The following is a 137085-nucleotide window of genomic DNA, read 5'->3' as shown; positions in this document are numbered from 1 at the left end:
AAGGATATAAAAGCAAGGAGTTTGATGTGTGCTTAAGGGTACTTAAAAGGGTTGATACATGCAAAGATTGATACATGAAAGAATGATACATGCAAAGTATTCACTGATTGTAACACCACTTAAATAAGTTCCAAATTGTAAAACTGACATAATGTGGAGAATTTCAACTTTCAGATATTTTCTACTTAAATATGCGTATTTCTGAAACAAAAAGTGAACTTTTTTTAACGTATTTTTTTTTTATACCTTTCTTGTTCACTATAAGGTTATTTTTTACAGGATGTTAACATAATTTAACTGTTTGGGGATTAGTTTATTTACTTTTTGCTTTCCTAATGCTCTCATGAATATTCTCATGCTTATTTCTTTGGACATCATTGGGTAATTTCCTTTATGGAGATGCCTAGAAGTAAAATTGCTGGGTAAGGCAAAGTATATGTGATTTAAAAATGTTTTGATCTGCATTGCCAAATTGCCTTCTAGGAAAGTTGAACCTCTTTATATTTGCAGCAGCAGTGTATGAGAGAGTTGGTTTTCTGAAGTGGCATTTTTTTCAGTCTAGTCTGAAAGGATTCATCTAACTCACCTGTAGAGGAGTCAGTCACCAGGATGGATGGGAGTGCACAGACAAAAGGACATTTGAAAATGGTATGGTGTGGTAGAAAACATCATTACCAGACTCAGCTCATAATCTGAAATTGAACATGAAAACAACTTTAAACCTAGCATTTTTATGTCCTGATATTTTCCTAGGTGAGGGCATAATAAAATTTTTCTCAAACTTTCCAAACTTTAGATTTACCACACATAGACAAAAATTAAAAATACTTGGCGAAAGTACTTAAGTGAAAAAGAGAAACCCAGAAAATGCTATGAGAAATTTGGGGAAAAAAGTGATGAAGTGATCAGATACTTAGGGATTGCTAGTTGATGACTTAAAAAAGAGCATATAAAATAAAAAGTAAGACCAGAGAAAGTAAACAATAGAAATTACATATGTTTAACAATTTAAAAGTGTTTTTTTTTTTTTAAAACAAAATCAACACATTGGGATTGGGAAGAGACCAGAGAGCTTATTGAGAATATATTAAAGTTTTTGTCTTGTTGGAGGTGAGAGAGAGATGTCAGTGAAAAGTAAAAGAACAACAACAAAAACAAACAAAAAAAGTGGAGAAAGTAGTGATATGGATATAGACAAGTAAGATGGTGAAATGAAATCACCAGTGAAAAGATGATCAAAGTGGATATAAAATATATTTGTACATGAAACGTAAATACATGAGTAATAAAAAAGGAAATCACCAAGAGAATACTAGTGTAGTTATGCTGTTATCAGATAAAATAGACATTAAGACAAAATTATTAGAGGTGGAAAATACATACTACATATTAAAAATTCATTTTGGGCCTCCCCTGGTGGTGCAGTGGTTGAACGCTAGGCTGCGAAGCTGCTCACACCCTCTGCAGCACCTGTTTGATCCCCGGCTGCCAGCGAGGGTCCCATATGGCCCGCACACCTCTCCTGCCACGTCTACTGCTCCCCTCAGCAGTGTACTTCATTCCTTCTGCCTGTTCTGCTTCCCGCTCCGGCTCTGGTGAATTCTCTCACCCTCCTGCGCTTCTGACTATACTCAGTACTTGTATAAATAAATAATAAATGATTGAAATAATAGAAATAATTAAAACATTTAAAAAGTAGTAAGGGCTGACGAATAATACCAAAATTTCTAAGATGTAGAGAGTAGTGCTGCTTGAGAAATTTTACAGCCATAAATCTTTATCTTAAAAATGAGCAAAACTGTCTAATTTAAAAAGTTATGAAACTGCAGTAAGATAAAGGAAGGTGATAAAAGCAGAAATGAAAGTAGAAAACAGGAATGTGATAGAAGATCAATAAAGCCAATGATTTTAAAAAATTCCACAAAATAGACAAAAGTTTTTCACAAGTTTATCATGGAGTAAAAGAGAAAATGCACAGAAATCCCTGTTGGGAATATTAAATTGGCATGTCACTATAGATACTACAGGTGTTAAACAGATAAATATTAAGAACAACATACTAATAGGTTTGAAATTTTAGGCAAAATCAAAAAATTTTTAGAAAAACATTTTTGATTAAGAAGGAATCAGAAGCCTGAGCAGTACAACTAACGTAGTAGTTAGAAATCTTTCCGCAAGGAAACCTCTAGTCATTTATGGCTTTACTACACCTTAAAAACATGGGTTATTTTAATCATACAAATTCTAACAGAGGGACTTATTTTGAGGGTGAAGCATTTAAAAGAGTGTGATTTTAGTGCAGAAATAGCCAAAATTGCCTGTGGAATAGAATAAGAGCTCTGGAGCTGACCCATGTGTAGTGTAAATTTTACATTGATAGAGAATGTATGGACAGGTCAATGGTAGGAATAATGATTGTTAATTAAAATATTGTAGGAAAACTATTTGAAATTTACAGGATATTGTACCATGTGCCTTGATCTTTAAATTATAGCCTTTTAGAATACCTGTTATGTTCTTCTGTTTTGACATCTACTATCTTTCTGCAATTTATCCTTTCTGTGAATCCATTCTTTCAGTCATTTGTTCATTCATGTATCCATTAAACATACAAAGTAACAAAAATGAAATCATCAATCAAAGGAAAAATTAAAAATCAGATTTATTACTCATACCAAACATAAAACTTTTCATTTTTTCTTCACTAGTTTTTTTTTTTTAAAAAGATTTATTTATTTATACAAGCACTGGATATAGTCAGAAGCGCGGGAGGGTGAGAGAATTCACCAGAGTCAGAGCGGAGAGCAGAACAGGCAGAAGGACTGAAGTACACTGCTGAGGGGAGCAGCGGGTGGCAGGACAGGTCTGTGTGCCATGTGGGACCCTCGCCCAGGGGCCAGGGATCGAACCGGCCCTGCAGAGGCTGTGGGCAGCTTCGCAGCCCAGTGCTCAACCGCTGCGCCACCAGGGGAGGCCCTTCTTCACTAGTTATTAAAAAAATAAATAAGGCCTCCCTGGTGGCGCAGATGGTTGAGTGGCCACTCTGTGAAGCTGTCCGCAGCCTCTGCAGTGCTGGTTCAATCCTGGCTAGCCAAGGAGATACCCACATGGTGTGGCAGACCTCTTCTGTCTCGCCCATTGCTCCCTTCAGCAGTGTATTTTGGTCATCTGCCTGTTCTGTTCCCCGCTCTGTCTCTGGTGAATCCTCTCACCCTCCTGCTCATCTGACCTGTACCCTGGTTCTTGTATAAATAAATAAATCTTTAAAAAAAAAAAGTGCTCATTCAGCAAGATAATAGAAGACAAGGAGCAAAAGAGTCATTGGCTCTAACATCATAGGCCTTTTTGTGAAAGGAGGATAGGTTTTAAGGATGTAATTTTATTAATGTGCAATTAGTATAATAGGTATGTTACAGGCTGGAATATATATTAGGAATATATATTAAAACACATTTAACATCATTCAAAAATAGCCAATATAAGTAGTAATTAGAAAATATCCCTTATTTTTTTTAGAAGTTAATTATTTTTATTTTACTAAAAATATAACTTGTACCAAAGCTGAATATATAGCAGAAATTTTGTATCATTAAGTATCAGTCACAGGATAGTGAATCAGATAGATAAAATTGTATTCAAATTTATTTTCTACTATTGTTAGCACAGCTAATATAGTGAAAATGTTTATACTGAAATTTATTTTCTCAACTACATTTGTTTTATGGGTGTCAAAGGAAATATTTCATGTGGACTAATACATTTAGATACTGTCTGTTAAGAATCCAGAATTAAATGAAATAGGCACAATAATAAAACAGAATGACAGATGTCACTGTCAGATAATGTTAAGACATTGCTGGAAGACCAGATGTGAATGGAATAAATCTTAGCCCAGCATATACAGTGGTTTGCTGCAGAAGAGGTTGAGACCATTCTGTCGAGAAGACTCCAGAACGTCCTATAACTCCGTCAACAGATAGGAAAGAGGGCAAGCAGAGGGGCAACAACTTTGTTTGAAATGTCCTGAACTTTAGAACTTTTAATGTAGACAATATAGTTAAAATTATAGGTGAAACATTATGAAAATATAGGTGAATATCTCCCGGATCTTTCTTACTTTGAAAACATGAACTGGAAGCAAAGAAACCATAAAAGATAACTAAGCATAAAAGAAAATAAGTTGTGCTATGTTATAAATTGCTTAAAACATCTGTCCCTCAAAAGACTTATAAAAGGAAGCCAAACTACAAACCATTTACAAAAATTACAATCATTAGTGTCAAGATCATGTACAGAAATTTACAAATCATGGCTTAAACAGGTCTGTCACAGAATTGGAATGCATATGATATGGGCCCATCAACATAGAGATTTTAAATTCTTTAATAATCAGAGAAAGCAAATCAGGACCACAGTGACATGTTTAACTCAACTTCAGCAAAACTCCCAAATCAATTTTGGGAGAATTTTAGTCTATAGAATTACCATATATTGTTGATGGGCAGATCAGTTGGTATATTTACTATGAAAACACATTAATTAATTTGAAAAGTTCAATGTTTGTGTATGGATGACCCAGCGATTCCACTTTTAGGCATATGCTTGAGAAATATTTGCATGAAGTGCCCCAGAATCCATAATAATCTGGAAAAAGTCCAAATATTCATCTATAGAAAGGTAAAATGTGTTCACACAATGTACTATTATATGGCAGGCAAAATGAATGAACATTAACGACATACAGCACAGCACCTTGGCATAGTCTCTATAACAAAGCAAAACCCAGGTGGCTATGATGTAATAATTTTTTTATAAAGCTTGGAAACTACTAAAACTGGAAAATTGTTTAGGTAAACAAGACAAAAATAGAAGCAATGATAAAGTTTCAGATAGGGTTTTCTGTGGGTATGGGGAAGTGAGAGGAAGAGAGTTTGGAGAAGTATGAGTCATTGTTCTGGTCTTTGGGTTAGATGATGGATTCATTTGTCATTAAAGACAAATACCTGAATGAATAAGAACCATGCACAAGTCATTGGTGGTGTGGTATCAACCAAGGATCATGATTAGTCCAATAAAATATACCTGCATTCCAAAATACACAAGGGTATGTCAGAACCTGTAGGAGGTAAGTTTGGCAGTAGTCATGGGAAAAGAGAACTTTCAAGGACACTTTGGAGTCAGAAATACAGCAGTGAGCCCTGAGTTACAATAACAGGAAGAAGAAAAGCCTCAAAGAAGCCAGACTTAAGGTGGGCTTGCTAGGAAAGACAAGGCAAAGTCTTCATGTGCTGATTAGGTTAAGGAGAGCATTTCTAAACAAAATATAAATGTCCACCTTGCCAATTTCTTAAAAAATGCAAGAGTTTTTGATAGATTTCTATAGTTTCAGAATTGAGGAGGGAGCCAGCCTAATGGTGAGAACTCTGGGAGATATTTGGGGGCCCAGTATTCTCTAGGGGGTCTCTCAAAAACCTGGAGTTAAGGCAGGTCGCTACTCCTTTCTGGCCTCTTGATAAAAGCTGAATCACATGTTCCCCATGGTCTTTGCCACCTCTGCGACCGTCCACAGCCTTTGATTAATCCTCTACTGAGGAATAGGGTCTGAGTCCATAAAAGAACCTGCATCCACCCACCTATTCACATGATCATCATGAATCCTGTTTGTTGTGTGCATCCAAAGAGTTTAAAACTGGTTTAATTCAGATTTTTTTGCTGTAAGACAATATTTAAACAAAGAGAGTTCAAAGCAGTGTAAATGTATGTTTGTGTCTAATGTTCATACCAGAAAACAGTTCCTCATTTTCTTCATGGAATGTAATACATTTACCATCTCAACAGAAAACAGAGTATCTTGTTTTTGATATACAGACAAATAAAGACCCAGTAGTATCTGTAATTTTTATGTAGAACTTGAAAGAGAATTCTTCCTCACTACATTTATTCATTCACACATACTTGAGAGTTTTATATGTCAGATTCTATTATAGGTGTTAAAGCAAAGAGTGAGAGAAAGGGGTTCTCAGTACTCATGACCTTCCAGTCCAGAAAAAAATGGACAAAAAGACACACTTTAAAAGGGGCATAAGTGCTCTATAGATATTTTAAGTGGGGTGATGGCCTAGTGAGGGAATGAATAATTCCAACTGAATGGTAAGGAAAGGCCACATTTAGGAGGTGACATTCTTAGGCTAGGTTCTGAAGAGACCCAGACTTACAAAGTGAGGGGAGAAGGGAGAGTATTTGACAGCTGGCGTAAATCTATGGAAGAAATACATCTGGCATTGCAGTGAGACCATGTGGTAGGAAGTTAGTGGTAGGAAGAGTGGTAGGACAAAATTGTAGTTTAGGCAGGGTTAGGACTATGTAGGTCTGATAAACCACAGTTGGGAATTTGGAGGTTGCTATGGCAGTTCTGGTCACAATTCTAGCTGATCCTTCTTAGCTCAGCTTTAGAATACTGGAATCTCCAGAGTTTTTTCCTGAGCCACTCTTCATCTAAATATTCCTTAGATCATCCTGTCTGACTTCAGAAACCAGGTAACACTAGCTCCTGACTACATCTCTTAATTCTTGACATTTTCCCTTCCTTAGCTCCAGGCGCTTGTATCCATTTGCCTACTCTGCAGCTCCACTTGCATTTCTATACATCTCAAACCTAACATGACCAAATCATCAGTTGCTTAAGCAATAATCTAGAGCTTATTCTTGGCTTCTCCATTTTTGTCACCACCAACCCTTAATCCAGTGCATCAGCAGGTCCGATTAACTTTCTCCAAACCTATGTCAAATCTGTCTACATCCATCTCCACTCCTGCAGTAATCTCTTACTTGACATCCTTGCTTCCACTCTTGGCCTTTTCCAGTCACTGGCACAACAGCCAGTGATCTTTTTAGCATGTGACCAAAGGGTACTCGGACCCCAAACTGTGTAGGGGTACACACACGTAAAGGGGTCCAGCCATCTGCTGCACAAAGGCAAAGTAAGCAGAGAGTGTGAAAGATTTTTTATTTTTAAAGATTTATTTATTTTTATACAAGAACCGGGGTACAGATGCTCAGGAGGGTGAGAGGATTCACCAGAGACGGAATGGGGAACAGAACAGGCAAACTGACGAAATACACTGCTGAGGGGAGCAGCAGGTGAGACAGGAGAGGTCTGCTGCGCCATGTGGGACCCTTGCCGGCCGGCTGGGATCAAACCCTCGCTGCAGAGGCTGCGGACAGCTTCACAGTGTGGCTCTCAACCGCCTGCACCACCAGGGAGGCCCAGTATGAAAGATTTATTTTATTTTATTTTATTTTAAGATTTATTTATTTATACAAGCACTGGGTACAGTCAGAAGCACGGGAGGGTGAGAGAATTCACCAGAGCCAGAGCGGGGAGCAGAGCAAGCAGAAGGAGCGAAGTACACTGCTGAGGGGAGCAGCGGGTGGCAGGAGAGGTCTGCGCACCATGTGGGACCCTCCTCCAGTGGCCGGGGAGCAGTTGGGAATCGAACCAGCGCTGCAGAGGCTGCGGGCAGCTTCGCAACCCAGCGCTCAACCGCTGCGCCACTGGGGAGGCCCAGTATGAAAGATTTTTAATAGATAAGTGTACATATATGAAAGGATATTAGTTTCTCAATAAAACCTCCCAATTACTCATCCCCTTGTTGGAAATGCCTAACTAAATAAACACGCTTGCACTTGAAATGGGGTGACTGAGGCCTGAAAGCTTGGCCATAAGGTACCTTCTGCTGGGAACCACCAGAAAGGGGTTAGGCAGGTGAGTCAGAGCTGGAACAGATTTAGAATTCAAAATGTACCTGATAATCCACCAGGAAGTCAGGACAACTGTTACTGTCTGCCAAAGACTAGGAGCAGCCCCCCTGTGTGTCCCTCACCCATGTCTCTTTTCCAAGAGTTTCTGTGTTTCTCTTCCACATGTCTCCTCCAAATCCCTGCTGCATGTCGAAACCTGAAAAGCAAAAGAAGGGACCTACCTACCTTCTGTGTCACGTACATAGTCTGCTCAGCTCTGTTCCTAATTCCCTACCTCCTCTGCTCAGGAAGGCCTGCTCATACTGGGACGTGGATTCCAGGGTGGCTGCATCAAAGTGGGGGTAAAAAAACGATCCTTCTCCTTCAGGGAGGTATGTATGTAACATCTTTAAAACAAAAATCTGTGATCTCAGCTTAAAGACCTCTAGTGGCTTCCACTGCACTTAGAAAAGCTGTCAAACTTGAGAGGAAATCATAAAGTTTAATAGTCGTAGTTGTTAGAGAAATAATAAAAATCATCTTTTAAAACAGTTTGTTTTTGATGAGAGAAAAAAACATAGAAATGTTTAATGTATACCTCCTGTAATATGTGGGGAAGACTCAGCATGATTGAGTAGCCATGTGGCTTAGCTGCGATTTTAAATAGCTGAGCGACAAGGGAGGTTAGGGTAAAAAGGAAACTCAAAACATTTACTAGGAAACTTCTGCCTTCTCCATAGAAAAGAGATATGGGGATGATTAGGTCTTCCTGAAATAGAGTCTTTCAGAGGAAGTTTAGATTATAAACATCAAAAACAACTTCTAAGCAGTCCTCAGATCTCCTTCCGTGAAATCCTTTTCCAAAGACATGTTTTGGGTGGCATGTTTTTGCCCCTGCTAATGTTCCACCATTGGAATTTCTCAAGAAGGTCCACATTTCAGAAGTCGAATATTCAGTAATATTCAGTTATTTCATAAAGCCAGTTTCAGTCCTGAGAATTGATCAGTCCAATTGAACAGTTTTGTCCAATTTTTGGTGGCCTTCTGTAGATGGATCCAAAGTCAAGCCTGTATTGTGCAAGCAAGAGACATTCCTTTTTTTTTTTTTTTAAAGATTTATTTATTTATACAAGCACTGGGTACAGTCAGAAGTGCGGGAGGGTGAGAGAATTCACCAGAGCCAGAGCAGGGAACAGAACAGGCAGACTGACTATACACTGCTGAGGGGAGCAGTGGGCGGCAGGAGAGGTCTGTGCGCCGTGTGGGACCCTCACCCGGTGGCCAGGGATCGAACCAGTGCTGCGGAGGCTGCGGGCAGGTTCACAACCCAGCGCTCAACCACTGTGCCACCGGGGAGGCCCCAAGAAGAGACATTTCTGTCTGGAAATAAAAAGAGGTTAAAGATTGAAACAAACTACAAGTCCAGTTAGAAATGCTGCAGGAAACCAGTTGAGAAAATTTCTGGAAGTTAGGGGTTGGAGCATTTTAAGATAGGGTGAGGGTAGGTAGCTGTTTCCTGTTTGCAGTTCCATATCATCAGGTAGTTAGGAAAATAGCAATAGTCATGTTTAGGCACAATCATCTTGGTGATCTCTCTGAAGTTGACCAAGTTTTTAATTTCCAGTTTGCATGGATTCAGAAAAAGACAGTTTTAGTTTTCTATCAGTACAAGCTAAAAAGAGTGGGAGAAAAAATTAGTTTGTTAAGTCATAGTCAGATATTAGAAAAATTCAGGATCCAGTCCAGTTTCACAGCAAAAGCCCCCAAAATGATTAAGAGGACTAGAATCTGAGGTTCACAAAAAAGATAGTACTGAAACATTTCTCACCTTCACTCCAATTCTACAAGTTATTACAGTAAAATTCATTTGCAAATTAAGCCTCAGTCCAAAATACGTGGCCTATTTTCTTTTCATAAGAACAACAGGACAATACTCTTAAATTATGTTTTGAAGGAGCTTTTCATAAGGAATCTTACATTGAATTCTTACTGGCCTTTCCCCCCAACCACCACATCTATCTTTCTTTACAGTTATTTCTCTTATTATTTCCATTAGCTTCAATTTTGTACTTTAATTAGAATTCTTAACCTTAAGACCTTAATTTTCTAATTTTCAGATTGCAAGCAATTGTAAAATCGGTTACACCATTATCCCTTTATATTGGAAGACATGCAAATAAGCTTTCATAATTACTAAAACATGCTTCAAATTTTTTTACAGGTGACATAAGACACATATTACTCATAGATACTAACTTCTTTAGTTCCCTTGCAATAAGGAGCCAAAAGTAAACTTAAAAAATTCAGTAATTTCATTCAGAACGATCTAGATATTCAATGAATTCCCGTTATTAAATTTAGTGAAAGCTAAAATTTCCCAAAAGATTTGGAAAACTACTTAATGGAAAAAGGAACAGATTCAAAATAGAGTTACCAATTGCAGTTTTCAGTTCTTTTCCCAGGGGTGGAATTTTTAGGGGAGGTACCCTGTTCTCTGCCTCAGTGAGGAGTGGCGCAGAGCAGCCAGTGAAGCTTTATAACACAGATGGCAGGTGGGCTCAAGGAAAACTTGTGGACAAGAAGAGCTCGCTTGCTTCTCGGTTTTTGGCTTGCATCACAGACATGGGGGACATGGAGGAGACAAATTGAGAAGAGACTTGAAGGCTCTTGGAAGCAACACTTGGGTGACAGACACTAGAGGAGGCTGATATGGTGGCCGTTATCTTGATTTGTACTTTGATTTGAGTCTTAACTGGCCCCTTTCACCCCCTTCCTATGGATCCTCACCAGAAGGTGCCTTAGACTTGTAGCAAGCTGGTGGGCTTTGGTGGCCTTACTTTGGGCCAACCCTGTTTGGCTGAGCATTTACCCACACGGTGATGGGTAACTTTGGATGTTTTATTTGGAAACTTATCCTTTCGCTCTAATTCTATTCTAGTTCTTTTTATTAAAAGACATGAATTCTATTAAAGACACCAATTCTATTCTATTAAAGTTCTTTTATACTAAGAACTTTGTGAACACAGGTAGCTGGATCCTTTAGGGTATGCAAATTGGGGTCCTTAGAGAGCCCTCAGTCTATAAGCTAACAAAATTCCCAATCAAATAAATCTGGAGTTAAGCTGGTAGTTTAATTATCTTTTCTTTAATATATCCTATTTAATTTAACTTAGTTCCCCTGAAGTTCCAATCACCAAAAATCTGTGAGAGACTAATAGTTGCTAGATTCCTATTTCATTTGTTTAAAACTTTTCCTTTCAAGCAAATTTATGGATCACAAACTTCAGCTGCCATTTCTGATACGAGTTAAACTCTGTGTAGCTTCTGGGGTTTTTTTTTTTTATTATTATTATTGGTCACAAAATCTTATGAGACCAAGTCAGTTACTTTTCCTTGTTAGATATCATGAGCTAACACTGATTTAAATACATTTACACATACACATTTACACAATTATCTAATTTTAAAAACATGCATGCTTCAAATTAAGTCATTACATTTTGCACAAGTTCTCTTTTACCAAAGTTATCCTAGACTGTGATTTCCTGAAAAATTTTTGGCTAGTTTCCATTCTTGAATTTAGAATTTGTATAGGTGCCATCTAAAAACCAGCTATATCAAATTCTACTATTACCACCTGGAGGTGAAAAATAAGACACAAAATGGGGAGGCACTCACAAACATACATTGATAGAGATGTCTTAGTTTCATTAAAAGCTTTAGCCACATGTGTTGGGGAAGAGGTTGTCCTGACAAACTCCAAACTCAGGTTTTATGGGCCAAAGAGATCCTAGGCACCAAGAACTGCAAGTCCCGTAATGTCATCACCACCAAAGGGAGGACTGCTGGGCACTGAGAGTGGAGTTAAGCAGCCAGGCTTGGGATATAATCAGAGACATAAGGGGGTGAGGTTGCTGGTTTAAGGGGGTGAGGTTGCTGGTTTTTCTCCGGCCTTCAGAATGTTATTGGGGTCCCAGCTCAGTGGAACTGGTAGGACGCATTCACCTATTTATTTCTTTCTTTCCCCCTTGGTTATTACTCTCTTTATTTCCCTTTTTTTTTTTTTTTATAAATAAACCCTTTATTAACCTTTTGTGTTTGTGCCTTCAGCTGAGTCTCAGTATAAGTTCCTTATAAGCTTGCAGGTGAGGACCCAAACTCAGGCCAACCCATTTCACATTGGGGTTGCCCTGTAACACATGTACTGATTTTGAAGAAATGTCATGTTACCATTATTTGTGAAGACACTGAGAACTTGCATTGATTCAGTTTCTAAATAGTCTTCTCTTACTCCTGAAGAAATGAAACTACTTTATAATTTGTATTTCAAAGAAAGGCTCTTTTGTTTGAAAGATGTCTGCATAAAATTTGTATCACAGAGATAGACTCTTGTTTTCTAAAGCCAGATATTTCCTTCTTTAAATTTTTGGAAGACATTTGGGGTGGTGGACTTTGAATTATTTCACCTGAGTCACATTTCTGGAAGTTCTGGTCTGGCAAAGGCGCCATCTATAAGATGAAGATAGTCTGTTCCTCAAAGAACTTGGTTTGTAGCCTTTATGATGCTAAGTTGACCCATCCCATTCAACTACATTTTTCTAATATACTTTATCAGGGAGGTTTCCAATATACCATGGAAACTGAGATTTTTACATCTAGAATAAGTGTCCCATTTATCCACTATGAAAGCCTCTAGAGCCCAAGGCTAAAGCCATTCAAAAATAACCAAGGGAAAGTCAGACAGCTTCCCTGAGAGTTGGCAATAGACCTTAGGTGGGGGAAAGTTGTTGCCTCTGTTCAGCCACATTGACACCAAGCCCAGATCTCAGTAAGAGAAGAGCAAAAGAAAACTTCATCTAGCTCTGTGATTTTTCTTAGGAAAACAAAACAAAACAGATTGGTGGTAATGGTCATGAAGAGAGCATGGAGAAAATTGAGATGCCTTATTTTACATTCTGCTGTTCATTGATACTAAAAAAACTTCCAAAAACTCCTTTAAATCAGGTTTTAAATTTAGCTCACAAAAAGACAAATTTTGGAAACTCAAGAGATTCCCACAGCTATGTTTCTGGCCAGCCGCAGTGAGTTCTTGTGTCCCTCACTCAAGATTGAAATGAGGATTCTCGCCACAGCAGCTGTCACAGAGCAACAGGAAGCTCCTGGGAGACCTCCAGGGTGAGAGTCTCTCTGAAGGGAGACAGCCTCCCCTTATATAGGCCACAAGGTGCCACAAGGGATAATGCTGTTCTACCTGCAGGGGAAAGGGAGGAGGCGTTGGAGCAGCCTGGCACAGCCGCAGTAGGAGGACATGCTTCATGCATTTGCATGTTCAGAAAATGGAGGACCAATCCTGCTTACTGGCAGAGTTCTTAGTATTATGATTAAGATGTGGAGTAAGTTAGTGTTCTTCTCAAGACACATGTACCACCCGCTGGGTTTGACCAGTCTGTAATTGGGTCAGTAATTGTTCTGCTTTGTAAGTCACTAGCCTGTTGACTGAAAGAAACAGAATGTTTCTAGAAACAGAAATGTTACCAGAAATGTTACTAGAAACAGAATGTCAAGGAATGATTTGCAGTTAATTGTTCAGCAATGATTTATGGGTACTATTGTCAGTGTTCTTATTTCCCAGACTACAGGCAAAGGGGAAGAAGCGAGCCAAAATAACTCTGAGGGCATCTTTGATAATGTCAGCTCAATTTATAGACAAAGCTTTGTAAAAGCAAAGCCATAATTCTTGTTAAGACATGATGGTAAGTCTAATTTCTGTGTGTTTTTAAAACTTCCCTAAGGCTAGCCAAAATACTTTACATTTCTTCAGTTCCTTTTTCCTTAGTAATTCAAATTTTTTTCCAAAAAGATATTTAGATTGAGAATTCTCTGAATTTTTCACAGGTCCAATAATAAGTAATTTGCAAGTTTTCTAGTTCAACAGCAACTCAGCTAACCAGTTAAGCATTTTTCCTTTTCTTATTGGAAGAGCCGAAGCTGCTCATTCTCAGTATAAGATATAACAAAAGGGAAAATTTGATATACATTATCAATTTTTCAATCACACTTGGATCTCCTGAAGCCAGCAATATCACCTGGTAGGTATATGCTGTGGGGCTTCAGGTGTGTTTTGTTTTATAGTGTACCCCTAATGATGGAGGGAACATTTCCTTGTGGTTGATGGGTGGTAAATCTACCCCAGTCGGTGACCATCTTCTACTTCACATGGGAGAGTCTGCTTGAGATGGTAAGTGCTCTAATAGCTTCTAAATGATTGGCCTAGGCCCACCAAAGTTTGCAACTTTTGACTTCCAGGATGTCCTCAGTGCATTAGTTGTTAACTTTAGTGCACATTTTCTTCTGTGACACAGAAGATGGAGACTAGAGGTGGAAGCTCCTTTTACACAATACTCAAGACAAAAAAAAATGCACAGGAAGAAACAGGGACACATGGAACCCAAACTTCCCATCCATTTAATAGTTCAGAACAGCATTTTAAGACAAAAGAGATCTTTTGCCAAAGATGGAAAACACATCATATTACACATAATATGAAAAAAACATAGTAAAATCTCAGGTCTCAAAAAATAAAAAGCAAGGCACTAAAACAGAAACCATTGGGTCAATTAACATTAAGAACAGTAAGTCTTAAAGCCAAAAGAGATGCCCCCAGAGCTAGCTTTACCATATCCAAATCTCACTCTCCAAAAGGATTTTGGGCAGAAAAGTCCTACATTACTCAACCAAGACCAAGCAACAAGATGTAAAAACAAAGTCTTAAGAGACAACCAGGAAAGACAAAAAATTATCTTTGTTGTATGAGCAAACAATATTAAAGACAAAATCCTTTAAAGCCCAAATCCCAATACCAATGGACTGTATTTACCTCAAAATCTCTTTCTCTTACCTATTTTAAATTTAAGAAGAGGAATAAAAAGATTTCTCAGCACTTGGTTTCCAACGGATATCTGCAGAGGAGAGAACAGGAGCCAGACTGAAGTGGTAAAATGCTGGCTGTGCTTGCTGGTGTGTGCAGCAGGCCTAGACTGGCGCCCCCTGCAGCCTTGCTGAGGAAACAAGCAGCTGCAGCACTTGGGACCTCTGGCTGGCTTGCCGAAGGCACTGGCACAAAGGACATCATTCCATACTCCTGTGGGTTCTTCTAAGTTGGAAAATTATCAAATGAACATCAGACAGATTGATAAGAGAAAAAATGTAGAAGTTTAACAGAAACATGTATACCTCCTGGATACATGGGAAAGATTCAGCATGACTGAGTGTCGTGGCAGGAAGGCCACAGAGCAGGATCTCCATGATCTGAGCAGATGGGGGTAAAGGAGAGGCCTGGAGCCTTCGGTGGCTTTCTCAGGCTTTTATTGAGCTTTTACATGTAGTGCTGCAACCAGGTACACGGCAGGCAGGCAAGTCTTCACTCTGGGCTTCTCTGGCCTTCTTTTTTTTAAAGATTTATTTTATTTATACAAGAGCTGGGGTACAGGCCGGATGTGAGGGAGGGTGCGAGGATTCACCAGAGACAGAATGGGGAACAAAACAGGCAGACTGATGAAATACACTGCTGAGGGGAGCAGCGGGCGAGACAGGAGAGGTCTGCTGGCCATGTGGGTTGCTCTGAGGTTGGTGGGGATCGAAATGACACTGCAAAGGCTGCGGACAGCTTCATAGCGCTGCACTCAACCACCTGCACCACCAGGGAGGCCCTCTTTGGCCTTCTTCCTCCCCTTCTCTCTCCTGTTCTTTCTTCTGCTTCTGCTTCTCTTGGTCACTGTCTCAGTACTACTGCCATGGCCTAGAGAAGTAAATAACATAACACAACATGTAACAAATGCAGGTGCCCCACTGGTCAGGGCAATCCTAATGGCAGGAGGGCAGAAAAGTCTGAAAACCATTTACCCTACTCTGAGTAATTCCAGTGAATTCTTTTAAACGAAAAAATAAAATTACAATACCACAGAAAAACTTACCAAAATATGGAGAAGAATATAGAAACTCTTCTAAAGATAGCTTCCTAAAGACCAGCTACATCGGATTACTATGCAAGAGAATGAATATCTACTCTATGCAACATGGAGATGCCTAACAAAATTACAAAATGTTGGAGATGGAAAGACCATAATCAAGAAAATACAGGTGTTCATTCCCTGAGAGGTAGAAACTTACAATTAAACCCCAGTCACCACTGGGTGGAGTGTGTCCTCAGCTGTGTGCTCTGGACTCATTAATAATAATAATAAATATATATATTACATTATTATATATATTTTTCTTTCTATCCCCCGAACAACTCTTCTAAATTCTCTGTACTTTCTTCAAATCTGGTGGTTGTTATACTATCCTAATGGTTGTTATAAACCTGTTGTAAGGTCATAACCTGTAGGTTGTTCGTCTATAACGCAGAGATTACATCCTGAAGGCCCGTGGGTTCAATAGTGTTTCACAGGTGTGCTATTCATCACTGACAATGCTTCGGCTTATTTTTCTGTTTGTTTTGTTTTTCAACAAATTAGTTGCAACATTTAAAAATGAGGAGACTTAAACTCTGCGTTTCTAACTTCTCTCTTAAAATTGGCTCTTTTGGCAACAACGTGCCCACATTTTTCAATGGTGTGGGTGTCCCTTTGAGGAAGGTGAGTGCCTGGCAGGTGGCGCAGTCCGTGAGCAGGGCTTGTGCTGTGGGGTTCACTCTGCCGCACCACCCCATCTCCTACGCCAAGGCTAAAGCTCAGTGGTCCGTTATCAATATTCTCGCATGGTTGCTTTTTCTATTTTGAGTCATTTTGCTCACTTGTCAGTCAGGTTTATATATATTTGAGATTGGGACCTCAAGTCTAACCTTTGCTTTTTTGCTCATTAAATAGGATGTAATTTTTTTCTTTAGAATGTTTCCTATCACTCATCTCTATGCTGCTGAGAATGTGAAGTCTGTGAGTGAACTGTTGGATGGGACCCAGAATCATCATTTGGCAATAAGATGTAGTGTGATGACTTAGATCCAACAGCCTCAGAAAACTTGTCTGGGAACTTCCTTGGAGTCTAGATTTAGCCACAGGCTACATTTTGTAAGCATCTTAATTTATATTGCACTGAAAGGCATATGCATCCTTTTAAAAAGTCATATTTAATGTTTTCCTTGCTAACCATATCGAATCAATAGTCAATTTTTGGTTCTATATATTTTTCTGGCTTTATTCTGAATCCTTGATCCTTGGAGTAGCCTCTTAACCTGGCTAGCTTTAATTACTTTCCTAACCAACACATTCGGACACAGCTGTCTATCTGAATTAGATTTTGTTATGTCATGTGCCACACCTACCCAAATAGAAATCATCAATAGATGTATGCTTATGATGAATATACATAGGTCGAATTCAGATCTAGTCTAAAATTCAAAAGCTATCAGAATCCTTCTTCAGCACATTTGCCATCTTTTATCTCAAGGGGCCAGCACATGCTGTAACGTCAGTCTCTGCACCTGTACATTCTCCCCTCCAAGTCACTGCTCATGTTTTAAAAGACATCCATTGTTTAAGTTCCTTCAAATCCCGTACGACATCTTTCTCAGTCTTCACAAATTGAATTAATCTTATCTTCCTCTGATCTCTTGGATGCTTTCCCAGCTTTTATCAGAATCTGCCTTGAATTAAAGTTACTTGTGTTTTTCTCATACTCTTGAGTTGAGCCTATGTAGGGCAGGGACCATTATTTACTCATCTTTTTATTTCCTTCACCCAGCTGAGAGTTTAGCACAAGTTGGGCTGAAACAAATAGAAAATTCACTTATTTAAGCATTAAATGACTTGTCCTTTAAGATCTGGGGCCCAATGTGACTTTTAAAATAGGATTCTAAGCTTCTTTACTCCTCCAAGATAAAAAGAGATTTCTCATTTTCAAGGAACAGTTTATATTCTATTCCCTGCTTTTTGAAAGTTTATGTTATGCCAATTCAATTCTATGAAAGACCTATTTTATGTTAGACCTGTTAAATCAGGATCTGTTTTCACTAACTGAAAGAATTGTAAGTGGATTTTCACTTTAAAGTCAGAAGATAATAAGAGGAAATAGTGTTCAGAATTTGCTTTGCAGTAGCCGTTCTATAGGCAGCGCATACTCCAAGGAGAGAGAGTGCATCTGTAAGCTCCTTCTCTGGTAACTCTTTAATTCTCTTTAATAATGTTATTTGTCATCTCACTCCTGCTTTTACTATATGTTAGTGCCATTTCAAGTTTTATGCATTATTAGGTATGATTTGGTAGATTATTTTGGGGGCTGGGAAAACTAAATTTTTTTCCATATAAATTAATGTTAATACTTATTTATATTTATACCATTTCAGTTTTTGAAAGGTTTTATAAGAAAGTTATGCTTTTGGACAGCAGGTGAAATGTGTGTGTGTGCGTGTGTGCATCTGAAGTTTAAAAATACTCATTAAGGTGTATACCACATCACCTATACTAATTCTAACAATAATGAAACAGACAAATTCAGAATGTGGGGCTTTCTAAGATAATAGATCCAGACTATCAAAAAAAATGTGTTATCATAGATAACAAACCATCCAACCAAAATGACAAGGAGAGTGTTCTATATTCCAAACAAATAAGCAAAACCATAAGCAAAGTCAATGCATGAACATTCATTAGATCCTTGCTTAGAAACAGTCACAAGGGCCTTCCCTGTGGCGCAGCGGTTGAGCGCTGGGTTGCGAAGCTGCCTGCAGTCTCTGCAGTGCCGTTTCAATCCCCGGCTGCACCCCGGCCACCAGAAGAGGGTCCTGCATGGCGCTCAGACCTCTCCTGCCACCCGCTGCTCCCCTCAGCAGTGTACTTCGGTCCTTTTGCCTGCTCTGCTCCCAGCTCTGGCTCTGGTGAATTCTCTCACCCTCCCGTGCTTCTGACTGTACCCAGTGCTTGTATAAATAAATAAATAAATCTAAAAAATAAATAAAGAAATAAAGAAGTGAAGGACAAAATATTTAAAAAAAAAAACAGTGACAAAAGATATTTGGGGACAATGGTGAAATTATACATGAGATCTTTGTATTAAATTAATATTATATTTCAACATAATGATTTTAATACTGCATTAAAGTGGAAGCATATCTTTACTTGTTAAGAAATACACAGAATTATTTCTGAGCAAAACGCAAAGTATCAGCAATTTTTATTTATTTTTCATTTTCATTTTTAAATTAAAATTTTTTTTAAATTGAGGTAACTTAGGTTTACAACAGATTGTGTTTTAGAGGGACAGGATCTCCCCCTTCAGGAGTACCATACCATACCCACCCCCACAGTGCCCGTAGTCCTCACATAGTTCATTTTGCTTCCTCCCCACTTTGCACTTGCTCACCCCCTTCCCCTTCCTTCTCTGGTAGCCTCAGTTTTAGCATCAGATTTCTAGGGTTTCTTATTAGTTTGGCTCTATCTGACCTTTTATTTTATTTCTCTGCATTCCACATATAAGTTACACCATCTGGTATTGTCTTTTTCTTTCTGACTTACTTTGCTTAGCATAATCCCATCCAGTTCCATCCATATTGTTGCAAATGGCAAGAGTTTATTTTTTTGAATAGTTGGGTAGTATGCCATTGTATTTATATACCACATTTTCCTTATCCACTCATCTGTTTTTGGGCATCTGGGTAGTTTCCATACTTGACTGTTGTAAATAGAGCTGCACTAAAACTGTGAGTGTTTTATGTTCCTTCTATTGATGTGTTTGCATAGTTCAGGCAAACGCCTAGGAGTGAAATGGCTGGCTCATATGGTAGATCTATTTTTAATATTTTGAGCAAACCTCCATAATTTTTCCCACAGGGACCGGACAAGTCTACATTCCCACTAACAGTGTAAGAGGGTTACTTTCCCCCCACATCTTTGCCAGCAATTGTTGTTTTGGTTTTTTGATAAGGGCCATTCTCACAGGTTGTGAGGTAGTGTCTCATTGTGGTTTTGATAACAACTTAATTTTAAATGTGTCAGTCAAAATATGTCAAGAGGAAGTCAAAGTAGGAAAATATTAGGAATTAGGAAATCTACATGAAGAGTATAAAAGGTATTTTATGGTGTACTATTCTTTCAGTTTTCCTGTAGTTAAATTTTTTTTTTCAAAACAGTTAAGTGGAGAAAAAGAAAAAAGGAAAACATTGAAAGAATTGGTGTAATCAACCATGTTCATCTCAGGCCATTATGAAATAAATTGTAATTATCATTATTAATTAAGCAATTATTTATTATTGAATACTTATTTTAAAATTAATAATTACACACTGAAAACAAATAATTTATTTGGGTATTGATATTTAGTGTGACCAGCTAGGTGTGAGCCCTCACTGTATTGTAAGAAATACTAAATCAGAAATATATAGTTTTGCCCCTCACTAGGTAGATGTCTCATACTTTCTGGTTTATACTTTTAGTTTATTTATTTAAAGATTTATTTATTTATTTATTTATACAAGCACTGGGTACAGTCAGAAGCGTGGAAGGGTGAGAGAATTCACCAGAGCCAGAGTGGGGAAAAGAACAGGCAGACTGACGAAGCACACTGCTGAGGGGAGCAGCGGGCGGCAGGAGAGGTCTGCGCGCCATGTGGGACCCTCGCCCAGCAGCTGGGGATCGAACCGGTGCTGCAGAGGCTGTGGGCAGCTTCACAACCTAACACTCAACTGCTGCGCCACCAGGGGAGGCCATGGTTTATACTTTTAAAGAAAATAAACTCTGGAGGAAATAGAGTAAGGGTGTACAAGTAATGTAAATTTTCACTATGAGCAACTTTAGAAATATTTAACAAACCCTAACTTTTCATTATTACAAACCTGTTTAAATCATCTGCTATTTTTTAGCTATCTATAAAAGTGATGATATTGAGTTGTGTGCCCTTTTTCTAAGTAAAAAGCACCCTCTCAAACTTGTATTTTGCTTGGCTGTGGCTAAATCTATCTGGTTGATAGAAGCAAAGATATAAATATATTGGTGTAAAAGGACAAATAAGAGATAAGACTTTGTATTTATTGCCCATTTATGTAATTACATGTGTCACTAAGGACAAAGGTCTTTAAAGCAAAGACAAAAGGCAGAGTAGAAACAGTTCCCTACAGAAAGATAGATGGATTTGCTGCCACTTCCCTTTATATGAATTTTTTTTTATTGCACGTTTGCATATCCTTCTGGTTTTATAATCACATTTGAGAACTTAACCATCTTTTCTGGGAACAAGTCGATGACTGAAGATATGCTTCATTCCAATAAAAAGAAAATGAAGATTTTTCAAGAGCATTTATAGTCTTCGAGAACAGCACTTCCTTTCTGAGGTCTGATGACTCTTGTTTTATGAGGAAATATTATTAGGGCCACAGCACCATGGATGTGGTAGGCGAAAAGGAGGCCTTGCAGCAGTTCTTTGAAGGTAAGAAACCAGTTTCCAAGATGAAAGTTATAGCTTCTAAGAAATGGACTCTCGGTATCACTATTTCACCTTTTTGAAATGCAATGAAACTTGGTCCTGGGAGAAAATTCTATCATACTAATTCTTTGGAAATCAGAAGTGGAGGTTTATTTGTTGTGTTTATAGGAAAAATAAGTACAGATAATGATTTTTTAAAATACAAGAGTTCCATCTTATAACTTGGTTGAGTTAAGGGGTGCGTGTGTGGGAGGGCTGGGGTACAGTGCATCTATGTTACTATTGTGGGTCCATATCTTGTGCGAGATTTTAGCCTTCTAATCTTGTTTAAAATTTTTTTTTTATCTCTAAATGTCTTGAATCTAGCACCAAAAAATGCAAGATTTTAAGGACAGTTTTTCTCTCAGTATAATTAATACAAAACAGCTTAAATCAGCAAAAGAACTTACACCTCTTCCCGCTCCCTCAGCTTTATTTTTCATAACGTGTTAAACATGTGTAACTGAATAATGACTTTTTTCTGAAGTTAGATATCTTCCCCATGGAGAGGCATGATTACACAGATTTTCTTCCCTCTGAAGCCTGAAAACGGCAGTGCAGCTTCTCCTATTTACTCGGGCTGATAGGCAGATGTTGCCTCTGTTAAAAATGTCAGCGAAAATGTCAGCGAGGGTTTGTCCTCTCGTGGCACCTCTAAGGTTACTCTTTTTTTTTTTTCTTAAAAATGTATACCTTTATTTTACATGTACCCTTTAATACCCTGTAGTCACATGTTGAAATACACATCAGTGAAAATGAATGACAGCTATATACAACAAAATTATGAATCTTTGATTAATAATGCTGAGTGAAAAACAAATCCTCATAGACTATATTTAATGATGCTAATTTTATAGAGCTCAAAAAGAAACAAAATTTAAAAACATCACTTTAGGGACACATACATATTTAGGTCTTTTTACATGTGTGATAAAACTATTAGAAGAAGACAGTGCAGTGGAGACAGTAGAGGAACTCAGGTAGATAAATGCAAAGTGTGGGTAATGTTCTAATTATTAAGTAAATTCTCATTATACTTGATAATTTATTTACACATCACATTTATCCCTTAAAATATCAAATATTAAAATATTTAAGTGCAAAATGATGCATAAAGTGTTGACAATTTATATTTGCATTTGCATGTATTTTTAAAGACTATTTGATCAGAGTTCTTAATAATAGGCACTAGGTATTTAAAAGGTTGAATGGAACTGACCCCAAACCAGACAGTGCCAAACATGAAAGAAAATTTTACCAAAGAAATAGTGAGATTGTAAGTCACTCTCACAAGGAATCAACACAAGATGAAAGTTTGTGTAATGAGCATTTGGACAGAATGGCCAGAAGGAGTGTAAGACCAACAGATCTATCATATTATTTCAACCCTAAAGTCCATCCCATAGAGTGTTCTGTCTCTGACAGTGGCTGAGTCAGAGTGTCTGCCTGGGTCATGTGGGTACACATTAGGGACACTTACGCTGTTTTGTTGTTCCTGCTTGATTTGACATCCTATGTAACTTTCATTCCAGTAGTAGATCGCAAGCTCCAAGCGACAGTTACATCTGTTTATTTTAGAGAAACCACCAATTTGTTTTATAAATGCAAAAGCTTCAGAACAGAAGGCTGAAATTATCTGATAGAATTTTCTGGATTTGGAGGTGTTGTGATCCTGGGATCCCTATATTGTCCTTGTTTATACTATTTTCAGAGTCTCTGGGAATTTTGTTTCCACACGTCCCCTATGTAGCTTCTTATAATACCTCATTATTATCATACCATCTTTCTTAGCCTAAAATTAAACTCTCTTGCTCCTGAAGCTTTTCCATGAAGGGGGAGTCATTTCCCTATGGAAAGAGAATAAGATGGTTAGTGCTTTTCTTACATTATCTTTGAATGAATACATGGAAAGATGGCACATTTACTTTAGAAATAAACAAAAGAATAGAGGCACTAGCTTAAGCTATTCCTTTCCCCTGAAGATCACAGAGAGAAGTGCTATTTTTTAATTATCTTCCAGATTCAGTAAAATCTATTATCTGCTATGTACTAAGTCTGATAACCATCTCTTAAGTGATAGCCTGTAGGGCATTGAAACCTTCCCCTTGGATAATAGTGATTTCTTTTCTCAAACATTTCTTAGAATGAATGCATCAAAACTACATGGTATTCTAATGAGGGAAGCCTTTTTTGCATGTTGTGGTCCTGGCGACATGACACCTTCTCATTAAAAGCAATCTCATATATAGAATAAAGGTCTGAGAACATAGAACAGTTTGGGCAATTTGTTACCCACAGAGAGCTATTTTTCTCTATTTCTATAGGCACTTCATTTTAAGAAACTAAGCCCTAAATTATGTATTTTCCTTATGGACACTTCCATATACAAAAAGTATCTGGATTGACAATATCATTTTGAATCAAATGGCCTTAAGTGTCAAAGCTCATGATGATCTTAGTTATTACTTACCAATTTTAAACATACCTTACTATGCTGTGTTTCAGTAAAATGTCAGGGACAAAGGGTGATTCCAGGTATCTGGCAGTTATAGTTCAAATTTAAATCCCCTGTCACTGATGCAGTAGGAAGGCAGTAGAAGAGGTGGGTCAAGCTCTCTAGGGATTCCAAGATTCTCTGCAAACTCAGATACAATCTGAGATGTTTGACTTTTTCTGCAACATTGATACCACTATAACACAAATGCCACAAGAGAAGGACATTATTTTATTTATAATAAACAAAAATTAGTTACAACCTGAATTTCTGATAGCGGTGGATTAGTTAAATAAATTATTATTTATCTATTGGAATATTTTGTAGATATTAAAATAATGATAAGGAAAGGTGATATAATGGGGAAATGGTTGACAAATTGTTATGTGTAATACAGTTGAATATACATCTTTTTATTTATTTTATTTTATTTTTTTACATCATTGTTCATTTTTAAACAATATTTGCTTCCCTCCCTCCCTCTGATCCCTCTCCCGCCTCCTCCCCTGCAGGATGTCTCTGATTTATAATTGTCTGTTTTTGCTTTGTTGTGTTTTGTACTGTTATTGTTTTTTTTACATTGAGAATATACATCTTTTTAGAGCAGTTTACTAGCACTTATTTGAAAACAATATATATATACATATATGTACACAAATAATATATATACATACATGCACATACATAATATACTTGAAGTGTTAATATCTCTTAGTATAGGAATATGGATATTTTAATTGCTTTATACTTTATCATATAAGTGCTTCATAATTAAATGAATAAATTAATATTATAATTAGATGATCTTAAATAAAGGAGAATAATTTAGCAAAACTTTTGCTTAAGGTCCATGTGTAAAGAAAATTATATAAGATGTTGCTGTAGACGAAAAAGACTGCTAGATGTTTTCTGTAGAAAATGAAGCCTACATCGAATCTTTCTGACTTAGATTTTATGCAATTTGTTTGTTTCGTTGTCTTAGAGAAACTAAACTGCTAAATACGGTGTAGAGGGCAGTACCTGCCCAGTACCAGGGTTGGTACTAGGTAAACCTGTCTTACAGGTAAAGGGCATATTTGGCTCAGTTTAGTCTCTTACTTTTTTTTTCCACTTTGGGACCACTACTTTCTCACCCTCTCACAAAATTGGCGCCTTTAGGCCCTCTGCATTCAGTCAATAAATAAAACCAATATAACCCGAGCTTGCACAGAAGGTACATATGCAAATGATCTGATGCCACCTCACAGCTCCATAGTGCCTTATATTCAACATGCTTTCATAGAATGTGAAGCTGTTTTGATCAAATGATTCAGAAAAGTTATCTTTCATAAGGGTGGGTTGGGTTGAGCTCTTATGGTGGGATTTCAAACATCCTGAAGCATCCTCGCTTCTCTGAAATATCCCACAGAAGCAGGGGCTCCCTGTTTATTGGGGAGGCTGCTTCTACTATGTGCGGTGACAGCATGGACTTCCCAGGAAACTGGAAACAAGAACATGCCAAGGACAGCAAACATTAGCCAGATCACGCAAACAACTTATGATTATCTGAGCATTTCTATCTGATATTGGTAGATGGTTAGACTATGTTGCCTTAATATGAAGCATCTGAACAAAGAGATGCTGGCTGAGTGGCACCAAGAAATCCCTTTTTCTTTCATGCTGGGATCCCTAAGGTGAAGGCAATTTACTTAGAATTTAAAATATGCTGTAACATCGTAAGTACCCTGCTCACACCTTGCTTTAGAGACCTTCTGGGGTTGTCACCATCTCTAGAGGATACTGTAACAAAATCACCCAGACCAACCTTCCTGAGAGGAGGCTCCACCACCCTCTTTGGTGTTATTGATGTCATCATCTTTTCAGCTTGGGAATTAGCACTGGGTTTCAGGAAGACTCCACAATGTCTCAGAACTTCAATACATGGACAACTTTGATTTTAAAATAGAGATAACCTAAAAACACAAAGCTTTATATCACTAATAATCTTAAAATTTCCCTGAATCTTCTGCGTTTTTAAAAAACAGAACGTGGGATAATACTATTTATATTATTTAATAATGGATTTTTCCATTATTAATGTTCAGTAGACTGAGCATTTCTTATCATTATTTATCTTCAACAGTCATCTTCAAAACTATAACCCTCAGGCTAAATAAAATCTGGCCTGCAGCTTGTTTTGTAAGTAAAGTCATTGATAGATTGTCTATGGCTGCTGTGATGCTATGATAGCAAAGTTGAGTGGTGACCACAGAGAGCACATGGCTCTCAGAACCCGCAGGATCCAGGTCTCTGGGCTCACAGTCAGGGAATACTTTGCACCTGGCTCTGAGGGGCGCTGTGTGCGTAGGGGGTGCACCTGTGCCCACGTAACACGATGCCGCCCACAATGGCGCCGCTGCTCTGCTCTTGCCTCAGTTGGCGCTTCTGCAGAGCTGGGAAGTACACAAGGCCTTGGCTTGCCGTCCTGGCGGAACTGCGAGTTCACTCCAAAGTGCTTCTTTTCCGTGCAGGCCCTCTTAGGGCGGCCTGGCTCCACCTGGCTTGTGTTTGATCTCTACCAGGATGGGGGAGAGGCCTTCCGTGGGCTCACAGTTCCAGTTGCAGGTCTGTTCGGATTTACGGGGTTGAAGTCGGCCAAGCTCCCACTGGCCTGGGTTGGCCCATTCTTATGTCAAGAAAATTCCTCCAAGGAATTTCACAAAGGCCTGGGTTTCCCCGTTGTGGCCTGGGAAGTCGACCCCAAGCCCTGACATGCTCCCCCTTAGCAGCCACCAACCTTAGTTCTTGGGCCTCTGTGGGTACCCTGGGGCTCTCCTGGGGCTGTATAGCTGGTTTGAGCCTCTGGATTTTTCTAGGAGCAGTTATCTGTGTTTTTTTTTCCAATTATTTTCAAGGAAGAGGGTGATTCCTGCCTCTTTATTCTGCTGTGTTGTTCTGTCATATTATTAACATTTGTAAAACATTTTACTGTTTTTTCTTTATATTCTGGGTTGCAACAGAATTAGTAAGCACGTACCAAAACCAATATTCTAACCCAAAAGAGAGTAAATTTTTTTAAAAGATTTATTTATTTATGCATACAAGAACTGGGGTACAGACCAGAGGTGTTGGTGGTGAGAGGATTCACCAGAGACAGAGTGGGGAACAGAACAGGCAGATTGACTGAAATACACTGCTGAGGGAGCAGCGGGCAAGATAGGAGAGGTCTGCTGCACCATGTGGGTAGCTCCCTGGCTGGGGATCAGACTCGTGCTGCAGAAGCTGTGGATAGCTTCAGAGTGCTGTGCTTATCCCTTTGCGCCACCAGGGAGGCCCAAGAGAGTGAATTCTTAAAAATCTGCGCTCAATTTTACTGATGGATATAGAAAACCAGTCGCTTCTCTCTGAGCAGTTGACCTGTCCTAGAAAAGATGATTATTCTCTTTGCCCTGGACTTCTTTCTCTCTCTGAGGGCTGTGCCAGGGGCACTTGAAGACATGCTTCCAGGGATCCAGCTCGTGCCCAGTCTGTTAGGAGGAAACCTCTGGCAGTGGGTCAACATTTGTTGGCAATTTATACCTACTCTCTTTCTAAAATGACTCTGGGAAGAGTTTTATTTTAAAGGATCTCTTCAAAATTGATGTGTTAATAAAAAGAGTTGATATGAGAAAAAAGGAGATCGGGCAATAGAACCTCCTTGGGGGGAAATACTAGAAAAATTAAGATATCAGTGGGTCAGCCAGGAGATTATAATCTGTTCTCTTGTCTCTACCTTTCCTGAACTTTCACCCATTTTTCTTTTCATTACCAAATTGAAAAATACCCAGGTCCACTTCACTCTTCATATCATACCTGTTTTTAACCTGATTTTATCTGGCACCTGCAGAGATTTGCTTTTCGGAAATTTCAAATTGCTAAATTAGATTGTTAGCTCTCATTCTCCTAGTGTTCTCTCTGGGATAGTCACCATCTCCCATGGAAACTCCTGTTTGATTCCATGGCATCTTCATTGCTCATTCTTATTCAGCTTCTTCATTTCCTCTCAGGCATATTCAGTATTTCACCCTCCTCCTTGTCTGCCCAGGAGTCCTGTCTCAGAAACTCTTATTTGAATACCAAAATATTATCTTGAATTGCTTCATTATTCCCATAGATCAATATATTCCAACCCCTAAATCACTATATTTACAGCTGCTTAATGTACATCCATATGCATGTGCCTGGGTGTCCCTCGGTTTTGGCAAAGCAACACATTCAAAATACACTGCTTCCTTTCCCCACCATGTGAGGATATAGTGAAGGCATCATCATTATTCCTCCCTTCCTGATTACACTTCACTGCCTCCAACAAACCTTCACTCCCAAACAAACTTCCCAAACTAGAAACTGGGGCATCAGCCTGGATGAGTACAGTTAATTGTTTACCAAATTCTGTTGCTTCAGCCTCATCTACAACCTTCCTTCTGTTCACATGGTCATCTTTTGCAAGATCCTCCTAACTCCCCTCCCTGTGCTGACTACCTTCTAATTTGCTTTTGCCCTGTGCAAATGCCATTGCGTAAATATCTTTGTTGAATCTCATTGCCTACGCTTAGTGTTGAGATACCAATGTAGCATTCAGGCATCCTTATCTCTGGGAACTCCCCATAATAGTCTGCTCCAGCTGCCATAATACATATTTAAGCATGACTCCAGTTGCTTAAATAACAGGACTTTATGTTATTATAATTCTGGAGTTTGGGGAAATTGAAGATTAAGGAACCAGCAAATTTTGTTCCTCAGTGAGGGCTTACTAGCTTGGCAACAGCTGCCAACTCACTGTGTCCTCATGTGATAGAGAAAGACAGAGGCAGACAGACAGACACATACACACAGAATTCTTTGATAGCTCTTTTTTTTTTTTTTTTTTTGTGGGACCCTCGCCGGTGGCCGGGGATCGAACTGGTGCTGCAGAGGCTACGGGCAGCCTTGCAACCCAGTGCTCAACCGCTGTGCCACCAGGGGAGGCCCTGATAGCTCTTTTTATAATGATAGTAATCCCTTTATGAGGGGTCTGCCCTCATGACCTCATCTAAATCTAGTGCTTCCGGGGCTTCCCCGGTGGCACAGCGGTTGAGCGCTGGGTTGCGAAGCTGCCCGCAGCCTCTGCGGCGCCGGTTCGATCCCCGGCTGCTCCCCGGCCACTGGAGGAGGGTCCCACATGGCGCGCAGACCTCTCCTGCCGCCCGCTGCTCCCCTCAGCAGTGTACCTCGGTCCTTCTGCCTGCTCTGCTCCCCGCTCTGGCTCTGGTGAATTCTCTCACCCTCCCGCGCTTCTGACTATACCCAGTGCTTGTATAAATAAATAAATAAATCTTAAAAAAAAAAAAGAAAAGAAAGTAGACTTTAAAAAAAAAAATAAATAAATCTAGTGCTTCCAAATATCACCAGCATATGCATGTTGAGGAGACACTATTTAGCACAGAGCGCTTACTCATACTCACAATCTGTGATGGTAGTTTGATGTGATGGTTAATAGGATACCCCCAAATCAGGGTCTAATTTGGGTTCCATCCTTGTTAACCATGTGATGTAAGCAAGTTACTTAATCTCTTTATGTTTCAGTTTTGTATCTATAAAATTGAAATAATATTGGCACTTACCTAGTAGGATGATTGTGAAGGTTACATGATTCAATATCCAGAAGAATACATCAATGACTATGTGTTTGACATTATCACTGTTGTTATGGATAACTCTGCTACACTGAGCCTCTCATGCTTTCTTGAATACACGCTGCTCTTTCATAACACCAGCTTTTGACTGTGCCAAGTCTTTGTGCTTTTTGCCCAGAATGTGCTTTCCAACTTCTTCATCCAGCAAACTTCCCTGGATAAAATTGAAAACAAAATTCTCCACGTTTCTCTAGAACTTTGTTCACACCTCTGGAAATTCATCGTTCACACCACAGTGTCATTTATGTGCTTACATGTCTGTCTTCTATAGAAACTAAAAGTACTTCCAGGTGAAGACTTGACTTTGTGTCATTTATCTTTGCAGGTTTAGTGTCTTGCATGTAGCAGTTACCCACAACTGTTCATTAAATCTGAGTTAAATGAATGTGATTCTTGACCAAAACTTCTGGTAGAAAAACAGGGCCTTTATTACATTATACCAAGAACTCAATTTGTGCTCCTTTCCTTTACAGATGTTTTACTATCAGAGTGAATGCAGGGGAGGAAGTCACAGGCTATCCTTGGGTCTGTGACCCACAGTAGTGAGCTTTCTCTCCTATGGAAACTCTGTGTCCCCTAAAGAGAACTTTGTATTAGAGGAAAGGAATGGAAAGGAAAGGAATGGAAAGGAAAGGAATGGAAAGGAATGTGGTTCTTAGTAGCAATCATGGCAGAGACACTAACAAGGGATGAAGAGAATTAAAACCCAAGTCCCTTGGTGAGAGGAGCAGGCTCTAACTCAAACTGGGTCATGAACTGAATCAGAATCAGTATTTGAAAGTCTGTAGGATATTTAGGAGTCAAGCACAGTAGTAGAAGCTGCAGATCTGAGCCAAAATAGTGGTCCAGACACCAGATAATGCAGTCAAATTAATGGACCTGGGGCTGTAGGAATGACCTTGGGGTTGTTTTATAATAGCATGTTTGCCATGTTTCACATGCCACCCATATCTGTTCTGGAAATTGGGCATCATCACAAATACACATATCAAACTGGAGCTCCCAAGTCCAGTCTGCAGTTAGAACACAGGTCCTGGAAACAGTTTGGCCTAGGTTCAAATCCCACCTTACCACCCATTTAAGTTATTTGCTGCCTTTGCAAATGACTTGGCCTCTCTGAGATTGTTTCATCATCTATCAGTGAAATAGGTTTTATCTTCTGGGAAAGGAGCGAGAATTAAGAAAGGTGAATTACCTGAAGTGCTTTATGTAGAGTAATTGTCCAGGTAATATTATCAGTGTTGTAGAATGAACAAAAGTTGTCATTATAGCTGTTGTAGCTTATGATCAGTAAGTAAACCACTGCCATTTAAGTGATGCTTGACTTGATGTTAGACATTGAACTAAGACCTTGAGCTGTATTAATTCTTAATTTGCACAATATAATGAACAGGAGGATGTTATCAGCATGTTAGAGATAAGAAGGGAGATTCACATGTTTGTGCCTTTCCTAAGATAACACAGTTTTTGTGTATCAGAGCTTGGAGTTGGACAGAAGCCTGTCTCTCCCTGAGGTTTATGTTCTTGGCACATGCACACAGTGTCTTCTAAACAGGATGCAAGGGAACATCTGTAGAGTTAGTGCAGAACTTTATGGCTCCTGTAAAAACAGCTAGGATGTGTGTGTGTGTGTGTGTGTGTGTGTGTGACAATTTTCATGTAATTCCATTCTGTAAATGAAATTATTCTGGAGTAAGTGGTTAGTATGTTAGTGCCATCTGGTATGTTTTGGCAGAACCTAGCTCCTGTGCCATAAGATGAACTGTTAGTGGTTCAAAGGGGATGGTTTATGTTCTCAGAGCAGGCAGCTACAGTAATTCAGAAGATAAAGCTATTGAGAAGAATACAAGATATACAAAAACCAATATTGACCTGTAATACTGCTCTGTGCAAAACATGCATCAATGGAGGTATTTGACTCACTATCTTGTCCTTTCTGGTAATTAAATATAGGACAAAAAGTTCAGCAAGGTGGTACCCTGATATTTGATTCCCTGAAAATAACCACGTAAGAAATAATTGTCATGTGTAACAGTGGGAAGTAATGTGTTCTCAGGAGAATGTCATATGACTTGATAATAGGATATAGTACTATTCCTATGGGATTAAAGTATCAATATTGTTAAATATTAGGAGCTGAGAAATCTGTTTCCTAGGAATCCCTATGTTGTGCTGTCGATGCCTTGATTCAGGCAGACCTGGGTTCAAATCCTGATTCTCTGCTGCTTAGTAGTTGACCTTGGACCAATTACATACTTTATATTGTAGAAGTTCATTTTTCTCTATCTGTAAAATGGAGGCAGTAACACCTACATTTTAGGCTTGTGAGAATGATGAAATTTTGAACTGATGAAATACATGATAGTTATTAATTCTTATTAGAATATTTGCAAATGTGAAGAAATCAAATTGCTTGCTTTATTTATTTTGAAACAAGAGTGAGTGTATCTATATTATTACATATATATGTATTTATTTATCTCCATACATTTCTTTTTCAAAGCTTGCTCTTGTCTCCAGAGAGTTACTATAACTTTTACATGTTCACATTAATTCCTGAGCCTTTATGATCATAAAATCCATTTATAGCCCTTAGTTGCCAAGCAACAAAGGACAAAGTACTGAGTATTTCCTTTTATTGTAAAAGGTTCAGCTTTTCCATGTTGGTCTTGAAATCAATGTTTTCAGAAAAGATAGACAGTAAATATTAATACCATATTTTCCAAGGTATAGTGAGCATTCCTTATTGGAGGATAGAATCAAAGCTGTAAGGACTACATTGTCATTATTATCCTATTATTGAATATTCTAAAGTATTTTGTGCTGATTTTATAGTAAATTTGTGAAAAGTTCTGAAGTTGGGAGATTGCAAATTTAGTTTAGGGACCAAATTTGCTTAATTTTACCTGTGTTCTGAGACATCATCACTGTAAAAGAACCAGTTCTTTGGGTTTGTCAGTTGCCTTTCAGGAAAGGCTGGGCTGGTATAAAAGACATGTGAAAAATGCTGTCTACTGACCTTGGTAACCACAGACCTCAAACAGGTCATTCAGTCATGTGTTGGCAGGGCTTGGGGAAGCTGGCTTTGAGGCATGTAACTTCCTTGAAAGGTGTCAAAGCTTCTAATTATGTCTGTTTTTGTCCATGGATAATTAGTAAAAGCTGGAAATCCAAAGAAATTTTGCAGTGGGTAAGAGACATTGTGTTTACCATCAAATACAGCCTAGGCACGTGGGAACTTACAGCCAAGGAACAGGCTAAGAAGGGTCGGGGGTGGGATTCTGGCTTGAATGACCGAACAGGAAGCTTGCTAAAGCCAGGCAGAACCTACTAGATATCAGGGGTGATCAGATAGGGAGCATGGGGGATTCTATTTACAGTGTTTTATCAGGATTTTTGCTAAAATTGCACAGTGTAGAGAGGAACGTGGAAATATGCCTAATTGAAGCGGCCAGGGGAGCCTGTGTGGAGACTGGTCAAGGAGAGAATCTGTCAGGTGGGGGATTATGTATGTTACCACGTTTAGTCTACAACCAACGCTCTAAGATGGTAAAACCATCTCCTTTCTCCAGATAAGGAAACAGGTCCAGAAAAGTTTGGTAGAAATGGAATTTAAGCTAGGTCTGCCTTGCACTTTCCAAATCTTGTGCTTTTCTTACCTCCAAGACATGCAAGCCTCCTCCTCCAGGACCACCCATTCCTCTTTTGTTCACCTGGCCAACTGTGGGTCCCCCTCTAGGTCTCTGGCTGGGTGTCATTTCCTTGGGCTTCCTGCATGGCACAGCACTTTGCACTTCACCTTTCAAAGCAAGCACTGCCTTTTTCTGTGCCTGTCTCCTGTGGACAACAGGAAGGAACTACATCTCATTTATTCCTGTAGGTTCAGCAGCTAGAGACAGGCACATAGCAGGAACACAAACATATTTGTTGAGTCGATAAAAAACACCTCCAAGCTTTGAACTCTTTGCAGGATTCTGTCGTCTGGATTTCCCTCACTTATTTCTCACATCTTAGAGAACATGAATCTGTCTTTCACCACGCTGTAGACTCAGTCCTCAGCCAGTGCTTTGCTGGGCTCCACCCTTCCTACGGCTGGCTTGGCAGGACAATAAGATTTTGCTGAGGGCCTTCCCGGTGGTGCAGCGGGTTGAGTGCTGCTCTGTGAAGCTGTCTGCAGCCTCTGCAGCACAGGTTTGATTCCGGGCTGGCCAGAGAGATACCCACACGGGGCGGCAGATCTTTCCTGCCTCACCTGGTCAGTCTGCCTGTTCTGCTTCCCCACTCTGTTTCTGGTGAATTCTCTCACCCTTCTGTGCCTCTGACTGTACCCCAGTTCTTGTATAAATAAATAAATCTTAAAAAAAAAGATTTTGCTGAGGCCGGACAGGAACTGTTGACAGCCACAGGTTGGGCAACTTCCTAGATACATTTTCTTGAATTTATGCTGTGCCAGATCAGCCGTTGCAGGTGTGGATTTGATATCAGCACCACATTCCAGATGCTAAAGCTCCTGTAAAGTCAGTGCCTGAATGTCCTCTCCTTAGCTATTCTTGCTTTGGGGTGTCTTCCTCTTCCTTCTTCTTTCCCTTCTTCCTCCTTTTTGACTTTTAGAAAAATTAGACTTTCTAATAGATCAGACCAGAATAATAATTCTTCAAACACGTGGACATAAAAGCAAAAAGAATCCCTATAATAGAAAATGTCATATTTATTCCTATACCATTAAAAAAAGTTAACAATTTCTGTTTCCCAAATTTATTTTCCAGGGTTAAAATTAATATTGGTTAATATACAGTTGATTATGTTCTATTTTTTCTTATGTATATTAACATTAGTAATTTATTGAAGAGAAAATGGACAAAACATAAATGTTTAATCCTCATAGTGAAGGGTTGGAAAAAACTCAATTATGAGGTTCTAAAACCTCTGGAAAAATGTGTTCCCAGACTCCCAGAAAGGCCAGAGGATCTTGCTTAATTTATGTTTTAATCATTTATTTAAAAGAAGTATGAACTTCACAATGAGCTAGTGAAACCACTGAAATACTTTAATGAGGACAGAGGCTAAATGATTCAATAGACTGGCCATTTTTCTGTCCCACTTAAAAATCCCATGCTGTTTTTTTGATTATTCACCAAGAAGCTGTGCAAATTCCATACAAGGGCAACTCTCCAAAGGTATTGAGTCAATCAGCAATCATTTATTATTTATACCAAGTGGCTCCTGAGTTTGTAAAAAAGCAATAAAGACTACATTCCTATGGAATTAATAACGTTAATGCTGAAAGATTTTAGATCTACACAATTTTAAAGCTGTATATGTCAGCTGCCTGCTCAATAGTGGTACACCCAACTTCTTTCCTGCTAACAGAAGCTCAAGGTGTTCTCGTAGGGGAGGAGAGTCCTTGAGCTCAGGAAGGGCAGGTCAAATGTAATTGGTTTCAACCTATTATGGTAATCTCAAATTCTTCCTCTCTTTCCTTTATACTTCAGCATCTATAACTCTTTTTTAGCAAATATTCTTTTAAAAATAGGCAAACTACTATATTTGCTGAAGCACCTAATAATATGAATTATTGGACATGTCCTTTATATGTGTATTAGGAATGTTATTGTTTTAATTAGCTTTTGAGTGGTTCACCTACTTCCCTTCATTTTTCCAAAAGCAAGGTTGTATAGGAACACATGCATTATGTTATAGTAGAAAATGCCAGAAACCCTGCAATGATAGCTGTGTTACTGTTGTTTGAGTAAGTTACCTCAACTCCTAAAACTATTTGCTCTTCTGAAAAATAGGAATAATAGTAGTAACTGTATGATAGAATAAAATTATTGTGAGGCTTAAATGAGAAAGTAAATGTAAAATTCTTATCACACTATGTAAAAAGTACTTGATAAACTTAAGTATTATCATCATCATCATCATCATCATCATCATCATTTTCCATTGACCAACTCTCATGTGACTTGACTTGTAATTTTTTACACTCTGTTGGCTCTCTTCTGGTTACCCTTCTCTTTGTTAACTTTTCTTGTAAGGCATGGAGCGCATGTCATCAAGATTGGTTGTATGCACGGAGGAACAATGCCCTCATCATCCCAGTTCTGTATTCAATGACTTTATTATCATCGCTGTCATTAGTCTCTTTGTCTTTATAATATTTCCTCTGATGATGCAACTAAAAGACCCATGTCTTTATCATCTACTTACTCATAAACCAAGTTTCCCTATCTCATATTGCTTGAACAGTTTATTTTACTCAAGTTGAATAAAGGTTAATTTTCATTTTATCTTTTGATTATCGGGCACATACATTTCAGGTGATTCATATCACGTTAAAGTCCAGAGACAGTCTTCTAGTTGGGTCACTATCTCCAACAATGGGGCAGATTGACTCTGCTTGAATGAATAGATTAGATGTTTCCTGGATCACTGTAGTATTATCTGGGAGACTCCCAGATTCCAGTTCATTAGGTAGAATTTTTCTTGGGGACAGTCACCTGCTTCTCACTTCTCTTTCCAACATCGCAAAAATGGGACTGACATGGATTGCCCCTGAGCAAATGAGTTTCTCTAGTTCCTTTCTAGGCTCTTTATCTAACTCTCTCCTAGTTCCTATGTCAGAGCATCTCCCTATGCAACTTCCCAACCCAGCCACCAAAATAGGAGCAACTGGAGGGTCCAATCTCATGGAACTCTGTGTTCTGGAAGCTTTTCCTGACACCCTTTTGCTCCTGTTAGGTCATTTAGGTGTCATCTCTATGCTATGGAATATTTTTATGTCAGCCTTTCTCACAGGTCTATGTACTTCTTGAGCCAGAAACTGATGGTAATGACAAGGGGCAGTATTTATTGAGCTGGAAACTATGCTAAGCATTTAATATGGTTTATCTCACTTAATATTCACAACAAGTCTATGAAGTAGATGCTCTTATTAACCTCATTTTATAAATAAGGGAATTGAAAAATAGAAAGGCTAGATAAGCTTCTTAAAGTTTCACAGCAGGGAAGTATCTCAGCCAGGCTTTACTGCAGGCCTAATAGTAGAACTAAGAACTTAACTACCAAGGCTGCTTTGTCTTTGTGTCTCTATCACTTGGCAGTGGGTTTGGTGCAAAGAGTAGGTGCCCTTTGATGGTGTATTGAGAGATTTAATGAGGGAAGACTAATGTTGGCAGTGCCCTTGACTAGACACTTTTCTCTGATGTTGCCGAGCTCAGTCCAATCTTGCAATAGCAGGTCAATAGACTGCTCAAAACTATAAACTTGATCATGTCATCCCCCTGATAAAAAATTTTCAATGTTGCCACAATTTCCAAGATAAAGCCCTTACCTTGATACCATGAACCTTCTTGAGCTGGGTGTCTGCCAGTTTTCCTAGATATAGCTCCCACCCATTATCACAGTTGTTCATTCAAATTTTATTACTCATCTAAAAAATTCAGTATTTATTAAATAACTATCATGTTAACTATATGCTTAGGATCTGTACAAAAAGAAGAAATTTCTTCCCAAAAGGGGACTTAGAGTTGAGCAAAGAGAGGCAGACACATCACACATAATTGCTATAGAGGTTGATATAAAAGTACAGCTTGTAGTGGGGTCCATGAAGGGGGGCAGTGCTCTTAGTGTCGGCCATGTTCTCCACCTCCCTCCTTGCTCTGACCAGACAATTGGCACTTTTCCCAAAAATTCCTCCTGTTGATTATTTGATTCATTTGTTACATGCTCTTTTCTGTTTCTAGAATGTTGTGGGGTTTTTTTTTTAACTGTCCCCTATTTATCCTTAAAATTTCCACTCAAGTGTCACCTGCAGGAAGTCCTTAGCCATCTGTGGTCTGTATCCCGTTGTATAAAAATTTACATCCATCCTCATAGTTAACACCCTGTACTGCTAGAGCTGATTTTCTTGCCTCTCTCAGTGGATGGTGAGCTCATCTCTGATTTTATTTATGGACACATAGTGGACACTAAGTAAAGATCGAATTAATGAATGAAATAATTTGCTCATTAACGACCAGAAATATTTCTGGAAAATATCATGTATCTTTTAAAGATTTATATATTTATGCATTTAAGACCTGGGGTACAGGCCAGAAGTGCAGGGGGTGAGAGGATTCACCAGAGACAGAGTGGGGAGCAGAACAGGCAGATCTACTGAAATACACTGCTGAGGAGAGCAGCAGGAGAGACAGGAGAGGTCTGCCTTGCCACATGGGTAGCTCCCTGGCAGGCCAGGGATCGAATTTGTGCTGCAGAGGCTGCGGATAGCTTCACAGTGCTGTGCTTAGCCACTTGTGCCACGATGGAGGACTCAAAATATCATATTTTTTTCATGTAATTCTGAACTGGTTAAGACTCTAAGCACCAACATTAGATTTGAAATCCAATTTAATTTACAGAGGATTTCCAAGACAAAATTATCCTTAGCCATTGAGAAAGAGTGCTTTTCCACCCCTCCCTTCTTTGGAAAGTCGATGAACATTTCTGCTTTAATTTCTCAGGATCATTGGCATAACACAGGGGAACTATATGTTTAAATCTGAAGGCGATCACTTGGGGAAATCACCAATGTTTCTTTTTAGAATCTTAGCAGACAAATTTTGTCTTCTTGCCTGTTCTCTGAACACTCTGGGCATCGTTGCTGTGGGATAAAAGTAAAAGTAGAGACAAGCAGGAATGGCGGTCCTCTGGGTTGAGGAAAGTGGTGAAAGGGAGTTTATCAGAAGGAAATGGGGTAGAGCATTTACATGGTGGGTGGTGGACATGCTGAGGGGAGCAGCGGGAAAGACAGGAGAGGTCTGCTGCGCCATGTGGGTAGCACTTAGTCATTGGGGGAGGCAGGGAGTAATGAAAGGAAGGTCTTTTCTCTGTCTGCCCTACTCAGACCTTTGAAATAGCATTTTTTCCCCAAAGATGTGTCTACTAGTAGTTCGTGTGGGTGCCACATGGATTTATAGGTGGAAATACCAGTGGATTGATCTTCATAACCTGTGCTTTGTTCTTGTCTGCCTAAAGCCAAGGGCAGTGAGACAGATGACCACTCTGTGGATGTCACTGTGCCTGGAAGGGGAGGCAGAGAATTCAGATGAAGGAAGGGCTTTGCTTTTGGAGTTCTTTGGTATTCCCCAGAGGCCTGGGCTGCTTCTCCTGTGAGCAGGAGTGTGGCAGTCTTTTCCAACCACAAAGCTTAACTCTAGAAAAGACTGGAATCAAAGTTTGAAATTGAGCCTTCTTGGCAGAGGGTGAGACGCCCAGAGGGTTGGGTGTTATAAACAAGTGTTTAAGACACTTAGAGCAAAGTGATTATTTTTAAAAGCATGAGATTTGTTTTAAGAGCCATTTGAGAGTTGCCCTGTGTGCAAGGCTTCCTGAAAACAATTTTATCTGACACTATGGATTTATCTTGTTAAATAATTTCCTTTGGGTCTGAAAAGCACAGATGTGACTTTGGAGTGCTGGAGAACGCCAGCTACTGAGGGGATCATCTGTCCTTGTTCATTAAGGGTTTGGACAGGCCACTGGGGACAGGTCTTGGGAACTGTGTATGTTTCATCTATTTCCACCTGGAAATGGGGATGGGAGAGAGGGGTCAGGTCAATGCAAAGCAAGTAACCCGTCAGGTCAGAATCTGTTACCACCTCCTTTTTCTGCCCTGGGAAATGTGTGTGTGTGTGTGTGTGTGCTCGTGTGTGCTCTTGTGTGCATGCTGTATAAAACAGATGGGACACCGGCAGGGGCTCCACTAGGAAACAAAACAGATCCTTTCCTCCATCTGCTTCTTTGAGCAAGCAGCTTGACCAAAGTCCAGTGCAGTAGTAGAAGCAAGTCCATCTCTGTAGCTGGCTGGCATTGCTGGGAATGGTGGGGTCGAGGGAGTGGTGTTGGGGCCGTGACTAAGCATGCTCAGGAATCCAGGGTGGCCTGGTTGGATTTCTTCTATGTAATTTATGAGCTGGGTAACCCCAAGTAAGCCATATAACCTATATAATCACTTTGCCTTCTCTATAAATTGGGGATAATATTAATGTCACCTCCTAGGCTTTTATGAGGATTAATGAAATCATGCAGATAAAGTGCTTATGCTTTTGTTTGGTCCACAGTGAGAACTTCAAACTTCTGAATGTCCCTGGACAACTGTGATAGTGGTCAGGTTGCTCTGCTTTCTTCAGTTCTTGTTTCCTTATGACTTTTTCCTACAATGCAATCAGTGACCTTTAAAAAGTGCAAAGCATATCAGCCTTTCTTCCCCAGGAGGAAGTTGCCTGAGTTGTGCTCTGGGGCAAGCTAACTAATCTGTATAGTTGTGGGACTTCAATTTTTGATCTTTTGTAGCTTCTATTAAACTCGAATTTAGAAAAAAGTGCAAAGCATATAATGTCACTTTCCAAAGGCTTCCTGCTGCTCTGACCACCTCTCCTACCCCTTCTCCACTGTTGTGCTCCAGCCACACTGGAATGATCTGTTACTCCAACAGGCAAGCATGACCCAGCAGCCATGCTCTGCCTGTCCCTCCCCACCCCCATTCCCTCTGTCTGGCATGTCCCGCCCTCCACCCTTGCAAGGCTGACTCTTTCCTGAGAAAGGCCTCCTGTCAAAGGAGCTGTTTCTCCCAGTCTGTCATGCTGCTCTATTTTATTTTCATCGCTGTCTGAAAATGCCCTGCGTGTTAATTGTTTTTCATGTGTCATGTGTGTCTTCCCCATCCTCACCATAGACACCTTTCCACCCTGCAGTGCAGATTCCCTGAGGGGATCTTGTCTGTCTTGTCACTTCCATGTCCCTGGAAAATTGTACAGTGCTCGGCAGGAAGTAGGCATGAATAAATATGGGTTGAATCAGTGAAAGAATGAATGTCTTGCCCTGCTCATCTCCTCCTAGCTTTTCTTTGATGTCTAGCTCAAGGCTAAACTCTGCTATGAGGTCATTTTGGACCATCTCAACTCTTACGCATATTTTGCCCACATTTCTAAGTCCATGCCCTGGGATGGGGTGGCCATCTCTCATTCCCTTCCTTTGTCTTTTTTACTCCCTCCTTGCCACCCTTCCCTGGTGTCCATTAATTTTTCCTTTTGGGAGGTATTCAAGATTTAACAAGCTTTACTTTAATGCCCTTGGGTGAGATAGCAAGCCAAAAGCTAAACGTATCATGGTTTTTCTTTAACTAGTGCAGTGATCTGAATGCAAAGCTATTTTGCCCCATGACAACTACAGTGCACTGGATGACAGGAGGGATGTCAGTGTGGGAGTTGGAGTTGAAGTACTGCCGTTCAAGAGGCAGTTGGAAAAGCCCCATAAATTCAATAAGTCTCCTTAAGTTACTTATCATCTGTTTCAGATTTCAATAAAATGGAAAAAAAAACACTTTGGTTCCCAATTGTTGGCAAAAGCCCCCTCCACCTACCCCAAACCTAGTTGTTTCTCTAGAAGAGCAAAGCATTTTTCACAACAAAGTGCACCACACAGAATGGGAACTGAGACTAGGTTTGGATTACACCCCTACTGTGCAGTGTCTACACGATGGGCTGAGTACATTTTCTTTTCTTGTTTTGAAAGCTATGACCTGCAGCAATTTGGAAAGCAAAATTTTTAAAATTAATTTTTCAAATTGAATCCACATGGGTTTACCTTGTTATTTATGTTGTAGAGCTATGGGATCCACCCCGCCCTGCACCCCTTCAGGTGTTGTTATTGCAACACACCACTGCGTTTGTGTTTGCTTTTCCATGGCAGCTTAGAGAGTAATGGACTCCAGCAAGCCTGGCTCCCCCCGCAGCTGGCACAGTGCTTGCCTTTGTTTAATCCTTGGACATTGGCTTCCAGATATGGCTCCTGGAGCTGGTGGTGGAGGGCAGTGAAGGAGTCCCGGGAGTGGGAGGTTCTCATGGGCTCACACTGCTGGGTAAGACAAAGGCTTACTTTGAGCTGTGGTGCTCAAGGAATCTGGGTTTCAGATTTCACTTCCCTTTGTTGCTGGGGTACTTACTGTGTGCCCCCAGGAATCAGAGAAAGTAAAGGAAGGTGGGCAGAATAGAGAGGAAATCCCATCAAGGTCACCTCTTTCCTCCAAGATACATAGTCCAGCGCTTGCTAGTGAAGACATTCATTTATTTGTTCATTCAATAAATACTGTTTGACATGAACTCTTGAGTCAGAAACGGGCTAGGTAATGAGAGAGCAGCAATGAATAAGAGAATGAGTTTTGCCCTCAAGAACCCTTTCTAGGGCGGGACATAGGCAATCATTAAGAGATGTTGATTTGGGAAATATTAATACAAAACCTTAGAGGTAGTATTTGCTTTCAACCCCTTTTTTTTTTTTAATGGAGTCTAAAGAATTAAATTTTTATGAGGCTAAATTTATAGATTTTTTCCCTATATGTTTTTTGGTGTCCCACCATTTTTAGACAGATCTTTTGTCCTTTCAAAATACACAAATATGGGCCTTCCTGGTGGCGCAAGGGGTTAAGCACAGCACTGTGAAGCTGTTTGCAGCCTCTGCAGCACGAGTTTGATCCCTGGCCGGCCAGGGAGCTACCCACATGGCATAGCAGACCTCTCCTGCTCCTCTCAGCAGTGTATTTCAGTCAGTCTGCCTTTCTGCTCTCCACTCTGGTGAATCCTCTCCCCTCCACTGCCCCTACCCCCAACCTACACCTCTGGTCTGTACTCCAATTCTTGTATCCATAAATAAATAAATCTTAAAAAAATATACAAACCTATATTCCTGTTTCCTTCTTATAATCATATGATTTATTTAAAATTTCAATATATTTAGGAATTAATTTTCTTGTAAAGAGTTTACTCAATAACCTATTTTTTTCCATTGACATGAAATAATAAATTTACAATAAACCAAATTCCCATGAATTTATTTTAATTCATTTATAGACTCTATTCTGTTCAAAAGATTGGTCTGTGTAAAGCTACAATGAGAAATTTGTTTTCATGTGATTGCTAAATCTCCTTTATTTACTCATAGGTTTTTATTTTTACATTATTATTTTTTTAATAAGCTTAGAATCACTTAGTTATTTTAAGAAATTTTTATTGTGGACATTTTTAATTTATAGATTTATTTTGAGTGTTTACAACTTCACACCATTGCCCCATTTATCCAAACAAAATATGCTCTTCATTTTTAAAAATTTTCTTTTACTTATGCTCTGCTTGTTTGTTTCCCCAGGTATCTTATTTTACATATATATAAAACATAAAAATTATCACCATAAAAATAGTTTTCTTTTAATTATGAGACAGAATTTTGGAGTTTTTTCCTTTTTATTATATTAAATTTCTAGGAATAGTAGTCCTATTATAAATGTGACTCTTTTGCATTAAATTTTCTAAGTAGCTATTTTTTGAATTTAGAAGTTTTTTTTGTATATTACTTTTGTGATGTTTCTCTTAAGTTGAAGGCACCTTTGTGTTCTGTGATAAATTCTCTGAATAAAAATGTTTACTTATATTAGAAATTGTATTTAGGATTTTGGTGTAATATTCACAAGTGATATCAGTCTGGTTTTCTTTAGGGTCTCATTTCTGTCAGATTTTGGCAAGAGTTTTATGTTGGCTACATACAAAGAATTTGATGCTTTTCTTCTTTCCATGCTCTATGTTCCAGATTTATAAAAATTGTGGAGAATTATCATGTTAAGGTTTTAAAAGCATGACCCATGATGCCATTGGGACCTTTTTCTTTTATGAAAGAGTAGGTTGATAGGCAGGAATGAAAATTTTCTCAACATCAGGAGTATTGGTCTAAATTTTAGACTTATTTTTGAGACGATTTTGGGAATTTGCTTTTTTACTTGCTTTAGAAAATCATTTTAAAATTAAAAGCTGTTTCCAAAATTGTGGAAAGCATTTTTGCAAATGTATATTAAGAATTTTTTTAGAATAAATCATTCTAAATCCTATTATCTCATCAATATCAAGTAGTGGTGAAATATAATTTCATCACCTCTCTATGAATAGCTACAGATAGTTGGATAGATGGAAGGATTGATAAGTAGATGATAGAAATAATTTTATAAGAAATGGATCTTATCTTGAATTACTATTTAATTAAAATATTAAATTTACTCTAAAATATTAATTTTATTTGAATTTAATAGAATAAAAAGAATTTAAAGGGAAAATAGTGGGATAGTAGAATTTAAAAATGACTTTTTGGTAAAGATTATAAGACTATTTATTTCAGTTTTCTTTCTAAGGCTTTTTGGTATGGAAACAGGAAAATGATCCTGGTTTTTTTCTCTTAAATATCTAACCAGAATTATTGTGTTACATTGTGGAAATCTAACAAAGATGTGAAGCAAGATATGTTGAACTTAACTGGAAATAATCTGCACATCCATCCATCCACCCACCTACCCACCCAGCCATTCATATGTCCATCTATCCATCCAATAAATATTTATTGCTACCCTTTCTCACCATAGATCTCTGAGAATACAGTATGAAAAACACAACCCCTGTCCTTAAAGACTTTATTTTTAGATTTTATTTATTTATTATTGTGTAGAAGAACTGGGGTGCAGGCTAGAGGCGAGGGAGGTGAGACGATTCATCAGAGACAGCGTGGGGAGCAGAACAGGCAGATCCACTGATATACACTGCTGAGGGGAGCAGCGGGCAAGACAAGAGAGATCTGCTGTTCCATGTGGGTAGCTCCCTGGCCAGGGATTGAACACAGCTATCATCAAAATGGGCTGTGTCAGTGATAGCGCTGAGACTTAACCCTTAGGCCACCAGGAACACCCTTCTTAAAGACTTCAGATAGAGTGACAAAAACAAAAGCAAGCAGTTAACAAGACTAAACCCACAGTGTTAACAGCAATACATAGTTTAGGGAAACCTAACCTAGTTTTGTACAATCAGAGAAGGCTGCTGGAGGAGAGTGACATCTAAAGAGATTCCTCTGGTTTATTTATTTATTTTAAGATTTATTTTTATTTATTTATACAAGCACTGGGTACAGTCAGAAGCACGGGAGGGTGAGAGAATTCCCCAGAGCCAGAGCGGGGAGCAGAACAGGCAGAAGGTCCGAAGTACACTGCTGAGGGTGCAGTGGGCACGGCAGGAGAGGTCTGTCGCGCCACGTGGGACCCTCACTGGCAGCCAGGGATCAAACCAGTGCTGCAGAGGCTGCAGGCAGCCTCTGTGAATTCTTATGAATTCTTTTTTTTTTTTTAAATAATAAATTTTATTTTTATATTCCCCATACAATTGCAGCCCGCCCATTCTGACCCCAATCCCTCCCCTCCCGCCCCCGCCCCCCTAAAAGTGTCTCTGGTTCATAGTTTTTTGTTGATTTTGATTTTCACTTTCTTATAGTTATTCATTTTCCTGGTCCCTTATTTAAGTTTTCTAGATTCCTGCTATGAGTGAGACCATCCGGTATTTTTCTTTTTCTTTCTGGCTTATTTCGCTGAGCATGATCCCTTCCAGCGCCATCCATGTTGCTGCAAATTGCATGTGTTTATCTTTTTTGAATGCTGAGTAATATTCCATGGCATATATGTACCACATCTTCTTGATCCAGTCATCTATTTTTGGGCATTTGGGCTGTTTCCAAAGCTTAGCTATTGTAAACAGTGCTGCTATAAACATAGGGGTGCAGGTGTTCTTTGGAATTGATGTTTCTGTGTCATTTGGGTAAATACCTAGGAGTGGAATTGCTGGATCATATGGAAGCTCTATGTTTAGTAGGTCCAGAAATCTCCACACAGCTCTCCACAGTGGTTGGACCAGTTTGCACTCCCACCAACAGTGCAGAAAAGTTCCTTTTTCTCCACACCCTCGCCAACATTTGTTGTTGCTAGTTTTTTTAATATGTGCCATTCTCACTGGTGTAAGATGGTATCTCATGGTAGTTTTGATTTGCATTTCCCTGATTCCTCTGGTTTATAACTGGTTTTGCTTTGTTGTGTTTTATGCTGTTATTTTATTATTATTTTTTGTCTTATTTGGGTCCCCTATATTCCTGTTATAAGTGAAGCCATCCGATATTTTTCTTTTTCCTTCTGGCTTATTTCACTGAGCATAATTCCTTCCAGCTCCATCCACGTTGCTGCGAATGGCATGAGTTTATCTTTTTTTGATTGCTGAATAATATTCCATTGTGTATACATACCACATTTTCTTGATCCAGAGACATACTGCAGGGGAGGAAGTGGGAGAGGGATCAGAGGGAGGGAGGGAGGGAGGGAGGAGCACAGGGGACTGTGGTGATGCCTTGGGGAAGGATTCTAGGGGGACTCAATCTGAGGGGGTAGGGGAAGCAAATATTGTCTAAAAAATTTTTAAAAATGATAAATGTTAAAGTAAAAAAATACAAAAAAAAAATTCCTGAAGGAAAGATTGGAATGGTAGGAACGATCACACTTCTCAATAGATTCATCATGCCATTCAATTGCTTTGAAAATCTTGGGTGCAAGCAGTCATTGATTTTTAACCATTAGCCTTTCTGAAATTTTCCTGAGTCTCAAGCTTTTTGATTTGCCTTTGCAGCTCAGGGGGCCAATGACACTCTGGAGAACCCAGTTCTGGATACAAGTCTGCTGGAGGAGTTCCTGGGCAATGATTTTGACTTGGGGACCTTGTAAGTAATGATAACGCTGCTCTCTGTTTGATATTTTTAACCTTAGGAAATAATGAAATGAACTGGGAAGCATTACCTTATCTTTTGTTTTCCAGAGAGATTGGATGGAGTTGTTATGATTCTTCTATAAATCTTTGGCACATTTCACCAGTGCAGTCAACTGGTCCTGGAGCTTTCTTTATAGGAAGGTCCTTCCTTCCAATATCTTCAATGGATATGAATATTCAAGTTCTTTGTTAGTAGTTATTAGCTTAGTATATGTCTTTTCAATGAATGTGTCCATTGTATCTAAGTTGTAAATTCACTGGCATACTTCTAATGTTGGTAAAACTTATTTGTTCTTGATATTAGTGATTTCTGTTTTATTTCCTGCTCAATTTGGCAAGTTTAGTAGTTTATTTTTAACCTTTTGAAGAACTAGCTTTTGTTTAAATTTATATTAATTGTTCTTGTTTTCTTTTTCTTGGATTTAGTGTTGTGAATTTTGACAGAGTCAAAATACTGAGGAGAACCACAGTAGTTTCCTCACCTAAAACATTTCCATTCTTTCTCCTCTTTGTGGTTAAACCCTCCACCCACTCTGAGGCCCTGGTAGCCATTGATCTGTTCTCTGTGTCTGTAGTTTCACTTTTTCTGGAATGTTACATAAAGGGAACCATATGTTATTTAACATTTTGAGTCTGCTTTCACTAAGCATAATGTCTTTGATCAATACAGTTCATTCCTTTTTATTGCTGAGAAAGACTCTGTTGAGTGGTTATTACACAGTTTGTTAATCCCATCACCCATTCAAGGATATTTGGATTATTTCCAGGTTTGGGCAATTATGAATAACTTCTAAAATAGTCGTACATGGGTTTTTGTGTGATCAAGAGTTCTCATTTCCCTAGTGTAATACATAGGATAAAAACTGCTTGGTCATACAAGTGTAAGCTTTAGTTTTAAAACATTGCTTAATTTTATAAAGCGGCTGTATTTTGCATCACTTTTAGAATGCAGTTGTATGACACACCCAGTTACTTCTCTTCACGGTCAGTTTTTGATATTATCAGTTAAAATATTTTTATTATAGTGATTCTATATTAAAAAGTCATTCTATAGTGCTATCTCATTGTGGATTACTTTGCATTTTCCTGATAACTGATGATGTTGAGCATCTTTTCATGTGCTTGTTAGTCATACATCTCCTTTCCGCATGTGTTTGTTCAATTTTTTTTGCCCACTTTTAAAAATTGGAGTTGGTTTCTTTGAGTTTAGAGAATTCTTTAAATATTCTGCATATAAGAACTTTGTCGCATACGTGATTGGTGAAATACTTTTCCCGATCTGTGTCTTATGTTTTCATTCCTTTTAAGGGCGTCTTTCCCAGATCAGAGATTTTAAATTTTGATGATACCAATTTACCAATCTTTTCTTATATAATTTTTGCTTTATACCTAAGAAAATTAAGATATTGCCTAATCTAAGTTCCTAAATATTCCCTTCTTTTTCTTCTAAAGTTTTAGAGTTTTGCATTTGACATTTAGATGTATGATCTATTTTGAATTAATTTTTATATAAGGTTTGAGATAGAGATTGAGATTAATCTTCTTTTGTAGAGATGTTCAATTATTAGAGTCATTTGTTGAATAACCTGTCTCCATTGAATTGCCTTTACACTGTTGTGAAAAATCAATTGACCATGTTTGTGTGGATATTTTTTATTAAGATTAATTTTATTTATTTATGCATACAAGAATGGGGCCAGAGGTAAAGGAGGTGAGAGAACTCACCAGAGGCAGAGTGGGGAGCAGAACAGGCTGATCTACTGAAATACACTGCTGCGGGGAGCAGTGGACAAGACAGGAAAGGTCTACTGCGCCATGTGTGTCAGCTCCCTAGCCAGGGATCGAACTCAGGCCACAGTGGCTGGTGATAGCTTGATAGCACTGAGACTTTAACTCCTGCCCCATCAGGGGGGCCCTTGTTTGTGTGGATTCTTTTTTTTTTCAAAGATTTATTTATTTATTTATACAAGCACTTGGTACAGTCAGAAGCACTGGAGGGTGAGAGAATTCACCAGAGCCAGAGCGGGGAGCAGAACAGGCAAACTGACGAAGTACACTGCTGAGGGGAGCAGCGGGCTGCAAGAGAGGTCTGTCGCACCATGGGGGACCCTCGCCTGTGGCTGGGGATTGAACGGGCGCTGCAGAGGCTGCGGGCAGCTTCGCAGCCCAGCGCTCAACCACTGCGCCACCAGGGGAGGCCCGTTTGTGTGGATCTTAATCTATACTTTATTCTGTCTCATTGAGGTATATGGCTATCATTTTGCCACTATCATACTCTCTTGGTTACGTACTTTTACCATAAATTTAAAAAATCATACAGTTTTAGTCCTTTAACTTGTTCTTCTTTTTCAAAATTGTTTGGCTTAGCCTAGTTCCTTTGACTTCCCACATAAATATTAGAATCAACTTGTTGTGATCTGTATGCTATGCTGGGATGTTTATTAAGGATTTTGTTAAGTTTAGAGATTCATTTGAGGAGAATTGATATAACAAAACTGAGGCTTCATTCAAAAGTCTATCATCATGGTATCTTTAACCTCCCTTGAGATACCCTCTTTGACTGACAGGTTCTAGCTGGAATTGTGGTTAAATTCCAAATATTTGAGAATTATCTATATATTTTTCTGTTACTGATTTCTAGTTTAATTCCATTATGGGCAGAGAACAGGTTATATGATACTAATTTTTAAATTTTTATTAAGGTTTGCTTTATGTTAAGGAAAGGCCCAGGATATGATTTATCTTTTTTTTTTCAAGATTTTATTTATTTATACAAGAACTGGGGTACAGGTCAGAGGCGCGGGAGGGTGAGAGGATCCACCAGAGACAGAGCAGGGAGCAGAACAGGCAGATTGACTGAAATACACTGCTGAGGGGAGCAGCTGGTGTGACAGGAGAGGTCTGCCGAGCCATGCGGGAATCTCCCTGGCTGGCTGGGAATCGAACCTGCACTGCAGAGGCTGACAGCTTCATAGCACTGCGCTCAACCCGCTGTGCCACCAGGGAGGCCCAGGATATGGTTTGTCTAAGTGAGTGTTCCATGTAAACTTGAAAAAAGTATGCATTCAGTTGTTGTTGGGTAAAATGTTCTATAAATGTTAGGTCAAGTTGGTTGATATTGGTGTTCAGGAATTCTATGTCCTTGCTGATTTTTGTGTTTTTTTAATTACTGTAAGAGGAAAGTTAAAGTCTTCAAGAGTGATTATGGATTTCAAATCCTTAGTTAAGTTCTTTTTTTCCCTTGCACTGTAAAAAATTTGACCTTCTGTTTTTAACCTTCATAGTTTCTCATGAGAAATAGTTATTTGACTCATTGTTCCCTTGTGTATAATATCTCTTTTTTTTTTCTAGCTACAAGATATTTTACTTATCTTTGGCTTTCAGCAGTTTTATTATGACATGACTTGGTATGGGCATGTTTTTTTTGAGATTATACTGTTTCAGATTAGCTCACTTCTCCAAATCTTCAAAGCTATGTTTTTTACTTCATCTGAGAAGTTTCAGCAATTATTTTTCACATTTACTTTTCTGTATCAATGTGTTTTTTTTCTAGAATTTCAATGATACAAATGTTAGACCTTTGATATTGTACAAGGTTCCTGATACTCAGATCATTTTTCTGTTTTTTTTTTTGCCCTGTTGTTTATATCAAATACTTTTTTTTTAAGATTTATTTATTTATGCATACAAGAACTGGGGTACAGGCCAGAAGTGTGGGGGGTGAGAGGATTCACAAGAGATAGAGTGGGATACAGAACAGGCAGATTGACTGAAAGACACTGCTGAGGGGAACATGGGTGAATCAGGAGAGGTCTGCTGCACCATGTGGGTATTTCCCTGGCTGGGGATCGAACTCGTGATGCAGTGGCTGTGGACAGCTTCATAGGTTGGGTCTTAACCCCTTGCACCATGAGGGAGGCCCAATATATCAAATAATTTTTATCACTCTGTTTTCAAGTTCATTCTCCCTTGTCTGTTATCTCTATTATGTTATTGAGCACTCTTTGGCATACCTGTAAATACCACCCCTTAACTCTCCCATGAAAGACAGAGTGAAACTAGATCTGAATCTCAATAGTAATGGGGAAACCTATTTGCAGATACTTCTGGTTCTGCTCTTTGCCAACAGTTTTTGTTGGCAATACTTTTGAATTGACCATGTGATGAAGGAGGGTTTGCAAGCTAGTTTACCACATACACACACACACACACACACACACATCCACCACCACCATCACCACTCCCCCACCCCTCTCAGTGGGTTGCCAAGTGTTTGAGTTCACACTGAGCCAGCTGTTTGGCTCAAAGCACTGCATGGTCTTATCCCAGATGCTAATTGCCTCTGTGTCTGCTCCCACATTTCTCTCATCCCATCCAGTCTGTTGGGAAGGGTGGGCAGTGGATGTGTCCTTGTCATCTCTGGTCTGGAAACACTCTTCCAGAAGGTATCTAGACTCTCTTCTGTATATGCTTTTCTTTAGGAGAAGGTACAGCTGACTCCACTAGGGTTCTGTTTAATCATGTGGTTCACTTTTATAATGAGCAGAAAGAACTCCAGCTGTTTGCAGGAAAAGTGAACACAAAACTTAATTCAAAGTGTTGTCTTCTTGCCTAAAATGTCTGAAGTTGTTACAGGGCAACCCTCATGTGAAATGGGTTGACCTGAGTGTGGGTCCTCACCCACGTGCTTTAAAAGGACTTATAATAATACTTAACTGCAGGCACACACAAAAATGTTAATAAAGGGTTTATTTACAAAAAGTCAAGATGACACAAAAAATAAGCATACTATAACAGTGTTATAACACTGGATAATACAACAGTGTTAAGTGGAAAAGGCAAGTCAAAAAAGAATATATCCTGTTCATGCAACTAACTTTACTTTTTAACACAAAAATATTAAGGGTACTTCCAAAGTAGAAGTACAGAAACATATTAGCAGCTAAGAATGGATAATGTTTCTCATATTGTTACGGGGTAATGCCAATGGAAATGGGTTGGCTTGAGTTTGGGCCCTCACCTGCATGCTAAAAAGGGACTTACATGAGACTCAACTGTAGGCACACACAAAAAAGGTCAATAAAGGGTTTATTTACAGAAAGGGAAAATTGAGAGAGGAATAACCCAGGGAGAAAGAGAGAGAGAGAGAAATTGGTGAATGTGTCCTACCTGTTCTGCTGAGCTGGGACACCAGCAGCAGCTGAAGGCCAACAAAAATCCAACAACCCCAAGGCCCACAAGTCTGGTTATGTACCAGGCCTGGCCGCTTAACTCCACCCATAGTTCCCAGAAATCCTCCCTTTGGTGGTGATGACATTATGGGATTTTCAGTCCTTGGTGCCTTGGATGTCTGGTCTGGGCTGGGGGTGGGGTATATAAAACCTGAGTTTGTGGAGTTCATTCAGGATGTCCTCTCCCCCTAACAATATCTGTCATATGGTCTTAGTCTACACTAGGTTTTCCTGTAGGATCAGAGATATCTTCCCATAAGCTGTTGAGGTTCAAGCCTGGTTTGCTCAATAGGATTCATTGTCCACTTTTGGGGTAGGGAGGTAGGTTGGTGAGTTAGAGGAGGGAGTTAATTGTTGAGCATTTGCCAAAAGTTGGGCATTGCTCTTTGCACCTTACATATTCACTTATTTAGTTACATATTTGATTTTACACATTTCATTCTCTCACCAACTATGCTAAACAGGCACAACATTCTCCATAGTTTACAGATGAGTAGCCAAATAGGCTGAGGAACAAATAGGTTAAGTAGTTTCCATAGGTCAAGAAGTGCCAACACTCAGATTAAAATGTGTCTGGCTCTAGAACACATACACTTTCTTCTACACACTGCTTCTAGATTAACAGATATTTTAGGGGATATATTGGAGGACTGTGAACCTCAGGGAAACACATTAATGTTCCTGAAGTTATCTGCCAACAGGTGTGAGTCAGATGGATCTGAGCCATAGTTGCAAAGATTGTCAAAGTTCACACCCATTAAAGAAAAGTCCTACAATCAGATAATCCATCCTTGCTTGATAAAAACTGCTCAGGTTCATGCAGTTAAGTGGGGCTAATAAAAACCTAAGGGGGAATAAGTGGAAACAGGTCCATTCCCTGACCCTGGGATTGCTGGGCTGGTACAATGAGTGTTGCATCTGTCCAAACCACCTAAATACTCCAAGTATTGAATATTTCTAAATACCAGGCATTCTCCACAGAAACCCTGAGATACAGGTTTTCTGGCCTGGGCTCACAGCTAATAAGCCCTGAGTTTATATAAATCCAGAGTTACTTCACCCCTGCTCTATTAACTATGAGTTGTGCTTTTACAAAATATAAGACAACTCTATCAAAAGGATCAAAGAGACCACAAAACTACAAAATGGGTGCAAACCAATTTGAATTTCATAGGCAGATTTTCAGATCTCAAATATTTAAAATATTGAATTATTGACCCTATAAAACAGATATCCCCAAGTGCTCTATGTAAAATTAGTCTAATGAGATGCTGTGGGGGAAAAAAATTAAAGTTTTATGATCAATAAATAAACTTGTGACTTAGTGACTTAAAGTGAAATGAGTGTACACTGCAGGACTTTTTAAAATAGCAGCTAAGGATCTCTTGATATTTACATCTTCCGTAGAAGTTAGAGGCAGAGATGGCTGCTACAAGAGTGAACCATTGTGTCTGTCACTTTCTAGGTCCACTTCTTGAGGAAATCCCTTTAGCGTAATAGGCAAGTTCAGAGTACAAAGGCCAAAAATAGTCTAATGTGCATACCCAGGATTCCCGACATAGTAATTGTAGGGGGGTTAGCAGCCTAGAAACACTTCCACAAAACAGTGCTTTTCCTGAAGTTAGTTACTGTCCTGATTTTAATGATTCTTTCCTGCTTGATCCTCTCAACAGTTCATGAGTCTTTCTTCTCTTTTTAAATCCCTATTTTTTTTCCCTTTCTGATCTTTTGATTGAATACTACTTATTGATCTGTCTTCAAATTCTGCACCATCCAGTGATTTAAAAATTTTTTGTTTTCATTTCCAATGGTTTAAATTATAAATTTATATTTAGTTCTTTCAATAGTTTATATATAGCTATTCTGTTTTTTAAAATTTGTCACCAACAAAACTTCCTTTATTTCGTCCAGCTTAGTTGTTTATAATACCTGCTTTAACATCCTTGTGTGACCAATACTGGATCATTTCTGAGTTGGTGTTCAATGACTGTTCTTTACTTTGGGTCTGGACCCTATTTTCCTGTTTCTTTCTTTGTTGAGTAATTCTTTCTTCTTTTTAAAAGATTTATTTATTTTTATACAAGAGCTGGGCTACAGGCCAGATGTGCGGGAGGGTGAGAGGATTCACCAGAGACAGAGCAGGGAGCAGAACAGGCAGACGACAGAGATACACTGCTGAGGGGAGCAGTGGGCGAGGCAGGAGAGGTCTGCTGTGCCATGTGGGTATCTCCCTGGCCGGCCGGGATTTGAACTGGCGCTGCAGAGGCTGCAGACAGCTTCACAGCGCTGCACTCAACCTGCTGAGCCACCAGGGAGGCCTGAGTAATTCTTAATTGTGACATTGTGACTGTCTGGATTCTTTTATATTCCTCTGAAAAGAATGTATACTTTTGTTTTACCAGGCAATTACTTTGCTTCCACTCTATCTCTTGGGCAATAGCTCAAATTTCAGTTCAGTCTTTTTTACTTTGATTGGGCTGTGTTTAGTGAGCCCAACCTATTAATGATGACTTTGGAAGCAGTCAGACACCTGAAAACAATTTATTCACAGAATCTGGGAGTACCATCTCTGTGTCTTTCTCTCACTTCTAGCAGTTTTGCTTGTCCCAGATTCTGTTCTCTGATTCTTCAGATTGCGGGTTTCTATTGGGGTTTCAATTTTTTTTTGTGGTTCTAACTTCAACTGGCCCTAATGCTAAAAGTTGTCAATGTTTGTCAACAACAGTTGTCAGTGCCATTGTCTTCCACTAAATTTTGGTTATCTCTCCAGAATCTTTTTACTTTTATATACTTTTCAGTATCTTCGGGTAGATTGAAACAAGAAATTTTTAGGTATTCATAGTTTTTATCAATGGGAAGGTTAGGGCTGGTGTGAGCTTACCAGTCATATTAGAAGCAGAAGAGCTCTTTGTGATTCCTTTGTACTTCTTATTTATCTGGTTATTTGTTCTCTAATGTGGAAGGCATTCTGAAAATGTCCCATCCTTCATTGTTCCTGTTTCAGAAGTTCTGTATGCAGGCCATTATTCTCAAAGGATGAGTTTCATTGTAGAGTGACCAGGCAGGGACTTGCTGCTTCCTTGAGTGACATCTAAATATCACTTTTCCCCTTGAGGACATTCCATTTTTTTTTGAGAACAATCTTCCAGTTTCTCACTGTGGGAAATCTGCATCCATACCTGCAAAGCAGAGCTGAAGAAGGGTTCACAGTTCCGTGCTTAGACTTTCAATTAATGCTTCCCTTTTTAATTTTTATTTTATTTATTTATTTTTAAAAGATGTATCCATTTTTATACAAGAATTAGGGTACAGGCCAGAGATGCAGGGGGCGAGAGGATTCACCAGAGACAGAATGGGGAACAAAACAGGCAGATGGACCGAAGTACACTGCTGAGGGGAGCAGCGGGCGAGACAAGAGAGGCCTGTCCTGCTATGTGGGTTTCTCCCTGGCCAGCTGGGAATTGAACTTGTGCTGCAGTGGCTGCAGATTGCTTCATAGGCTGCATCTTAACCCCTGTGCCACCAGGGAGGCCCTCCTTCCCTTTTCTAGCCCCGTAGCTCCACAGGCTCCCTGGTTGCATTTCTCTAGAGTGTAAATCTTTCATCTGTTGGGATGATGGAGGTAGTTGCTTGGCTATGCAAGTTGTGGAAGCTGACCTCAGGGCTTGGCTATTTCTTTTTTTTTTAATTTATATATATTTCACATATTGTTTATTTTTAAACAATGTTTGCTTCCCCCCACCCTCAGGTGTAGTCCCCATAGAATTTCACCAATGCACCCGTGTACCATCACCTCCGTCCACTGTGCTCCTCCCCCACTCCCCATCCCTCTCCCTCCTCCTCCCCTGCAGGGTGTCTCTGGTTTATAATTGTCTGTTTGTTTTTGTTTTATTTTGCTGTGTTTTGTATTGTTATTATTCCCCCCCCCCCCCATGTCTTATTTGGTTCCCTTATATTCCTCCTATAAGTGAATCATCCGATATTTTTCTTTTTCCTTCTGGCTTATTTCACTGAGCATAATTCCTTCTAGCTCATCAGGTTGCTGTGAATGGCATGAGTTTATCTTTTCTTAATCAAACTTTCAATCAAGTCTTTGTTTTTAGCTCCATTTTACCCTTGAATTCAGAAACTCTCAGGGACTCCAAAGTCCTGAGATTTTTTGGTATTGTGGTATTGTATTCAAATTGGATAACTTCTTGTTGGTTCCTACTTCCCTTCCACTACTCCCAGGCGGTCTTGTTTTTGCTTATTCCATTCTGCTAATTCAGTTACCATCCGTCCTGTTTCTGTCACAATGTTATTGAAATACTGTCTGTTATGGACTCTGCTCATGTTCTGTGTGTCCTTTGTGTTTATGTCTCTTTATTGCTTTACTTTCATTTGTTTAGAGATTTTAGAGAAAGGTAAATGTATATTCCCTCTTCCCTTATTAATAGGAAGTCAATAAAATAGAACAGACTAATTTGTGGAGACAACAGAACTTTTATAGTAAGTGATAAAAGCAGACTTTTCCTTTTTTTGTATTATGTTGAAATCTTAATCAAAAAGGAAAATCATGGTATCCACAACGCAAGAGACTGAGGTGAGGCTGGTGGTTCTTAGGATCATAGACTTTCAGAGCCCTAAGGAAATGTTGGTCTTTTGGAACAGAGGTTTTTGCACATTTTTCGTGGTGTTACTTTTTTTTTTTTAAATAAAATTTGCTTATACCTCAGTGTATAAAACAGATCATAATTTGTCAATTCCAACCCCCACCCCCCCCACTACACCACCCCCCACCCCCCCCCCCTCCCGGCCCCGGGCCCTGAAATATAAAATTTTCTTTGTAACCCCCTGAACGTCTTTCCAAAACTTTAGGATTCCACAGCGCAGATGCTCACGTTGCTGTAATAGTGAATTTTTGTACTGCTTTAGCTCCAACCGTGCAGCAAAGGATGTGTAGCTCTCTGGTGTAAGTGCACTGAGAATGTTAAGAAGCAATAATAATGTTAAGTAAACTTTCTTGAACACTCTTCTGGGCTTTATGCACATTATCTCATTTAATTCTCACAGTGGTCCTCTGAGGGAGGCATAATGAGTATTCCCGTTTTGTAGGTGAAGAAACAGAGGCCTGGAGAGGCTAAGTACTTGTTCATGGAAACACAGCTAGGAAGGAGAAGAGCTAGGACTAAAATCCAGGTCTCTTTGACTCAAAGCCCTCTCATCACATGACACTGATTCGGTCTGTGGGCTTCGGCCCCCTGAAGCATGTGGAACCGTCCTGGTGGTTCTGTACACTAAGGGCTGCCTCCTACTTGGGACAAAAGAATAGTGATGGACTGGGTACAACAACAACAGCAAAAAAAACAAAAAAAAAAACAAAAAAAAAAACAATACATGTCTCTACTCCTCAGGCAACGCCAGCTCCCAGATACGCCACCCTATTCTACATCAGATTCCTGCTCTCCTCCACAGGTCAAAGGTGAGTGCGAAGTGCCTCCCACACAGTTTGCATCTGCTCGCTCCTCTTCTTTTTGGACTCTGGGTGGGGAGCAAGAGGCCCTTCTCACTGTGTGTTCCCCAGGTGCATGCTGCCCGGCCCGGAGACCTACAGCCAGGAGGACTCCAGCTACTGTCCCCCACCCCGCAGCTGCACCTGGAGCACTGCCCGCGCACCTGCCCCAGAGCTCCTCGGAAATGAGCGTCTCTGACCGTGTGCACAGCAGCTACTTAAACACCAGTCATCCTGCGGCCCCTCTGGACCAGTCCACGCCCTCCCATCTGGGGATAAGTTGTTCTTACCCTTCAGAGCCTCTGTGCTACAGTCCTGGGTAAAGGGCGAGATACTTAGTTATGAAAATCCATAGAGCGGCCCGCAGCCCCAGCGGCAGTGTGGTGGGAGTTGAGTAGTGGAGTCCCGTCCAGGAGATGGCAGTATTGAGACATAGATCAGGCAGGGCAAGGCGCCCAGCAATCTTGGCTTTAGAAAATCTTTTAATTAAAAATCTAAAGCCAGGACCTCTTTCAGTGGAAAGTTAAAATATCAGAAATATATAGGGCGATTCTGGACCATGGAGAAAGCAAAACTTGCATATGTGGCCTCACGTAGACCATTCAAGGGAATGTGTCAAAGAGCTCTCAGAAAAATATGTCAGTCAAGCATTAACTAGTCTTCTATCTTCCTTTCTTGTCCTCTTTTTCTTCCTTTTGTTACAGGGCAGGGAGAGGGACATGCCAGAACCCACAAACCTGCCCATTCTAAATAGGTTCTGTCATCTGCTACAATAAGACAAAATATACTCAAGTGTGTGAGTCCTTTAATGGAAAGGAACTTGAATACAATTAGGGTGTAATAAAGAAAAGGGGAAGAATAAAGTTCTCAAATCAAGCACCTGAAGTCACTCATCCCCTCGTGGGTAAATGTCCAGCCAGATAGGCTTGGCCCAAAGCAGGACCACTGAGGCCTGAAAGTCTACAGCAAGTCTAAGGCTCCTCCTGGTGGGGACCCATAGAAAAGGGGAAGAAGGAGCCCAGCATGTCTGAGACAGGAGCAAAATCAAAATCAAGAAAAAAGCTGCCATTGTTAACCTCCCCACGGGTCTCTGACCCACATCTGTTCAACCAGTCCAGGACCAAAAATCAAGAGCAGCTTCTTCACATGTCTCTGCTCCATGTGCCTCCTCTAGGTCTCCCTCCTTCGCCAGTCTCTTCTGCAGCTTCCTCTCTTCCCTGCTTAGCTCTACCCTTCCTGGGTGGGGCAGGGGCCCTGGAACCTCCCCTTTCCCTTGGGACTGCCCTGTTACACTTTGATTCCTCCTTTGGATCTAGAGAATAGCAAGAAGAATAGGAGTCATAAAAATTGTGGTAAAATTACATGTGAGAAACAATGTAGGGGTGTAAAATGCCTAGACCTAATATGCCTAGGTCTTCAAGTCTGTGTCTTCTTTATCTCAGTGAGCACAATGCCTTTGGAAATATTGTCAGTTTATTTTTCAAAGTGTATCTCAGATCCATTTGATAGAGGAAAAGAGGTTTAGACAAGTAGGGCTCATGGAATAGAGCTTTCTCTCTCCAGAGATTAGTGAGGCTCATGAAACCTTAATCAACTAGACTTAGACTTAGGAAGGTGGAAAGAAGAGACCTGGGAAATTAATTTACTATAACATGAAGAGCAAAAAGGAACCTTAACTTTTACCTTGGTTTTTTGATTTTAGCGTCTCACTGCCACCAACCAAGAAGAGAAAGTGTACAGAGGCGTTGGAGGCCTCAGAAGACTCCGCGTGGGCCCATCACTGTAGACCAAGTGAGCCAACCTGGGACCTATCACTGCCTTGACCATTAAACTACAGTTTTTTAAATCAGGCTTGGAATATCCCTCCCAAATTATTTTCTGGTATAGAATAGCACTAATAGGCTCTGAGAATTAATTTCCTCCCTCTTGACCAGTTTCCTGCGGTCTTAAGTGAGGTCATGCAGGTGCTCCCAGGAAGAGACCCTATCCCCTGTCTCTCGTGGAGATGATGAACAAGTGTTTTCAATTCTAGAGGTTACATGTCTTGGAAAACGCAGGCTCAAAGCCTGGGAAAGCTGCACAAGGTGGCAGCTCCTTCGAGAACTCTCTGGTCATGCCCATTGCTTCATTGAGTGAAAGACTTCCCCTTTTAGGGTGCACACATGGGGATCTTAGTAAAATGCAGATTCTATAGAGTGTGCCTGATGCAGTCGTCTGAGATTCTGCAGTCCTAACAAGCTCCCAGGTGATGCCAATGCACTGGTTTCATGGAAGGTGCTCTGAAAAGCCAGACTAGAGGACTGACTTCTCCAGTGGGGCAGGAAGAGAAGAAGGTTGAGCTTCCTTAGCACTCACTTTGATTTAGGAGGTGTTCAGTAAATTTTTGAAATTTTGTAAAATTAGTTTAGAGATCTTTCAGTAGAGTTATCTGAATGTCAGGGGTCAGCCTGTCTTCTTCTTTGACATATGTGACACATCATGTTTTTAACTTAGAGACCTGATCTAGTTAGAACAAAATTGGCTTTATTGAATCTGAAGCCTTTAATATTAAAATTTTCAGAGCAAATGCTGTGGTAGTTACTTGGATACTCCATGTCAATTCTATGAGCCACTGTAAAAACGCAAATGTAGGCTGTGTGAATAGTGCCCCAATTTCAGTATACCAAGTCACATCTTTTATTCCCATGCATTAGCTTAGCAAAAAGTACCATTGGGCTCTTCCTCTCGCTGTTGTTTCTAGGTACCAGAGATTTAAAGAAAGGAGAGGTGCACGGCTTTCTCACATCTTGGTTTCTGCCTTGACCTTTCACAGGCACATTTACCCCGCGGAGCCTGCTGGTGCTTTTGGGGATGTCTGATCTCAGCTGCAGGCTGCCTGGGAGGGTCTTTCAGTGGGCGATGACTTCACTCTCGCAGCCAAGTCTCACACATAGCCATCCCCTGGGAATGCACAGGGCACAGTCTTGTATAAAGCAAACCTCTTATTACCTTCCCATCTATGGATCCACCATGGCCACAGCTGCCTGATGCTTCTTATTCAACCCAAGAAGCACAAAACTCTATTAAAGCTTCCTTTCAGGATAATATAGAGCTTTCCATCCACCTTCTTACATGAGCGTACTCTATTTCTTCTGGGATCCTTGCATCCTGCCTGCAGCTTCGTTTTGATCCTCAAATACAAAAGGCTGAGTAAATTCCTAGCCAGACAAGGGAACCATCTGTTCACTTTCCCACAGATGTGCCAGCTCACTGAGGGTGCTGGGCAAGTTCCCCAAAACTTCTCAGCATTTGCTCATCCAACCAGATTGCTCTTCAGATCATCCCGGGCAGTTCAGGGTTAAGCTCCATCCTGTGATAGTTTTCTGCTGTCTGTTCTTGGAGAGGTTATTGATTTTTCACCCTCTCCAGAGAACAGCCATGGAAATGTAACTGAAATGTCCCAACAGATAGGAAATCTTGAATCCCCTGTTTAAATCCTATCCGAAAAGCTGACTAAAGATAATTGGCTCCAAACAACAGTTCCAGAATGAAAATGAGCAAGTTACCAGGGCAAAAATTAAATAAATAAATAAAATAAAAAAGATGAAAGGAAAAAACTTAATCCAAATGCCATGTTTTAAGGAGCAAAAGTTTACTAGCAGACAACTCATATTTGATATTGCAGAAGCAAATGTTCCTAGGGAAATAGTACATGGGTTGAGGAAGGAGCAGGATTTTTGATAGAAGGCAGGATTTTTGATAGAAGGTGTTCTAAATCAATCAGTAAGGCTTTTATGGTGCCTTTCTACCAAGCAGTTAACCTTCACCAGAGGTTTCGTGATCCCCATTTCTGGCCTCATATGTAGACTTATTGTGTTACCATGAGCAGATGTAAAATCTTGCTAAGAGAGAAATCAACTGGTCAGCAGATTCCTTCTAGCTGGTTCCTGCCTCTAGATGGTCTGGATTTCAAATAAGAGAGGGTTTCTGGTCCCACATGACCTGCACCCTAAATATGTTTATGACCTCATGTGGTTTGAATCTTAAATACAAATGTGATTTTCAGCCCTATAGTGAGAGGTGCACTGGCTGAAATCACTTTGCAGAGTCAGTAAAAGTATCTCATTTGTCCAGCAACTGTGGACATTTGAAGTCTTTGTTTGATTATCAAACAGGAATCATAATTTCTGCCTCACTCATTTTTAAAAGGTAGTATGTCAGAATATCTTTTGAAAAACATTCAAATGCATGCCATAAGTTTTCTTTAAAGAGTTGGGATTTAGACAATTTGCTGCCTTTATATTTTTGCTCTCTTCTGTTAGATTTTCTCAATAAAACCTCACTGTAGCATGAAAGGGAGAGGAAGTTTTGAATCCTATCTCTTCCACTTAAGAACTGTGATGCTGGGCAAGTTATTTCAAGTCTTTAAACCTCAATTTTCACATTTATTAATTGACATTAAGAATCTTTACTTCACAACCACTTTGTAAAACTTATTGGCAGCTTCTACTAAAGCATATCCTACAACCCAGTGATTCTACTCCTAGGAATATACCTAATAGAAGTATGCACCTATGCCATTAAAAGACATGCACAAGAATAATGCAAGTGACCATCAAGGGCAGGATAAATTGGTGCTGTAGTTATACAATGGAGTATTATACATCACTGAAAATGAACAAACAGTTGCCAGATGCAATAATAATGAATGCATCTCATAAACATAATTTTCAGTGAAAGGAGTTAGCACAGAAGAATACATATCATATTATTACATGTTACATCCCTCTATAGTGTTAGATTTCAGAATAGTAATTTTGGGGGCACAAAAGACTGTAGTAACTGGAAAGGAGGCTAAGGGTGTCTTCTGGAGAGCTTATTTCTTGAATAAGTGGTAGTTGCACAGTATAATTTATTTTATAAAAAAGGTCCCAAATTGTGTACTAATAATCTCAGTTATTTAGTTCAGAAATTTTCAATGGAAGCATAAAGAAAGGAAGTCATATGAATGAAAGAAAACCCAGTCTTCCTAATGATGGGCTGCGGACACACTTTGCAAGAGTTAGTGTCAGATTTCTGCATGATTTACAACCTGCAGCTGATCTTAATTCATCCAGTATTTCACTCTTACTTCCCATGTCAGGCATGAGTTATGGTAAAGGGTTAAAAGAAAAGGGAAAGAACAAACATACCAATAGAAATTACATACAAAATTATCTGGCTGAATCATAGAGTTTGGAGGCATATTCAAATTAAGACAACGTGCAAGGGCTATGCAAAAATAGTAGGTTACCCATGTGAAATTGCTATTATTTGACTATTTTTAACATTAAAATAGAAATTAACTGCAAAATAGAAATTAGAACACATGCCCTGCCCATCTTGCAACATTAAATAAAACATTAAAAATGGTCAAATAATAGCAATTTCACATAATTATTACTATATACCAATAAGACATTTTATATAAGCTTCTAAAAGTGCTTTCAGTTCTGTTATGCTAGTCTCTGCTTGTATAATGTTGCAAGATGGGCAGGGCATGTGTTCTAATTTCTATTTTGCAGTTAAGACACGAAGTGAATAAATTTCTTTTTTTTTTTAAGATTTATTTATTTACTTATTTACTTATGCAAGCACTGGGTACAGTCAGAAGCGTGGGAGGGTGAGAGAATTCACCAGAGCCAGAGCAGGGAGCAGAACAGGCAGAAGGACCAAAGTACACTGCTGAGGGGAGCAGCGGGCGGCAGGAGAGGTCTGCGCGCCATGTGGGACCCTCCTCTGGTGGCCCAGTGGCAACCCAGCGCTCAACCGCTGCGCCACCGGGGAAGCCCTAAGTGAATAAATTTCTAAGGTCAAAAGCTAGTTGGACAACACAATCTCGGTGCCACAAGGGACCTGTAACAAATTAAAATGAATTGTCGTAATTAACAAAAAACAAAGAGGCAAACAACCAAACCTCAAATTGCCATGAGCAACAAACAAACAAATAAACAAAACTAGGGGATTTATTGGTTCCTGTAACCCAAAAGCTTAGGACTGGATCGCAGAACTCAGGTCACGCCATTAGATCCAGGTGCCCTTCATTCTTTTTTTTTTTTTATTTAAATATTTTATTTTATATAATTTTTACATCTTTTTTCATCTTTGCACAATGTATGCATTTAGTTTTGGTTATATTCCCCATGCAATTGCACCCCCCCCCTTATTTTGATTCTAGTCCTTCCTTTCCCCGCCCCTCCCTATCCCCACCCCCATAGTGTCTCTGGTTTACAGTTGTTTGTTGATTTTGATTTTTACTTTGTATTGATTAATCTTTTCCCTGGTCTCTTATTTAGGTTTTCTAAATTCCTGCTATGAGTGAGACCATCTGGTATTCTTCTTTTTCTTTCTGACTTATTTTGCTGAGCCTGATCTCTTCTAGCTCCATCCATGTTGCTGCAAACTGCATGAGTTTATCTTTTTTGATTGCTGAGTAATATTCCATTGTGTGTGGATCAAGAAGATGTGGTACATATGCCCTTCATTCTTAATGCTGCCTTCTGCTGCGCTGGCTTCCTTCCCAGACAGGCTTTCCCCTCATGTCCCAAAATGGTGCCAGCTGCTCTTGGGAATGTATCTCACAGGTTCAAACTTGATGGAAACGAGTCAGCATCTTTGACATGCACTCTGGGAGGTCCTGAGATCCACTCTACTTGGATTGGATTAGACCATGTGTCCATTTGATGCAATTACTAATGCAAGTGAATGCTGTACAGTCAGTCTTCCTTAATGTCAGTAAGTTCTCAGAAACTGCTACTTTGAACTATGCAACATATAGTTAAAGCAGATTCTTGAATAATGTCAGATCCTCAAATAATATCATTTTGTTTAGTTTTGGCAGGCTTTTTCACTCATCAGTGCTAAAGAGAGGCTGTTGCAGGAAGTGATGTTATTTGAGGACCTGCTGTACTTTGATCTGCACCTGGGCCCCTTATATTTCTGGGACCGGGATTAGACTATTGGAATAGTGCAGACTGAAAGTGAGGTGATGCTATGCAAAAAATAGGGTAGATCCTGAAGGCAAAGTTTCCAACAAGTGCCCATTATTGAACCCCAAAGATCACTGACCCCAGCTCTTCTTTATAGGTGAGGAAACAAGGCTCACTTCACACTTACTAGTCCCAATGCTCCCAATGCTGCCACTTCCCATGGGGCCACTCTGCCTCTTTCATGCATTATCTCAATGCAGCTGTCCGAATCTGGGAAAACATCCTTGGAGGAAGGACTCACATACTATTTCTTTGCAGTGATAGGTAGGAATCACAGCCTTGAAGAGAAAGACCACGACAGTTTTCAGAACATGATGCCCGCAGACCAGTGCTCTCCTGCTCTGAAATGGCAACCCTATCAAAGTGTTCCTTGGCACAGTTTATTAAATGGTCATTACGAAAAATTGTAAGTGGCTTTAGACTCTTCTGTGGTGGCTGGACAGTGAGGGGAGAAAGCAGTGCTGAATCTCAGAACAAAATTGTATTTGGTGGGTTTAGAGGCACCCTGAGCAAGTGGGAAGGGTCACTGAGAAAGGGTTTGTCTTACTCTTTGTGTTGTACATCCTTGCTAAAGAATACTTGGGGTATGGTTTCCAGCCTTCAGGAATCCAAATGTGTAATTCTTTCATATTATAACTTACCCACTAAATGATGGAGGGAAAGGGAATGTTTCTGAGATCACATGTCCAATTTAAACTAAAGGGTGGAAAGTGGAGATTTCCCAAGTCACTAACATTTAATCCTGAGGTTAATTTATACTTCCATAGAATAATTTTGGGGGACATATTAAATTGTTAGCCACTTGCACCCACCCCTTCCAATATCTATGCTGTGAATCAGTGTTGTTAAGTTCATTGTCAGTGTATTCTGCAGCCATCATAATTAGTGGTGTATTAGAGACTAAACCCAAATCTACAAAATATCCTTAAACTGGAAAAGTTTTATCTTCTTAAAATATTATCGTTAGAAGAAATAAATGTGAACTTATGCCTTATTGCTCTTAACTATCCTTTAAGACTTATCTTTGTCCCTTAGGAAATAATTTACTTAACCGGTCTTCTACAATTTTCATTTTTTATAAATATTTTCTTGAAACACTAAAATGTGTTAATAGTTAAAGAGTAGGACTGTCAAGAAATAAATATAAAAACATAAACTATAAACTTGAGGGTCTTCTTGGTATTTTCTAAATTCAAATGTGACTTATTTAAGTACAGAAATTATCTCTAGGACTTTATATTGGGCAAACTAGAAGGAAGAAATCTTTTCCTTCAGACAAAAATCTAGGGAGTTAAAACTGATTTGGGAGTTGGTGTGTTTTATGGGAGGCACAAAAACATGAATTACTAACTTTTTTATTGAAATCTCACAACCTTCTGTCTTTGACATTGTGTGCAACTATAAAAAGAAATTATGGGTCCACTGGCCTTATTTTGAGTTTTAGCCTTAATTTGGTTATCTTTTGGGTAGTGTTCCATATTTGATCTTAAATATGAGTACTGAGGCATGAAATTGTCACACATGTGCACAGTATCTTAATTAAAGACTTTAATGCTTTCAGCCCTGTGCAATTGAGTTGATAACATTTTCAAGGTAACTGCTCTTGCTCTTCTTATTTGAGTAGTTTTTTTTTTTAATTTATTTGAACAGCCTATCTATGCTCCACTGATCTGGAAAAAAATACAAGAATGGAATGAACCCAAAGGTATAAAGTCAGAATTATTTAGAATGCTTAGCTGCAGTTCACTTTTCATAAGAAAAAAGGAAGGCAATATTCATTTGGATTAGAATTCAGGCCATCTTGGTTTGACTACTCATTCAGACAGAAAATCACTTATCTTTTCTTAGATTATTATGTCTAAGTTGTTACAAATAGTTTCCCTAAATTACCTAAAGCAGTAAAGTTAGGACATTGAAGATTTATCAAATCTCTTTTTTCTGAATGATACTTAAATACTATGTTAAGAGGAGCTTTTAAAATGTCAATTTAGTTGATTTTAGAATTAACTTTAGATATCAAAAAACAGAATTGCTATTCTTAGATAGAATAAATAGAATAAATTTCTAAAAATAGAGACTGGTGTTTAATCTTCAGCAGTAATAATTGTGGGTAGATTCAGTTTCTGTTTACAGTTGTCCTGAAATTTCAAGTTAAGGCTCATATTTGAGCTGTAAATCTTACAGAGTTTTTGACAGTGAAACATAGAATATCACAAAAAGATATTTCCTTTCTTCTCAACCAAGACAGCTCTTATTACCCTCTGCAGTAAAATCTATACAATTCAATCCATCCAGCCGTTAGATGAGCAAATTAGCAGATTAGTTCTAGAAACTGGAGTCAATATAAAGTTCCCAGATAGTGTAAGATTGATGATCTTATTAAATCCTTCATTCAATGGATTTTCCTGTTGCTGCTGGTGGGCAGTGTGAGTGTAGAGACTTTGACTGATCAGCTACTTGAAGGTAATCAATAGCTCTGTTACTTGATCCATTGGTAAGGTGCTTAACTTGCAAAGAGCATGAAAACTATTTTCCCAGAGTCCCATTAATATTTTCTGTCTGTGAAATTAGAGGAAAATTTAGAAACACTATGTTGTCCATTTAATGGCAGTCATCCAAACTGAGGTCCCAGGATGTGAAAATCCACAAATAAGGGGGAGCAGCCATAGCAGTTAGGTACTCATTTCCTCTGTGGTCCTGGGAAGAAGCGTCCTTCCTGAGGAAAAACATACATGTAGGAACCTTGATGAATAAAAATTCAAGTTCCATCTTTGCAGACTTACCTGAGAAGTTTTCAACTTATATATTCGCTTCTTTACCTGATCGTGTGGCTGTTTAATGTTTTGTTTTTATTGACCTTTAATATTTCATTAAACATATATTACAAAAAGCATTGCTATTGAAAAATGATTGATAAAACAAATAAAGCAAAAGCCTGATTAGTCACCCCACCCTCAACCATTTCTTTCAGCAGAAGTAACCAGCAAAGTAGGTTACCAGTGCTATATCTCAGTGAGAAGATAACAAGGAAATGACCATACTTTAGTGAAAATAGGTTTTTAATTGGTAGACTCACTGGCTTTGGTTGATCCAACTTAAAGCTATTTCTGCTAATTCTGACCAGTGTGCTTTTTTTCCATATGTCATCAGTAGATTGAATATTCAACCACCTGGCTGCTGGAGTATAGCATTGCTGAAAAGATTGAGAGACTTCTTTGTGGATTAATTTTTTTTTAATTTAAATTTTAAACCCTCTTATTGAAATAATATTGCAAACATTATAAAATTTCATGTGTGCATCCTTATAAATCAACATAGAGACTTTTCTTAAAGGAGGAAAGAGATTAATTCTATCCCATGTATTTCACAATTCTGTATGAAGTGACTTCTTCACTTCCAGCCTACCTCTTTCATTATATTGTAGAGTCAAATTAGAAGCAAATTAGAAGCACAAACCAGAAAGCACAAAGGGGAAAAGCAGACTGAGGAAACAATGCTTCTATTTGGCAAGAATTGTGTATCTTCCTTTTGAGTAGATAAAAACTGTGAGAGCCAGTTGTGTTTTGAAACATTGTTTACTTTTTTTTTCAGTAAAAATACATGGAATTCATTGATTAAATTTTAGTAAGAGGCACTTTCCACAATGTATTCGCTTGACATATTTACATATTAATATTGCTAACAAAAGACAATGTTTGCAAAACTTATTTCTTGATTCTTCTTTTTGTAGACCTGATATAGGCTATCAAGTTGTCACAGACAAAGGATTTACTTTTTCACCAGCAGATGAAGCTTTTGTTTGCCAAAAGAAGAACCATTTTCAGATAACCATCCATATCCAAGTTTGGGGAAGTCCAAAATTTGTCAAAACCCAAGTGGGCTTAAAACCAATAGAAATGTTTTACTTGAAAGCTTTTGGAGTTAAGGTAAGTCTTTTATTTAATTCAACCAGTACTTACTGTATTCTAGTTCCCTATTACTGCACAACAAACTAGTCCAAAGTTAGCAACTTAAAATAATAAGTTATCTATTTGGGCCACCAATCTACAGCTTGGGCAGGGCTTGACTCTGAAACTCATCTCTGCTCAGGAGTCATAGCTGCAAAACTCAACTGAACCTGGATCCAGTTTCCAAGCTGGCTCATTCACACAAATGTCAAGGTTGTGCTGGCCATCCACCAAGAACTTTAAGGGACTGTAGCTGGGAGACCTTGACTCTTTTCCATGTGAGCCTCTCTATGCAATAGCTTGTGCTTCCCCATAGCATGGTGAATGGGCTCGAAGAATTAATGTTCTAAGACATAGGAAGTAACTGCCAATTTTTTTCTAATTTTTTATTAATTAATTTCTTAATTTTTTTACATCATTGTTCATTTTTAAACAATATTTGCTTCCCCCCACACCTTCAGGTGTAGTCCCCATAGAGTGCACCCGTGCACCATCTCCTCAGTCCCCCGTGCTCCTCCCTCCCTCCCTCTGATATCTCTCCCTTCTCTTCCCTGCAGGATGGCTCTGATTTATAATCGTCCGTTTTTGCTTTGTTGTGTTTTGTACTGTTGTTATTTTTTTACACTGATGTCTTATTTGGTTCCACTACATTCCTGCTATAAGTGAAACCATCCGATATTTTTCTTTTTCCTTCTGGCTTATTTCACTGAGCATAATTCCTTCTAGCTCCATCTGCGTTGCTGTGAATGGCATGATTTTATCTTTTTTGATTGCTGAATAATATTCCATTGTGTATATATGCCACATCTTCTTGATCCAGTCATCTATTTTTGGGCACTTGGGTTGTTTCCAGGTTTTACCTATTGTAAACAGTGCTGCAATAAACATAAGGGTACAGGTGGTCTTTTGAATCAATGTTTTTGTGTCCTTAGGTTAGATCCCTAGGAGTGGAATTGCCGGGTCATATGGTAGCTCCATTTTTAGTGGACTGAGGAACCTCCAGACAGCTTTCCATAGTGGTTGGACCAGTTTGCACTCCCACCTTCAATGTAGGAGAGTTCCTTTTTCACCACATCCTCACCCACATTTGTTATTGCTTGTTTTTTTGATATGAGCCATTCTCACTGGTATAAGGTGGTATCTCAGTGTGGTTTTGATTTGCATTTCCCTGATGATAAAGGATGTTGAACATTTTTTCATATGCCTGTTGGCCATTTGCATTTTCTCTTGGGAGAAATGTCTTTAAGTTCTGCCCATTTCTTGACTGGATTGTTTATTTTGTTTCTGTTGAGTGGTGTGAGGTCTTTGTATATCTTTGTGATAAGTCCCTTATCAGTTGAATGGAGTGCAGATTTTTTTCCCAATCAGTGGGGTGTCTCTGTGTTTTGGTTAATGTCTCTTTTGCTGTACAGAAGCTTTTCAGTTTGTTGTAATCCCAGGTGTTTATCTTTTCCTTGACTATCTTTGCTTTGGGAGATGAGTCTTTAAAGATGTTATTGCGATGTATGTCTTTTAGTGTTTTACCTATATTTTCTTCTATATATTTTATGGTTTCAGGTCTTTTTTAAAAAATTTATTTATTTATACAAGCACTGGGTACAGTCAGAAGCGCGGGAGGGTGAGAGAAGTCACCAGAGCCAGAGCAGAGAGCAGAACAGGTAGACTGATGAAATACACTGCTGAGGGGAGCAGCAGGCAGCAGGAGAGTCTGTGTGTCATGTGGGACCCTCACTGGCGGCCGGGGATTGAACTGGTGCTGCAGAGGCTGTGGGCAGCTTCACAGCCCAGGGCTCAACCGCTGCGCCACCAGGGGAGGCCCTGGTTTCAGGTCTTATGTCTAGTTCTCTTATCCATTTTGAGTTGATTTTTGTGCATGGTGAGAGGTAGTGGTCTAGCTTCATTTTTTTGCATGTGGTGGTCCAGTTTTCCCAGCATCATTTATTGAACAAACTGTCTGTGTTCCATTGCATATTCTTTGCCCCTTTGTCAAAGATCAGTTGTCCATATAAGTGTGGTTTTATTTCTGGGCTCTCTATTCAGTTCCATTGGTCTGTGTGTCTGCCAATTTCTTAAGGCTGCATTCAGATATGGATACAACACCTCTTCAAACTTTAGTTGTGTGGTCTTCAAGTGAATAAATCTTGTATTTCTTTTACTAAATGTGTTCTTAATTCTTTTTGGTGTTAGTGCATTTTCAGATGGAGTAGACTAGTAGTTTTTACAAATTCTCAAAAAAGGAATTGAAAAAGCAAAGAAACACTGGTTAATGTTTCCTCTTATTCAATTTACAGAGAGACCCAGTGATGTCACACAATTCATCCAAGATAGTAAATGGTATAACTGGGTTTAGAATGCCAGTAGGATGACTTCTAAGTGGTCAGCAGGTATTTATTAAATTGTTGCCTCAGATTCAGCTCTTCAAGGGGAGATCATCCATTTTCTGCATATTTTATTGTGATCATTAATCTGGGCTGAGTTACTGAGTCTCCCCAAATAGGGCTTCACTCTTGAACACATCAGCTGCTCTTACTCCAAACTGTTCTCAAGTCGAGCCAAACCAAACAAAACCAAAATACAAACAACAAACAAGTAAACAATAAAACCTTTTTTTGATTATGGATGTAATATAAATCCATTGTGAAAATTTTAGAATACAAAAGGAAACTATGAAGAAGAGATAAAATTCATACGTGGAATTCACCATTTGGTAGCCTAATATTTCCATTATAAAATTAATCTCTTGTGGTTAATGTAGTGTGAAAATAACATTATATAATATTTAAGATTCTATAAAAATATTGACAAAGGTAATATAGCTTCCCATTTATGGTTGTATCATATTCATTCCTGTTTTATTTTAAATTTTGTTTAATGTTTTATTGTTAATAAGACTTCAGTGAACATTCAAGTACACCCATCTTTACTTGAGGATACATTCCAGAAAAGGAATTTACACATGAAAGATAGGAACATTGTTACAACTCTTGATTTATTGATAGATTGCCCAGTTGCTTTCCAGAAAAGTTGTTTCTATGTGACTACCCACAAGCCATATAAGACAGAATGGGTTTTTCCATGCCCTTGCATTATTCACTAGTAACTTAGGAGTTTGTTTCAAGTACTGAACTAAATGTCATTTCCTATGTTATATTCGTTTTTATTGCTATTGTTTCATTGTAATAGAAACGTAAGCTCTTCAATGGCAGAGATTTCTGTTAACTGTGTGCACTTCTCATCTCTCATGCCTAGGGCAATGCTACATGCACAATTCAACAAATATTTGTAGAATGAATGAATAAATGGGTGAATGAAGGCAGCACATACCCTTTAAGCTGCCCTGCTCCTAGGTTTCAATCTCTATTTGCCCACACTAAGTCTCTGCTTACCTGAAATACTCTGTTGTCTTGTGTGTTCATTGCTTAATTTTGCAAGTATTTGTTTCTTTTCTGACCAAAAGCACACTGCTTTAAAATAGGGGCCACTGTCCTGCTGTCTTTTCGGTTGCTTTGCTCCTGCCCAGTGGCTAACTTGATGTCTTAGAACTTTTTAAGTGCTTGAACATTACTTAATAATGAACATTTTTATTAATAATTGAATTGATTTGTTGAGTAATTCATTTACTATTTGTTGTTCCAAACAGTTAGAAGCCAGCAATCAAATAATCGCTATCGAACAGTCCCAAGCAGACAGAAGCAAAAAGATTTTCAATCCTGTTAAGTAAGAATTTCTCTTTTGAATTTCTTTGTGAATGTTTTGGGGAAAAGGCATTTTGCCCAATTTATTTTGAGTATTTAAAATGAAGTCTATTTTAGACACTAGTATTAATATTTTAGTATAATGAGCACAGACTGATCAACAAAAATAAAAGTTGATAAGATACATTGAAATAATTGCAGAAAATTCCTTATAAAAACTCCATTTTTAAAGTCATCACTTTTTTTTAGAAAGATTTATTTATTTATGCAATAACTGGCGTACAGTCAGAGGCGTGGGAGGGTGAGAGAATTCACCAGAGACAGAGCCGGGAGCAGAACAGGCAGATGGACAGGACCGAAGACACTGCTGAGGGGAGCAGCAGGCGAAGCAGGAGAGGTCTGCATGTGGGTTTCTCACTGGTCGGCCGGGAATCAAACCTGCGCTGCAGAGGCTGTGGACAGCTTCACAGCGTGGCTCTCAATCCACTGCGCTACTGGGGAGGCCCTAATCATTATTTTTATAATGATTTGTTAGTGACAACCTTGCTAAGAACTTTGATTCCTTGAAATAGATTATAGCTAGATCTTTCTCTTTATTTTCACTTAAATTGGCCCAGTGCTAATTGGATTAAATTCAGGGTTCTGTAATCAGGCCGGCTTGCAATTCATTTTTCTTATTTTCTAAAATAATGTTAATAGATTGCCCAGTGGGTTCCAAAATAGATAGCAGACAGGCCTGGGATTATCCAGAACAATATGGTGGTCCTAAGTGCACATCTAACTTTAGAAGGGCTTGGAGCGGGAGTGGATTTTTAACTGATTTGACTGAGAGATAATTGAAATATGTCAGTGTTTTTGCCCGGAGTCAGTAGCACTGGGTCTGAGAAGCAGATGGTTTTACAGCTGGGACTGACCAGGCAGGAGCTCCACATGAGCCTGTGTACAAAACTGTGAAGGAGCCACACATACAAGCAGCACTGACCTGCCCTGGTGCATCTGTTCTCCATCATCCAGGCAGGGTCTGTGTGGTCCCCCTTAGGTGCCCACTGCCTTACCTCCCACAGCCAGACCAAGAAAGGGCAAATCCATGAGAAAGATGCAAAGGGGTTCTCCAGGAGCCTAGAGAAATTCCTTCAATCAGGAGGCAGTAGCCACACTAGCAGAGTCACACAGTGAAATTCGTCTGTTCTCCCTGCTGTGGACATAAAAGAACCCAGAGATAGTGTAGGGAGCATATGACCTTTGTGAGTCAGAAACTCTGGGCTTGATTTTCTGCTAAATGAGCATTTCTTACCATTCAAGAATCATGCCATGACCTTCCTTGATGGCCAGTTCTCACTGTGATGTGGAAACTTTATTAATGATCAGTGACTGGAATTGACTGTCCTCCACATCATGGTGAGAACTGGGCACTGAACATATTTGAGAATCTAATAGTCATCGAGGGCTCTGTTTTCTCTGACTGTCTCTTGGTATTTCTGTTGTTTGTTTTAGAATCGACCTGCTGGCGGACCAGGTCACCAAAGTCACGCTGGGCCGGTTACACTTCAGTGAAACTACAGCAAATAACATGAGAAAGAAGGGAAAACCAAATCCTGACCAGAGGTATGGGGGCCTTTATCTGAGTGGGCAGTTTCCCCAGAGGCCTCTTTCTTCCTCTTGGCCACATGAGCAGACAAACTGGGCCTCCCTCAGTTACTTTCCAGCCTTCTCTGACAATTTCAGTCTATTAGAGAGAGTAGAAATCTCTACTCTCCTGCCCAGCCCCAAATATGCTGGCCTGGATCCCTCTACCCCCAGGGTTCTCTGGAGTGATTACAAGTTCATTGTCATTTGAGGGCTGAGGATTGACTGCATTTCTCAAACCTGTGCGCTGGTCCCCAATATTATCACTGGGTCCTGAGCGCTGCTGTAGCTTTTCTTTGATTAAAAAAGAAAATAAATTTTCATTAGTAGTTTAGATTTGTGGTTCACAGTATGGTCCCAGGTCTGTAGTGATGGCATCATCTAGTCACTTACTAGAAATGCATGTTCTTGGTGCTGGGGGGAGACCTAGTGAATCCCATACTCTGCTGGTGGGGCCCAGCAATTTGCATTTTAACCACCTGGTAACAGAGTCACCAGGTGACTCTGAAGCGAGCTCAAATTTGAGAACCATTGGTTTTAGAACATAGGCTTTGGAATTGGACAGGATTAATTTGCCTATTTGATATGCCATTTACTAGCTGGGTGAGCTTGAGCAATTTAACTCTAAGACTCAATTTTCTATTCTGTAAAATGGGCAATAGCAATATCCTACTTCAAGAGGGTCGCTTGGGGGAAACTAAATGAATTAATGTAGATAAACAATTTTGTCCAGTGTGTGATGGGCATGGTAGTTATTCTAATAATAATGGTAGCTAACAATTGTTACTACTGCTGCACTTAAGATAGAGGAGAAGATTCCTGCTATGAGTGAGACCATCTGGTATTTTTCTTTTTCTTTCTGGCTTATTTTGTTGAGCATGATCCCTTCCAGCACCATCCATGTTGCTGCAAATTGCATGAGTTTATCTTTTTTGAATGCTGAGTAATATTCTATTGTGTATATGAACCACATCTTCTTGATCCAGTCATCTATTTTTGGGCATTTGGGTTGTTTCCAAAGCTTAGCTATTATAAATAGTGCTGCTATAAACATAGGGGTGCAGGTGCCCTTTTGAATTAATGTTTCTGTGTCATTTGGGTAAATACCTTGGAGTGGAATTGCTGGATCATATGGAAGCTCCATCTTTAGGAGGTTGAGGAATCGCCACACAGCTTTCCAGATGGTCTCACTCATAGCAGGAATCTAGAAAACCTAAATAAGAGACCAGGAAAAAGAATAACTATAATAAAGAAAAAATCAAAATCAACAAACAACTATAAACCAGAGACACACTATGGGGGACGGGCGGGGAGAGGAGGGATTGGGGTCAAAATAAGGGGGGTTGCAATTGTTTGGGGAATAGAAAAATAAATAAAATTGAAAAAAGAGAGAAGGCTGTTCTCAGGGATTAAAGAGCCTGTACAATGTAGCAGAAGAAGTTGGTGAAGTTTATTCATGCAGTTCTTTTGCAAAATCTCCTCAGATGGGGGTGGTTTTTATTTTGCTTTCAAGGAATGGTCTGATCTTAAGTGTCTTGTCAATGGTGTAGTGAAGAGGCAACTGAGATAACAGGGAGAGTGCAGGTCTTTGACTAAAGTCATGGAAGAAGGTATAGGGCATCTATGGTGGGAAGGGTCCAGTGAGGATGGGCAAGCCCTGTTATGTCCCCTCCATCAGAGCATAGGATGTGACTGCGGCAGCTCTGGACACCTTCCCATTGCTCATATGTTTGTGCTCAGTGCTGTGCCGAGGGCCCAGCTATGCAGCTCCCAGTTACCTGACATTGAGCAAAGGGCAGACCCCAAACAATAGTGAGTGAATCAACTCTGTTCTTATTTATCAGGAGGGACAATGTAAAGCAGAAGAGAAATTCTTTAAATATGCAAACAAACATATTTAGGTAAATTCACTATTGATTAACTGCTGGGTCGCATTTGATTACACAAATTATATCTCTGTTGCCTGATGTGTTGACATTGGTCTGCTGTTTCTGAATCAGATACTTCATGTTGGTGGTTGGACTGTATGCTGCTAGCCAGGACCAGTTCTATTTGTTATCTGCCCACATCTCTGAACGGATCATTGTAAGGGTAAGCCCAGTTCTTTGGCTGTGCTGGATCCCACATGCTTTTCTTCCCTGTGAGTTGAATTTGTATTGTCAATGGGATATTTAAGGTATGTGCTTTCTCAGTCACTGAAAATAATAATAGCAGCACTGTTTCAGTTTTCACATAGTGGTTCCAAAGATTCTCTGTGTCCCCCCAGGAGTCGTTTGGCAATGTCTGCAAATGTTTTTTGGTTGTTGCAACTTAAGATGCCACTAGTGCCATGTGGTTAAGGCCAGCGATGCTCCTCAACACTTTATAGTTCACAATCAGTCTACAATTAGCCTTCCCCAAATGTCACTAGTGCCTCTCCTGAGAAACCATGGTTTTTATTCTATGTTCTAGGTTCTTGGCTAAATAATTTATACATGACATAATTTTACATTGTTTCACATCTACATTACATTCTTTACACCCAGAAGTACTGAAGTTCAAGAAGATGAGGGATGCATCCACAATCACACAGCTTGCAAATAAATGATGGAGTCCAAGTTATAACCCAGTTCTCTCTGAGCCCAAAGCCCACAGGGTAGGAAGTGGTAAGTGGCAGGAAGGCATCCCATGGCCAAAAGTGATTGGTGATCCCAGAGGCATCTGGGCCCTGGCACATAGTAATGGCCTAGCACATTTTCCTGAATGAGTGATTGGTTGCAGCTGTGGACGGGAGTCTGGCCATCACATAAACATAAAGCATTGGCAGCTGCATCTGTGTGAGGTCAGACTGGCCTCTGCTGAGAATGCCAGGGGCATGAGGTAACTGGTGAAGTGCAGGTCTGGCAGTCCTGGGAGCTGGGCTGTGTTGTCATGGATCTTTGAGGTGACATAGGAAGGACTCACAAACTCCGACAGGGAAAGTCATTCACTGTGGGCATGCACATGTGCTACCGTTAACCTTAGGCTGGAGGGGACAAGATCTGCCCGTTTGGGCAAGTGAGTCTTTGCTCACCTTGAACTATCTCTGAAACAAAGGGCCCTCTGTGCCATTCTTATAGTCAATTAAAAATAGCAAGCCACCTATTAGTATAAATCTGTAAACTGTGGTTCACAGCTTTAATGGAGATGAAGTAATGATGGAAATGATGTGAAACTCTGAAGTGTTGAGATGACCCAGGCTGAGGGCTGGGCTCTGCATGCTTCTTCCAGGTCGTGTTTTTGTGGGGCTTGATCTAGCCTGTGGCAAATGAGGCGCCAAGACTTAGGTGGAGCCCTTTCCTTGGGTCAGGACCCAAGGGCAGAGATTCCCATCCACCCCTCAGCAGGTCTAGGGTGGTCTTTGATATCAGACCTGATGTAATCTGGGACTGCATTGCTGCAGTATCTCATCTAAAATAAGGTCTGGACACATCACCCAAAGCAGTGATAGTGAAGGCAAAGATAAACAGCGGGGACTACATCAAATTAAAGAGCTTCTGCACAGCAAAAGAGAAAATAACAAAAACAAAGAGAAACCCCACCGACTGGGAGAACATTTTTGCACACAACGCTAATGATAAAGGACTGATTACAAGAATCTACAAAGAGCTGGTGAGACTCAACAACAACAAAGAAAATAATCCAGTCAAAAAAATGGGCAGAAGAGCTAAAAAGAAACTTCTCTGAAGAGGAAATGCAAATGGCCAACAGGCATATGAAAAAATGTTCACCATCACTTGTAATCAGGGAAATGCAAATCAAAACTACAATGAGATACCATCTTACACCAGTGAGAATGGCACATATTAAAAAACCTAGCAACAACAAATGTTGGCGAGGTTGTGGAGAAAAAGGAACTCTTCTGCACTGTTGGTAGGAATGCAAACTGATCCAACCACTATGGAGAGCTGTGTGGAGATTTCTGGACCTACTAAACATAGAGCTTCCATATGATCCAGCAATTCCACTCCTAGGTGTTTACCCAAATGACACAGAAACAGTAATTCCAAAGGGAACCTGCATGCCTATGTTTATAGAAGCACTATTTACAATAGCTAAGCTATGGAAACAACCCAAATCCCCAAAAATAGATGACTGGATCAAGAAGATGTGGTACATATACACCATGGAATATTACTCAGCAATCAAAAAAGATAAACACATGCAGTTTGCAGCAACATGGATAGAGCTAGAAAGGATCAGCAAAATAAGTCAGAAAGAAAAAGAAAAATACCGGATGGTCTCACTCATAGCAGGAATTTAGAAAACCTAAATAAGAGGCCAGGAAAAAAAATAATCAATGCAAAGTAATAATCAAAATCAACAAGCAACTATAAACCAGAGACACACTATGGGGTGGAGGGGGGATTAGGGAGGGGTGGGGAGAGGAAGAACTAGAGTCAAAATAAGGGAGGGGGTGCAATTGTATGGGGAATATAACCAAAATGAAAATGCATACATTGTACAAAGATGAAAAATGATGTAAGAATTATATAAAATAAAATATTAAAAAATAAAATAAAATAAAGTCTGGAAACCCAGGTTACTTACTGTTTCTGATTTCTCCTAAGAAGAAATAAAAACAGACAATGCCATTCTTCTCAGAGTCAGCGTAGACTAGGTATCTCGCAAGGGCCACCGTGAGCTGGGCAATGCCTGCTTGAGGCAGGCTCTGCTGCCCACCTGCATACTTTGAATGGTTTACCTAGGGGTAGGCACCATGTCCTGCTGGCAGCCCCTGCTGAGCTCCACTCTGGCTCTGTGCAAGTCCACACAGAAGCAGCACAAGTGGGCATCCCACCACCCGAAAATTCCATTGCCAAAGCTCTCTGTTAATGGGCATCTCCTCATATGCAGAGCATAGAAATTTAACTCAGAGTGATGACTTCGCGAAGTTGAAGATTTCTGCAATTCATTTAGTGTGATTACTAAAAGATTAAATTTTAGTACAGATTGGGTGTCAATGTTAGTCACTAAACTTTTGTTTTTTTAAAAAAATACATTCCAGATTTGATAGCTTTCTTCTCATTATCATTTTTGGTTAGAGAAAATGCCCTTTCCTGTAAGTGTGCTGGATAACTTAAGGGTTATCATACAACAATGGAAATAATAATAATGGCCATAACACAAACCCTTCTCCCCCCAGCCTTTCTAACAAGAAATATCTTGTTGATATTATTCCATTCTTATCCCAAAATGTAGTAGTGAAAAGGAACACAGAATTTTGGATCCATTTAATTGTTTAAGGTTTGACCCAATCAAGAGAAAAACTGAATTTAAGAAATTGCATTATTATTTTTTTCTTTAAAGATTTTGTTTATTTATTTATTTATACAAGCACTGGGTATAGTCAGAAGCACAGGGGTGTGAGAGAATTCACCAGAGCCAGAGCGGGGAACAGAACAGGCAGACTGATAAAGTACACTGCTGAGGGGAGCAGCAGGCGGCAGGAGAGGTCTGTTGCGCCCTGTGGGACCCTTGCCTGGCGGTTGGGGATCGAACCGGCACTGCAGAGGCTGTGGGCAGCTTCGCAACCCAGCACTCAACCGCTGAGCCACCGGGGAGGCCCTATGAAATTGCATTATTGTTTGATCAGGGAACCTTAAGAAAAGTTCACAGAACACATTTTCTGCCCCTGGAGACTGTGGAGGCCACAAGACAGGTATACGCAACTTGGGTTTGAAGAGGGCAGGTCAGCCTATATTTTATAGGCCAGATGCACACTTTTGGATGACTGCCTGAGTTCTAGAATAGAGGCAGAAAATTTTACAATTGAAATCATGTTAAGATATGACCAAATGATAATAGGGAGCTGCAAATCACATTTAGTAAATCCAGATTCATGTTGAGGTCTGAGAATCATTCCTTAACATGTGGGCAATTTTAAGAAGGCTGGACGTAGATGAGTTTCAGGTCTCCAGGAGGGGTTCAGGAGACCATGCTTTATAAAATTCTCCTTGGATAAAGAATGGTGGGCAGGGCCTGGTAATTGCTCATCTGTGTTGTCAATCAAAACAGCTTTAGAGGTATATTATGGTCCTGTAGTGTAAATTGGTCAATTTAATGGAAATTAAGGCTTTCTCCAAAGAAAAGATTTATTTCCCAGGTCTTTGTTTTGGGGAGCATTCCCCAGCAGAGTTCCCTCAGATTCTCCTTGTTAATGAGTAGGATTTACTTTGGCTCCATTTTCCTTCTAAAACACATAATTAAACCTGCTTTGGGATGCTGTGTGGCAAGCAGGAGGGATGATTACTTTTGTCTGCCTTTCAAAGACGCACCAAGGTTTCCTACTTTTGAAAACTAACAGTTTCTTTTCCAGAAGAATAGAAATGAGCACATCCCCAAGAAGTCTTTGTTGCCCTACTCTGCAATCACACTGCCATGAGTGGGAAACTAATAGCCAGGGGCAGGGAAGACAAAAGAAATCATACCATTGTAAGGATTGCAAGGGACCAGGGTAGAGCAAAGCCAGTCCAGATACCATCTCCATTTTTAATTCTATTTCTCAACAACTCTTGTCCGTTTCTGACCATAAACCTCTTCTCCCTCCCCCACCAACCACACTCACTCACGTGTATACACACACCACACCTCAACTGGAGTGTGGATGAACTTTTATTTATCCAAAGGAGTCAGTGTGCGGAGCAATATGTTTCACTCTGCAGTTGGGATTCACCAGAACTTGTATCCATGATGGCAGGGTAACTCTTGACTAGGAATCTATAGCATGAAGAAGTAATTCTTTTTTAAAAAAAATTTATTTATTTATGCATACAAGAACTGGGGTGTAGGCCAGAGGTGCAGGGGGTGAGAGGATTCACCAGAGACAAAATGCAGAGCAGAACAGGTAGATCTACTGAAATACACTGCTGAGGGGAGCAGCAGGTGAGACAGGAGAGGTCTGCTGTGCCATGTGTGTCACCTCCCTCCTAGGGATCAAACTCATGCCATAGCAGTGAGCGCATGATAGTGCTGAGACTTAATCCCTATGCTACCAGGGAGGCCCCTGAAGAAGTAATTCTTAAACTTTGTCAAGGATTTTTTGTGCAACACAGATACTGGGTCCCATCCCAGTTCTTGATTCAGTGGATTAGAGATGCCTGAGAATGTGCATTTCTACAAGCTTCCAGGAAATGCTGATGTTGCTGGCCTGGAAACCATATTTGTGTTGCACCGGAAGAGGGCATTTCTAGGCCCATTTTTCCATTGCCTTTTCAAAAGGCACAAAAAGGGATTTTTTTATAAGTTGCCTTCCTAGGCACAAGCTCTCCTTTTATGATCATTAGCTGCTACTTTAGAAGTCCAAACAGTGGTAAAACAAAGAAGTTCCTGCTCCCCATACCAAATTTAAACAGAGCATGTCTCAGATTACTGTGAATACTGTTTCCTATCCAAGCACCTGCAGAGGGCGGCATTTACATTGTATTCTTTGTGAATGGAGATTTCCCCTCCCACCCCCCCCCCCCCACAAGCTGTGCAAACTTGCAGCCTGTTGCTGAAGGAAAATGAATGGTTATAGGTAGAACCATTGTTGCTCTGCACAGCAGAGTATGTCAAGGTAGAATTTGAAGAGTATTCATCCTCAGATTTGGAAAGTCTTCATACGTATGTGACTTTCATGACTTATACAACCTGTGGGATAAGTAAAGACATTATCTTTATTCTTCAGAGGACAAATACTGATGCAGAATGGTTAAGTGACTGCCCTAAGGTCACACAGTCACACGTAATATTAACTAAAAGGTCCTCCCTAAATATATAATAAATGTATTTATACTATAAGATAAATAATAAAAGTATTTTAGAAACACTAATTCATTTTGGTGTTTGATATCAATCAGCCATAGTGGGCCACATATGACCACAACTTCATAATCCAAGAAAGAGAAACATTACAGTTTTCTCTGATATGTTAACACTGTGGATACCAGAAAATGGAAATAAGTTCATAGATTTTATAACATTTCCCATTGCTGATTAGGGACACCTTCTTAGAAATAGATATTTAGAATGTTGTAAATCTGTGACCCCTTCCAAAATAATTTGAACATAGTTTAGAGACTTGAGTTTTCATCTGATGAAAGTCAATTGAGATTGTTGTAATTGTTCCAAAGAAATAAATCTACTTATATTTGTGGTTACAGTATCAAGTTACCAAACATGATAATAATTATCCTAAAACTCATTAAGGAAAAAAAAATCCATCACTGTCCTATTTTGTTTCCTTGAATGGCTCATTATGTTCAGAATAGAGCAAAACACATCAACATTTTATACGGCGTACCTTTGGATATAGTTGATTGCTTGCTATAAAAGGATTTGAATCAAAGCCAATTTGCCATTCACAACCAAGGGGACTCTAGGGACTTTGCAGAAAAGCTCTTTGTTCAAGTGAATTCACACAAAATAATGTTCAAAGTTGTTGCTTTATATTCTTTCATTGCGTTTGTCCATCAAATGTCAATGGTTGTGTCTTTCAACCAGCTCAGGGTTTAGACAGGTGGAAATGAAACAGGATGCTGAAGACACCTAAAAATGCTTTAACTGAACTCAAATTAAGAACTAAACTTTGTGGTTTCTTTTCATTATTATTTTAAAATTGGTAACACATACATATGGTAAAAACATTCAGATAATACCAACAGAATGTGTAGTGAGTGGTGACTTTCCCTCTGACCAGTTTCTGCATCTCCCAGTCCCATACTTAAGGAAATTATTGTTACTGGTTTCTTGAGTATTTGTCAGAGATCATCCATGCACGTTCAGGTGCTGTGTTTATAATGTCTCCCATACTTCCAGACAGGAAAATAGCAAAACCACTATGTTAGTGCTAATGTTTTAGATTATCCAGTTCCCTGTTTGTCTGAATTTGTGACAACCTGTCTCAAGCACAGAATTCATATTTAGAAGACTAGGTCATAATTTTATAAATGACTTAATTGTGTTGGGAGGATTTTGAAAGTTTCAGAGAGCCCTACTTATGGTTATTTAGAAATAAATTCAGCAGCTAGAAGTTAAGTGGGGAGAAGAGAGTGGAAAAAACTTTTGACGTGGAATTTTATTGAAGTGTAATAGCTCCAGAACTTTGTCTAGCCTGTTTACGGCATTTGAACTTTTTTTTTTTGAGACCACATTTGACCAGGGTTACTTCTAGATAACACTATGAAATAGGCGGTTAGAATCATTATGTAACAATCAAAGGAAATACAATTCCAGCTCCAGAACTTACTAGCTTTGTAGCTTTGGGCAATTTGTCTTTCCAGAGTCTCAGTAGCAATAAACTAAGGAGAATAGTACATAGCTCATAGAATTAGAGTATAAATGAGCACACGACAAATGTAGCTGTTATTGATTCACTATAATCACAATAAAAATATTGATGGCATTCTTCAAGTAACTGGAACAAAACATATGAAATTCATATGGAATCACAATAGCCATAGCAATCCTGACAAAAAAAGAAAAATGGCAGGGCTGTTCTTCCAGACTTCAAACTTTATTATAAAGCCATAGTAATTAAAACAGCCTGGTACTGGAACTAAAGCAGAAACAGAGAGCAATGGAATGGAATTGAGAACTCAGAAATAAATCCACATCTACATGGACAGTTAATCTATGACCAGGGAGCCAACAACATACACTGGCACAAGGATAGGCGCGTCAATAAATGGTGATGGGAAAATTGGACAGCTCATACAAAAAGAATGAAACTAGACCACTGTCTCATACCATACACAAAAATCAGTTCAAAATGGATGAAAGAGTTGGATGTAGACTTGAAACTGTAAAATATATTAAAAAAAAATGCAAAACGCTACATGACATAAGCTTCAGTGATATCTTTAGAGATGCATCCCCAACAGCAAGACAAACAAATGAGAACATAAACACATGGGACTACATTAAACTAAAAAGTTTCTGCACAGCAAAAGAAACCATAACTCAACAGAAAGACACTCAATTGAATAGGAGAAAATAGTTGTATACCGTATATCTGACAAGGGACTGATGTCAAAGATTCACAAAGAGCACCTACAACTCAACAACAACAGCAAAACAAACAAATAACCCAATCGAAAAATGAGCAGAAGAGCTAAATAGGCACTTCTTCAAAGAAGATGTACAGATGGCCAACAGGCACATGAAAATTGTTCATCACTTATGAGGGAAATGCAAATCAAGACCACAATGACAAACCACACCTGTAAGAATGACCCATACTTAAAAGACCAGAAGCAACAAGTGCTGTCAAGTATGTGGAGGCCTCCCTGGTGGGACCTAAGGGTTAAGTCTCAGTGCTGTCATAGCTAAGGCCTGAGTTTGATCCCCAGCCAGGGAGCTAACCCACATATGGCGCAGCAGACTGCTCCTGTCTTGCCCGCTGCTCCCCTTAGCAGTGTATTTTAGTCAGTCTGCCTGTTCTGCTCCCTACACTGTCTCTGGTGAATCCTCTAACCACCCCCCCTGCCCTGGCCTGTATCCCTGTTCTTCTATGCAAAAAAAAAAAAAGAGAAAATATGGAGAAAAGATAACTCACCTGCACTGCTGATGAGAATGCAGATTAATCCAGCCTTTCATCTTAATAAAAAGATGAGTAATGAATCTGCTATATAATCAAGTAGTTCCACTCTTAGGCATCTATCTGAAACATTCAAAAACACTAATTTGAAAGGAAACTTGTTCTCCCATGTTTATTGCAGCACTTTTTACAGTAGCCAAAGTATCCAAAAACAGATGAGTGGATCAAGAAGATGTGGTGCAGATACACAATGGAATATTAGTCAACAATCAGAAAATAAACTCATACTATTTACAGCAATGTGGATGAAGCTGGAAGGGATAACACTTAATGAAATAAGTCAGAAGGAGGAAGATAAATACCAGACTGTGTCACTAATATGTGGAATATAGAAAAACCAAACTAAGTGTCAAGTAAAGGCAAGATCAAAACTAACCCTTAAAAGCTGACTATAGAAGTGAAACATCCAAAGGAGGGGTGAGGTGGGGGAGGGGTAAGAACAAAAAGGAAAGGAAGCCAATGGACTATGATGGGGGTGCTTTGGGTGATTTGGTGGTGGGTGCAATATGGTGGTGATACCTTATGTTACCTCAATTTAAAAAAAAAATTTAAAAACAACAGAAAACCAAACATAGCTGTTTCCAGTGTTCCTTGATGGTCATCTATGTTTAAGAGATAGTTGAGATATGTTAAATATATTTGTATTGTCATTTGCTTGTCAATTCTGTATGAAATCATAAATATGAAAGTGGTTTGAAACTATAAAGGGGCTACCTAAATGTAAAGTATTTTTATTTTATCTTAGTCTTAATAAACTTACAATGTTTTCTTATCTATTAGCCTGATTGAAATCATGATTATTATCTTTAATGAGAAGATAGTCATTATGAGTTCTCTTCTTGTCCTTGTCACCCAGTGAAACTGACACATTCTCTATTTCAGATAGATGCGCTAGAGACTAGACATTCTAATACATGGCATACCGAGCTTCTGCTCATAGTGGGCAGAGTATTTATGGGAGCCCCTGACTTTCCTGGGGTCATAGGGCCATTTGTATATGTCAGAATGTCCCATCCAGCATGTGATTTTCATGTGAAAAGACTTAGGTAACATTTTGTTTTCCATTGCTCTGAGGATAAAGTGATCTTCTATTCCTGCTACTGTAGCTTTAATTGTAATACATTTATGTATTTTTTCCAGGCGTCTAACCCTGGGCAATTTGAAAATGACAGTGATGCATTATGGCAGCGAGGACAAGTTCCAGAATCTGTTGTCTGTCATGGTCGAGTGGGAATAAACACAGATGCCCCGGACGAAGCCCTGGTTGTCTGTGGCAATATGAAAGTGATGGGGACCATCATGCATCCCTCTGACAGCCGGGCAAAGCAGAATATCCAAGAGGTGAGCACAGGGCAGGCCTCTGGCACCTCCTTTGACACTTAAGCAGGTGGGTGGGGTGCTCCTGGCCTCTGACATTCCCCACATAGGGCATTTCCGCACGTTGCCTATTGGGGTGAGACAAACACATTGCTTGACAACCACGGCTGTTGGAACTGCTAGGCTCCTCTGCTGAGAGTCTGCATCAGCAACTACCAGGAGAATGGATTTACCTGACAGGAACAGTGGCCACTGACAGCACAGCACCACTGCACAAGTAGGCCATCCCTGAGTTATTTTCCACAGGCCATTGCCCTTCCTTCTATGCATTGTCAACTGCTGGAGCTTGCCATTTTCCTTTCCTCCAAATTTCCACCTCCCTGTTTCTCTTCTGAGCACTGTCAGTCCAGTTTCTGCAAGTATTTCTTTTCGTCCTCTCCAGTCTTACTTGGTCAATCCCGCGGCCCAAGGTACAGAGTCAAGTCCGTCTTTTCTATGGAGAGGCAGTCACCTAATTTCTGATTTCCACTAGAAAATCAGAGCTCCCCCATTTTGGGGTCTCCCCAGTAACCTGACCTTGGATAAAATGTTTAAACCTGCTGGAACTCAGTGTCCTCATCTATTTAGATGGAAAGGATGCCTCCTTACTGACCCCTCTCTATATTTTTAACCCATTGAGACAAGTTCTGAGTGCCTTGGAAAGTTACAGTTTATGAAGACCTTGAATATTAGGATTAAATATGCCAGTTTCTTCATCAGGCCATTCTTGACTTCAGCCATTTCACCATTTAATTCCATTTTCCATTTGTTACCTCTGCTACTACCTCCCTCCTCATTCACATCGCTTCTCTCATAAGCATTTTTGAAATGGTGACAGAATCATGTTTTTAAACCTGCTTTGCACTCCCTTCTGAATTCTTTTTTGGTGAACAGGAGACTTAATCTGTTAATACTTGGCCATTCTTCCAGACTGCATTCCTTTCCCAGTGCAAATCTGCCACTGGTTTTTCTAAACTGGCCAAGGAATGTCCTCTTTTGCTGAAAGGATTTCAAAGAATGGTTGTAACTGTTATACTGACTTTTATACTGATTTTGAAACTGCACTTCATGTTAGAAGAGCTGTGACCTACTGCACTAGTCGGGTGGGAACTCTTAGGGGGAGAAAGTTCTCACATACATTTCCAGATAGTGGTCATAGATATCGTGCATTTGCCTTTTAGAGAGATAAAATGTCTGCTTTTCAGATCACACCAACTCACTCTGCAAGTCCATGCCAGGTCTTATCTAAATGTAGACAGAAGAGGAAGAGTAGGAAAGTCCTCCACAGCCCTTCCTGCTGCCACCCGGCTCTTCCAAGAACCTTGTTCATTCATTTCTTCAAACTGTGCTCCTTGGTTTGAAGAAATTATATGGTCTTAAAATAAAAAGCTACCCCAGCACTCTCCAAATCCCTTCCAGGAAGCCTTCTCCATTTTAAAGCCAGCCCTGGCTTTCTGGGTGAAATTCCTATGCCCCCTACCTACACAGAGCATGGTAGAATTAAGAGAATAGTAGCCTCTGCTTAGAATACTTGCATTTTAATGGTGATTCTGGCAAGTTCTGGTCCAGGAACTTTGGCTCAAAGACATTATATATCTTCTATAAACAGGGAACACTCATATTCATTTTAGCATTTATTTAAGTGTTCATTTACTCAAGATGTTTTCTGAGCTCATGCATGTGGAGCATTTTTTATTTTAGTGGAACAGGGCTAGGCAAATATTTCTTATTTACTTGTAAAATGTAAATTATAATTTTAATGTAAATCACTTTTTAAATTATTTCATAACAATATAGTTGTTCTTAACGGGCCTATTCACAGCTATGAAATATTTTTTTCTAGTCCTTATCTGTCCTATTCTTTTTTTTTTTTTTAAAGATTTATTTATTTATTTATACAAGCACTGGGTACAGTCAGAAGCGTGGGAGGGTGAGAGAATTTAACAGAGCCAGAGCGGAGAGCAGAACAGGCAGACTGACGAAACACACTGCTGAGGGGAGCAGCAGGTGAGACAGGAGAGGTCTGCATGCCATGTGGGACCCTTGCGGCGGCCGGGGTATTGAACGGGTGCTGCAGAGGCTGTGGGCAGATTTGCAGCCCAGCACTCAACCGCTGTGTCACTGGGGAGGCCACTTATCTGTCCTATTCATCATCTTATTTAAATGATGTCTTATTCAATGTCCACCATGTGCTATTCAAATCTTATCTGTTCAATTCATCATCCATTATAGACGAGAGATGATAGCGATGATGGTGCTGACAGATGTGTGGACTCATTCTTACCTGTCCCTATCTCAGTTTTTCCAACTTTTAAAAGAGAGACATTCTCCCAAACATGCTGGGAAGGGAACCTGGACCCCATTATATATAGGACTGAGGGCAATATCTCATTCTTTAAGGATGCATGGTGCTTAAAAAAAAAAAAAAAGGCCCAAATAGAATTGTTTATGCCAATTTCACCAAGACTTAATGTCCAACCTTATTATAGTTTCAGACTCTCATCAAAGTAGAATTTTAAACCAGTCAGTATGGAGTTTCCTGGTCAGTGCTGGTGAGGTCATCAGCAAAAGAAGAATAAGAACCCCCTTGCTTTCCTTTAAGGAAAGGTGACTTTGCCTATAATAAACTTTTTTTTCTTTTGCTAATAACCTGTCTGACTCTTCTGTCTATAAAAAAAACCCCACCCATTTTTCTATAACTGCTCATAGGATCTTTACACTTGCTAAATGGGATGCTGCCCAAATCTTGAATTGTTGAATAGAGACAAGAAGATCTTCAAATTTACTTGGAAGAATTTTGGTTTTTGACAGTGGTAGCCAGAGCTGGCTTCTGGATGAGTTGTCGCCAGATATAGTAGCCAAACATGGTGCCCAATATGTGGGTGATGGGGAAAACGAAACAGGTGGCTGTCTTGCCCTGGCTGTGTCCTTTCACTCCAGGCTGTCTTGGTTGCTTTGTGGATATTAAGTGCACGAGCACGCTGCCTGCAGAGGCTTGCTGGAGATCTCTAGTGCTCATCTGGACGCACATCCAAGACAGAGGAGATAGAGCAGATATGACTGAAACCTGTGAAACTGAAGCCCTAGGGAAATGAGGTCAGCCTAAGTAGGAGCAGCTTAACTCACCCAGATAGCAGCGTCTTGTTCACTAAAGTGACTATGCTGGAAAGGGAGTGTGCCTCTTGTAGTGGAAACTGAGCATGGAAAGGATATGCTGAAAACCAATGGGGTGGGAAGAAAGTCAGTGGCAATGCAAAAAAAAAAAAAAAAAAGAAAAAGAAAATGAGGAAGTTGAAAGTTGAATGCATCAGTCAAATTCTGGGGTGAAGGCTGAAAACAAGACAGCAAAGGACTTAAAAATAAAAGCCAGAAAAGAAATCAGGTGAGATGCAACGCCCAAAGATTGTTTTGTTTTTATCCGAGCTGAACCATCAGTGTGCTAGGTAGAGACAAAAGTGTGAAAAGCTTGAGATAGTCAGACATGCAAAGTCTCCTCTCAGGACCCTGAGACCAAGGGTGGAGTTCCTCAGCGAAGGGTGAACCAGTGTAACTTAAGCTGCTCCTGATGAGAGACCCAGAGTCCCAGGGCTCTGGGCCAGAGAGTGGATTAAAAAGATCTCCCTCCCTGAATAAACTGGAGCCCATGGGCTGAAATGTCTTCCCTGCAGTGCAGTGCTTGAGTTCATGAAATAAAAACCTTGGGTATGATGGGGCACCGCTGTGATGGCCATTTGCATTTACAAACTTTGCAAAACTGCTGTGGGCAAGATCATATCAGGCACCCAAATCCTGTTTCTAGCTTTTTACTAAACACATTGGTGAGCAAAGCATGACATTAAGTGCTGACTTGTGTAGATCCTGGAGGAGAATTCCAAGAAGGCACAACCCTTGCCTCAAGGGTTTTTCCTAGGCCAAGTGTACACATAGGGAACATGCAAAACAGGTAGGTTATATTTGTCTTTGGAATGTCTACAGACTAGAATTAGAAACCAGAAGAGCATTTTCTTAGGGAAATATGATTATATAAAGTGTTTAGATCCCCAAGCCAACTCTTAAAATATTCTTTGGCCAAAAAGCTGTCTGAAATACAATGGTAATAGTGCTATAGAACCTAATTACTATGCCTACCAATATGTCTTCAGGGGAAATGCATCTGTCTTAGTCACCAGGACTCATTCTGTCTCTGTAACCTGGACAGCCTCAGTGAGGGCACCCTCCTCTGCTTTCCATTTGCAGCAAAGGCACTGATACTGCCTCCCTTTGGTTGCTAGTGTGGTTCATGTCAAGACTGAGGGGATAATAGGCAGCCGGTAAACATGGGACTCCCAGGAGGAGGGAATGGGGTGGGCCGGGCTAGTGCAGGGCAGTCCAGCTGGCTCCTGATTGACCCCATCTGTAATCCTGTTAGTGCCAGGGATTGTTCTGTGGTATCATTTTCCCTGTCTTCCCGCACCTCTTTTTCCCTCTCCAAAGTAAATATTGCAAAGACGCAGTTCTTCACCCCCCAAGACAGAAAGGGTTCCCTCATTTTTCGTTCCTCCTCCTCTTCATTGACCCTTTTGGGTGCCAACTCTTACCTGGCAAAGTGTCTAAAAAGAACTGTCACTGGGGCAGAACCTTTCTCAATGGTTTTAGGTCCAGCCACCTACTGCCACAAATTAAAAAAAAAGTCTTTGGTGCAGAAAAAAGAAACTATTTTAACTAACAGGTTAAAACAGGTAGAGCATGAGGGAGAGCTACCCAGGTAGAGGGAGTGGGGGGAAGGTTCAGTTACCGGTTGATGTCATGGGGTGGAGTTGCAGCTACAGGAGCCAGTAGTGTGTGGCAGAGGTCTGTACTGCTGAGGTTGGGATCCCCCTTTGGAGGGCGTGGCAAAGGTCTCCTCCTGTTTTGCAGGAGGATGGCTGTCTTCCACAGCAGCTCTGAGGAAAAAGAGAGTGAGCCCATGTGCATTGCTTCCTATTAAAGTCTGCCTGCTTCCTCAAAGCCCCCTGCTCAGGATGTCCGGGGGGGCTGTTCAGGCTCTGACCCTGGGAGGGCATCATCCTGTCTGGCTTGAGCAGTGTCCAGAAGTCAGGGGGCAACGTTTGGTCCCTGGTCTCCACTGCTCCAACTCAATCAGTATATGCTATATGCTTTGTTCTGAGATGAATGAAACCTAAGTCTTACCTTGAGAAATGAAACTTTTGTTAAAATTTAATCTTCAAATAAGAAGTACTCATTGACTCTCCAGTACCTAAGATAACAACGAACGAGTCATAGCTACTCAACAAATATTGGTTAAATGAATGAAGGCGCTTACAGTGATAGATGGCTGGGCAGAGCAAAGTGAAATTGTGACTATTCCTTCCTAGCATGACCTGCAAAGACCTCTCCATTTGGGTCTTAGTCTTTATGTCTAGTAATGCCAAACTCTGCCTCTGCTGTGCAGACATTCAAGGGGTTTGCTGCCTTGGGACTTGGCTTATGGTGTTCCTTCTACCTGGTATCCCTGTCTTAGTATCACTCTTTCCTACTCCACCCATATCTTTCCCTTATTCCTAGCTTCACGTTCTTATTTTATTTAACAAATTAGTTGAGCATCTACTATATGCAAGGACTCTTGCTACAAACTGGTGATCTGGTGATAAACAGAAAACCATGGCCTCAAGTTTTTTCTCATTTTCATGAGTGTATATTCTATGGGAGAAGACGGATAAAAAAGACAACATAACCAGTCTGGTGATAACTTTGGTTAGCACTATGAAGGAAAAGAACAAGTGCCATTAGCACATAAGGCAGAGGGACCCTTTCTATCTTGGAGGTCAAGACTGCATCTGTGGTGAAGCAATGTTTACACTGGAGAAGAAAGGGAAGAGGGAATGAAGAGCTTTTAAGGCAGGGAAAATGCCTTGAGCAAAGCTCCCAATGTGAAAGTTGCAGAACATGTTTGAGAACTGAAATGAGCCAAGGTGTCAGTTGGGCTTTCCCATGCTAGGCCGCCTTTCTTCATGCTCCCCTAAGAACACTGCAGGTACCTCCCTGGAGCTGCCATGCTGCTCTATTCACATCCATCATCGTGTTTCCCAATCATAATATCACTTGTGATGAGTCTGCCTTCCTGTCCAAACCACAGATTTTTATTTTATTTTTTTAAAGATTTATTTCTTTATGCATACGAGAGCTGGGGTAGATGCGGCCAGAGATGCGGGGGGTGAGAGGATTCACCAGAGACAGAGTGGGGAGTAGAAAAGGCAGACTGAATAAAATACACTGCTGAGGGGAGCAGTGGGCGAGACAGGAGAGGTCTGCTGCGCCATGTGGGCAGCTCCCTGGCTGGCCAGGGATCGAACTCTGTGCTGCAGAGGCTGCGGATTAGCTTCACAGTGCTGTCCTTTACCCCTTGTGCCACCAGGGAGGCCCTATCACCAATTTATTTAAATAGATCAAATTAAAGGGGGATTCTTTGAACCAAACACTTTTAGCCTTATGAAAAATTTACTATATTATCTTTGTTATTGTCATTTTACTCTGTTATCATTTTGGGGTCTGGTGACATTGTTTTCAAGGAATTTGCAGCACAGCTGAGAGCGTCTTAAACTGTCAGAGCCGTGAGCTCAGAGGAGGACACCATCACTGACAGGGGGGTTGGGCAGACCACCCATGGGAGGGGCAACACTTCATCTTGAAGCATCCAGGGGTGGGCAACGTGAGCTTGCGGTCTCCCACTTGAAGGAATTTTCTTCAGCAAAGTGTCCAAAAAGGTTGTTTCTTGAATTCAGCATTGCATTTTCAATTAATCAATACAAGATTGGCTTATTTTTGTGTGCATTTTACACTGCGCTTGCCCTCCTGAGCAGCTCATTGCTTCTCTCCACAGCGAGTAACCTCCTTCCTTGGGAGAATTTACCTCAGAGGGCAGCGGTAAGGCAGGAGCTGTAAAAGAGGGAGATTTCACCCTATAATTTAGACAAATCCTTGGCTATTTATTTAGTCAGTGGTTGGAAGTCACTGACATGAACCTTAAGACTTCAGCTCCTCTGAAGAGACATAACTTTCTCTTAAAATAGTTTGGCAGGAGAAAAGGACAGTCCCGCTGCCAGCATTCCTCATCGCTCTGGGTCACTCTGGGCACGGATTTGAAGAGCAAGTATCTGAGCAGGTGAAATTTGTTTTTCTTTAATTTAATTAGGTTGACACAAATGAGCAGCTGAAAAGAATAGCACAAATGAGGATCGTTGAATATGACTACAAACCTGAATTTGCATCTGCAATGGGAATAAACGCGGCGCATCAAACAGGTACACACACAAATTCCCTTTTAAATTCTGGGTTGTCAACTATTAAAATTTTGATTCCCACTGGATGGGCAGGTTGTATGTTATGGCATTTGACAGCAAACTGTTGGTTCAACTCATCCTCTGCAAAACTCATATCACTAGAACAGGAAAGGTTAAAGAAATTTCTGGGTTGTCTTTATTCAGCACTCCCACCCAACATGCCTGCATCCCAAGGTCCTGGTGGAGTGTTGTTTTTTTTTTTTTTTTTTTTAATGTACATTCTTTTCACTGGCGTCCTCTTGCTCATAGGATGAGGGCTCAATTACAGAAGTAGGGGCACTGGGCAACTCTGGGTTGGAGAAGGGGGCAGCATAGGTGGGTTGAGGTTGGAGAAGGAACTAGAAAAGTAGTTTTATGCTGCAATCCAGGAACTCTAAAAATGAAGGACTGTTATTGGAATAGCCCTGGGTTGTGTTGCTATCTGTCACTATGGAAAGCTAATGAGCAGAGACAGGAAATGAATCTATAAGCCTTTTTAATTTTTAGATCACTAGCTGTTGATCTGAGAGAACGGTGGGCCTAGCACCCTAAACAGACTTTTCTGTCATCTCCTCTTGAGCTGGCATTTTTACGCGTGAAACAACGACAGTTACAAGCAAACAACACATCACAATTGATATTTCTAGTATTCATCGTGTTCAGCCTGCAGAACTTGCTATCAGCCTCCAGGTTATCTTGACCCTGATACAGCCTCAGTTGTCAATGTCCAGCACTCCTCTGGGCATCATCAGGACAGAAATCTCAGTTTAAAACAAGAGTTTTAGTTTAAAGAAAGCAGATCGTTAGTCATCTAGTGTGTACGAGCAGCCTGTGCTGGGTGTGTATGTGTAGATTCCTCTGCTAGATATGGCGCCTTCCCTTCCTCCCGACCCCTATCATTTCACCACTGTTATAATCCTTATATCTATAAGGCTTCTTTAAGATTAAAGAAACTTAGACGGGAAGAGAGTGTCTCTCTTCAAAGCAGAAGAGATATTGCTGTATCAGGACCATCTAAAGGACAATGTCTTCCTGCTGGAAGAGATAGGAAACCATGTCCTACCTCTGCATATGTGTTCAGGGACTTCAAGGCACTTACTCGTATTCCTTCCAAAATCTGGCTCAGAGTCTCAAAGAAATGTAGAGAAAGGAACACTCTCACTTTAAATCCTATAGTGTTTCTTGACTCACAATTCCTTTGCTTCAAATGCATCGCAGATCAAAGCAAAAGCTGAGGAGGGATAAGCATCTATCTGCAAAGACATCCTGTGTGGCTGGCGGTGTTCCGTTCTTATGTAAGCGTGTGAGAGGATTTTCTCCAGAAAGGCCTTTTCCTGATTAAACCTGTTGGAGTGTTTTGTATCTAGGGATGATTGCCCAGGAGGTGCAAGAGATCCTGCCCAGAGCCATAAGAGAAGTTGGCGATGTCACCTGTGAAAACGGAGAGACATTGGAGAACTTCCTCATGGTCGATAAGGTAGTCACTGAACAGCTATCACTCTAGCTAGCACTCACCAGAGATGCCGCTGCCACTGTAACCCCACTGCGAACCAAGAGCATCATGATGCACTGAGACATCCAGCCAGGAAGCGGGACCCCAAGGGAGTTCCTCACTGAGCAGTGGAGTATGTTGGTATTGTTGTAGAGCAACCTCGATACAAAACGAGGTGCCTGACTGTGGGTCCTCACCCGCGCGCTTAAAAGGACTTATCAATGCTCTACTGCAGGCACACGTGAAAGGTTAATAAAAGGTTTATTTACAAGGGAAGGGGAAATGAGGAAATGTACAGCTCTGGGAGAAAAGTGGGAGACAAAGTTTTAAATGAGCCCTACCCGATCCGCCGATCAGGAATCCCAAAATGGCGCTCTCAGAGTTGGCCGCCAGCCAGGAGCGGTGAAGCCAGGAGGCGAGCGATTGTGAGCCAGAGAGAGAGACCCCAAGGCCCACGTGTTTGGTTTTTTTTATATCCAACCTGGCTGCCCAACTCCACCCTCAGGTCCCAGCCACCCTCCCTTGGTGGTGATGGGATTTGTCTTTCCCAATGTCTTGATGGCTTTAGTCTGGAGTGGGGGTGGGTCCACAAAGCCTGTATGGGATTAACTCAGGACATGATTTCCCCCTAACAGTATCAATGATCCCACAGGGGTCATCAATAGCAAAAAGAAGTTCCAAAAGGGAAAAAGCAAAGGAACATGCATTTGCTGTTAATGCAGGAGAGAAACTGGCCTGGGGAAAATCTACTTAGCTGAGTGCCTTAAATTAAGGACCAGCTATCCTGAAGAATAGTGACAACACCCTTTGATTATGCTTTGTCTTAAAAAAAAATGGAACTAAAACTTAAGAATAGATCAAGTTTCACATACTATCATTTATGTTACCAATGCGCTCCTTCTACAAATTATTAAACATTCAAGTGTTGATTTTTCAGAGCAGCTTTTCGACAAGTTGTATATTTGACTTTCACAGCACAGTCATACAGTGGGTCACATTTACAAAGATATTCACCAGACTTTTTATTTTCCCCAAGGACCTGTCTTCATTCTTTGATATTCAAATCATTCTCTTTTGAAGGACTGTCATCAGCCTTCTAGATGATCACCCCTTTGCGTGTTGGTGGGGCTAAGCCTGCCATTTCTTCTGATGCTGTGTGTGTGCTTTGAGTCATTCTGACACCACATTTATTAATTCTGTGAAATCCTGCGAAGTCCCTTTACTGCTGATTTGCTTTATGTTGTGTTATTATATTTGATACTAAAAGGGAAGAGTGACTGACTTGGGGTTTGTAGTAATAGGAAGGGATGTTTGAGTGGAGACTAATTTGTAGCTTGTCAGTTCTTGGGGACAGTATTTCTTGAACTTCAAAGTGGACATGATTCACTGGGGATCTTATTAAAGTGCAGATTCTATTTAGACAAGGATGGGTAAGAGCAGAGACCCTACTTTCTAAGCAGTCTTCATGTCATTCCATGTTGTCAGCCCCAATGGTCAGCAAAGCATAGGGAGAGCAGCAGGTAGAGGCACTTCTACTGTATCCACCTAAAAGCTCTCAGAAAACAAATACTCAGATTATGGGGTCTAAACAGTCTGCTTAGCCCTAAAGTTCCAGGGTCTGGTAGCAGAAGATGAGTTACCTTCTTCTAATTCCCAACCAAGTTTAGATGGAAGAGATTCTCTAGTTTCTCTCAGACCTAGGTTATCACTTCACTTGAGAGGTAGATCATGAGAAATTTATTTTTAATAATAAAGGGCATAATGAAGTTTTCCAGTAATTTGTTTAAAATATAAGTTTAGGTAGTGGTGTTTATGGATATCTCCAGTTTTTTCAATTTTTTTTGTATGCTCAAGCATTTTTGTAATAAAACAGTGGGAAATGAAGTCATTGTTCCTGCACCTAAAACTGCAATTTAAATAGTGTGTCAGCAGGTGGTGACCATGCTTTGAAAATCAGATACATCTATTTATTCAACCTCTGGTTTAGGACCTGGAATTTCACACTGTATTTACCAAAATGGAACTTAGTTAAAATGGTGAATTTATGTCAAAGCTTTCAAAGAGAGTGTTTTAAGTAATTCTAAAGAAGTGAAGACTTGAAGTATGTGAGTCCCTTTCTGATTAATGCCAATTTTTTGTTATCTGGGAAATCTGACTCCTTGGTCAGAAGCTTTCCTCCCCGTGGGAATGGACCACATTCCCCAAGCACAAGGTCCACTGAGCTCAGTCTCAGCTACTCAGTCTCTCACAGTGCCTTCCAGCTACTTAAAACTGAGTAAAGGCTCTAAAGACTACAGAAGAAACTTGAATGCTGTCGCTCAGTAAAGCCCCTTTCATTTCCCACCCCCCACCCAAGGAGATATTTCCCCTTTGTCTCTATTGTTGAAACTTAGAGCTGATGCTTATTTTGCTGCTTTTTTACTTTACTACATCACCTCCTTTTATTCTCTCTTCATCCCCTCTCCTGCCAACCCTCCTTCCCAACACTGGCAGGCACTCTAATGTGTTTCATATATATATATGTCCTCTCTGGAATAGTATATTAGTGTTGTTTTTTAAATGTGCATTAAATTTATTTGAATTACATACAGCTGTTCATAACTTCTAATTGATGCATGGATTTCCTTGGCATATGCCTTTATATTCTCACGTGGTGGACCCCTTCCAGTCCTGTTGACCACAGACTATTCGGTGACGAACAGTGTCACACAATGTGAGTTGTGGGAGGTTTTCTCTGGCACATATGCCAGAGTATAGGAAATTCACAGCCTTAATTTTTTGAAATAGTGCCCGATGTTGATCAGTTTTAACTCATAACAGTGGCAAATGAGGCTTAATGTTTTTCAATATCCTCAGCAATGCCTGGCACTCTCAAACTTTCTCAATTTTGCAACTATGAATGGGATAAAGTGGTATCTTACTATTTTAACTTGCCTTTCTCTAATGTGTAATGAAATCATACATCTCTTTAGTTCTTTTGATTTCTCCTTCTGTGAGTTGGTTGGCTAGTTTTCCGTTGGGTTTCCTGTCCTTTTTAGGGTGAGACTGTTGACTTTCCACTTGATGCTACTACTTAATTCTTTCCCAGTGCTCTCAAAAGTATAAAACTCATAGATCAAATCTCTAGCAATGATTTAAGATAGCGACAGTTATTTTCTCTTTCAATGCCTGATTGACTTCCATTCTAGTGTTAATGACAACGTAAAGCCTTTTTATTTATTTGTGGTTAACGTGTTGGTCAGTCTCCTCTACTAGAGAATATGTTCTAGAAAGGCAGAGATTCAGTCTACCTTACCTAATTGTTTTATTCCTGCACTTAAGAGAGTGGTTTGCACATCATAGGTACTTGATAAAGAACTACTTATTCTATTTTTTAATTGGAAATTGAGTTACATGTGCCAGTGGTTCTAGGCCACAATGACCACCCTCAAAAGGAACTCTTTGGGCACCTGGGGAGGACAAGAATTCATGGAATTACAACAAACCTTGTACTGGTTTACAACAAACCATGTGCTGACATGTGCTGGTTCAACTAGAAACTTGAGTCTCAGTCTAAGGACTCGAGCCCTCCCCACCCTCCCAACACACACAGTACTTAATCAGAAATAGCAAGATTTCTAAAGCAAATAAACAAAGGCAACCATAAAACACATAATTTAAAACTGTTTTGTGATGCTAGAGCTCATGTAAGGCAGATGTCAGAACACAGCATCCAGGGAAATGAGCACAAGAGCTGAACTCTTTGCAAGAGAAATACGCATGTGATAGCAACCTCTCCTCGAGGGGCCTGCTGGAAATTCAACTGGAAGTCTGAGCTTCCTTACCATTTCAGCAGCCTGCTTTTCTGGTTTTGGGATTCTATGTTTTTAAAATCCATGTCAAGACCTGGTGAGTGATCTGCAAAATAAACTCTTGGACTAAGATCTAAAGCTGAGTTTATCCAAAGCCCAAACAATTGCCAGACACACCCATTGGCTGAAAGCAGTTTCTGTCCCTTTGGCAATCACTTTCACAATGCTCAGTTACAGGCTATTTTATTCCCATGATTGTATTATAAAATGTTAGTCCATGCAACATCAGATGCCACTAGGAGAGATTTTCAAATCTGTGACTCTCACTGGAAAAGAAGTAAGAATCCACTTCAACTTCTCAAAGCATTCTTTGCTTTGAGAATGGCTAACCTATTCCGTGTTGTTAGACAGAGGTAGATAGATGCCAAGTTATAGTTTCCAAAGAGGTAGAAATCAACTCCACTGCCTGCCTGCTCCTCAGTGTTGTGGAACATTTATCATTAGACCTGCAGTCAAGCCAGGAGCTTCCAAACTGTTCTATAGATTCCAAGGGTTTTCTAGGAGCCAAGGTGGGGGACCCAAAGGATTTTCATCCATTTCCTGGGCCAATCCAATCCCCTCCCAATGGGAAAAGAATCGAACCAAAGTGGAAACCAGTTTGCTGCGTATAGCCAAACCACTAGCCCATTGATTTAAGGATGTTAAACATCTTTGTTTAATTCATCTGAACTTCTATGGGCATTTCCTAATATGAAAGGGAATTTGGACCTTTGTCTTTTTACTTTTCTAGGAGAAACCTCTGATAAACTGGAAGTTTGGCCACTCTCTTCAATTCACCAGGAGCAATGCCTCATGTCATAAACCAGCATTGTAAAAGTGGTCATTTAATCACCAAGTGTATGCTGAGTTAATGCTCTGAGCTGGATATTGTGGACAATATGGGGCCCTATCTCCAGGTGTTGATAATAAGTAGAAATGACACAGTGTAAGGAAGGTGGAAATTCAGGTACAAGGAGAAGCTGGGTTCATTCCAGTGACGAAAGAAAGCATGGGGAACAGCAAATGGTTCAGTATGATTAGCACATTGCAAAGGGTCTGGGGCAAAAGATGAGGATTTAAAAAAGGATCCACTTGAAGCTCAATCAGGACTGATTTCACAAAAGCACATATCTTTCCATATACACACGTGCTTGACAGACTGTTCCTTGGTCCTTTCAGAAAATATGCTCATGTTGTCCATCTGTCCCCTGCTGCTGGACAGCTTGAGTGTCTGGGTCTGGGGGACTGTCTGGAGTCTAGGTCTTCAGGGGTTTACCTGGCACTGGGGTGTGCCAGATACCTGAGGCAGCATAGTATACTATTGTGGAATGTAGCGTCCTTTATATTCATAAAGTTCCCTATTGCTGGACATTTGGATCCTTAAAAGAACTTCAGTTTTTGCAGTTGCAAGTAGTGCTTCAATTAATAATTTATGGATTTTTTTTAACCTTGTACCAGAAGATCTGTGGAATAGATTCCTAAACGTAGGATTAATGGGTAAAATAAAACATGCACAATTTTATTAGATATGGCCAAATTCTATTCTACATTGGTTTTATCAATGTCTATTGTTTGGATAGATATTGAAAGATTTTTTAGGAAAAATAAAGAATTTTTTTTCATGGGTTTTAAAATCCCAGTACAGGAATGTCCTTGCATTCCATCCCCTGCCTTCTTTGTTTGTTTAGAGCAAGAATAGGGCTAAGTGATCAAGATTTTTGGTCACTTTGCTTCCTCAAAAGGAAAACTTTCTGCTTTTCTAAGCTAACTCATAACACCTTTTAATTCACTTTAGTACATTCTTTTTGAGCATTCACTGTGGGCAAATGCATGTGCTAAATACTGGTGAGATAAGCAGATGGAGACTATAATTGCTGCCCATGACAAATCCATGATCCGGGTGGAGAGACAGATACTACAGATCTGATATGAGAAAAATGGCCAAGTGATAATGTTGAACATGCTTTGAGAGTGCTGTGGAAGAGAGCGCTCTTCTGACGAGTGGCCTCTGGGAGGGTCCTGGGTACAAGAGGATTTGGACTGACCTTGAGGAAGAGCAGGCATTTCTATTTGAGGAATAAAGGCTCTTTATTAGAATAAAGCTTTGGATACTGTAATTGCAGAGTATTGGGGGGGGACTTCATTTAAATCTGTGTGGCTGATCAGAGAGTTTAACTGTCTTACAAGTCTGTCTTTGAACTGCATAAACTAAGCCTTAAGTCTGCAATGTTAAACTTACAAGTCCTTTTTGAGTGGTTGCTTTTAAGTGTTTGAAACCCTTGAAGTTTCGGTTTGCATGATGAGAAACTCAATGACAAGCATTCCTGAGTTTGACCCCTCAACTACAAAGCTGCCTTTCTCTTTTGGCCTCTAGCTCATCACTTTGCAATAGTTGACCAGACTGTATGAGCCCTACAGAGTGTCACTGCATTCTGAGCCTGTAAATCGAGAGGGCGAATAGAGGAGAGGTCCTGGGGCTGGGGTGCATATTGATGAGAGCTTTCAGGGATTTTGTTATGGCTGAGAAATATACACACTTGTTCTATGACAACTCAAGTGTGTGGGTGGGGGCAAGGATGGCCAGGCGATCCTGGCTTTGCTCGATATCCCTATAGCTCTTTATGACAGTTGTGGCTTTCTCTAAGCAAGAATTGTGTGGTTGTTTTAAATTTTTGTTTGGGAGTTAGGCTAAGTTATAAATTGTGTATATGGAATATTAAAGCAGAAACCAACACCTAATGAATTATCCTCTCATTTATAGATGAAAAAAACTGAAGCTCAGGAAGGTTTCTGTTTTGCTTGGGGTCTCATATCTAGTAGGGAGCAGAACTCAGAGGAAGACCCAGGTTCCTCTGCTTCTGCACTTTGCCTGAGCAATTTGATGCACATTCGACCTGGAAGAACCACAGTCATGTCCTAAAGATTTAGTGATGCACACACAATTAACATTCACAGCCTGTTCTGACTTTATGACTTTTAAATATAGCATAATGGCCACTGAAAAGAAATCTTTGGATTCCAAACTTGATAATGTCCTTCAGCTCCATTCTCTCTCTTGGGTTACAAGGTCATATTTCCATTTTATTGCAAATTGAACAAAAGTAATTTTACTACACGGCCAGCAGTTTAACAAGACCATTTTAAATTGCAAAGCTCTTCCAACTTTATCTTGAAAGAACTTGAGGTTGTGTGCATACATAGCCATTTTCAGTGGTGTGCCCCAATTTTCTTTGAATGGGCTGTGGATAGTTCCCGGTGGTCTCAGACTGGACATTTATGCAAACTGTATTGTTTTCATTCTTTAGGACCAGATCTTTATGGAAAATGTAGGTGCAGTGAAGCAGCTCTGCAAACTAACCAACAACCTTGAAGAAAGAATAGAAGAGTTAGAAATCTGGAACAGAAAGCTGGCCAGGCTAAAGCGGCTCAGTAGTTGGAAGTCCTCAGGCAGTGGAGCAAGCTCCATCAGGTATATCAAGGCTCCCCCTGGAAAACTAGACAGCAGAGAGAGTGGGGTCTTTCTGTTACTAGATTGATCTGAATGGTCTTCTTGATCCAGCAACCATTATTTTCTGATAATGAAGTCCCTATTCTTTTTTAGAATGTTTAGGAACACAATTTCCTTATGTGATCATTTTCTTATTTAATTTTCTGTTGCTTTAAAAGGAAACAAAACATGATTCCTGTTTAAGAGCAATTGTTATAGGAAGTCTTACATTTTAGCAAAAGTGTGCATGGGTCCTCCTTTAACTAGGAGAGGTGGCCATTTCTAAATTTATACATTTTTGGTCTGTAGGGAAAATCTTAATTTTTTATTACTAAAGGAGATAAATGCATATTAATGTTGACAAAAAGAGAAATGTAACATTTAATGCATTCATTTATGCTTACTACAGTACTTTTCCACAAAAGGAGCTCTCAATTGCCTTGACTTTTCTTTTTTAAAAATTATCACCATATTACAAAAGAAAAAGTCAGGCTGCTTTTAGTGACAGCCTCGGTTTTTGTCACAGTAACTACTGGAGAAGCACTTCAATTATAATAAATTTTCATTCTCTCTTTTTAAAGCAAATTTAGCAGAGCTGTTAGTGTATCTTCTACAGGAAGGACCATTCCCAAAAAACCCAACAAGGTAAATCAAGTATATATTTATAATTTATGTTATAAATTTTATTCATTACATTTATAATAAGCAGATGATATTTTCCATTAAAAAGTCTTTAAAGAAACTCCTTTAAATTTTTTTCTTTTATTTGTTATGGATTCCTTAGCTTGCATTCTTATGTACTTTAGGTCTTTACTAGATATTAATTGGTTTTTCACAGAGAAGTGAAAAAATGTTTATTTCAGGTATATTATTCTGACAGGTTTTAAAAATATTGTCCCCATCAGGTAAAAGTTATCAGCTTCCATGTGCATGTGGCCCTGGGCTGCAGGATGTGTAGATTCCTTGGCTCAACTTAGCCCCTTATCTTTGGCTCCAGATCATCCCAAAGGGACTTGAGTTAATCCTCAAATCCCTTTTTCCCTTTGATATTTAGCACCATGTATGTAAGTGGAAAAATAGGTATTCACTTACAAAGGTTAAAATGTGATGGTTTTATAAATGAATAAAGGGGACTTTCATCAGTAGGATAACATTTACAGTAGAAGGTGAGTGGTAATCATTTATTAACTTCTCTGACAGAGAAAAGTGCTGGTGAGGGAGAAGCTGCTACCCTCCCTCCCTAGCTGTAGTTCTAGAGAGCTCTGAAGCTCAGCACTCTTCCCCAATCTACCAGTTTTCTTTTTTTTCTTTTTTCTTTTTTAATATTTATTTATACAAGCACTGGGTACAGTCAGAAGCGTGGGAGGGTGAGAGAATTCACCAGAGCCAGAGCAGGGAACAGAACAGGCAGACTGACGAAATACACTGCTGAGGGGATCAGCAGGCGCAGCAAGAGAGGTCTGCGCGCCATGTGGGACCCTCTCGGAGGCAGGGGATGGAACCGGCACTGCAGAGGCTGCAGGCAGCTTTGCAGCCCAGCACTCAACCGCTGCGCCACCAGGGGAGGCCCCGAATCTACCAGTTTTCATAGGAGACTGTTGCCAGGCGAAGATATTCATGACCATAGTTGACACTTGGTTAAGGATCAACCTGATGTTTGGGCCACTGCCTCAGTTTACTCTCTACTCTTGTTATAATGTGTTGAAATATTCTAAAAAATTTCATAGAGTTTAATATTCTACTATAAATTAGTAAATTGTTATGCTGTCAACTAGCTTCCAGATGTGCCAATAAACATAAATACATGGATAAATATATATGGAGAAGTGTTTTTGGGCAGGTTACTTAATCACATTGGGAAATGGAGAAAATAATAGTATCTATCTTGTGAAGATTGTTGGTGGGATTAAATGAGCTAAAGCCCTTTATCACGGTGCCCAGTGTGTAACGGGTTGCTCAGCAAACACAGACATTAAAAATATTGCACAGGGGACCTTCCTGGTGGTGCAGGGGGTTAAGTCTCAGCACTATGAATCTATCAGCAGCCACTGCAGCATGAGTTCTATCCCTGCCAGGGAGCTAACCCACATGGTGCAGCAGACCTCTCCTGTCTTGCCCACTGCTCCCCTCAGCAGTGTATTTCAGTCAGTCTGCGTGTTCTGTTCCCCTCTCTGTCTCTGGTAAATTCTCTCATCACCCCCCTTGCACATCTGGCCTACACTCCAGCTCTTATATGCATAAATAAATAAAATAAAATAAATTGCAGTGGGATAGAGGGAATGGCTTCTGGAGTTCCTGTTACTGGATCTATCCAATAACTCTGAAAGGTAGGTAGGTGTTATTTACTCATTCCTATATTTGTCAAAGGAGAAAATAAGGACCAATGCCAATTTCATGACTTGTTCAAGACTCAACTGCAAGTCTGATGCCAGGTCTTAGGTCATTTCCAAGCACTTGGTTAAACAATTTGGAGCACAAACATAGAGATCTAAAATAATCTGGCAGCTGTGGGGAGTAGGTTGGAGGGGAAGCACTTATCCTGACACTAATACTATTTAATTCTCATCTGCACTATGAATTCCATTGAGTTCCTTCTCTGTACAACATGCTAGTAAGACATCCTTAGTACAGTGCCAGTGAGAAGCAGGAATGGTCTCTACCATTCACTTTTTGGTATTCAGCATGGCTTCCACTTATAGATGACTCAGTTACAATTGCTCTGTGGGTTTGTGTACTTGTTAAAAAGGGTGTGGTTAATCCTGCCCCAATTCCATCTCCCCATAGTCCATTGAAGAACATTTTATTTATTCAGACAATACACTCAGGAAATTAAAACAAGGACCAATCTTAAGCTTTTACTTAAAATAGCCTGTTACTATTCTCCAGTTCTCTTCTGATGAAAAGCATGACTTTCTTCTGTATCCCCAGGAGAAAGCAAACATAATTCTCCCTATTGCATTAGTAGAAAAACTCACATTTAAAGAACACTTTATTTAAGTGGTCAAGAGAGCCTCCCTGGTGGCACAGGGGTTAAAGTCTCAGCACTATCAAGCTTTCACAAGCTATTGTGGCATAAGCCACTGCTGGCTGAGTTTGATCCCAACCAGGGAGCTGACCCACATGGAAGCAGACCTCTCCTGTCTCTCCAGCTGCTCCCCCAGCAGTGTATTTCAGTAAATTCACCTGTTCTGCTCCCCACTCTGTCTCTGGTGAATCCTCTTACCCCCCAACATGTCTGGCCTATACCCCAGTTCTTATATGCATAAATAAATAAAATAAATCTTTAAAAAAAACTAAGTGGGCAAGAATCTTCTCTTATCTTATCAGCCAGACTCTACCAGTTGCACAGCCGCCTAGTCATTTTCGGTCCATTCCTCATGTGCAGTATGATGTGGATGCCAATATGTATTAATTCACTTCCTAGAGACTGGGATTTGCTCATTTTTGTACCCCTGTGGTGTTACACATCCTTCTGCATAATGAATATATCTTAAATGGATATAAGAATAAATAAGACATGGTTCCAAAAGTGTCCTTAAAAACAGGTGGCATGAGTTTATCTTTTCTGATTGCTGAGTAATATTCCATTGTGTATATGTACCACATCTTCTTGAACCAGTCATTTATTTTTGAGCATTTGGGTTGTTTCCATAGCTTAGCTATTGTAAATAGTGCTGCTATAAACATAGGGGTCCAGGAAAAGATAAACTCATGCAATTTGCAGCAACATGGATGGAGCTGGAAGGGATCATACTCAACAAAATAAGCCAGAAAAAAAAAAGAAAAATGCTGCATGGTCTCACTTATAGCAAGAATTTAGAAAACCTAAATAAGAGACCAGGAAAAATACTAATTATAATAAAGTAAAAGTCAAAATCAGCAAGCAACTATAAACCAGAGACACACTCCAGGTCGGGGGGGGGGTGGCGGAATCAAAATAAGAGGGGTGGGAATTGTATGGGGACTATAACCAAGATGAAAATGCATACATTGTGCAAAAATGAAAAATGATGTAAAAATATATAAAATAAAATATTAAAAAATAAAATGTAGAACAAAAGGAGAAAAAAAAACATAAAAAAACCCCCAGGTGGCAGACTTGATACCAATGTGTGTCACCTAAAGAGTACTTATTAGTATTCATGCCCCAAAAGTCTCGTTCACTGTTTGTCGCGATGCCTGAAATCCTTCCTTTGGGATTTATTCCATCATGTCTTGAAGACCTTTTGATTTTCAAAAAGCATTCTAGACAGAGGGATGTTGGAATTCTGACAATACCTTGTCTGGTTGTTCTTCTTCTCTCATCCAAGTTCAAGAATAAGGGCCAAGGGGAGAGCACAGAGGTTGCCCTGCAGCACCTCAGAGAAAGGAGAGAGGCCTGTAGCCTGGAGGGGGAGGCAAAGGCAGGGAACTGAAGAAAGTTTTATAAGAACTGTCTTTGGGGATGCTGAGAGGTGGAGGGATATGTGGGGTGGAAAGAGCTCACCAGCCACCCCTAGGGAGCACAGAGAACCCCACTGGGAGCCAGTCTTCAGGTGTCCCTTATTAGTGTGGGTTTATCACTGCTCCCTACTGAATCTTTTTATAGGTTTATTTTTCAGGAAAAAAACAGTCGTGTCCTAACTGGATTTTCCAGACTTTGGTTATAACTCTAATTGCTGTGATGGCATTTTGGTAAGAAAAATTTCAATGTTATGCTATGTTAAGCTATTTATTCTGCTTCTCATCTTTCTTTTCATTTATGAACCAAGGGCTGACCTTATATTTATTTTGAAGACAAAGATCCTTTAGACATGACCTTTGATTTAGCTTACAGATGAGGGAGTCCTTTTTTAAATTCTTATTTTAAAGAAAATCATAGACTCTCTGCACTGAAATGTGATATGGAGGATGATTTTTTTTTCATTCAGCTGATATTTTTTTAACAGCTCACTGTGCCTTTCAGAGTTTGTGTGTGTGTGTGTGTGTGTGTGTGTTTAGTCTCACAGATAGCACTCAGATTCTTTTTCTCCTTCCTTTCTACTTGGGAGGAAAAAAAAATGAGTGGGGAATCAGCTACAATCCACTCTCCCCTGGACACTCATATTTATTAGTATTCTTCTGGATTCTTCAGTGAAGACCTTATACATAAGAGACTGTGAGCTTACACCAAAATGTGCACTGTGTTGTCACATTGTAGCCAAATTCACTAAGCAGGTAAAGCAAGAAAATACAGTAAGGACACAAGTATAAGTATTGGCAGTGCCAGCAGAGAGTGCCTTTTACAACCATCCCTGCTCCTCTGGGAAGTGGCGCCCCCCCCCCCTTGCTGGGGTGCAGACATCTGTCACAGGCTCCAGGCTCCAGGCACCTGCTGCTCCTGGGGTGGCCCTCAGCTTTTGAGCCCTGCTTATCTTGCTTGGGTCCTCCAGGTCTTCTTATTTTTAGTCACTAGTCCCATTATGAAAGGGTTATTTATCTATCCCTTGAAAAATGCTTTGTTAGTGTGTGGGAGGACTGGCCTCTGGGTTTTGTCAGGGGAGACAGTCCTTCTCAGAAGCAAAATAAAGGACAGTCTGAAGGTATTTCCAGTTCTTTGATCTAAAGCAGTTTCCTAGCTGTTGAAGACAGCGTGGGTGTCTCTCACCCTTTCTCTGTCCTTAGCGTTTTAACTTTTTACTTGTTACTGTCCACTGTGGGGCACATTGCCACATAGTGGGCACCACGACACAGAATCCCTATTAGAAGCCATTGCACTTTCTCATTCTCTTAAGTGAGCTTGTCTTCTTCTGGAATTCCCGCTCAGATGAGTATGTGCATCTACCCATAGCAAATACTTTGCATTCTCTAGAGGCACAGATTCCCACAAAAACCCAATGAAAAGATAATAGTCTAAATCTGATATAGAGACTGCTTTTAAATGTGTTTATCAGATCTTATGAATTCCAGTATTGTTGAGTGCTCAGAGTATAAATTGGAGAGGTTTATTACCTTGTTTCAGACCCTTGGTATATAAAGGGCAAAACTGGACTTTGTCCCCAAAGAAAGGAGCAGAGGTCCATTACATTCTATAACCCTAGGAATTCTCTGGGCTGCGTGTACATTGAAGCAGACACCAAAGACAACTCTAAAGAGCACCTAAGGGAGATGGAAAATGGGGGTGTGGGGGACCAGAGCAAGGGAGACTAGACCACAGCAAGCAGTTGTGAGAGTGACTTACCTAATTCTGTCTGATGCCATCTTCGGGGTTCAGCACCACTTTTCCCAGGCAGGGCTGTGCCTGCATGCAGTACCCAGCTCCCGCTGAGAACATTCTGGGAATTCTTTCTTTATGAGTGGAATGCAAAAGTGTGACACATTTCTTTGTGTAACTTTAATGATGGCAAATTGTGTGTATTTAATGATGGGGAACAAACTAATGAGTCCAGAGAGCCAGGTGTGAAGTCAAGCTGGTTGGAAGGAAAGTTAGGTCACTTTACATCATGCCCAGCACAGTGGGATGTGAAGTCACCTGCAGACTTCCTTGTGCAACATGTAAGGGAGTCCTAAAGACACCCCCAAAAGAAGAATGTTGGTTGTGTGAACATAGTACAGAAGAGCTTCCAAAGCTTGGAAACTTAAAGGAAAATTTCCATTTGGATATAGAAATTCTGATAACCAGAATGTGCTCATTATTTCAAGTCACGTAGTGTGGAAGTAGATGCTTTGTTGCATTTCTTTTCCTTCCTGTCCAATTTGGTGTGTGGTCTCTCTGAAGAGAAGGGCTGGCTGGAAGATGTTAAAGAAGCAGCCAAAGAGGGTTGCATTTGCTTGATTGTTCCTGCTCCATCTTATCATCTTGCAGCGTGACAGTTTTGGTGCCCTCCACCAGTGGAACATGAACTTTGCTCTGACTTTTTCCTGCAAGGAGCAGAGGGCTGCCTCCATGCTTCCTTTTGTAATCTTCCACTAGTGACAGATATTTCTGAGATAGCTTGCCAGGCCAGGGGGCTTCCCTATGGAAAAATCCATCAGTGTGGATTATCCCACAAGCCCCAGCACTCCAGGAAGACCAGAACTTTCCCTCACCAGGGCAAAGAAGCACATGACTGTGCTGGTGTCCATGGTGCTTCTGTCAGCCCAGGCTCTGCCTCTTCCCTTTACCCTCCTCTTTCCCCCTCCCTGCCCCATTCGGTGTGGCCTGTGAGAGCACATCTCTGGCCAGCTGGTATGTGAGAGATAACTGGATTCAAATCTGCCACATAATGCTTTCTTCTTTTTCAACAGTGCCTTGACGATAGTCTCCCTTTATATACTTAGCTTAAAAGACCAAGATCGAAGTGCTCCAAATCTCCCTTTAAGGTGAAAGTTCTGGCCTTGCTTTCTTTGGGGAGGAGGGTTCTCGAAGAACTCCTTCATTAATCATTTTGTTCTCATCCTCCAGCAATATCACAAATTCTCAGGAGCCAACTGTGCTGACCACAGCCTCCCCCTCAGGTAAGATCTTCATACTCTCCACCCTCAACCCAGTCTGCATTTCCTGTCAACAGAAGAAACCAGCCTTTCAGGTTAACCTTGTGGCCTCCTTCTCCTCTCCCCAATGTCTTGCAGCACCTACTATGTCCCTGGCAACCACACAATCCTCCTTCCAAGTACCAGAAATCACTTTCTGTGAGATCCTGCCATGTCAGAAGACTTACTGCTGCCCCCTCTGGGAAACAAGAAGAGTCCTGTCAAGTCCTGTGCAAATTCATGAGCAAAAACAGTCCAAGGAGAAGGAAATTCATCAGAGACCTTCAGCTGGTAAAGGATATTCAGAGAGAACCAACTAGCATTTGAAACTGAGGTGTTTTCCTTGTCAGTGTGTATGTGGAGAGTCTGTTAATGGCTCCAGATAATGCTTCTACTCTTTTATTGGGGTGGCAAGATCTTTAAATACAAGCACATGAACTTGCATTCATCTATAACATTGATTTCCCTGCCCAGGGATGAACTTCCAGTTGATTCAAGTGAAAGGGTCTCATTTGCATGTTGCCAACAAAGATGATAATAGTAGCACAAGTGAAGTACTTACATGCAGATGGGTAGACTTTTTTGGCTCACTTAAAACGTAAAAAATGATGTAGTATCTGGGCTCTGTGCCCAAGCCAAGTAGGGCAAAATGTAAAAGGCTTTGGAAACTCTGATGAGTTCAGGGTAAATTTTAAGTCAGTGAAAAATACAAGGTTGGCATTCCACTTTTAGAACATCTTCTTAGATGTGCATGCCCACACACACACACACACACACACACACACACACACAGATATACACATGCACTGGTGCTTTTTAAGTAACAGAATTTTCCTGTTAAAAATATTATAGGAACTCAAGGGCTAAAATTGTAGTTATTTCTGTAAGATCAAATTCAATGCATACAAATGAATATGCTTTTATTATTGTTTTTAGAAATTATCTGTATATACACATATTGACAAGTATCTAAAATAATAATGATGATGATGCTAATAATAGCAATACATACATGTTACAATAGTATGTACTAGGATGCTGTGGTAACAAAAATTTACTGCCAAAATTACTGCCAAATCACAATGGCTTCATGTGGCGAAAACTCATTTCTGAGTCTCTCTGTATCTCAAAGGTACAGCCGTTCTAAGAAAATGAGGCAAAAACAGTCTCTTAAATTCTCCCACCTAAGAGAAACACATGTCTCTTCTGCTTACAGTTTATTTACCTATGCAAGTAACAGTGGTCATGTTAATTTAAAAACTGTTGGTGAAGAAGTGACCTAACATGTGCCTGGAAAAAGATGAACCAGGATATAATTGAGCAGCTTTTATGAGTGACACCCAGAATATGACTAGTGGTTGACATTTTGGGCAGCATGGTCATTTCTTGTTCTTTTTGATATTATTCTATATCCTAGTTTCAAATAATGAATGGTTATAAACGACCATTCTCATCATGTAATGTCTATCAGGTATTATGATAGACAAAGCACTGTGGTAAGTAGTCAATGTGAATAAATCATTGAAGCCTTACAAGTCTAAGAGGCCCAGTTATCTCCCTTTTTGGAATGAAGAAAGTGAGGCATAGAGCTTACTATATAGGAGCTACACTGTTTTTTTTCATAAAGCAATTTGATTAAACTTGGGAACAGAGCTATCACAGTGCTGTGAGGACAAATATTCCATTTGAAGAAAAGAATTTATTCCAGTCATCACTGGAATAACCCCCAACCCCAACCCCTCATAGCCTTCATGTCTTGTGAAAACATATGGAATCTCATATCTGGTAAACCCTTTCCTCATCTTGGGAGTGTCCTTCTCTGAGAAGAAACCATCTCACCTATGAGACATGTACTGATAACAATAGACCCTGTACAGGAAGCGGTGATGGGCTGATTCAGTCTTCATTTTCAGAAAGTTTCTTGACACCCAAGCAAATTCTTTCCTATAGTAACCAGCTCTTTATATCAAGGGAATATCAGAAAGAATAGTCTCTATCAAACTAGATGAAGATTTGTTGCTCTCTTCTCAGGGACAATGAGTATCTGTTCATCTTCTGTTTCCATAGCTCTTGGAGTCTGAAATGATTCCTAAGGAAAGAAGGTCAGCTCTGTGGTGCCTGGGTGTGTTCCCTTAGACACAACTCTCAGTTTCACTGGCTAAAAATGAAATTTAAGCTCTGCCCTACTGGGTTCTCTGAAACACTGAGAACATTGTCCCTGCCTCCCTCCTTCAACTGGAGAGAAATGGAAAGGACTTAAATGTACTGTTTACTTTCACCTTCAGGAAATTTGAAAAGTTTAGAACTTGAGAGTCATAGAGTGTCAGGGAGTAGCTACCCCAGTGGCACCTTGAGGCTTTGATGCTGGGAATCTGTTATTACTTCATTATAATATCTTAGTTATTTGACTAATATATATATATATATATACACATATATATATATAAAGGGAGAATGTAACTATAAAGTTACATTTGTTATAAAGTTACATTCGTTAATCCACAGCAACTTTTAAAAATAGCACAAATTTATGGAAGAGATATTAAGTGCACAGACAATGCCATAGCCTCTTTTATGCAATCATCTGGGGTTCAGTGTCCCAGGTCAAGAGAGCTTCTGATTTATGCCAGCTCACCCACTTTACAGCTTATGAGATGAAGGCCCAGAACCCAGCTTAGGGTTCTGCAGTGAGTTACTAGAAAAGTAGAATTGGAATCTGGGTCCCTTGTCTCCCTGAGCTCCTTCCCATGCACCATTCTGCTGCCATTTATTTGGGCACAGTGTATATATGTAACAGGATCAACTCCAGAAGGTGCTTTCTAATCTATTGTTTCTGTGCCCCCTCCTCAAATTTGCCTATATCTTTGAGATGTTCCCAGGGTATGGTATTTTTCAGGGTCTGAGGAAAGGCACTTCTCTTTTGCTATTGGTCCCTCTTTTCCATGTGTCCAGGGCACCTAGGAAGTTCCTCAATCCAAAAAAGGAGGAAGTCAGGTAAATATTCTTTCAACCAGATATTCTAACGGCATCAAATGCCAATTAAATCTTACAGAACACAAAGAAACTCAAGGGTTAAAAAAAACTGGGAAAAACTCTCAGTTGGATGAAGAATAATAGCTAACAATTTACCAAGCCCCAGAACACATTTATGAGCCTTCCTCCTAAGGAGTAAAACTAGTAAAGTAAATGAAGTAAACTACTAGGGAAGTAAGTGGGGTAAATAAGCATTTTTATGACATGCTGAGCTTGTCTGTGATTCTTTGGGGCCTAATTTGATTGTACAAACTGTTTTTCAGAAAGGTTAAACCATCTCTCCTCACTTAACAAAAGTTTGTGTAGAACTGATCAGCAAGTAGAAGGTAAATATTTAGGAATATTGATCTTCTACTCCGAGGAATCCGCTGAAAATGTCATGGATTAGATTTTAATCTGTGGAACCAATAAAGATTTACCTGGACAGCAGAGTTAGATATTAAAAAGTGTCTTTGGGGGAAAGCTGATGGAATTTTATGGATTTTAAAGAGATTTGGTAAAGATTTTTTTAAATCTCACCAAGCAAAAAGAGATCTGAAATTCATACTTATTTTGTTTGGAGACCAGAGCTCTGAGAAGAAGAAATGGTTCCCAAGTATCAAAGGACTCAGTCATCAACTGATTAGGCTCCTTGGCTTTTTTCTGGGCATGAATCTGGTTCAATCAGGAAAGAAAAGGGTGGCCAAGAGTCTGTATTTGAACTCAATCACCAACCACCAATACAGTTACATTCAGTTTAATACACATTCTACTATGATGAGATATGGTCTGGTTGGACGCCATCTTAAATCTCTCCTCCCCAGAAGTTTCTGATTTAGTTTACTGGGAGATCTCATCTGCTGATTGTGAAATATGTCTCCAGCTTTACAATGAAAACCACTGGGAATGTAGGTTAAGTTTCTAGTGTCTGTTGTGGAAAGGCATTTATGAAATGAGAGTCACCCCTGTATGACTACAAGAGAATTTATGATTTTCCAATAACCAGCCTTTCAGCATTGAATAGTCTTGCTTCAGAGAATGACAAATTGGAGGTATTTTATTATAAAAGGTTTAAATTTTTATTTCCAATTCTGCAATTTTCATAATTCTAATCTTCAAGATTATCTTTCCTCTACTTTTTATTACAGGTTTTTTTTTTTCTTTTAAAAAACCTTGCTAGGGTGGGGGGCGGGAGGGGAGGGATTGGGGTCAGAATGGGGGGGTTGCAATTGTATGGGGGAATATAAAAATAAAATTTATTATTTAAATAAATAAATAAATAAAAAATAAAAAACCTTGCTATCCCATCAGAAGCTGAATCCTGTCATAGGGTTCTGTGTCTCCAGGAATCTGAAAATATGCTCCTGTAGAAGGGGCACAGATCTGTAGTTCTACTGCAGAATTTATAATGAGCTTTTTCAGCAGTATAGTAGAATAAAAGTAACGGGAAGAAAAGACAGAAAGACAAGATAGAAAAGTCTGGTTTCCCTTCTCTTTATATCTCATTTGCCTTGTAAATTCCCAGCCTTCTGTGGAAGCAGTTGTAAGCAAAACTTGTGCAGGAGACATGTGCTTGAAAACTATTATTGGAATAGCTAGAACCCAAGACATCCGGGGCCTTTTAGAGAGCATGTATGTTTATAGGTAAAGGAAAATATTCTATCTTCTAGGCAATCTCATAGATCAAGATCTACTTCTTCATAATAGGAAACCTTGCATTGGGCAGGATGCTCAGAAGATTTACCTGAGTTTCATGTTCTGTGTCACTCCCATTTGTTAAGAGGGTGAAAGAACTTAGCTTCCCACATCCATTCCCAGCATCCATCTGTACCTTCCCCCTTGGAAACTCCCCTTTGAGTGTCTAAGAGGAAACATTTTTCCAGAAGCTGTATGATGGCCTTTTATCTTATTTCCCTCTTTTCCTTCCATTCTTCCACAAATATTTATGGAACACTCACAGTGAGCCCATGTTGCCTTACCTGGGGATATAGCCATGAAGATACAACCGTGAGCGTGATGCAGGCCTCCCAGGCAGGTGCTTGACCAAATCAGCGTCCTTCTGCCTGGTGTGAGAGGTACACGCCAGGACAGAGATACCTAGAAGTGATTGCCCCCAAGTAATGTGCACCGTAGCTTTTGTTTCTTATCCTGCAATCCCACACAGAAACTTGAACATAAATCTAAGTCTGCCAAATTAGTATAAACATGACTGCAACATTTTAAAAATTCTTTTTAAGGTTTGTTTAGAAACCCACTAAATGATTGCTTTTCACTTAGTGATTGCTATCTACTTTTAAAAGATACTTTTTGTTTTCATTGCTTTAACTATCATCTGAACTTTTCAAAATTGCTTATAAAGTGCCTGTGGGGCTGGGATGGGCAGCCAAGAATCTTCCCAGGCTTTCTTCCCCACAGGCAAGCCCTGGCCCCCCATCAGTGATCTGATACCTCTCTTCACCTGGCTGCAGCTCTGTCTTTATCTTGGGTTTTAAGTTCACATTTTTCCTATGTAGATCTCATTATGCTAGGAGTTACAGAGGATTTAAAGAATGTTCATAGATTCACTATTCTGGAGTTGTTGACAAAAGGCAAACGTAAGTCAAAAAGCGGAGGTTTTAACATGCCCTCTGGTCTGCTGATAGGTACAGCTCTGATCACCCCATGGATGGCTCAGTAATAAATGCTGTGGGTTGGAAAGAAAGGAGCTGTGACCTGACCTAGAAGGGTGTCTCAGTTGGCTTGGACTGCCATAATAAAATACCACAGAAGGCTGACTTAAGCAGTAGAGATGTATTTTCTCATAGGTCTGGAAGCTGGAAGTCCAAGATAATGTGTTAGCAAGTCTGGCTTTTTCTGAGGCCTCTTTCTTGGCTTTCAGATGGCTGCCTTCTTTTTTTTTTTTAATTAATTAATTTTCTTACATGTACAGTATTTGATTTCTCCCCTCAGATATGGTCCCCATAGTTCTACCACCACCATAGCACCCTTGATCCATCATCACGGTCCCTTGTGTTCTTCCTTCCCCTGTTTTCACCTCTCTCCCTCCTCCGCCCTTGCTGTTTGCTGCAGATCTACGGTCAGAGGAAAGTTTTGCCTTTTTTCTATACTCTATATTGTTTTTTCTGTATTTCTATATCATTCATTTTTTCTATATTCTGCATATAAGTAAAACCATCTGGTGTTTATCTTTCTCCTTCTGGCTCACTTCACTTAGAATAATCCCTTCCAGCTCTATGCATATTGCCACAGGTGGCATGAGTTTAGTTTTTTGATCACTGAGTAGTATTCCATTGCATATATAGTCAGCAGCTTTTTGCTCCAGTCATCTATTTTGGGGCATTTAGGTTGTTTCCATATCTTCGCTATTGTAAATAGTGCTGCAATAAACATAGGAGTGCTGGTTTCCTTTTGAATGTGTGTTTTTGTGTCCTTTGGATAGTTTCCTAAGAGTAAAATTGTTGGATCTTATAGTAGATCCATTTTTAATGTTTTGAGGGACCTCCACACAGCTTTCCATAGTGGCTGGGCCAGTTTACATTCCATGGCTGCCTTCTTACTGTAACCTTGTCAGGTCTTTCTTGACTCATGCCCTAGTGTCTTTCCTGTGTTCTAATGTCCCCTTTGTATAGGGACACCAGTCAGATTGGATTAGGGAGCACCTAATAGCCTTATTTTAATTTACCTCTTTAACAGCCCTATACCTAAATAGTTACATGCTGAGGGGTTAGGGCTTCATATGTAAGAATTTGGGGGTGTGTACATTTCAGACCTAAACAGACATCATCTTGGAAAGGGGTGAAAATAAACTAGATCTATCAAAAGCAGCATAAGGATTGGGCCTCCCTGGTGACGCAGGGGTTAAAGACAGCTAGAAAGCTATTGGCAGCCACTGCAGCATGAGTTCAATCCCCAGCTGGCCAGGGAGCAACCCACATGGCACAGCAGACCTCTCCTGTCTCGCCTGCTGCCCTCAGCAGTGTATTTCAGTAGATCTGCCTGTTCTGCTTCCCACTCTCTCTAGTGAATCCTTTCACTACCCCCTCCCCACACCTCAGTTCTAGTATACATAAATAAATCTTTAAAAAAAAAAAAAGGATAGGGGGGCCTCTCCAGTGGCACAGTGGTTGAGAGCTGGGTTGCGAAGCTGCCTGCAGCCTCTGCAGCACCGGTTCGATCCCTGGCTGTGGGGGGAGAGTCCCACATGGCGCACAGAACTCTCCTGCTGCCCGCTGCTCCCCTCAGCAGTGTACTTCGTCAGTCTGCCTGCTCTGCTCTCCCCTCTGGCTCTGGTGAATTCTCTCACCCTCCCGCACTTCTGACTGTACCCAGTGATTGTATAAATAAATAAATATTTTTTTTAAAAAAGGATAGGGATTGAGTGGATCAAACAGTGGGGGAACATTCAGTGGACAGAGATAAACTCCAGCTCACATTGGGTTTCTTGTTCAAACCTGAAAGACTGACAGACATTTTTCCTCTTCAGGAGATAGAAACACATCATTCCTGGCAAGAGATGTGCTAAGCAGTCCCTACTGGGAGAGTGACTGTAAGTTTATGTTTCATTGACCCTATTCTTTGACTTTGTAGGGCCAGGCAGAGTAACAGCAGTCTGTAAAAGCAATCCTGGAGGAAGGCATGGGGACCAAAGCTGCACCCTGCCAGAAACACCCACGGGATCTCATTTTTGAAGTTGGTGATGAGCTTCACCATGAGGCTGCCACTGGGATTGGCCTCTCACCACTAGACTAGTTGTGATTGATCTCTATGGGTTTTAATAATTCATTTGACTTCCTGCCTCTTCTATTCTGACAGTATTTCTAGTTTGTTTTCTCTTTTTCTGACTTTTTAAAAATCCTTTTTTATTGGCCAGATTGCATTTCACATTGAATTCTCCAATTTAGTAGGATTTCCATGCTCCAGAAATTCTTTTAGATGTTACGGAGTTCTTGTATTGGTGCCTGGATTTTTATTAGCTTTCTTAAAATTTACTATAACAAGAAAAGGGTCTCCTCCTCCTTTTTCCATTTGAATGCAAATTGAACCCATTTATCTAGAAAATTCTTATTTCACATTCTGCAATTTAGAGACTCCCCTGGAGCACAATACTCTTTCTCCCAGAAGAGTTTACTTTCTTTCTTATCTCTATTTCTTCTCAATTCAGGGATTGATACAAGCATCAGTTCTATTCAGATTATGGAAATCCAACAAGTCATAGATCATCGGTATTGCAGTAGAAGCCTCCAGTGCGGGTGGGTAAGCCTCCCTCAGAATATACCCAGAGCTCTGGGTTTTTGAGACTGGGATGAAAGCTAGAGCTGCTTGGTAAAATCAATGTGTGCTTACATTGCTCCTTAAGTGAAAACACACTTGTTATGCGGTGGACAAGGAAATCATAAAACTGTTGGTATTAACAAATGTCAATAAACCACAGCTGCCACGGTTCCAGTCTCCTGGTTTAATGGATAAGTCCAAGGCAAAAAACTTAGGGGGCAGCTCAGAGGCTCACTCTGAGGACATATATTGTGGGCACAGAGCTACTAGTTCATTTTATAGAAAAGACATTGTTATTGATGGTTCCAAGTTACTCACTAGCTGACATTTGGATATTTTAATAACAAGGGATGTCATTATTTTAATTGCTGCAAAAATATAGCTGATCTTAGCTTTTTCAGGAGGGGAAAAATCCAGGTGTTGCAAAAGTTATTAGCACCCATCTCTAGTGTATTCCATAGCTCCTGACTGGCAGTAATGATGCTTCAGCAAGCACAACATGCAAGCTGCAGGCTCTAGGACTGGACACTTATTCTTATTTATTTGACAAATATTTACTGGGTGCCTGCTAGGTTTAAGAACAGGCTGTTTATTTGGAAGTAGTGCAGTTTATTCCGTAGATTCTTTTATCTTTTTTACCTGATAAAATTTGGGCTTCGAGTTGATGGCCCTGAGTTTTAAAAATAACCTGCATGGTGCTTTGTAATTTGTTTAAGATCTGTACACTCATTATCTCATTGAATTGTTACAAAATCCCTATGAGGTTGGTACATTTGTTCCCATTTTTCTTTAAGAAACCTGAGATTCAGTGAGCTTGAAAAAAACAGAGACAGACATTTGTTCATGTGGCATAGTGACATAATGAAGAATAAAGTGATTCAGGTTCAAATTCCGTAACTTTGACAACATGCTTATTCTCCCTGTGTATTCACTGTAGGATGGGACACTATCTACTGAGATTTGGGAGACATATAGTAGCAGATACATTAGATACCCAACAGAGCTCTCTCTTCCCAAGTCAGATCCATTTTCTTAATTTTGCTTTCACTATTTTAACAACAGTATTGATTAAAGAGAACCTAAAATGACTGCCTCTTTTCCCCATTTGTCTGGATTTTAGTTCTTTCACCAAGCGATGGCCAGGTCATAAGGGGAACTTGTAAGGGATACAACATACCTTTTGTTGAAGCTTTTCATTACAATATGAATCAAAGGAACGCTTGCTTTTCCCAAAGTAACTCTCATTAAAAAAAGAAAAAAGTGGTGGAGAAGGCATCTGTGTATAAGCATTTCTGTCTGACAGTTCTCTCCATTACTAAATGATAATTAGGATTGGACTAATTTTAATTAATGCAAGCTCTGAAAGTGCATATTTTCCTGCTAATGTTGATTAAAAGGGAGTGATTTACGATAGAAAAGCTGGTGTTTGTTATTTCCAATCCTTCTTTCCAGAGGGATTGTTAGTTTGAGGACTTCACCCAATTTGTCTTCTAAAATATATCTCTCTTAAGAGGAACTGCAGTCATTTTCCATATATTTACTTGTGTGTACTTGGTATGGGATTCGACATTCTACCTATGTGTTTTCATCTATGTGTTCTAAAACACTTAAATCTTTATGGTACAGTTTCACCTGAAAGGCAGCACTCTGAAATTTAATAGGTAGGTCTCTGAAATACATGAAACTATACTATGATAAACTTGGCTTTTTGTATTAATTATTTATTATGGAATATTTCACTTTATATAGTATATAATGATAGCAAAAATCCTTGCAAGTCTTGCTTGCATGTTTTGATTTGTGGTTTTGTTTTTTCTGCATAATTAGGTCTGGAAATTACAATTACAATATTCCTGTCAATAAGCATACACCCACCAATGTCAAATTCTCTCTGGAAATCAAGTAAGTGTATGGCTGGAAAAACTCTTTCATTTTTATCATTATTTGAATAGTAAGTCTGAATTTACCTCTCAAATTGATCAGTAACTAGGAGGTAGAAAGTGTCCTGCCTGTGTGAACTAATGATGGCAGGCTTGAGAGGTGGGTCAGCTGTGGGAGGGGGTCTTCAGAATGCAAGTCGGTTGTCCAGGCTCCCTCCAGCGGAATGGAGAGGCTGCTGTTGCTGCACACACCTGCACAGCGGGAGTGACCTTGGCCTCTCGCTAGACACAGCACTCTTGCTTGTGTCCCTTTGTATTAGGACGGGAATGATGAAATTGCTTGGCTCCTGAGTGGGCGGGCAGCACATTTTTGAGAGCTGCTGGAAGCAACACTAATGCAGACAACCTTCTGTCCCCAGAGGCAGGGGAAAAAAGGAATCAGTTTAGAATTGGGCAGACTAGCGTTCAAATTTTGTCTTTGTTACTTAATTCTGTGATCTTGGAAAAACAAATTATCCTCTCTGAGCTATTATTTATTCATCTGTAAAGTAAGTTTGTTATATCAAAACACATGAATCTGTGGTGGGATTCACTGTTACTAATAGTGAAATTAATAGCTACTGGTTGCTGAGCACACCCTATAAGTCAGACACTGTACATGTCAACACTAGGTCATATAATCCTCACAACAATCCCCCAACGTTGGTATATTTTTGTAGTCTGTATTTTTCAGATGGGAACACTCACGTTTAGAGAGGTCAGAAAACCTGTCCCCAAAATCATGGCTAGCAATTAGTGGAGCTAGGCCTCAAACTCAGCCCAGCAGCTTAGCCATCACGGTCCAATTGAGAAGAGATACATAAGAACATGGACACTTCCTGGCATGTAGTGGTCATTTTTATTATGATTATCCATTACACAGAGGTTTCCTCCAGAATCACAGGGTTCTAATCTACTTTTGTCATATATTTTAAATAATTATGGTATTTTAAGACTTGTGATCCACTTGACTCAAAAATTATGCAGTGAGTGCTCACCATGAAGAGAGATGGTTTTTGTTTTGTGTCTCTTTTTTTTACTCTCCTTTTCTCTCTATCCTCCCTCTCCCTCTATATTTCTCCACCTCTGTTATTCCTCCTCCATCATTTGCCCCCTATCCTGTCTCTTCCTTCTTCATTCAGACTTCCTATTTCTTGTCTCACCAACTTTGCTTCAACAAAGAATTAGTGACACACAATCTTATTGCTTGCCTTAGAAAGGTTTTTTTGTTTTTTTTTTTCAAGAAGCTACTATTTCACAATTCAGAACCCACCATATTTCAAGGCAGAGCAAAGGCTAAGCATTCTATTCTGAAGCTAAATATACTACTCTCTAGCAGTCGCTGAGCAACCTGGAATAGCACTTCCTCATTTATTCCTAGTGTTGATAGAGAGAAATAAGCTTAAATGGCTATCCCCTGAAGTGGTAGAAGAGCATCTTGAGTTGCTAGATCAGGCCTTTTCATTTAAGAGCCACTTTCTAATAGGGGTAATTTAAAAATAACACATATACTCATCTGAGATTATAGGTTGTCCCATTTGTGCAAAAAGATTGCTTCTAAAGACAGATGGATCTCATCCTCTTGATAATTAATGAGCCAATCTCCAGAGACAAACCATTCTTTCTGACTGGGCCTTCCATTCTGATAGCTTTATAGACTGGTAATTGCTAATTGGGCTCACTCCCAAGTCCCTACCTGTTTGCCTTGCTGTTTCAAACACTATCTACCCAGACCAGGAGTTTGTAGAATCTGAAATTCAGTTCACAACAATAGTCATCTGAGATTGAAATTCTTTCTATGAGGATAAGTGTAAGCTAACATATTTGGTATCTTTGTGTAATAAATTCCTATTTAGAAGTTTGAGTGGATTTTCAAGTCACATTCCTATTAGTGCTCTTCTAATTAAGGTAGATAGATAGCCTAGTAGGAGATTGTAACTGCTTTTCCATTTGCTCTTTCTCTCTTGAAGCACAACAGAGCCATTGATAGTCTTCCAGTGCAAATTCAGCCTTGGAAATATATGTTTCCATAATAAAAGGGGGGCCACCGGGATGCAAAGCCGGGAAGAAGTCTCCCAGGAGATGACACAGGTAACGCTTTCTGGCTCCTGAAGAAAATCTCCTGTGTCTGGAGTTGTGGTGCAGCCTCTGTCCCTGATAAGAGAGGACTTGAGAGAAAGCTTTGCTGGCTGACCCTGGTCACGGGGCTTTGCTTGGTATCTTTTGTGTGTCCTTCAGAAGCTGCAGACTATTCTAGCGACCCCTGTTAAAAGCTGTCACAGATACTTCTCCCACGGTAGTCAAAGAAATGCTGTCTCAGCCTCTATTCTTTCCACTTGAGTGTAAAATGTGGTATGAAATGGATCTCTCTTTCATTCATTATTTAGGGATATCAGCACATTTGGAGCCTTGCTGTAGCCCCGTTCTTTGATAGTGCGTATCATTTCCGTGTAGCTGCACCGGTAAATTTTCTTTTTTTTTTTTTTTTCAATTTATTTTTACTTTTAGTGAGAAAGAAATGGATTAAATAGATAGAAAAAACACTTTAGCTACATTCTTACATTGTTTTCTTTTTTTCTCCTGTTCTGACAGGACTTAGCTGACTGTTCAACGGACCCTTATTTTGCTGGAATATTCTTTACAGATTATTTTTTCTACTTCTACCGACGCTGTACCTAATTTATTCACATTTGGTTGGGGACCTTACCAAAGAAAAATACTCAGAAGTAGAGTTAACAGAAATGTATTATCTCTTGCAACTTCTTTTTTCTTTTGTAAAACATTTACATTTATTGCCAAAGGACTTTTTGAGGATTTGACTTCCAAGAGTTTTAAGTCATTAATGAGGAGAATAAAGTATGTGCTGAAACTTGAGGTAATGTGGTGTTTGATTTTGCCATGACAATGAAGAAAATATTTCCTAGAGTTAACATCACCACAGGATTTGAAAATACTGCTCTTGATATCAAGGAGGGTCAAAACAGACAGGTCTAATTTTATTTTGTCTTAACGTATTTAAGAACTTTTAAGAAAAACAAAAGGGGCCTCCCCAGTGGCACAGGGGGTAAAGTCTTAGCACTATCAAGCTATCACTATTGCCCGCCACTGCAGCAGAGTTCGATCTCTCTGCTAGGGAGCTGACCCACATGATGTAGCAGACCTCTCCTGTCTCCCCTGCTAGTCCCCTCAGCAGTGTGTTTCAGTAAATCTGCCTGTTCTGCTCCCCACTTTGTCTCTGGTGAATCCTCTCACCCCTCCCCAACACCCTCTGGTCTATACCCCTGTTCTTGTATGTATAAATAAATAGTCCTTTTAAAAAGGCCCGTTACAGTCACATCAGCTTGGACCCACTAAATGTAGACTCTTGAGAATATATAATATGGGGTGGAGGTTTGTATCTGATGCTGAATTCACATGTACAGACTATTGCTATGTGTTTGTGTGTGTGTTGGGTCCCACAGACACTTGAGTACAGGTGCAGCTGCAGGAACAAGTCGGTTCCTTTAGAGTGAGAAGGTAATATGAGTCCAAAGAATAGCATGTTCATTAATTACATTTTTTAAAAGATTTATTTATTTATGCATACAAGACCTGGGGTACAGGCCAGAAGTATGGGGGATGAGTGGGGAACAGAACAGGCAGATCAACCAAAATACACTGCTGAGGGGGAACAGCGGGTGGGTCAGGAGAGGTCTGCTGTGCCATGTGGGTAGCTCCCTGGCCAGGGATCGAAATCATGCTGCAGTGGCTGCGGAAAGCTTCATAGGTTGTGTCTTAACCCCTTGCACCCACCAGGGAGGCCCTAATTACATTTTTAAGTTTATTAAGAGCAGTTCACATGTTGAAGTCCTCAGTGCTAAAGCTGATAGACTTTGAGGTGGGGCAGGATCCACACCACCCATGTTGGTAGGGGTCTTCTTGTTCTCGGCTTAGTATGTATGATCATTCTTACATAAGGCTAATGGCACCAGATATCCAGGGGACATGCCACGTGCATCTTGGTTTTACCAAGATCAACAGAGTTATGTGTGGAGCACAATTACAAGTTAATACACATGAAGAAATAATGGGGAAACTGGAAACTGGCCTTCTTCCCAGGGGATTGCAATTACTGGAGTCACTTTGTTTTCCTACAGTACAAAATGTAGCTTACTAATGAATTGTATTTAAGAGAAATAACTGCTACTCTACTTTGCCCTGTTTGGTGGACACTAAACTCTTTGTGTGGTGGGATATGTCATCTTGTGAATCATTAGCTTGTGATAAATCTTCTGAGGTGACCCAGACAATCTAGACCCAGAGATTTACATTGGTTTGCCAGTTGTTATTGCTTCTATTTTTTTGTTTTGTATTTTTGTTTTTCCTCTACATGTGAGGGGGTTCTCTTACAGGGCATTAAGCACCATCTCCACTGTTTACTGCTGAATTAGCTTTGGATGCTTCTACCTGGCTGATAGGTCTGCCCTCCCCAACTTAGAGTGGCCAAAAACCCTCCAGCTAGAGCGTATCAAGCATGTCTTCTATTGTATGTATTCCAATGTTTTGACAACTTGCTGACTTGGAAGGACTGCGCCTCCCAAGGTTTGTCAGTTCCTAAATATAGTAAGCAATTTACCTGTGAGTGCTTTGAAAAAACAAACCAACCAATACAGGACCCACACCCAAAACCTCCTCTACTATGTCCTCACATTCCTGGCCATTATAGTGATGCAATGAACATAGGTGTGCATATATCCCTTCCAATTAGTGTTTTTGCTTACTTTGGATCAATAGCTAGGAGTGGAACTGCTGGATCATTTAGCACATCTATTTTTAATATTTTGAGAAACCTACTGTTTTCCAGGGGGGCTAAGCTAGTCTACAGTCCCACCAACAGTGAATGAATGTTCCTTTTTCCCCACGTTCTCATCAGCGCATGTTGTTTATCTTTTTGATATGTATACCCCGCCCTTACATGCAGTCCTGGCCACTATCCTCCTGCCTTAATACCTGTGAGCCCTGCCTTGCTTGTTCCTTCCTACAGAAACCACAACAAAGACTCTTGTCCACTGTTTCTCCCCCTCTCCCTCCTAATTGACCCTAATATTTCCCAGTGTATTCCCCAAAGCACAGCATACCCCTTCTTGGGAATGCTGGGCAACAAACTATCTTTTTAATGGTGATCATCACCTGATTAATTGGCTATTTTATACCTCAAATTTTCTGTTAATATACTATATTTTAGAGCATGGAGATTTAAGTCACTCTAGTTTTAAGTAACAGGACTATTAAATGGCTGGCCTTTCCTTATCTTACTCTTGACCCATGTGATATTTTATTTTTTTTAATTTTTTTTAAGATTTATTTATTTATTTATACAAGCACTGGGTACAGTCAGAAGTGCGGGAGGGTGAGAGAATTCATCAGAGTCAGAGTGGAGAGCAGAGCAGGCAGACTGATGAAACACACTGCTGAGGGGAGCAGCAGGCAGCAGGAGAGGTCTGCGCGCCATGCGGGAACCTCACCCCATGGCCAGGGATGGAACTGGCGCTGCAGAGGCTGTGGGCAGCTTCGCAACCCAGTGCTCAACCACTGCGCCACTAGGGAGGCCCATGTGATATTTTAATTTATGACAAGAAATATATATTGGGTCACTTTTCCACTGTTCTTGACACAGGTCTTATAATCCTTGAAATTTCTTTAGTGCTGAGAAAAACAAAGGAAACTTGTGTTATGTTAATAAGGTGACTTTGGGACCACATGTAAGGGTGGGATATACATATCAAAGATAAACAACACGTGCTGGTGAGAATGTGGAGAAAAAGTAACACTCATTCACTGTTGGGAATATAGAGGCTAGCTTAGCCTCTCTGGAAACAGTTGGTTTCTGAAAGTATTAAAAATAGATCTGCTAGGGCCTCACCGGTGGTGGGAGTTGAGCACAGCACTGTGAAGCTGTCTGCAGCCTCTGCAGCACTGGTTTGATTCCTGGCCAGCCAGGGAGATACCCACATGGCGTGGCAGACCTCTCCTGTCTTGCCTACTGCTCACCTCAGCGGAGTCTTTCGGACCTTCTGCATGTTCTGCTCCCTGCTCCATCTCTGGTGAATCCTCTCATCCTCCCACACCTCTGGCCTGTACCCCAGTACTTGTATAAATAAATAAATCTTAAAAAAAAATAGATCTGCTAAATGATCCAGCAATTCCACTCCCAGATATCTACCCAAAGAAAGCAAAAGCACTAATTTGAAGGGATAAATGCACACCTATGTTCATTGCATCACTATTTATAATAGCCAAGCTATGAAAAAACCTAAGTACCCAAGGACAGAGGAGTCAATAAAGATGTGATGTGTGCACACAATAGAATACTGCTCAGTTATAACAAAGAGAAACTCTTGCCACTTGCCTCAACATGGTTAGAACTGGAAGGCATAATGTGAAGCAAAATAAGTCAGAAGGGAAAGACAGATACTGCTTACATGTGAAATATAAAGAATCAAAACAAAGGGTAAGACAAAACCAAATCAATAAGAAATGCTAGAAATGTAACCATACAATCGAGGCTTCTAGACAGGGAGTGGGGGAGAAGAGATGAAAATGTGGAAGGCACCCAAGGACTATGGTGGTGGAGTTAGGGTGCCTTGGTGGTGGGGTGGGGTGTGGTTACATACATCTGAAGGAGTATGCGCTTATACCTCTGAATCATATGCAGGGTTCTAGTGTTTTGAAGCCAATGTTACTTCAAAAAGAAAGGTGGGGGAGGGTAGTGGCTGTTTGGCAGGACAATCAACCATGTGATTAGAGAGGTTGGAACTCCCAGTCCCAATCCCCAGACCTCTGAGGATAGAAGAAGAGCTAGAGATTGAGTCCAATCACCAGTGGTCAAAGATTTAATCAACCACGCTTATGCAATGAAACCTCCATAAAAATCCAAAGGCCTGGGTTTGGATTGCTTCCAGGTGAGTGAACACTTGGAGATTTGGAGAGAATAGCAGTCCTCAGAAAAGGCATGGAAACTCTGCACCCTTTCCTCACATCTTGCCCCATGCATCTTTTCATTTGGCTGCTCCTGAGCTATTCACTTTTATAATAAGCTGGCAGTCTAATAAGTAAATATTTCAGAAGCATAAGTGATAACTATGGGCTTACAATTGGCACTTGAAGTGTGTGTATGTGCGTATGTTTCACAGTCTTGTTCTCAACTGCAATGTCAAATTCTTGTTGAGTTATAGCAACTGGCTTATAGCTCCCATGCCTCATGTCTTAGCAGTAGTGCTAATCTCTTGCTATGCAGTCCAAGTATAATGGACTTAAGGAGCACTTGAGCTGAATGCCCAAGGAGCTCTTTGAGGAGCGTGCTTATGGAGGCAAAAGTAGTGTGGCTATGTTGCTTTATGCAAATGTGGTTTTCAGTCAGTACAATTCTAATTAGTGGAAAGTTTATCAAGTGGTGAGTCTTCATATTTCAATTCTGGCCAGTTCATTTTCTGAACTGTGCTGTGGTCTGCACTTGGCACATGCCTGGTGACTATAGAGGCCTGGAACCAGGTCTTCAACAGCCTTTGGCTCTGTTCCATTGTTACTGTTATTCCATGTTCGTTTTACATTTTTGTTTTATTTATCATTGTAAGAATGACTGTTCAACTCATGGAATCTGATGCCCTCTCCAGGTAGATAGCCTCTGAATTGCTTTGAATTGTGTGATATCCAGCTGGTGCCTGAGAATTGCTTGGTGGTACAGGGGGAAGATTCCCCTTACCTCATGATGAGAATTGTGGTCCCAAAACCCCTGTTAGCCTGTGAATCAATTGGATTTTATTTTTTACCCAGACAATGTTAGTCAATGATGTACCTTTCTCTTCCTTATTTTCAAATATTATGAAACATGTGCCATGTGGATGGAAATTTGAGAAACCAACTTTTAAGAAAGGACATAGTCTTTACTCTCACAGAAAACATTTTGAAATAAAATTATTGACACAAATGTTATTTAACCTATTAGAAACTGCGACTTTAGAACCAAACTGTCCTTTTGCCTTGAATTCAATTCCTGACCTTTTCTGAGTATCCTTAGGCAGGGCACCTCACTTTTGTAAGCTTTGATTTCCTCATCTTTAGAGTTTGTGAGTATCTACAAGAGATAGGATCAAGTAAGATAAAAAAAATATGTCAAGCACAGATATACTTTAAATAAATATAAGCTATTATTGTTATACCCACACAGAACAAAATGATTATAAAGATTACAGTGGGATTATAAAAGGATTGAGTAACTAAACACATCTACACTGAGGTATTTTCATTAACTGTAAAAACCACACTGAAGATAGAATACATGCATATATATTACAAAATGTTTGTTTTTTCTGTACTATACTTGGAAAACTGTTTTCCCTTTTACTAAATGTATAACCCTCATAGAAAAATTTAACAAGATAGCTAATTCTTGGGAGTTGTATTTCAGGATTCTTTCAATTTCTTAGACTCAAATTCAACTTGGTTCTCTGAGTTGTAGTATCAGCCTGTCCTGGCATGACCTATGTCTAGATCCTATAGTTGGCACTCACTTTTAAAATAGCACCCCACATGCTTGGTGTGGGAGAGACTCCATTAATTTCATTCTTCCACTGGCAAAGGAATGCTTGTCAGCAGCAGAATTACAAGAGTTCTTTTTAGCACATAAATCCCATGTTCTTATTCAGATACTTATGTTCAGGACAATATGGAGATTTTAAATATATATAGTAGTTCAGCAATGTTGTCTCTTAGGATATTTCTGTAAAAGAAATTCTGGTTTCCTATTAAATCCCATTTAAAAGGTAGATGTCTCCCCCCTCCCCCCCCCCCCAGAAAACTTAACTACAGGTGATCATGTTGAAAATCTCCAGAAAAAAGGATTTACAAGAGTGGACCTGTGGTAATCTGTAGCATCCTAGAATTAGTTAAACTTGTAGGAGAATAGACTTTGGTAGACCATTTTTTTAGTATTGCAACGCTTTTCCAGTTGTGAAATGTCCTCTATGGACCATGTTATTTCAGGCCAAAAGATTTTTCTTTATGCCAGAGAATTATCTGAATATTCCCAAATTCAAGTAATTAAAATGTCAATTAAGACTCTTCCGTGGCTTCCCTGGTGACACAAGGGGTTAAGTGTCAGAACTATGAAGTTATCTGCAGCCTCTCTAGCACCAGCTCGATTCCCGGCCGGCCAGGGAGGTGACCCATATGGCACAGCAGACCTCTCCTGTCTTGCCCGCTGCTCCCCTCCGCAGCATATTTCAGTCAGTCTATTTGTTCTGCTCCCCACTCTGTCTCTGGTGAGTCCTCTCACCCCCTGCATCTCTGGCTTGCACCCCAGCTCTTGTATGCATAAATAAGCAAATCTTAAAAAAAAAAAAAAAAAGACTCTTCCTCCAAAACCTATAACCCTGGTCTAATCCTGAGAAAAACAGGAAGCAAATTCCAACTGGAGATATTCCACAAAATAGTTGATCAGTACCCCTCAAAATTACAAAGTTAGGAAAAACATGGAAATTCTGAGAAACAGTTATAGCCAAAGGCTGATTAATAAACGTAAAGAGACGTGATGATTAAATATAACGTGGTTTCATGGATGGGACCCTGGAACTGAAAAAAGATAGTAGTTAAAAATGAGAGAAATATGAGTAAAGTATGAACATTAATTAATAATATTGTACCAATGTTGGTTCATTGATTGTGACAGATATGCTAAGGTGTTATTAATAGGAGGAACTAGATACGGAGTTTTTGAGAACTCTGTGTTAGCTTCATGATCTTTCTATAATTCTCTATATGCTCTGTATTAAAAAAACATTTAAAAAATCAGAAAAAGAAATGGATACGTAAGAGTTGGGCTGAAATGTCACCTGCTGCCACCAGGTGCCATTTTTGATAATGTAGACTAAGTTCAAGTCTGAAATATAGGTATCACTTAAAGCCTCAGGTGATTCAAAGAATCCTAATTCAGGGCCTCCCCTGGTGGCACAGCGCTTGAGCGCTGGGCTGTGACGCTGTCCGGAGCCTCTGCGGCACCGATTTGATCCCCGGCCGCCGGCGAGGGTCCCACATGGCGTGCAGACCTCTCCTGCCATGCCCGCTGCTCCCCTCAGCAGTGTATTTCGTTGGTCTGCCTGTTCTGTTCCCCACTCTGGCTCTGGTGAATTCTCTCACCCTCCCGTGCTTCTGACTGTACCCAGTGCTTGTATAAATAAATAAATAAATCTTAAAAAAAAAAGAAAAGAAAAAAGAAAATACATTAAAAAAAAGAATCCTAATTCCCTACTTTGTCAATTATTTGTCAGAATCTGTAAATTCATATAATTAATTCCCAAATTTAACATAAAACATAATATAATCATTTAACAGACCAACAGAATTCCTTAATAAAGGAACTCAAACAAAATTTTGAAAACATCAAACCACAAAAATTCACTTAAAATAATTGTCATGTGTATGTTCAACCTCTAACATTTTAAATATAAAAAACAAGTTGTAGCCTTTTTAATGTAACTCTTTCTAATTTTATTTCTTTTTATCTATACAACTTTTAGAATTTTGGCTTTAGTGGCAGATCCCTAACAACACATTATTAAGTCATGAAAACAGAGATCTTCAAGTTAAAAGCAAAATAAAACAAAACAAAAAGACCTACCCATTCTGGTGGCAGCTTACAAATCACTTTCATAAACCTCTCACTAATGCTTACAATATCCTTGTCATGTTGGGACTGAGGGGAGTTATTCATATTTGCCCATTCTTCAGATAAGGAAACTGAGGCACAGAGAAGTTGAACAAGGATAAGAGGCAAGCCACCTTTTCTGGTGCTGCATTTCATCCTTTTCCATTATATTACATATCTTACTCATCAAAGACTGCTGTCTTACTCATTAAAGACTGGATGGCTTAGACAGGAATTTCTTTCTCACGGTTCTGGAAACTGAAGCCCTGCAAGCTCCGTGTGTGGTAAGTGCTCTATCACCTTCTAACTGTGTCCTCGCCTGACCTTTCCTCTGTGCAGACAGGTAGGATGAGAGAGGGGGAGAAGAGAGACTGACCCCATCCCTATCTCATCTAAACCTAATTCCTTCCCAAAGGCCCATTTCCAGATACCATCACATTGGAGATGGGGCTGCTACATGTGAATGCAATTCAGTGCGTAGCATTACATCACTCACCCCTTGCAAACTTTTCCTTTCTTCATGACTTTTTGGAATTTGCAAGAGACCACCAACTCAGAGATTCAGCACAGAGTGCTAACATATTAACGAATCTGGTAAATGATATTTACACTTACCAGGCCTTGACCATTGATTGGATGTATTAGAAACCATTTAGTCAGAAAACAGAATGGAGAGAGGCCAGGGACAGACATGAGTGGAATCCCCTGTAGCTGACCTCTAAGTTGCTTCCATTTATATTGCACCGGAACTCTGCAGCTCACTTAAGAATGCTAAATTACCAAGGCCTCCCTGGTGGCACTGAGCTTGAAGACACAGCGCTATCAAGCTATCACCAGTTAGAACCCTGGCCGGTCAGGGAGGTGACCCACATGGCACAGCAGACCTCTCCTGTCTCTCCCTCTGCTCCCTCAGCAGTGTATTTCAGTCAATCTGCCTGTTCTGCTCCCCACTCGGTCTCTGATGAATCCTCTCCCCCGACACCTCTGGCCTGCACCCCAGTTCTTGTATGCATAAATAAATAAATCTTTTTTAAAAAAAAGAATGCTAGATACCAACCTCACTACAAGGGATGCTCAAAAAATCTTCACTTGGCAACGTTAAAAGTGGTTTGACTTTCATTTTTTCAAGGACATGTGTCATTGGTTTTGTGTCTAATTCTAAAGAGCCAATTGAGTACTTTAGAAGCATCCAAGGATTTAGAATCTAGTGCCTTTTTTTTTTTTTTTTTTTTTTGGTGGGACCCTCGCCAGTGGCCAGGAATCGAACCGTCACTGCAGAGCCTGTGAGCAGCTTCGCAGCCCAGTGCTCAATCGCTGCGCCACCAGGGGAGGCCCGAATCTAGAGCATTTTTGATAAGCAGTTGTTTAATGCTTATAGAAGCACAGCTTCAGAGACCTCCACTTTACCAGCTGTGCTCAGCATACAATGCCTCTTGGCTGGGCTCTGTGAATGGGAAAGTCTCAGTCAGGTCTTAAAGACATATAATTAGAGAAAAAGACAGGTACCTAAGACCATAGCTTTAAGACTTCTTTTTTTTTTTTAATGTTCTACACAAATATAAAATGAAAGCACATTTTAGAAAGATTTTGATAACATCCTCATGAGAGTTTAGTTCTCAAGCCATTTTTAGCTGACCTCCTGTTAAAATGCAGAATAACTGGGAAGAGAACTAAACTCAGAGCCAGGAAACCTGGTCCCAACTCAACAGTTCACCACTGGTATGATCTTGGGAACTTCATTGAAATTTTCTGGGTTTCTTTTTCCCAGTTGCAAAATTGCACCTCTGTTAGGCCTGCGCACCTTGAAGGGTTATTATGAACATTAAATGAGATATTTACATAAAAGCTCTGTGAAAAGAAAGTCCCATAAGAATAAAAGAGTTATTAAAAGTGGTTCCTGGGAAGACATTATTTTGAATGAACAAATGAGAACTTGGAAATCATCACTTCTTTTTTGTGAGTTTCAGTCCATTATGTGCAGGATCAGTTACTTACAATTCCATTCACCAGCTTCTTCTCCTTGAGAACATGTTGCCTAGCACACATCGATGCCCAATCGACTTTCATTAAGTGAAAAATGTGTAAATTAGAAACGTTTCCTCTTACCTATCATGGAGCATGGTAAGTTGGCATACTCTATCAGACTGAATTGCTCTTTCTTGCACCATGATTTTTGTATTGTTACTGTTTGGAATAATAGGAGGATACTATTTTCTCCAAGCATATTTAAGACACTGTTAAATGACTTCCTATAGAACTGGGAAATCAAATGGCCTATTGTCCTTTAGAGGATTCCAGGCTTTAAATGTCAGCATGATATATTATTCATCATTTATATTTATGCTGCTGCCTTTTATTCTGTACAGCACAACTGCAGAAGTATCTAAATTAGTGGCAGATTAATTGCAAAACATTTAATGAGTATTTCATATTGTACCCAAACACTGAATGCATTATGACAGTAATTGGACTGCTGTTGTGTTTCCCTTGAAATGAATTGTAAGATCTCAGGCCCGTCATTCTGGACAATAATTGGAAAACATTTCCTTTTAGTGTGGACATTCTTGGCTCTCAGGAGCAGTCTCTGGAATTATTGATAGTAGGGAAGTTATTCAAGATTACGTTAAGAAGAAAAAGGTTCTTAATTTCTTCCTGGAGGGCCCCTTTACCTCTATGTCACATATTCTATTAAGAGTTCACACTCATTCCTTCACTCAAACATTTGTGGAGAACTTTCCAGGTGCCACACTCTCTATGGTGCTAGGGCACAAGGGAACATAGAATCATTTCTGACCTTTTGGAGACATCCACCATCTGGTGGACTAACCACACAGCCACACTGTTAGCCACGATGCAGTAGGAAGTGTCATAACCTTGGCATTGACATGGTGCTGGGAGAGGGTGGGGGAGGAGGGATAAATCCTGTCTCGGATAAATGAGAAAGAAGATGGAGGGAAAGAAAAGGAGAAGTCTCAAGCAAGAAAAGACAATGGAGTTATCTGCATTCAAAAGGACAGTAAAGATTTTTTGTCTTGTGGGTTTTTTTTAAAACAGAAATGGAAAAAAGTAGAAGTTGCTTATGAGTCCTTTCTTTTTAAGGAAGAAGGAATTTGATTTAAATGGACCAAGAACTGCAAAGTGAATAATTACCCCACCCACCTGAGCCAGCTCTTCTGCTAGCTTTGCTTATAAAAGGGGCACTCCTGTGTCTGAAAGACACCCCTTCTCTCCCTCAGCTCCAAGAGCCAACAGTCTTCCCAGGAGACTAAAAGAAACTGTGGGAAAACCAAAACATATGGGTGGTGCCTGGGATGACTCAGGAACTGGCAGGGGGAGTGTGGGTGGGGCCGCTGCGCCTCAGGACGGTGACTGACTCATCTGCAGGTACTGCTCTCTTTGTGCAGTGGACGAGGGCCAGATCTCTAGTATATGTTCCCAGGTCTTTTGGTCACTCTGCCCATTTTAAAAGACAGAGATGTTTCTTTCTAAAGATAGGTTACTTCTCACCTTGAAGTCTCAGGTGCTCAAGGTGGAAGAGCTGGGAGTATCTCTTCAAAGTCCTCCCAGACTACTGTCTTCTTTCTTTGGGTAACAGCATCCCCTGATTTTCTTCAGCAAACTCTCTTGCTCTAGGTTGCGATCTCCATGAATCAGGTGAGACCGTTACCACTCCCTCCTTCTGGAGAATAACCCAGTCTGAGGAAGGAAAACATTGCATCCCCTTGGCAACCATGGTTGGTTTAATGGTAAACATATGAGCCAAATCAGGCCAATCAGCACTTTCAGAGAAGCCTCCTCTTCCAAGGAGTCAGCTTTAATTGAATCCAAGCCACTTGAATCACAGATGATCTGAATGGCGGACTTTATTAAAAACATCTCCCGGGAAGCTTTTTTGGTACTAGAACCGAACTTGTAGTCCTGTACTTGTTTTCCCCAGAATAATTCCATGGGCTTCTCATTTAAAAGACTCTGGGGAATCACCCCATGGCAGACATGCTTGAGTCTTAGTGAAGGTTGACTTTAGAACAAAATGTAAACCAGTACATGTGAATATATGGACACCTTCTGGTAGACATTCCTCTGTTCTCGTATAGTGGCTTATGCCGTCCTACTCCGAGATGGAGTGAAAAATTGTTGTAAATGCAAATGTCACCTAGGAAACACACAACTCAGCTTCAGGAACCTGGAAGATCTGGATGACAAAACCCTCCGAGGCAAATTCCCTCTGCTTTACATCAGGTAGTTTGTGCTCAGCAGCTAACTTCTCAAGAAGGAGGAGCTATTAGCCTTTCCATTATGCTCGCTTATGTTTTCTTTTGTGGGAAGAGCAAAAAACAAACAAAAATCTTAGAATAGCCCTAATCCTGAGCAGTAAACATCCCAACTGAGTTAATTCTGAGACATTGTTTAACTGGGAGTCTTGTCTCTCCCCTGACTCACTTCTACCTAGCACAGAACTCTGAGTTTTGAAACTCCAATCTTTGGTGTGTTAGAACAAGGCACAATTACTTAAGTCTGTAAACTACTACTTCATAAATGTGTTTTAGTTTTTCATTCATGTCTCAGTCATACACTTTCTGGAACAGGATGTTTTGTTAACAAAACATCTTTATTTAAAGGACATCTATTTAAAACACTTTCGAAATGCAAAGAATTTTTTTTTGTAAATAGTGATTTACAAGTGGAATCATTCCATTTCCATGATTACATTTTGACAAGTTACTAAAATATATATGCTCACATTGTTCATGTATTTATTTATTTTTATATTTTTTAAAAGATTTATTTATTTAGTTATTTATACAAGCACTGGGTACAGTCAGAAGTGCGGGAGAGTGAGAGAATTCACCAGAGCCAGAGCGGGGAACAGAACAGGCAGACTGATGAAGTACACTGCTGAGGGGAACAGCGGGAGGCAGGAGAGGTCTGCGCACCATGTGGGACCCTCGCCAGTGGCCGGGGATCAAATCGGCGCTGCAGAGGCTGGGGGCAGCTTCGCAACCCAATGCTCTACCACTGTGCCACTGGGGAGGCCCACATGGTTCATTTTTGACCTGGGAAATTGGAAGATGAACAAAAGGATAATAGTGGCAGAAAAAAAGGTACAATTGTGTGTGTGTGTGTGTGTGTATGCGTGCATATAAAATGGAATTAAGCTACTGCAAGGACGGAAAAAGTTTTCTTCAATCCTCTTAGTGTTCCTGGCTGAAAATTAAACCAACAAAGACAAATTAACAGGAGATAAATCTACAAATCTATTTAGTAAAAATGTTTTATGCCATGGGAAACTTCATAAGGAAATGAAGACCCAAAGACACAGTATTACCTGAGAGTTTTTTATGCTAGGTTTGATGATGATAGCACAATCTAGTAGCAATACTGTAAGAGTATGCAGGAGTATGAGGTAAGTATAGTCAACTCAGGGACATTTAGCAAGAACTGTTGGTTGAGATTCCCCTCTGAACTAACAGTGCAGTGTCCCTTTGTCTTAAGAGATAATGACATGCCTTTCCTTCTGGTATTAGGGGGCAAATTCTCTCGTGGGATATTATGACCAATTTTAGAGGAAACAGGCCATGGAATGGGAAGGAAGAGAACCTCCTTTGCTGTTATTTCAAATTATTTCATCTTAACATATTCACTGTGCAAAGGAGCCACATCTTGAGGGAGTGTGTCCTGAACTCCATCACCGGAAAAGGTCAGGGTCCTTACATTCTATACCCAACGCTCTGTGTCCTGTCAGGTTCCAAACTGAACTGAAAAATCTTTTTTTTTTTTTTAAAGATTTATTTTGTCTATCCAAGAGCTGGGATACAGGCTAGATGCACAGGAGGGTAAGAGGATTCACCAGAGACAGAGAGGGGAATAGAACAGGCAGACTGACGAAATACACTGCAGAGGGGAGCAGCAGGCAAGACAGGAGAGGTCTGCTTGCCATGTGGGTTGCTCCAAGGCCAGTTGGGATCGAATCGGCGCTGCAGAGGCTGCGGACATCTTCATAGCACTGCGCTCAACCACCTGTGCCACCAGGGAGGCCCTGAAAATCTTTTAAATTAGGAAGTTGATGAGCATTCGACCCAGTTTAACAGGCATTTGTGAATCACTTATTATGTGTCTCTCTTACCTAACAGGGATCCAATAAAAGACAAATTTATGACAAGAAGCCTTTCCACTCTGAATTGCTTCCTTTAGCTGTTGGTCTCAAGGACTCCAGCAGGAAAGATTAAAATCCACCTTAAATCCACTTCAGTGGCTACTTACATTCAGTTTATATTTAACCATCTTCCCCAGGGCTGAGACAGTTTTATATACATGGGTTTGCATTTTATGGTTCTCCTATCTCAGCAATGACCCAAAATTTTAAAAGGCAATAGCTCTTTCAAGTGGTCCTTCCTGAGCAAGGGGAACTACTCTTAGGAATAACCTGCTTATTCTCATGGGTGGAGGCTGTCCCCCCACACCGAACTCATCAGGACCCAGGGCAGGAAGATGTAGAAACTCTAAAAAGGCCATTCCTTTCCATTTACTGGATAGGCTGTATAGGAAAGGAGCCCCAAATTACAACAGAAAGCCCTTCTTAGGGCCTCTGGCCACTAGCTGTGCATAAAACTACCTGGAGATCCTATTGAAATGCAGATTCTGATCCAATAGGTCTGGAGTGGGTTTGAGAATTTGCTTTTCTAGCAAACTTCTGGGTGATCTTGAGTCTGGGTATGCACTGTGAATAGCAAATCTTTAATTTGTCAAGTTTTTCCTGTGTTATCCCATTCGATCCCCATGCCCAGACTGTGAGGTATTTGACACTTGCCTATTTTACAGAGGAGAAGGCTGGTTGGGTAGGTAAGCAGACTGGCTTATAATTGTACAGCTATTTAGACATTCACTCAATTTTCCTCCCACATGGCTGCCAATCCTTTGCACACACCAGTTCTTGGTCCACGATGTTACTCTGGACAATTACAGATCAGGGCTTTGTTTCCAGAGAACTGCATCAGTAAGACTGCTGTGTGCGTTCACCCCTATTTCTTGTTAGACGTGCTCCTTTATGTTGTTGGTTAATATGTTTTGATGGTGATTCTGTCATCTAGCAAACTCATTGTGTTCTTTACTTTATCCTATCCACAGGTAGCTATAAAATTCCTGGTTTCTTATATTGGAATTATAAATCCAGTGATGTTTGGAGGCTCAGGTATTGATGGATACTCAGAGGACCAGTCTATGAGACGTAAGACAGGTATATATAAAATTTCAATAAGAGATTAAACATCTTCCCATTGATAATAACCATGAACAAAAAAGTATAATAACAGTATAAGGTAGGAAGTGACAAAAATAACTGTAAATACATGGGCTTTGGAGTTTTGAATCCTGGTTCTCCTTCTTCCCAATGAGTAACTTTGGGCCAGTTACTTAACTTCTTCGTATTTTGAGTTTCTTGTATATTAAAAGGAGATAATATGGGATTTATGACAACTAAAATATTTAATGGATTCACAGTAGCACCCAGCACATAGTAAGTGGTCAATAAATATTAGTGAGCATCATTACTACCAAAAACCCTACCTTATTTCTCTCTTTTTAAAAGATTTATTTATGCTTAGAAGATCTGGGGTGTAGGACAGAGATGTGGGGAGAAGGGGGTGA

The 137085-nt window shown here is 40.0% G+C and overlaps 1 protein-coding gene across 1 annotated transcript; it reads left to right on the top strand.

Moving 5' to 3' along the window:
• Positions 1-21110: 21110 nt before the first annotated feature.
• On the top strand, positions 21111-121439 carry MYRFL (myelin regulatory factor like; the record flags this gene model as incomplete). The annotated part of the gene is made up of 25 exons (XM_084255983.1): positions 21111-21156; positions 45894-45984; positions 56656-56723; positions 56826-57072; positions 58456-58544; positions 64019-64166; positions 67491-67686; positions 71348-71424; positions 72897-73007; positions 75029-75119; positions 84766-84966; positions 92153-92261; positions 93647-93756; positions 100907-101070; positions 101670-101733; positions 105677-105762; positions 108334-108408; positions 108491-108543; positions 108658-108849; positions 116054-116116; positions 116732-116819; positions 118669-118743; positions 120731-120851; positions 121148-121222; positions 121353-121439. 25 exons carry the CDS (start codon positions 21111-21113, stop codon positions 121437-121439), a joined length of 2727 nt encoding a protein of 908 aa, XP_084112109.1.
• Between the last annotated feature and the right edge of the window lie 15646 nt (positions 121440-137085).

The sequence above is a fragment of the Talpa europaea genome (assembly GCF_964194135.1).
Source record: "Talpa europaea genome assembly, chromosome: 15".
In the NCBI taxonomy this organism is placed as follows: Eukaryota; Metazoa; Chordata; class Mammalia; order Eulipotyphla; family Talpidae; genus Talpa; species Talpa europaea.
This window is presented reverse-complemented; position numbering and strand designations above follow the sequence as displayed.